Source organism: Aphelocoma coerulescens (assembly GCF_041296385.1).
Source record: "Aphelocoma coerulescens isolate FSJ_1873_10779 chromosome Z unlocalized genomic scaffold, UR_Acoe_1.0 ChrZ, whole genome shotgun sequence".
NCBI lineage: Eukaryota > Metazoa > Chordata > Aves > Passeriformes > Corvidae > Aphelocoma > Aphelocoma coerulescens.
In genome coordinates, this window is record NW_027184085.1 from 31,885,860 (window position 1) to 32,022,695 (window position 136,836).

The 136,836-nt window shown below is 39.6% G+C and overlaps 1 protein-coding gene across 2 annotated transcripts; it reads right to left on the bottom strand.

The window, feature by feature from the left end:
- Window positions 1-36,718: 36,718 nt before the first annotated feature.
- Window positions 36,719-113,114, bottom strand: TTC39B (tetratricopeptide repeat domain 39B). 2 transcript variants are annotated; one of them, XM_069001169.1, is made up of 19 exons: window positions 112,975-113,114; window positions 88,635-88,669; window positions 61,730-61,834; window positions 59,251-59,382; window positions 57,332-57,408; window positions 56,143-56,210; window positions 54,096-54,160; window positions 53,826-53,931; window positions 52,427-52,492; window positions 50,701-50,809; window positions 49,783-49,850; window positions 49,635-49,694; window positions 49,171-49,332; window positions 47,998-48,089; window positions 47,583-47,703; window positions 45,547-45,658; window positions 42,150-42,267; window positions 40,932-41,048; window positions 36,719-40,561 (listed from the first exon to the last, which is right to left on the bottom strand). In XM_069001169.1, exons 1-19 carry the CDS (start codon window positions 113,023-113,025, stop codon window positions 40,465-40,467), a joined length of 1,761 nt encoding a protein of 586 aa, XP_068857270.1. In that variant the 5' UTR covers window positions 113,026-113,114; the 3' UTR covers window positions 36,719-40,464. The 2 variants fall into 2 exon arrangements, with proteins under 2 accessions (XP_068857270.1, XP_068857271.1); XM_069001170.1 differs by lacking the exon at window positions 112,975-113,114 and adding an exon at window positions 101,662-101,680.
- Window positions 113,115-136,836: the final 23,722 nt, after the last annotated feature.

Below are 136,836 nucleotides of genomic sequence, written 5' to 3' on the forward strand. Positions count from 1 at the left end.
ATTTTCCAGGTGTTTACTACATGACATAAATTTTCTTGTCTGAGCAACAACAGCTGGTTGCAGCAGTCCACTCTTCAGCCCCCAACAAAACACAAGAAGGACAAAGTGAAAGATCTTGTTTAAAAGGGTGAGTGTTAAATCTACCACATTCTTCCTCATCTCCAGCCCTTACATACTCTTTCCATAAAGATTCATTGTGGGAAGGCCATTGAGTCCACTGTGTACTTCCTAAACATAAAATTTCAAGATTACCAGCACAGGGCCTGACAGTGAGCACTAAAGTAAGGTAGATTTGTTGACGGAAAGCTGACCCTGCAAGTGGCTGTCAATCTGCTCAGCTTACCTGGTGACTCGCCTAGTGGTTCCCAAGATCAAATTCATAAAAACACAATAATCTTGCCATCAAAAAACTCAGCACACTTTCCATAGAAGAAACAAGGGTAACCTGGGACTACTGCATGCTTGTGGCTGGAGTCACCAGCTGTGTTTCTTTGCACGGCTGTACATTGCCACCACGATTAGGAGGGTTGCACTGCTGCAGCAGCCTGTCATCTTCAACTGCAATAACCCAGAGTTCACAAACACAAAGGTAAAAATGAAATTCACAACGAAACAGACTGCTGGTTATTTTCCCTCTTTATCCAAAAGAATTTTCTGGAGCATTACCAAGGAAGCACTATACAAGATATTCCTTGGAGTTTTCTCCTAGGAAGTTGAGGTTCTGCTGGTTATCAGGTACAGCCAGAAAGAAACATATTCAGTTTTTCCAGTACGATGCAATTAATGTATATAACACAAGAAAGGAGATGGTCCTTGCTGCAGGGAGTACATCCATTTCCCCTTCCAGTTCAGAGGCACCGAAAAGCTTCATCCAAAGCCAAGACACCAGAAAGACCTTCTCTGCTTGGTCAAACCCTCACTCACCCACAGTCACCAAGTGGCAGTGATGCTCTGGAAAAGTTGCTGCAGTAGAGAACTGAATAGAGAGATGCCTACACAGAAACGTTCCAACCTGCAGACTCTGTAACTCATGTCCTGCATATCGTCATAGTTCAGAACATATTCCTGGGTGGCTTTGGTGACTTTGATAAAGAGCCCAATGGTTTGGGGCCCAGAAATCAAAAGATCTGGATTCAGATGACAACTGCACTCTTACAAGCATGGACATGCAACAAATCAGCCTTTGAGATGTGGTAGTACAGCTGCACGAGGGAAGAGCCTTAGTTGTGGCTGTGTTCCACCCTATCGTTCTTGTTCTTGGGAAAGAAAAAGACTGGAAATTATGTTTAGTCATTGCTGCTGAGTTTTGTGTGACATGAGTTTAACTCTTCTTGTAATCAAAAATAGGAGCATCAAGTGACATTCCAAATGTGGCAGAGGTTTCTGTGCTAATGAGTTCAAATTGATAAAGCATTAATTACACCGTTGAGTTTCTGTCCTTACAAGTGCCAGAACACATTCTTTTCAAAACACAGTTGTCAAACTTGCCACCATTTAATGAATCTCTCAGAGACCTAACCTTTAGGGAGATGTTTTCAGCTCCAAAAAAAATTGATCCCTTAATTTATGAACCATGACATTGTTGTGTTGTCTGAAAAAAGAAGCTGTGACCTGAAGGGAGTTTTAAACTGCATAAACCTCCAATAAAATGATAGAAAGGCAAGATGTTAAACTTCAGGGAATGAGGAATGTCACCCAGATGCAGTCTACTGACAAAAGCCACTTACTAAATACAAGGAAGACTGTATTTACCATACTGCAAAGCCTCAAACTAGCAGAAAAAGTACTGCTATTTATTCAAGTTGCATTTAGAGGTTTAGTTTAGGTTAAGTAGCAGGAGGAATCTTTCCACAAGGACACCTGCCATTCAATTTCTAAGAGGTAAAGAACTTGGCAGAGACATGTCAAGATGCTCACTGGACTGAGCATAATACTGAAACCTAAAAATTCTGGATACTGGCTTCAACTCAAAAGCTGTAGTCAAAGTTCCTGGAAAGTATTTCATATCTCAGTTTTCCTACAAAACAAAAATACCACTCAACTCAGTTAGTGTTAAATGGTCCACTGATGGCCAATTTGAATCAAAGCTATTTGAAGTCATGGTTGATCTTAAGGAGTCAAGATGCATATTTGTAAACCGCTGAGGATCTCCACGAAAAGATGTTATAGAGAATAACAATGCTATTTATTTCACATATCATGGGAAATATTTATTCATGTTTAGTAAGACTGATTTCTAAAATAATATAGTTTTTTTATTAAAACAGTGTAGTCTTCTGGCAAAAACAAACACCACCACCACCACCACAACAACAGCAACAGCAACAAAACCAACAGCAACAAAAACCAAACCAAACAAACAACCCAAATAAACAAAACCGCAAACAAACAAAAACCAATCAAAAAAATACCCTCAAAAAAACAAAGGAGACAAAGACAGTCAAGGTGCTATCTTCATCTAAGTCACAGCAAATAAAACTGGGGGTTTTATAAGTCTGGAAATCTAGATGAATCATTCTTCGGGTAAAGGAAAAAATTTTATAAAATCTGATTTATACCTCAAAGCCTTCTTCTCTAATGTTCTCTATAACTTTTTTCTCAGCACCTAAGATTATTACAGGAGGCCTGGTAGAGTATGTAACTCATCTTTAGAGTAAGTTCCACATGATCAAATGAAGACACATCATTTGCTTTTGTGGAGTTTATTCTAAAATTATATGCCTTATAAGTGGCACAAATAACATTTCTCCTCATTTGGCGCAGATAAGTTCATTAGGAACTCTTTCTGTATTTGTTTAAAATCACAGAATCACAGAATTGTTTGAGTTGGAAGTGACCTTCGAAGGTCATCTAGTCCAATCCCATATTCACTGCAACACTGTAATTACTCATCAAGAGTATTAACTCTCATAGACAGTCACTGTAATGGAGTCTCCTACAGGCCATGTCCCTATTTTCAAATTCTCAGCAATGCAAGTGTTTGTTGTGTGATTTTCTTTGCTTTTCCATAAGAAAAAATGGAGCATAGCTCTATAATGTGGCCCTGTAGGCAAGAGGGCTGGGAATTGTGATTGTTTATTAGGTGTTCGGATACAGTAGGAAAGGGCATGAGGAATGAAAATCAAAGACATGATGCTTCCTTAGTCCGTATTTTTTGTCATTTTTTTAAGTTTTCTCTATTTTTAGTAACTGTCTCTATGTATGTTCTCCATGTTTGTGGAAAAGAAATGTCTGATATTTCAGTTAAAGTCTAACAAAGCATTGTGTCACAGGTGATACTCTTAATTGAGCCTCATGTAATGTCAAGCAATGTGTTTCAAAATAATCCACTTCATGTCTGGGTACGCCTCCAGGGAGTTAAGCCGTGTATTGCAACACAGCAAGCATTAGCATATAAACTTTATTAATCTCATACAACTTCTACAGAAAATATTCTAATGCATCAGTCTCTTACATGGAGCACAGCTGTCAGAAGATCAAATGCACTGTGTCATTGCCAACTGCTTCACTGGCAAATACATGCAGAGAATCTATAATGGTAAAGTTCTTCACCAAATACAAATTATTCAAATTTCTGGCTGTAGAAGGGATACTAGACATCGAAAATGGCATTCTGGAAAATACAACAAGGCAACAAAAAAATATTTGGTTTGTGTCAAGCAGATAAAAAGAGCAGAATGTTGCCTGAATGCTTGAGACAAATGTGAGCGACATTTCCAGTAAAATGAGTAGCTCCTTTAAGAAATCCATACTTAGTGCTATTATCTCAAATTTTAAAGACTTTGACATTCTTTGTATCTTAGGCTAGACTCTCAGATGTTGCAGAAGAACAGTGAATGGACATCTTCAAAGACTTTGGCATCTTGGCAACCCCTGCAGTCCTTTGCCTGAATATATCTAGAGCATGTCACCACTAGTAAGGTTTCTTCAAATTATAAATCCATAAAGATTAGCATACTTGCTGTAAATCATAAAAACACCGCTTCATAGCCATGGTGTTATTTTCAGAGAAGTGAGAGGGACTAGGCACAGCTGGATACAAAGCAGCAAAGTCTTCCTCCAGGCCCTCCAGGGCAGCCTCACTGAGGCATGTATGGCCACTGGGGTTGTGGGGTTATGTGACTGGAGAGGCTTGTCCCTCCCTGGGCCGGGATAGTAGAGACACATAACAATTTGGTAGGAAGAGAAACTCAGCTACCACCATTCTGCAGAACACTTTCTGCAACATTAAAAGACATGCTTGTGTGTGTATGCTTCATCACAAAATTTCAATTGTAGAAATTATGAGTATTTGTACTTGTGCTCCCAGCACCTATATAGGTATTGATTCTTTGTCTTCAAAGCTCCTGCCATACCCTTCTCGTCTGCAGTAAAAAGATAAAGGTTAGATATTTCAAATCTCCAGGTAGCACAGTGTAAAATGGGGGCAGCAGCTAAGACAGCCATAAGCATTTTTAGCTTTTGAGGGTGGCTAGCATCTGGTCTGTCACAGAAGTCACACATGAGGTCAGGATGAACCCTTTTCTACCCCTTCCTGATCAGAGATCCTAGAGAGGTTGAGTGCCACATCAATTTGGCAACACCGGAGAGCAGTACTTAATGGAGACCTTGGAGGAATGGCAATGTCCCTATAATAGGGGAAATAACTGTATTCCTGCTTGAAATGAGCTGGCCTATTCTTTAATGCAGCTAACAAGGGATAGAAAAAGCAATTTTTCACACATAAAGAAGCATAGGAGAGAAAGGAAAAACACTATCTTTTCAAAATGTAGGCTAAAAAAAGGCTAAAAATAATCCCAAAAGCCATGAAGGATTGTCTCATGCTGACAGTCTGTCCAATTCTTTCAGTAGTGCTTGCAACTGGGCTTCAAAATACACGTTCAAAATGCCTGTGTTTTCCCTCTCTTTCTTAAAAGTCTGTTGTTCCATGTCCAATCATTCCACCAAAACCCACAGATCATGTGTCCTCATTAATTCAAAGGGGGAATTGTTCTCATAATTAAACTACTATCCAATTTAGTTCAAACTGGAAGACTTTTAGGAATATTACCTTATTGCCATTAAAGTAATTTGCACTCAGGAATGGTTCCTTGGTTGTTTTAATTGAGATCAATCAAAGTGAATTTAGTGAGACTGGAGATTTTTATCCAAAGTCTTTGAAAACTGAGCCTTTCATGGGGCAGGGCCTTTATTTTGGCTTTAGACCACATATGGATTTAGACCACAGCTGGTACAAATGGATTTTCATCTCAGTTAATGCTTCTAACATTTCCCTGACTTTCCCTATTTAGCTCACACTGCCCCTGACTATGAAAGATCTGAAAAAAGAGTTTTCCAAGCAATGTCATAGATTTTATTTTTGTATTCTACAGAAGGGTGTAAGTTCTGCAAAGGCAGATTACTTCTCAGAAATGTAGTATGGTAGGACTAATACATAGCAGATACCGCTCCCAACCTTCAGTGGTAGCTCCAGAGAACCCATACCTTTTAGAATATTGAAATTATCCTGTGCTTATCCTTGCACATGCTATACAGAGCATCCATACTGAAACCCAGGAGTATTAATCTTCATAAAGAAATTGCCTTGCCTCTGAAGTCTATGTTTTTACCTACAGCAGTGCTTTAACTAATTGTGATGACATATTCCCAAAACCATTGCAATCCCTAACTGTTCAGAAGGTATGCAGAAGTCTTTAAGCATGGAGTAGTGCTTTCATCTCCTATAATCCTCTAAAAAGATTACTTCTGAAGAATTTTCATGTCTTCGTATCTTCGAAATTTCATATTGAGTGGGTGAATATCTTGACATTCAGCTGAAGTATTATTAAGATGAGAGGTTAATTAAAGAAAATTAAAGGAGCTTTCTGAGAAGAAGAGAAGAATCCCCGCTTGTTTTCACATGCTGAGGACAGCTTAGGGAATTCTAGGAAGATATTTTATTTTAATTCTAACAGCATCAGATATGATTCTTGCTAGCAATGAATGAAACACAGCACCTGGAAAAGTGAAGACTTCTCCAGTGGGTATTCCTGTCATCTCTCCACTATCAAAGCCCAGCTGTGGCGCAAGCAGTACTCCCTGTTATCTGGGCAGATACAGGCTTAAGGAAGGTAGGACAGAATGGGCAATGGTTTGAGAGATAAAGCCAAAAAGAAAAGAGGATGAGGGGAGAACAAAGACTGCCTTGGAAAACAGAGCCTGAAACCCAGGCACAGCTATGGCCAAGAACTTCTTCTCACACAGCCCAAGGCACACCTTTGTTTCAACACTCTCACCAAACAGCATATTAGTCTTAAGACATGATCTGCTGAGACCAAAGAAATGCTTCCCCAGCCTGACACAGATGTACAAACAGATACAAATCCGCAAGAATTTTACAGGAAATTATGCAAATAATGCAATTAAGTCTGGTCATTGAAAACAAGGAATTATATCTTTTCAAGAACCATGCTTAGTTTAACAGTAGACATTACAAAGAGAAGGAGAAAATTCTTAAGCAAGAACCTCTAAATGTCTGAGAAAGAATCTTGAAGAAGTGTTTTGAGTTGTGTTAACTTCATGGTCTTCCATATCCAAAAAGGGAAATGGCAAAAGACACATCACAAAACACCTGAGCATGCTATGAAGAACAGAGACTCTTCTAATAATTCAGCACGTAGTCACTGTACTTGGTAGATTCTCCATTAAAAAAAAAAAAAATTAAAGGCAATTCTTCCTTCTCTTGCTCTTTCCCTTATTTTTTGCAGTCTTTGTTTTTCTAAGACTTTGAAGGACAAGATTTAGCTATATTTCAGTTTCACCTGGAAGTGCCTAGTATTTATTCACAGTGTCTGTTTCTTACTTGAGCCATTCCTGAATTTTTGCTTTGTAAATTGGTAAGCTGTTATCTTGGTTTTCTAAACCTCTGTTCTTTACTAAAACTTAGATCCTTAGATGCCTTCTCCTTGAAGTGGTTCAACCTCTACAGCTAATTCAGTTTTCTTTTTTAGTTTTGCTATATCAAAATTTCAGGTAGACAAGGAGTCAGAAGTCACTCAGTTTCCTCCCTGCACAGGCCAGAGGATGAGCCCAGTAAAAAAAAAAAAAATTAAAGTAAATCTTCTTCATTTAAAACCTCTTTCCATCTGAGGTTCTTTACAGAGTTACAGTGAATAATAATATGAGGTGTCTTTTCTCTTGGTGGTTTGTCCAAACAGAATTTTAAATTAACCAGACTAGGTCTGACTGAAAAAGCACAAAGTGTCTTGAGGAGTGTAGTGTGTTGTCCAGAAAAAAATATGTTTGCAGAAAGAGCTGGGATGTTGTGGAAGAACAGAAATATGAATGAGGGACAAAGAAAGTTGCCCCATTTTCTGACTTTCCCATGCTAAAGGTACCCAAGGTTAGATCCAAACTGTGACAGCACTGAATCACATAAATTGAACCAGCTGCAGTATTTCCAGGCCACCAACAAACCTCATGGAATCATAGAATGACAATGTTCTGGTTTGGAAGGGACCTTAAAGATCATCTATCCTAACACCCGTGCCATGGACAGCAGTGTCTTTTGCAAGATCAGGTTGCTCCAAGTCTCATTAACCCTCATTTCATAGAATGGGTTGGGGCAGATCACAAGTGTTGTTAGATTGAAATATACAATTACTTTATTAGTACAGACAGATGGACGAGAAGGACAAAGAGAGCCTGGGCAGAGTGATTAGAGACTTACTCAGCCTTAACAGCACTGCAGTGTTCAGGGCTGCAACTATGAAAACAAGGGATGTACACACCTAAATTTGGATTGTGCGTCTCAGTCACTGACAGCTTTGGAAAATGGCATTTTCCAGACTGAATTCAGTGTCACACTGAATAATCTCAAAAAAATCATCTACCTTAAGTTCAAAAATGCTAAGTTCTTTGGGGACATGTGTGACTGCATGCCCAAAGGAAGCTTTTCCTGTCGGGCACCACCATGGTGAGCAAACGCTGCCTGGATGATGTGGAAAGGGTTCACTTGACACCTGCTGATGTGTAGCCATGCCAACATGGAGCTTTGTCCTGGAAGATACAGCAGTCATGAGTTAAGGCACTAACACCCAGGAGAGATGCAGGGGCATCTGACCCCAGCTCCAGTAGATTGTGACTACCTTTGCCCAGACCTCACTGGCCCTGAAGCAGGGTCAGCAGAGGAGATGGCCTCAGAGCTCCTCATCAATCAGCACAAGAACTGAGATAGCTACCAAGCTATTTGCAGCCACCAGCTGAAACAGATAAGAGTTTAGAATTGTAAAATGACATTAATTAAACTTTTATTCAAAGAAGGTATCTCTACTTGAATCTAAAAAAACAGGGTTTTGATCTGACCCTGATTTAACCTCTATATAAAAAAAAAAGAAGTAGTATTGTGAGTGTATACAGAGTCTTTCAGTGGGTGAATCTTGGTTAATTTTCAGAAGGCTTTGCTCCTTAACCAAATACAGTGCCCAGGAAGATGGAAGTTCTCCAAAAATGAATTTTTTATAGCTTTTGAGGAGAGATAATCCTTTCCTCTGCAGACATATCAACTGACAGATTGTACTTCCTAGCAGTTTAGCCCATCGCTACCTGCAGTAATGTTATTGAATACTTAAGGAGACTTCAAAACCTGAAAAAGACATTTCTTATAATACACTTTGGTTTTAATGTCACAAATGTATAGACTGCACTTAAAATTATCTGGGAAGAGCACATATTTAAATGTGCATCATAGGGTCACCAACATAAAGAGAATCAAACTCCTCTTTACTAGTGTTCAAAGTTTGAACCAGGACAAGCCAAAAGATTCACCAGTGGCATTTACTGGACTATTCAGTCTTGCAGCAAATAGCTTTATTAAGACAAGACAATGCAGATATCAACAAAAACCTTATTAAGAGCCTAGCCAAAAACTGTAGCTTGATCCTTTTTAGTCACATACTCAGGTCGCATCTGTAATTACATGGAAGGGAATTATACAGGCAGTATCAAAGACCTCTTATATGTGGTGACAGATGTGATCTTGACTCATGGTCTTTATAACATAATTAATTTCACTATGTTGAGACTATCGTATTCTGCTAATTGCTCTTTCGTCCTAAGAAAAGGTAGAAAGAATGGTTTCTAAAGGATTATTGATGTAAAAGAGTTTGAAAGCATAACACAAGAGAAGTTTGCCCTATTTTTAAAATAAATAACCACTTATCTCTCTTTTCATGCATGCAACATGAGAAATTTGCTATGTTGCAGGAGAGGGGAAGTATGCTCACAAGTGAAGCCACTTGCATGGCCATAAAGTTTACAGGAAAAGCCATCCAAACACTTCTCAAGCATCCTTCTCTTACTAACTGTTTAGACCACACATGTGCATCCATAGTGTATGTCCTCTACCATTGAATTCACAAGTATCATGGTTGGGTGCCACTGTTGGAAGACACTTTGTGCACTGCTTATATCCTGGGAAAGCCCAGACAAGGCTCATAGGGCAGCACTCCACTCAAGCGAAACCAGCATCAGATGGGCCTACTCTTTTCACATGTGCTTCCCACATTGGCTCCAGACCAAAGTGGGAAACTCCAGGCCTCAGCTTGTGTTCTCCAGCTTGGGCACAGAGAGAGCTGGAGGCTGGAGCCCAGTGATAAATACAGACATGGTGTCAGTTGGGTGGGCCCTGGGGGAGCTGAAGATGGAGGAGCAGGCTGCTAGCAGAAATCCCAGCTGTAGCAGATCTGGCTCCTGTGAGTGAATGCAAACAGCATTCCTTCCTCAGGCACAACCCGGGCTGGTCTGTGTCCCCAGTATGATAGGAAACCTGTCTCCTGTGAACTGGCAGGTCTGACTGGGGTGAGAGTTGAGTGTGAGGAAACAGCTAACAGTGCATGTTTCTTTCCTTTCACCAAGCCTATTCCCTCCCTTCATAAGGCTGCTGTAGCACTTTTACAGAAAATTGAGATGTCAGCAAAACCTCATCCTTCAAACACTTAGCTCAGATGTACAAGCCATCACATGATGTTTTGCTTGTGGCCGAAGAAGGCAATGACTTACATATGCTGTTAACTAGCTTGTGCTCTGGGCTGAAAAAAATACTGTAAAACAGCATGGTATTTAGAACCAGAAAACAAAACTACAGGATGGAGAAGAGGGTCATTAGTACAACTGAGGGATGCAATAATAAACTGCTAATTACTGTACATTAGCAAATTTTGGAGGGTCTCCGTATTTTTAACAAGAATTCATTCTTTAGATCCTTGATCTCTTTCTACTGCAACTTCTTAATATAGCTGACTTCCTCCCCAAAGAGGGACTTGCAGAAACAAGGAGTTACTTAGTCGAGCTTTTCTAGCCTTCAGGGAAGTATAGCCAATTGCCTTTATAAGCAAGGTCTGAAGTTTAAGGGCAAGCTCTTAACCAGACCTCAGTGTTTAACGTAAACTATATGCCAACTTTGGTATAAAAGTAAGATAGTGTAGGTCAGCAGATACCCCTTACTTCCCCCACATCTTTCCCTTTTTCCTGCCTTTCCCTTTCTTCTTCAGCACTATTCAGGATACTGACCAATTGGCAAACAAATTGTCTGTCCGATAGAAAACTTTTTTTTGTCTCTACTACTGTGACTTTATTCCCAAAACTGACCTTAACAGGAATGTTATAAACAGGGGTGCAGAAAAGCTAAAAAAAACCACAGAGTTCTGCTCAGATTTGAGATGGAAGACCACCTCCACTGAAATCAGTAAAACCTGTGACAATTGTGATTTTTACCTTTAGGACCAGGCTTTACTCCTTAGGATCCACAAATTTTGATTGAGCATAGGGAAGATAATCATACAAATAGATGAAAGACCTTTTAACCTTAACCAGTGTTTTAAAGTCTCTATATACACCAACTGTCCCAGCCAAAACACATTTTAGACCTCCATTTCTGAAATATTTGAGTAGCCCAAACATGTACCAATAACAGAAAGTCACTGTGTTTCAAATCGAAAAGAGAAGGGGAAGGTCTTGAAGTTATAATTTTTAAAAAAAATTCTTAGTCCTAATTGATGACCTGTCTCTTCTGTATTAATGTGTTCAGCCCACGTTTTCTCACTCCCAGTCTTCATTCAAGTCATAGATGTAACCCTCATTCCTCTCAACTCTGAACCTGTGTCCTGACAATTTTTAACACCTTCCTCTTTTCAGGAGTCTGTCGCAGTGAATCCCCTCAGTTGTGCCAGTACTAGAAGGGCCATGAATTTCCCATGTATATGGCAATTTGCAGCCCTGTGTTTGGATGTCCTCCTGCAATGCTCTGATTTGCAGAGGTGCTGAGCATCTGGCATCCCCTCCTTGCTGGTGCCAGGTGTTAAAGATTTCAGGTGAAACATCGCACCGAGGCCTGACAATAAGATCAGATGCAGTATTTTTAACAGTGTATTAAGTTCAAACCATATTCTATCAATGTGCTTCACAACTAGAAAAATTCAGTTACCTTGATTTTAAACACTAGTCAAAGAGCTACTTATCCTTCAGGCCAAGTGTCCAGCCTGTAATCCTGCAATGAATTATTGTTGTCTAGATGGATCTTTGCACTCTCATGGAGCCTCACGGAAATAAATCTTGTTCTCCCCATTCAGAGTTTATCAGGGGATCCAAACTCCATCATACATCAGCAATTCAGTAGAAGTACTATCAGCAAGCAAAGCAGAAATCCTGCCAGTGCCAAAAACCCTGCCAAATGGATTGCTGTTTGCATTTAAAAATTGGATGCAACCACAGAGCACTGTCAAACAGAAATGCCTATTCTCATTTTCACAGTGCACTGAAAGATCCCTTCCATCCTCCCTCACATTCAGCCAGGTCCCAGCAATGCAACAGTGTATTCACTGCTCTCTCATTTTGCTAGGCTGAGCTCAGGCAGGCAAGAACTTGAAACGGGAAAGGTCATCCCTTTCTGAGTCTGTTTTACAACAGATGGTTACAATCAGCTTTTCCCAGTAAGCACAAATGAAGAATGATGTTTAAATTCTTAGCATCCTCTAGATAACATCTCATGTAAACAGAAGTAAATTGCATATAAGAAAAGTCTTTAAATGTATTTAAAGGGACTACCTCTATTTCAGCATTCCCCTCTGAAACCAACACCATGACTTCTTGAATATCCACAGCTCAAGGGGCCCCACGTTTGTGTTCTGCCATATTAACCAAACCAGTTCTTGCTAAGAACACTGCCAAATACCAGGGACAACAGAATACGGAGCAAGTACATCACCCTTCATTAACAAAGTAATTGCCAGAGTTACTATTCATACTGGCTTTGCCCAATATAATTTGATTCTGTAATGAGAGCAATCTCTCTTCACTACCTACACGAAATATTCTTAAAATCAGGATGCCTGTGTTACATCCACATGACTAATTAGCATGCCATTCTCAGCCTTGCTAAAACAGGATATTAGTATAAGGAAAAGCATATTTCTGAAAGGTGGGAGGTGGGAGCAGCTGGACAGGAATGTTCCCGAAAATAACAAACTAGTAATAATGGCAAGAGTCAACATAGTTGACACCTATTTCATCATTTAGAGTTTAATGGCAAAAGAAACTGTTTGTTTAGGAAGTTAAACATAACATTTCTCGCAGCAAATAAACACATTTCTTTGCTAATGCTGCTTTATAACCTGCTGCTGGTTACATTTCTGAAGCATTTGCTTACTTTGGAAGAAATTTGCTCCTTCCCCATGAGAAAAGTGTTTCCCATAATTTTTGCCATGAGCAGAGGGAGCTCAAGGGTCAGGGGCCCATCCAAAATATTTTTGTAGGAAAAGTCAAATAGTATTTTGTCTGTTAGCTTACAACCTTATTTTCCCATTCTCTTTGCTCTCATCCTTTCACTCCAATTACCTTTAAGGGAATGTGGAAAAAATTACAAGTTCAAATTTTTGGATATCCTTCCACTAATACTGCAAAGATGCAAGTGTATGAGAGAGAGAGAAGTCTATTGGACCAGAAATTTCTATTTTGGTCAGAACACTAGATCTTGACTCTTCAAATTGCTGTAAGGTGTATAGGAAACTGGTAAAATTTTTCTCTCACTAGAGTCAAGAAATTGAAAACCCAGGCAAAAGATACAGTAAAAAGAGACCAGGGAACTTCAAAGGTTGGCGTTCTTTAAGCTTTTGTTAACAGCTTTTTATCCTGATTTTAATAGTGGCTAACACTTTGAAATGTCTTCCTGTCAGTCAAAGGACACGTGATGACAACACATATGTGAGCCTTCTTCTGTGTCAGGAGATCCTTCACCTGAACCAGCACTGAGCAGAGCAACTATTTCTGATGCTTATTAGGAAAGAAAACAAGCAAAGAGACTCTTCTTAAAATCAGAGAAGTAGGTCAAGTAGAAAAGATCAGCTCTTTCTAACAGCCAGGAAAGTCAAAAAAGTATATCTAAGAGCTCTTTTATAGGTAATATTTCAGTCCATCACAAAATAATATAATAATTGTAGTATCAAATATTTTGTTTCCTGTTCAAAACAGTTAAATATTTACTAGTCAGATTTCACTGCATGAACTCAGTTCATTTTGTGTTTAAACACAAAAAAATTCACTTTACTGGGAGATGCTTGTTTTGGAGCAAGAAGAATGTAGGTTGATAAGGAGGCACAATGATAGTATGGCATGATAAACATATCTGTAGTCCTCCTTTGTGTTTCTGAACCCTGGATGGATCTCTTCTCCCATAGAATAGGAGGAGTGGTTCTGTTAATTCAAAACAGTGTATCCTCTTGAAAAAAAACCGAAACACTTGTTAATAAGATATCCAGTTTAAGTGTTGTGCCTGCATGATACCTATGTTTCTTTTTTCAAAATCATTAGTAGGTTAAAGGAGTCACCATATTCAATTCATTATTTCTATAGGAGCCCTGGAATTTTGATCAAAATAAGCAGGAGGACAAACCTAAATGTAGGCAGAAAAACATCTGTATTTCACTTCCAGCAACACTATTAATTGTTCACTTTCTTGTGACTGGAACTTTTAATCCCTGTTGAAGAAAGAGTCCTCCCATTTTTTCAAACTGTGCCCGGTTTGTGTGATGGATGTACCTAGCCGTCCCTAGGACCGTGGTCTCTCTCTCAGGACATTGTACTGCTTGCAATATCCACATCTAGGGAATTGTCTTCCTAGAGAGTCTTAGAAAGTTTTAGAAGTCTAAACATACTACATGACTTACCTTGCCCAAAGATGAAACTGTGAAAAGTCACATTATGCACCCTGAGCTACTAAAACTTCTCTGTGATTAACATAGTCAGAGACAGCTAGAGTTGAACCACTGCACTGAGACCTGCTCTCACAATAGGCAGCCAGCCAAGCATAATTTTAGTGTGTGCCAGACAATTCCATGAAAGACAGATAACCATGAAACATCAGGCACATGTCCCATAGACCATACCTTAATCTGCTTTAATTGTTTTAGTGAAAACTAGAAGTTTTCTCAGTGTGACTGAACACATATGACTTTCCTCCGCTGCTGTGAACATACTGCTTATTCACCATTTTCTCCAGAGGTAGAAGCAAAGGCATGTGTTTGGTGAGAGTGAAAAAGAAACAGTGTTATGACCTCTGGGGTAACTCAGCATACTGTGTCTTGAGGGAGTAAAAAAATTCAAATCCTGAGTTTCTTCTGACAGATACTAAAGCTCCCAAGATAGCCAGAAAACATAACAAGTAAAGGCTCCATTAATCATTTTCAACACATTGCATTTTATTAGTAATAGTTTTGTCCCAGGCAAGCATTTAAGAGCTGAAAAAAATACCACATTCTCTAAGACTTAATAATACTTTTTCTTTATTCTCTCAATATTTATTCATCAGCTTTGTGCATACAGAAAAAAAAAAGTTAAAATAAGGCCCAACAGGAATGAAAATAAACCACAAACTGTGTTCCCATCTAGACATTCATCAGGAAGCATTAGTTTGAACTTTAATCCTATATTAATGAAGTACTGAAAGAAAGAACAAGCCAACAGTGAATAAAATAATCACAAATTAATGTCTGACAGACTTATGGAAGACAACTTGGGACATATAGAACACTTATATGTGTAAACAATTGTCTATTTAAAGTAATCCACAGATAACACAGAGACTAAGCCACAACCTTAAAGTTGCCAGAAGCTGCCACTACAAGTACACTTCAACACATGGTGTGGTCATACCAGTGCTTAGACATGCTCAGCAAGAGGATCCTTACACTTCTTCAGCCTACATGAACAATTGTCTCTCTTTCCAAACCTCTTTTGTGGTTAAGCACAAGTCTGGTATGATGGCTAGTGGGTGTTACACAAAATCATTGCTGTTTTCTTTCTGAAACATTAGAATTTTTAGCGTGTAGGATTATTTTTGAGATCTTAGGACTTTGCTTCCATGAAAGTGGCAGACGCTACCGGAAATGACAGGTCCAAGTCATGGAGTTTGGATCTGAGTCTGGTCTTGGAGAAATGCAAAGTTCCTGGAGAAATGCAAAGTTTCCTGAGGTCTCCAGCAGTCTTTGACTTACAGGGCAGACCTTCATAAAAGCAGCTGAACAGGGAAGTATTGTCTGCTCTTCTGTCCTAGTGAGATTCATATAAATTCCAGAAGAAACAGCTGCTTTCCATGCCAACAGAGAAATCTATTCACATGCAAAGATTTGCTATTTACCTCCATGAATGAATTTTTTGTCCATTAAAGCTTAAAAGAGGAGGAAAGAAATACAACAGAAACTTCTTACTTAACACTGGAAAATGTATTGAAAACACTTCAAAATTTGTAAAATATGGGTACACCAATACCTGAGATGTGTTTTAAAGTAGCTGATATGTTCCTGCCCTGAGGAGATCACCATGTAGGGGCAAGCACAAGGGCCAAATTCTGCCATCAAAAGCTGCTAAGCTACTTTGCTCATATAGAATATCAGTGTCTTCATTGGATCTCCTGTTCAAGTGTTTTGTGTACTACTACATACATTCTTTATGGAGTTTATGCTTGTACAGAAATTCAACTTTTCCTTAAAGAAATCATCTGGAATGTTCCCAGTTTTAGTTGTCCAGTTCATTGTGACCCCAAACCACTTTCTTCTAAAATGGATGATAAAAAATACTATCCATTCATCACTGTTAAAGAAAAAGTTGTCACAGTCTTCTCACTAATAACAAAAAATCCTGAGTAAGCACCCTACCACATTCTATGTTTAATGATTCTGAAGGCCACAAAATAAATCCTGTGAACTGATGCATTTTATTATCTTTTGCACAAATTTATGATTAAAAAAAAACATTAGGAATACCAGAATCAACCCAACCTTATAGCATTAAATTGTCTTAGGGAGTTGTCTTTTCACCCCCTTTCACATGAATCTACATACACACATGACATATTTCAAGCATAGACTGTACAAGGGCATATCAGGTTCGCATCCCTGTCTGTAACTTCTCTGGTGCAGTGGTAAAGCAATTTGTTCTGTGTCAGTAACAGCATTCATGGCATTGTGCTGATACGGAAGCCTAGGATGTGATTTATTCCTAGAGCAGCTGTAGTTGAAATTCCAGCTGTGTTACATTCTCTTAGTTAAACCAGCTGTAATTTACAGCCGGATCCCTGCAAAAGGCAGGGAGATACTGAAAAGATGAAAAAGGAAAGCATCTCCAGAGACACAGTACCTCACAGGCTGCAGGGTGCTTGGCAAAAGGTTTGGCTTGGTTAATGGTCTTCTGTGTGACAAGGAACATACAGCTTTCACACTTACAAAAGTTCTTGAGAAAGCATCTCAGAGAAGGAAACATTAAACCTCAAGCAGCTGCATTTGGTGAAGGGCACAGGGAGGCAAGAGCAGTATCTTACCTGGTAAGAGCTAAAACAACACCAAAAATTCTTACTGGATCTGGAAACTGAAAATTACAGCTAGTAGAAATAAAATGTTATTGCAGTGGGCCATGCACACCCATCTGGGGAGAAACTCTTCCAACAGTCATAGAGTTGGCAGAAAGAAAAAAATTCTTACCCTGTGGTGGATTTCCACACCTTCCCAATCTGGTGAATTTAGCTAAAAACAATCCCCAGGCATAAAATTATTGTCTGTTTAGAAAAATTATATGGCCACACTGCCTTTGGGAGCTGCTAAATATAAGACAGAATTTGCAGTTGTCAATTGTCCATGGAAAGTTTGTACAGAACAGAGGGCAGGAAGAGGAACAAAAATGGCTGAAATGTATAATCGCCTCTCTGTTTTCTGCCCTTTTTCCTCAGCCCCCACTTTTGGCACTGTGGGAGGTGCAGCTGAGGATGGTAACCCTTCACAGATCCAAAGAATATTCATTATATTTTTGAAGTCTTTTGGAAAATGCACTTTTAAGATGAGAATGAGAATGAAAATAACTCCCAATAATGACCTTAATAACAGGGATTCATTTCCTTATTTATTAGAGTCAGTGTTTGCTCTTCTGTAGAAGGAGGAACTTCAGCCTGTGCCTTTTCTGAGTAAGTCTTCTCTTTTTTATGGAGATATTTTACCTCTGGAGATGTAGCTTAAAAGTCACATAAAGATATTGTCCAATTGCAGTGGATTTCCAATACAGAACTTAGGAACTTTTCTACTCTCTGAAGGAAAAATATTAAACAAACAACCAACCAAACACAAAAACAAACCACAAAAAACCCCACCAAAAAACAGCAACAAAAAAACAACCCAACCAACCAAACCAAAACAAGACAAAAAGAACCAACAACAAATTACACCACCAAAAAACTCAAGTAAATTGCAATTCTAGTATTTAAAACACTGTTCTTGGCAGTGTTTAACTGATTATGTTTATTTTCAAGACACTATCAGAAAAAAACAACAATTTATTTCTCCATTTCTTGTTAATCTACTTGCCTTCATTCTCCAAGTCCTATTTAGTTTCAAAAAATATCAGTTGAGGGTAATCATAAGCAAAATCAAACTGAGAGAAAATTACACCTAAACTGGAACTACAGAAAGATATACTTTTGCATGCCAAACTGAGTACCATTTCTTGTCTCTCACTATTATTTGACTGCTATGAGGACATGTACACTTGCCAGAGCTGAGGACATTTGACTAGAACTGTTTCTAAACATGAAGGATGCAGGAAGCAAATGCAAGAGGAGATTCTTGGAATGTCAACCTCACCCCACCACTCTTGCACTCTGTTTTGCAGACACAGCCAGACTCAGTGGTAAATAGATGTCAGTATGAGTTAAGGGTAATATTTTTTCTTTAATAGATTCAAACAGCCCCGATGTATGTTATAAGATTCAATGTTTTTGCCTTAAGTATTACAGAACTTTTACAGATGGGTATCGTAGGCCAGGCCGTGAATAACAGGCACTGTGCAAATACCTTGAAAACGCCAATCTCGAGCTTGCTCAGACACAACCAAGAAATTGCCACTGAAAATCTTGTTCTCCTGAAAATTTCTGCATGAAAACTCCAGCTGTCACATTATCTTCTGAAGTAATAAGTGAAGAGTGAAATATCTGCCATAAAAAAGGCAACCATCTGTGACAGACCTTGGAATGAATGTTTTTCACTTGATGCTACAAATTTTGGTCGGCCCAATAACAGCTTCTGTAAAAGTAACTCATTTGAGAGCAAAACTCACTATATAGCATGGATTTAATCAACTGATGAACAAATCCAAACAAAATCACAGTGCAGCTGCAGCACTTCCTAGAGGCATGCAGTGAACAAAGCGGGAACTCCCACAGAGAGGGCAGTGATTCCCACCTAACACTGGAATTGGGAAAATGTGTGAGAGAATAACACCTCCAGGTTGTAATGAAAGAACAATGCCAACAAGACTTCCTCCTCCTCCACCCTGCAGACCAGAAAGTATTTTACTAGCTAACAAGCAAGACCTCCAGCCAGTGGGAGCTGAGAGAGTAAAAGCTGCAAAATTATATTGCCAGACTTCCTGGATGACTGAGCTTGACTGCTTAATAGAAAATGGAATTCTGACAAGAAGAAATTATAGACTGATGGGTAAACAAGCCGAACTCTGGCTAAATACAAGGCTTGTTGGCTATAAATTTTGTCTTATCAGATCCCAGAAAGCGTTGAGGCAATGCAATGGCAGTAGGTCAGAAAACCATATGTAGTCAAACACTTACAAAGCCACTGTCCCGCATTTTAATTGTGGCAACTGGGTGCATGTTTTTTCATTATAGCAAATTCCAAGTAAAATATACTGATCAAAATCATAAAGATGAATAACACTGAAACATTTCATCTGACCAAGGTGCATGGGATAAAAGCTCCTAAAAAGAGTTCATACAGTGAGTGTTAATTTGTGAAACTATGATTGTGAAGTTATTGCCTGGAATAACTTCCCAAACTGAAAGTGAGGCTAGGTCAATCAAATGAGTACCATAATGCACCAACTCTAGTTTAGTATTTTGTCCCAAAAAAAGCGCCTGTACAAGTCTGCCTTTTAAGTAGTGACCACTAATGTACTTCACCCCTAATATACCTCTAGTTATAAATGTAACATTCACTCTATTCCTCAGGTCTTTCTATTAAAACCTGCATATATTTTGAGCAATTACTAATTTTAATAGTTACTAATTATGAAATATTTTTTTCAAATTATCTAAATAATCCTAGGAAAGGTCATAAGGACTGATGCAGAGAATTCGCACAAAGGTTAACAGCAAAGAGTGCAACACAGTGGAAAACTGAGGCCTTTTACAGAATGTGTGCTGAACAAAGCCATTCCAGAAAAATTAAAACAGTTGCTAGAACATCTCTTCCCAGTGGAGAAATTACTGGTATTCATGGGAATGCTTCATGACATTCCTGCTGAATTTATATGCAATTCCTGATTCCTTTACAGATTTTCTGCAAAGTGACTTTTTCTGTTCTTTGCATGAGAGAATGAAATAATGAAATCCCACAGGCAGCTTAAAATGTTGCCTGCCAGCCTTCTATTTTATAAATGACCAGCCAGGTGCCTTGTGAATAGTTTCATTATTTGAATGATGCATCTCTATTACTAATGGATGAAGAGCAGTCAATTGAGCCATGAATAATAACTACAAATCACAAGAGAAATTACAACCAGACTAGCAATAACTTACTTGCAATTGTGCTTTCATGCTTCAAATTCCAGCAACGTAGCCAGCTCAGATATCCAAGTGAGAGAGGAAACAGGACCCTGAAATTCCAGGAATGCCACAGCAAAGGACAGGAGGCATACTTTATATTCACAAGGAAAACTGGCAATTTTCTTTGATTGCTACTCTGAATTTGCAGAGACTGCACAGCTAGTAGATAAAGTGAAGGATGAGGATTATCCATTAAAAACAAACAAACAAATAACACCAAACATGATAAGCCAAACAAAATGTATCAGGGCTTCTGAATGTCATCTAAATTGGGAATATTACTTTGAAATATATTTAAACAAACACCACAGATGGTAAAAGGCAGTCACAGGTATGCAAGTGTATGAATTTCAGCTGTTTCATACAGTAACACACAGAGTGGTAAAGAAGACTTAAATACCTCAGATACCACTGAGACATACATAAAAGACTCTTTGCATCAGAGTCAACATTCATTCGACTGTGTGTGACATTACACACTGCAAATCACATGACCACAATACAGCAGAAAAAGTCTTCACTGTGCTGCTAGCTGCATTTTCTGTCTTCAACCCCCATGGAGCCCAGGCTAAGCATTCCCTTTCTCCAGCACAGAGCCCATCAGATTGCACAGGATGGCAGTAAACACCCATCAGTATTTCTCAGCCTTCTTTCCTTTGATAAATATGTTGGTTTTACCAGGACAGCAGCAGAGGAAGGAGATCCTGCCTGTGAGAGCAGTGTATATTGCTTCAATTTGTTCCATCAGCAGGCACAATTTGCATGGGCAGGCCCACTTGAGTCAGCACCTTGTGAAGCTCTGGTTGTCTTGGCCAGTAGAGCAGATCATGGTCAGCGTGAGGGGAGACATACCTAGACCCTTGGAGCCTGATACGGCTTCTCATGGCAGGGAACACGGGACTTCAACACTGGTGCAGTCTGGGTGAGCTGATGACTCCCGTGGCCACAGGACTATGTCATGAGGAGCTGGGGCTGGAGCCTCAGCACTGTGCACCTCCCCTCGCTCCCACCACTGACCCACAGCTGGTGCATGTGCAGCTCAGTGTAGGCACACATGTTAACAGTGGCTGAGCGTGGGTAAACCTCTGGTCAGCATAGTCCTCAGCCCAGCCCTCTGAGAGACCTAGAGACCTGAAATGACCAGAGAGTGAAAGAAACCAAGCACTTTTGGTTGGATATCAATGGGCAGGTGAGTATACTTCAGCTAAACCCTCAGCAAAATATTTTAAGTTATGTTCAGCCTATCTCGCTCCCATGGTCCCCACCGTCTCCTTCCATCCTATAAGTCATATTGTATTTCCCAAGACACTCAAAGCTGGGCTTCCCAAGGGACATGGTTCTCTTCAGTATGAGCTCCACCATGGATGTGCCTCCTCACCATCATCTTTCTCAGCATTCTATTCGACTCATGTACCTCAATCTCCTTCCACATTTCCCTGAAATTTATCACCAACATTTTTGCAACTCATTGGCTTTGATCTCCGTTTTCCTCATGCCTCTAGGTATCTGCTTCATCTTGCCTGACAAACTGACTGCATGAGCTAAGCCAGAGCCAGAGGGCCCTCCTTCTTTCTTCTTCTAGAGTTGGCTGCAAGGGATTGCCCTGAAAGGACACAGTCTCCCTTCTGGCTTGGTGTCCCAGATGCTTGTGGACATGTCAAACCATGATATCCAGGCATCTCTGCTTTCCACTTTCTCCCGAGGTGTTGAGTTATAAAGTTCAAGCTTTCTCATTGTAGCGGGTTGGGTTTGTAACCGGGCGGAAACACCAATTTAGTGTAGTGGTTTGGTCCAAAATACTCATTACTGTTTATCTTCTGTGAGATAAGAATTAGGAGAAATGCAATGCAGGCACCAATCTTGAAAGAATATAAAGAAGTTTATTAAAAGACCTAAAAGAAGAAGAAAAAAAAAAATCATACCACACCTTCAGAGCTCTTCTCCTCCCCCCACCTTCCTCCCTTCTCCCACTGACAATGTAAAAAGACATCCCTTAAGATGTTCAGTCTGTTTATCACTTCCATAATAACCTTGTTCAGTCCATTTAGAAAGAAGACTCTCTCTTGCTCATGCTATGAACACATTATCACAACGAGACAGCCGCCCACTTCAAAATATTGTTCAGTCCATTTAGGAAGAGGAGTCTCCCTGCTCGCATGCAAGTCCCTTCCCCCGACTTGCAGTTTTTCCCGCAACTGCTTTCGAGGGTCCACTCTTGAAGGTTTTTGGGGTACAATTTTAAGGTTGAGCCGTTCCGAAAAAAAAGTTCTCTTCACCCGTCTCTGGGAGCATTTCATCTCTAAAAACAGAGGCCCTTCTCCTTCCCTGGGAGCAAAGGGTCTTCCTCATGTTCATCTTTAGGACAATCTCTGGGAGCATCTCTAGGAACTGAGGTTTTCTCCTTTCCCATTTGGAGCCAAAGTCCTCATCGCTTCCATCTCTCCCTGTCCAAACTTCTCATGAAATTACAGCTGCATCAGCATCTGCCTATCTCAGCGCAGGTGCTTTTGCTAACAAGTTGAACTGAACACTCTACCTCCCGTATCTTCATGAAATTACAATGGGATACTCTGATATATCACAGCTTCACAACAGAATTTCAGCTTTAAGCATCTCCTCTCTCTCTTCCCTCAGGTTTTCAGCTCTTCACAGCAATAAAAGAGTTAATCTCACCTCGGCCTTGCAGCTGGAATGTGGCTTATCAAAGTGGAGAGGGGGGGAGAGCCAAGCCGCTCTGGCTGCCCACAGCAGGGTTGGGGGGGCGGGGGGGGGTTCCACGGCTGGAACAGGCCCATCAGCTCCAGGATGGCCGTGGCCCAGCCCAGCCTGGCCCGAGCAGGGCCTGGGCCGGGCCCACTGGCCCCCACACGGGGCCCGCATCCATCTGTCCCAGCACCGGAAACAAGAGAGAGACTCTGCCTCAGGGTTCATTATTCTTAAGTGTGGATCACAGAGGCGGTCACAATGTTAAGGGGCTTAAAGAATTGTCCATATTCAAACTGGCCAGCTGATAGGTTCTATCAGGTCCCAGAGGAAGCTGTAAGCACCCCTTTGCAAGGACATCACTTCCAGGACTATGCTTGCTAACCCATGACACTCATTCTTCTTATACCAACAGTCAGAGGTAGACCTTAAGGACCATGACTGCAAAACCTTTCCCCATTTCTGTGTTTTGAGCCTCTCTTATTGACTAGGAGAGGAACATTTTCCTCGCAGCAGTATGCTGCACTTCTGTTTCACTTAGTACTGTCTACTCCTTACTGCGATGCATCTTAGTCTCCCATTTTAGCCCCAACAGAGCTAGTGTAAGGATCTCTGTGCCTTCTCAGGAAGGCTATGAGCTCCTGCTGTTTTGCTTTGCTTTTCTAGGGACCAGTTTTCCCCCAGGAAATATAACTGCCACATCCTAATCTGAGAGCATAGATGAAAAATGAGGAGTTGGTTGCATGCAGAAAGTCCATGGGTAAAAAGAGGAGGAAACAATAGGGCCAGAAAATGGAGAGGAAATCTTACCTTAAACCTTGGGAGATAACACAATTAAGACGAACACAAATTCAGACAAGATCAAAAGGTTATATGGGGAATATGCAGGGTGTAGAGAGAGCACAAACAAGGAGATAGAAAACAGGGTATTGCATTGTGAATATGATCACACCAGGTGATTATGTTAATAGATCTACTGAGCATGCTGGTTAAAGCATCCAGAAATACACGGCGGGGGAGAAGGAGGGGGTAGGCGAGGGCTGAAAAGGAGAGTAAAGACTTGATCCAAGGATGAGAAAAGGATTAACAGAGTTCTCCCACAGAAAGCCAATATGTTCTCCTCAGTTTAAATGGATGCTGCAGATGTTAGATTTTAAAACAACTCCCATTATTGTTTCAGGATCTCATGGCTGGAAATGCAAATAAACAGGCACAGAGTAATGAAATGATCTGCCAGTGGATGCATGGCTCGTCATCATTACCACTCAGAAGAGCAAATTCCAGTTCAGACCACAGTTCCATTCCAATCTGATTGGTTTCAGTCTTCCCCCCTCAACACACTTCATTCTTGCTAATGAGGAAGCAATCTCTTTTTCACAGACCCAGAAACATTCCCACACAGGACTTGCTTGCAGTGGAATAGAGGGCCTTTGTTCTCTGTCTAAATTCAGTGTCGTTAAAAACAAGCCAAACAGCTGCAACAACAGTTTCAACCAAGCAGTCATCCCAGGGAATGAACCTCTCTGGTTCTTTTTAAATATTCTGTTAAAATCTCTCTATTGCTTCTTGTTTCTTTCCCTAGTTTTCTTCACTCTCCCTTCCTAGTAAAGAAACACAACAGAAAAAATATCCACACAAAAATAAGCACATTACATGCACAGTGTCTTATACTGTGAATGCGATAACAAGTATTTCCAGGGTTTTTGGAAAGAGCCAGGCCACAGCCCCTTGTGCTTTCAGCTCTCTTCTTAGTGTTCCTGTGCATCAGATATCCACTTTTTTTTCCTTCCAAATGCTCCTGAGATAGGTTCCTCTGCAAAGCCCACGGGTGGTTAGCAGAAATGTCACTGGTCCATCCCAAGGCAGATCCTGATCTCTGTTTCACCTCCCTACTTACACCGTGTCACTGCTTGAATTGGATTCCATGGTTCCTGAAACACAGGAGTCCTTTTCATTATATGCTGGAGGGACCTCTTAAGTTTCTTGAAGATCATCCGTGTTTCTGTAGTATGAGGAATGCCATGTGCTCCCTCACACTTAATAATGATACCAAACAAATGGTAGCACCAGAGGATACTTATTATTAAAAAAAAAAAATAGCAGCACTTTTTTCTTATTTTAACTAGTGCTTGATCTATGGTATCAACAAACCAGGCCTGTGTTTCATGGATACATTGTTTTGCTTTTTAAATAGCAAAAAAGGGGGCATTTTTCCAGCTGCTTATTCAGTAATCTCAAAGAGCAGTACACACAGAAAGGGAATACTCCATTGCAGCAGCTATAGGCTTTTTCACAGATCAGTTCAGAAAAGAAAATGTTTGAATTAGGAGCAATAATGGCTCCTTTTTGGCAAGTGAAAGAACACAAACATTATTTGGATGAGGTCCAAGCAAAGCTTTCCCAGCACGTTATCGTATCTGAAGTTAAAGGCCTGCAAAAAAACCCCACATCCAGCTACAGCTTGTGAAGTTTGCCACCTACTGAGGAAAGCACAGCACAGCAATACCAGAAAAAAGGTGAAAAAAATTTTTCTATTGCGCTGAAGCTATTAGATGTTACAAACATATTTGCTCTTGTAGACTGGTCATTAAGGCTTCTGGATACCTCTCTACAGATGCCAAAACATCAAATTAGCCACAGAAATACTTCTCCTCTTCCTCCTCCTTGATACATAAAACCTTAAAGACAGTGTTTCACCCTGATTCAGTCGTAGATTTTGTCTTACAAACCTAGAAATTACTGAAAAGGATGACTCCCAGCTTCATCAGGGAACATAATTTCCCAGAGATCTGAGGTGTTGAGATGTCCTAGGTCTCAAACTGCTGGGCAATAAAAATTCATGCTGTAGCCTTTTCTAGAATTACAATGGTAATTTTTATGTAATTCACAGGCCCATTAGAAGTACTATTAAGAAATTGAGAGTCTGCCTTACAGCTGGAGCATTGAGAAATACTACCTGTTAAAGTTCAGAAAGATCTGTTGTGGCTTGTAAAGACCTCTCAGCATGCTTTAGTGTGAAAAGCATAGCACAGAACACAGCCCTGGAGCAAGGCAGACGGTGCCGTACAGAATGTGGAGACATCACTGACAATGACTGGGTTGCTTTCATTTCACATTCACTTAGGTAAGATATGTATAAACACAAAAATGCTATTAATAACCTTAATGGAGCCATGAAAAAAAATGAAAACATCAGAACATAAAAGGTGCAGAAGACTCAGAGCCCATCTTGGTATTTCCTTAGCATGTAGTCATGAGTGTATAAATAAAGTCCCACCAAAATATTACCTCCCCATTTACAGCACAGCAGAGAGCAACATCTCCACAGCAGGTTTCATCTGCTTCCTGTCGGAGCAAAAATCATCGGCCCTGGCTGCTCACAGGTGGGTGTTGTAGATGAAATGGGAGCTTCAGACAAAGTCTATTAAAGAAGCCCTGTCACTGAGTCACAATGTGCCAAGAAAACTCCTTGCTTCCTAAACTCCTCCTCAGAGAGAGTAGTCCTGGGGCAACTGGATCTCATTTTAGCTTCAGACTCTCAACGGTTTCAGTTTTCATAACTGTGTCTCACAATGATGGCAAATCCAACATATTTATGAAAGATGAGTTATTTATTAAGAGAAATTAATGGACAGATCTGAATCAGAATTACTTTCTGAAACACTACTTTCTAAAAACACTAGTCATCCATGACAAAAAATGGCAAAATACACTGCATTAAAACAATTATGTATTAAAGCTAGGAAAAGAAACATTAAGTAGAAGTTTTGATGTATTTCACCACACTTCTTTTCATGGAATACTTCTTTCTCTTTATATCAATCCCTGGGAAGTAACCATGAAGAGACATCCCAATCCATGGGAGAAACTCCATATACTTCAAGTATGTGGAAGAATCTAAATGAATGAAAGTGTACTGGACTTTTATAGCATAAAGAATTTGGCTGCCAATCATATGCCTCCAGGCCAGTTTAGCATCTTATCTGTCAAACCTTACTTCAAAGGGACAGATGTGTCCTTGAAGACAGTAAGCCAAATTGGGCTTTTAGAATATCCAACACCAAAATTTACTGGTGCCTCCAGTAACTCACCACAAATAGTTTTCTTTTTTTGTATCTTCTGACCAGACCCCAGGCCAAGCAGATAAGCAGGGTGAAGTACTCTGCCCCAAGTGGGCACCTGTTTGAACCTGGAAATCAGAGCTATTTCACCACACTTCTTTTCATGGAATACTTCTTTCTCTTTATATCAATCCCTGGGAAGTAACCATGAAGAGACATCCCAATCCATGGGAGAAACTCCATATACTTCAAGTATGTGGAAGAATCTAAATGAATGAAAGTGTACTGGACTTTTATAGCATAAAGAATTTGGCTGCCAATCATATGCCTCCAGGCCAGTTTAGCATCTTATCTGTCAAACCTTACTTCAAAGGGACAGATGTGTCCTTGAAGACAGTAAGCCAAATTGGGCTTTTAGAATATCCAACACCAAAATTTACTGGTGCCTCCAGTAACTCACCACAAATAGTTTTCTTTTTTTGTATCTTCTGACCAGACCCCAGGCCAAGCAGATAAGCAGGGTGAAGTACTCTGCCCCAAGTGGGCACCTGTTTGAACCTGGAAATCAGAGCTAGCAGCATCATCCTTCACCAGAAGAAATCACACCACATCTATAGCAAATGAGTACCTCTGCCTAAGCATGTGACAGTGACCCCACGGCCCTCTGAACGGAGTGAGTAAGCTGGGCTCACCTCCTGCAATAAACCTCTATGCTGGTGCCTGGGCTGCAGCTGCAGAGCAAGCATTAACACAGGAGAAGTGTTCTCCAAGCACACAGAAATTCATAATCCTAAGGTTGACACTGCTATGTCACTGCTATGTGAAATTATGCCTAAGTGGAATAATTATTCATTTATTTTAAATAGATGTTTAAGTAGCACACATATTTATGCACACATATTCATATGTATGTCTGTATCTGCAAGAATGTGTATGTATACACCGTGGTAGCCGATATCAAACAAATGCATTTTAATAGAGATGTACATGAAGTACGTGTACAGTAAAACAAAGATGCTGAACACAGTCCCAGATTCTGGTAAATGGGTAACGTCCTTCAAAGTCTTCACCTCTGACAGAAATGGTTCTGCAAACTAATACCCACATGGATAAATATGGGGATATATTTCATCCTACACAGATAGAAAATCTGTGTTTGGCTGGTACAACCTAAAATTCTGAAATACTTCTTGACAGAAAGCCCATTACTACTGGAAGGCTCCAGGAATGGCATACACATCTCTACCCCAATTACTGCGCACTCAGTATATTTCCAGCTCCACACAAAGGCTTAATTCACTACGCACTGAGCCGGTGTCCACTGCTGTGAACTTCTGTGTCAGCACTTTCAGAGCCCCACACTGGCACTCATCAGGGCTGTACAGAGCCCATGGGGCTCTGACATGGGCAAGGCAAGAGTGCTCTGCTTCCCAGAGCACCAGTGGAAAAGGGTAATTGCTGGTCTTCCAGTATATAGGTTGAGAAAATGACTGGGTGAGTGAATGGCTTACTCTCGCAGGAGGCAAATTGAATCCCCTGCTGAGATGTTCCGGGTCAATCACATTTTAATGCCACAGCAAAGCTGACATACTCAGTTCATACTGTGATGAAGAGAGCAGTGGCTTCTGGAAAACTTGCTCTCAGAACATCTTATAACACTGTCCCCTAAAATAAAAGTAAGTAATTTTTAAATTATTGTAGACAATGGAGGATAATGAAACATATTTGTATACTCTACACTTCTTTGGGTTTTTTTCTGGTGGGCTAAATTAATTTAGGGGAGAACATTTTGGTTTTTAAGTGCATTAAAACCTTTATTTACAATTGGAAGTAATTTGCCACAGAATGTCCCATAAAATCAGCTGCATACCCATCTGGCCCTGGTGCTTTATTATCTAATATTTCTTGCAGGTCTTCTTTATTTCTTCCAAGCCACACAGTTAGGTAACTTTTTGTTTTCATAACAAGAGCAGCAAGGATCTGTCAGGAGATATCACCTCTCTGTTTACTGCTATGCTGCGCTCCATGCTCACAGCATGCACAGCTCTTTTCTCAGCGGCCCCTGTTTTACACTCCTTTCTCATTTTCAACATCTATCTGCAACCCCCTAGTATGAAAATTGCAGATTTGAAGTTTTGCAATGCTTGCTTTCTCTTCTGTGGGTGGAGCAAGACATCAATGCATCAGGAACCTTAAGTCCAGTAACAGCACCAAGCTCAGTCTCTCCATGTCAGCCACAGCTGTGCTCCTGCTCTTCTCCAGAATGGAAACAGACCCCAAGAGTGAATTGCATGAGATCCAAATGGGCAATGCACAGGACTCAGAGAAGTCTGAAAACAATTAACATCCATCTGTCTCAACCACCCCCTCCGATGTCATTTCAGATACTTCTTTACCCTTCGCACCCTAAATGTCGAAAGAAGGCTGTCCAGCCCCCAATATCAGCTCCATGGTTTGGATCTGTTATGTAGTGTACCTACAGACCTCCATACCAAGGTGTCCTCTCAGCTGGTATTTTGGCTATCTGCCCTGCCATGTACTCATGCATCTGCAGGCAGTGCAGCCAAAAAGGCAATTACCAATTTACCAGTTTCTGGAACCACAAACCCACAAGACCATTTTTTAAAGCTGTTCTACCTTGGCAATACCAATAGAATTTTTTTAGTCTTCAAATCTTGCTTTCTGCTTTTGAGACTCCTGTTCCTTTGTGAGTAACCTTTCTCTATATCCTGCAGATGTCTGTATTCAGTCCTCCAACTGATTCTCCAGCAGATTGTCCTCAATAAAATTGCACACATTTCTCAGCTTCTGCTAATCTTATTACAGCTACAGCTATTTCTTTCATATCCTGGAAAAGAACTCCCACAGCATTTTGTATTCCCAATTTCAATTAGCTCCTGTAAAGACCAACCCCTTTTTTCTCTGTAATTTCAGAATCCTTTGTTGTTCATGTTCTCAAGGATGAGGTTACCTCCTGGCAGTCAGTGCCCTCCGTGGCGAATAGTGTCTTTCCCTTCTGAGAAGTGCTGATCTGGTCATTGAAGTTATTTTCATGGAATAAGATAAAGATAGTAGAGGGAAAGAAATCAAGAGGTTGCAAGATCCCATGACAGGTGTTGTTCCAGAGTCTCTGCCCAGTCACTGCAAGTCTGGGGCAGTAGTGTCTGCTGTACTCATACTGATTCTGCCTCTACCCCAGTCAGGGAGAATGGAATGTTTTCCTTGGTATTAGTGAGGGAGCCCAAGCAGCACTCTCCCAGCCCTGTCAGGAGACCAGCTGGTGGGTACTACTTGTCATCACCTACCCCAGCATCCTTCCTCAGGAGTATCACTGGCAACTCTTTCAGGACCTTGTTCTGATTTTGTTGGGCTGGTCATAAAACTGTCCTGAAGCCCCTCTACAGGGCTTCCTTACTTTTAAAAACACATTTTTCAACAATTACACATTTTTCATTGTGTAGTGATACACTTTTATAAACTTTAAAATAAATGATTTAACTGTTTTCTGAAGTTGCCTTCCCAGGCAAGACCTAACCTTCAGTAAAGATGCAACCATCCACATCCCTGTGGCAGGAGGTGAATCAATCTCCGTCACTCCTGATTTCTTTTTGGTGGCTGGTTGTAAGACAGACCAGTTTCAAGACTAAGATCAAGCCTAGTTACTAATGAGCCCAATTTTAACACCTGTCACTGGAAAAGTGCCACATCACCCACAGTGCCCTCTCACATATTAAAAATAGTGCTCACTGCACAGGTTTTTTAAGTAGGAAAGTTTAAATCTGTAATTTTCTTTACATGACCTGCCCTGTTTAGTTTCCCTGTTCACCAAGTGTAGAACCATTCTTCATCTGTATGAAGAATGCCTGCAGCATGTTAAAGAGGTCTGGAATCTCTCAAGCTCAAGGCTCTGGTTTTACACACAAGTGTGCTTATTACTTCCACATGAACATCAGTAAATACCCTGATTACAACCAGCTCCACCTGCAAATTTTGAGCAGGGATCAGCAGGGAGGAACATTTTGTCATTAAGGACTCTTTGAAACTGAGACATCCCAAGCACTGCTGCTGTGTCTCACTACCCTGGAAACAGAGGTGGGGGACTGTGACTAGGTCATTCTCAGTGATGGTGGCTTGTCTCACATCAGCAGAAAAGTTGGATTTCTCTGCTGACCTCTGGTTCTGGCCATCCTGTATCTCATGCTCTGCAGTTGAGCAGGCTCACAGTGTCATTTTTTGCTACTGCAGTCTCATCTTAAATGCTCTGAGTGCAAGAAGTGGCTTATGTGATGAACCTCATGTCCAGCCAGATGCCAAAACAGCAGTTCAAGCCTGGAAAGACTGCTAGCCTGGGGTGCTCTGCTTAGAGGAAAGTCTCACCACAGAAAGCACTTATCCCAGTTCCCAGTGTACACTCCCTGGCCAGCAGAGGTGACTGTGATCCCCCAGCTGCTAGAAGGCTCACTTTGTACTGTGGTGGGCAGCAACCTCCCTGACAGATCAGCCCAAAGCCTGGTGAGCCTCCAGTCTCCTGCATGGGTGTTGCTGACAAAAGCAGGTCTGTGAGGGAGAACATAGGGTTCTTGTTTACTGGGCTTTTTTTCTTTAACAAGGGCACCTTGCATGGTTTGGCATCTTGTTTTCTCACCTGTCCCTCCTCATGCTCACCATGTGTGCCTGCCTTTAACCAGGGTCACTTCCGCACATAGCCAAGCCAGACGGAATGTGAGCCAATAGCAGGCCAAGCCAGGTGCCCAAGATATAGGCTGCTCTCCTGGTTGTACATGGTACCCCCGATGCTTCTGTCTTCAATACAGAGCATTATTGCCCTGCCCTGTGAGCGGCTGGACTGTGCCACACTGTCTGCTCCCTCCATTTACCTGGCAAAGGAGGAGGGCTGGGCAGAAACCAGCTGATGTAGGCTTGAGTTTTCATGGAGTTGGGAGAAGAGAGAGAAGATAAACTTGGTCTTGCAAAGGGTGAGCAAAGACTGTGGAGGAGGGGAGCAGGAAATTTTCTTTGAACAAGACCACCACCCCTCCCAGCTTCTGTCTTCCAGGTTTGAACTCTGGAAGACCCATAGAAGGCATCAGTCACAAAAGGAGGGTGAAATCTACTAGTGGTGAAGGGCCTGTCGTCTGCTACAGAATCTGGACAAGATGCTTCCAACATAAGACTGATTAAACACAATTTTGTTCTAGAACTATTCTTTTCCTGCCAAAAACTTCTGTCCTCTGTGCATTCTGCTTGGATTGAATTGCATAGTACTCAAACTCCTACCTCAAGTCTCAAAAGAAGGGATTTTATGTGGTGTGCATTTGCAGTCAGCTATCACAAAGGTATCTTCACTTTGTAAATAAAGAAGCAATAAACACTATTTCCACTGCTGCATGTTTCATCTTACTTTGTTTAGAAGATATATGCCTCTCTTGTATGTATGAGAGCCAGTTTTGCTGGTTTTTACTGGAACTGAAATGCATACAGCTGAGACTTGAATTTGGCCCTTGAATCACTCCTAATTGAGCCCCTAAAAGGCTCAGACACAGTATCACGATTGTTAACAAACAGCTGTTTCCACAAACACTGTTGGAGTTAAACCAATACAAGCAAGATTTTGCTGATGGTATATTGTTTCCTAGGGCCTGATTGCCAGAAGGGTACTCGGGAAGGAGAAGAAAATCCTACACCAAGAAACTCTGCTAAATGGCACAGCAGGCCACTGGGGTACTCCATATGATGCAACTGCTGCAGTAGAAGCTCCTTGTTTCTTCACAAGACTCTGCAAGGTACTCCCAAAGCCTCTTCAGCAACAAAAACCACGCATGTGTTTTCCAGTAATACAGTACAGCTGGTCACAGGAGACCAGGTAACAGGATCAGACAGTCAGGTTGCACCAAGCACACTGGAATCCATAGGGACACACTGGCTAGATAATGGTGGGTTGTTTGGCACTTATAAAGTAGGTGTTACAATGCAGAGTCTTTTTTGTGAGATTGAATGGGGCTACTGACCCTACTACCACACAATTTGGGTAGCAGCTGCCAGTATTTAGTTAGAACAGGACAGTTTAAGGGTTCCTTAAATGTTCCCTAAGAAATAGATGGGAGAAAGAGCCTCCAGCTACATTCATCTAATTACTTTCTGACAAGCAATGCTTTTGATTATAATAGTTAACAATACAATGGACTCTCATTGCTATTATTTTTCACCTATTGACAGCCGTCAGATCCATGCTACAAAAACATTGTAACTTAAGAACTTCCAGATGAAAGAGCTATTTCTGAAACTGTGTAACACCCCTGAAGGTTCTGCCAGTTGCAAAGTGAGCACTCTGGGGTTTTTTGGTTGGTTGGGTTGGTTTTTGTTTGTTTGTGGGGTTTATTTTTATTTTTGTTTGTTTAGAACACCACCACCTCTGGATTACATTGCCTCCATTTAGTTAGTAAGTGAGTACTCTGCACCATAATTTCTCTTACTAGACACGCTTCTGTCACAATCGTCGTGATAGAAATCCTTTTTTTATCCTTTCATATTAATCTGTTTGGCCTCACAGTCTAAGGTGACATCAATTGTTCATGTGCTACAGAAACTCCTATCCAACATACTCTTACTTATCCTTCACACATGAATTTCTCTTGAATTTTCTCCTTTTCCTAGTCACCATCCCCTTTCCATGGGGGTAACTGCCACAGCCAGCAAAGACAAGCAAGTATCTCAGATGCACATTATCCCAGGGAAGCATAGAGCTAGACAATAGTGGAAGACAAAAGATTTTTCTTTGAAGACTCTCCTACCAATTTCAGACAGTCTAGCAGAGAGGCAAGTATACAAATCCCACTCTGCTGTCCTAGGAAAGCAGTAAAAAAATCAAGGAAAAAAAATTAAAGCAAAGGGATGGATCTCTTTCTCTTTTTAAGCTCCAGAAGGAAAACAGGTCCTGACAAATTATCACTATTGCAATGGGGTTTCATACATCAGAAACACTGGGCATGTAATAGTTTCCAAAGTCCATCTCGACAAAATTTCCAGATGTCACACTAGCGGATATTCTGATTGGTAGACCTAATCTCATTTAGGTGCACAGGTAAGATTCCTGAAGTTAAGGAAACTTGCTTGTTTCAGAAACCAGAATTCTATTTTTTGTCCTGCCATTGTCAATCAGTAAAATTTAAATTCAATTTTGCAGTGATCCCAGTACCAAACTGCTATGTTTATTGCAACATGCTCTTTGGGTAACACATCAAATAAACACAGAAGTTTTAATAAAAACTAACCAAAAAAAAAAAAAAAAAAAAAAAAAAGCTGATGGAAAACAGAACATAATGCAAGGTCCACCACTTTACCAAGTCACACTGAGAACCAGAAGTGTTTAGACAAGAAAATATGTAACTTGATTTTAATTAGATTGCTTGACTCCAAACTCCCAAGGTATCAATGGAGAGAGATACCTCCTGGAGAAAAAGACGTGAGGGGATGGTTGATAAGAAACTGAACAGGAGCTGGCAATGTGCACTTGCAGACCAGATAGCCAACCACACCCTGCACCAAAAGAAGCAGCCTGGCCAGCAGGGTGAGGGATGGGATTCAGCACCTGTAGCAAGAGGACAAGGAGGAATGGGTACAAATTGAAACAGGGAAATTTAGGTTAGATATTGAGAAGAAATTCTTTACTGTGAAGGTGGTGAGGCACTGGAGCAGGTTGCCCAGAGAAGCTGCGGATGCCACATCCCCAATAGTGTTGAAGGCCAGGCTGGACAAAGCCTTGAGCAACCTGATTTAAGGGAAGGTGCCCCTGCCCATGGCAGGGGGTGGGGTTGGGACCAGATGATGTTTAAGGTCCCTTCCAATCTGTAAGATTCTCCAAGTAACTATTCACACACAGCACATATCCAACATGTTAAGTTAGCTGATCTGGCTCTTTCTCAGATTTCCTTAGAAGACTGGCTTGTTCACTAAGAAATGTTATTAGTCAACAGCATACAGTATTTTGGGTTGCAGGTTTTATTTTTCAGGCAAGGCTTATTTATTTTCTTCTGTTTAACCTATTAAAATCTTAGCCTGTAAGTTGATAATCGCTAGATGTATTGTCACTGGCCTCCAGGGTTCACTTTCACCTTTTTCCCTTTTCTTTCAGCTCACAAAAATCTGATTTGAAGCAGGTTCCACTTCAAAGATTCATTATGAAGTAGACACAATGATTATAGTATCATTAGTATTACTGATTGCAACAAATGAAGTAAATTGCTTCCACAGCATATGAATAGTCTAATAAAATTAATGTAAACTACAGCACAAGTAATTTCCATTTGGGTTGTGAAAAGAAACTGATCTTGAATTTTATCCATATGATAAAAAAAAAAAAAAAAAGGCTAAACTTTCTTCAAAGTGTAAAATGTGTAAAACCAATTAACAGTAGGTGAAGGAACATCAGACATTCTCTCATTTTCAACAAGTTTTCAATGTTCCTATGTAAAAACTAATACAGATGGATTTGAAGCAACTTTCCTGATATGAATAGAATTTGGAGAGAGATTTAAGCCAGGCATCTTTTCCAAGTAAAGCTTCAGCATGCATATTCTACACCACATGAAATTTTAAACAACAGCTAGATTCCTTTGCAGAATGCTGCTTATGTTCATCGATGCACACAATACAGAATGTCTCTTAAAAGAGAGAGAAACAATCTAATCAAGGTGGGCTGAGTGTTACAAATGAATGTTTTATATCTGTACCTGAGTATATTTAGGCATCATGTTTTGCCTGGACATAAGTTCTATCACCTTGAGTAAAACTGTCATGAAAATAACATAATACATACATTCATACTGCCCTCTTTTCTACAACCAAGTTGAATTCTGAAGATCTCCTATTGCTCTAGAAAAAGTTAAGCCTAATGTAAACTATGTAAGTAGAATTAACCTAATTTTGCATATCCCTCCACCCTGACTGTAAATACTGAAGTAATCTCTCAGGTGGGATTTTAGTAAAACCTTAACTTTTCCCACAGTCACATGACATGAACACTGAGTATTCTCCGTGCTTCAATAGCACAGATACTGAATCTGGCCCACTGAAATTTTCATGGACCAAAAGACCTGACACTGAAAACAGACATCTCCTACTGCTTACGTGTTTGAAGAAGTTCTCTCTTTAAATAAGTGACTAGATCTAGGAAGATGTTTCTACCTGGGATTACTAGCTGACATGTGCTTCTCTACAGACTGGAAGTACATGCTTACACTATTAGAAAAAGGAGAGCATTTAATCTTGCAATCACTAAGCATTAAATTTGCTCCACTAACCATGGACTCTTTTTTTCCAGAGGGTACTCTTCTACCAATTGCATTAAGAGCCACACTACTTCTTTATGCATTTGTCCTACAGCATTTATAACCAGATTAAGGAAAAAACCCCACAAACCAGAACCCAGAACACAATAAAAAAAATCTCCGAACACCAGTAGCACAACAAAAATCCCCCAAGCAAACAAAAAAAACCCCTGTAGCTTATTTTATATTTGCTATCTACATTCAAAAGACCCTCTATTCACTCAACAGATCTTGACAGCTTTGTACAACCTCTCAGTCTGGACAGGTTGTATAAGAGCTCTACGCCCAAGGTAGCATGTTCAAACTAGAGATCAGGCCTTTTTTGATGATAATGCTTTGGTAAATCTCAGCTGAAGGTTCTTGATGTACAACTGGAATACAGTGCCAAAGTCAGCACTCGGTAGCACAAGCGTACGTGATTTATTCCTCTGAAGTGAACATCCATTCCAGTGCATCACAATGAACATTTCTACATGCTCTTTAAACCAGAACATACTTCATTCCTCATTTTCTGTTTTTCTGCCTTCACTGTTTACTCATCAAGTACCAAATAAAAATGTGCAAATCTCAGTAGATCAGAAGCAAAAAAACTGCAGCACCAGAGCAAATATAAACATTCTTTGTTGAACTAGGCAGTGTAAGAATACACAGAAACAAAATACATGAAACATTGAGATTAGTAGTAAAATAATTGCAAAGTCTAAGCTGAATTTGTTACAAGAAATTACTTGTTTTACACATCACTTTGCAAGGTGTTTCAGAAACATAACAAGATCGGATTATTGTACATTTCTCTGGCCATAAAGTGCTACATACAGCTGCTACCCATGTGCATTAGAACAGATATGTAACAATCTTGCCACAGCTTTCTTTCAACATACATTTGCTTTGAATCTCTACTAAAAACTGATTAACAAAGACTTATAAACCATGGTACAATGATCTTTCAACAGATTAAACATTTGATTGATACGCACAGACAAGAAATTTTCTGTAAGTTTCTAAGTAGGTAATTCTTAATCAAAGAGAAGCTTTGTCCTATAACCAGGCTAATTTTTTATTGCTTGCCTTAAAAAAAATACACATCTATTATCAGAAAGAACTAAATGACCTTTTGTAATAACGTAACTGTAATCTTAGCCTTGCTTGCTTAAACTAACAAATTAAATTTGCCCTTGTATATATTATAATTCCTACTATTATCAAGAGAGGGTATAGCATCATAGGTATATGATCAGCTTTGCTTGGTTTCAAAGTCTCAGCACAATATTCAAAATTCCCATGGAGGATGAGCATGTGAGGTGAATATTATAAACAGCAGTTAAGACTAAATCAGACTGTATTTAAGGCCCAGTACAGTATACAGCAGATTAAAAAAAATAAAATAAAAGCCACAGACCCTTTGTCTGAACCCCTAGACAGAACACTTAACTCAGACATAATGTACTAAATAATACTGCATCACTGATGCATTGTGTCAGGGAGACATGCACTTTTCTGCAGCATTTGGAAAACTAAGCATCTCTTGCAGCTCTGTGGAGACCTACCTTAACTGAAGGGTTACAAATCACTCCCACACATTCATATTTCCACCATTAACAACTTGGAAAAAATGTCCAGAATAAAGCTTAAAGCCAGGAATCCTGATCAATCTTTCTAGCAAAAACAAAACAGCAGCACAGAAAGGAGACAAGCTCTAAACAGTACTTAATATTGAGTCCCCAAAACACTACAGAGGGTATTGCAAATTTGTGCCGATCAGCTGGTTCTCTGCATGAGTGCAAAAAGGCTCATCCGAAAGAACAAAGTATAACATACACAGGGAACTAAAATTGCCTTTGGAAAGCTGAACTGAAGGAAACAGTTCTTTTTACTCTCTCTTCAGTCAGTAACATCACCTGTGGAAAAAAGTACACTGCTACTTGGAGCTTTGTACTAAACTTTGAAAAAGTAAGTTTCTAAGGAATATCATTGCTCATTTTTTGTTAATTTTGCTTTCTATCTCAAATCACCCATCAAATATTAGCTGTAAGACACTCCCCACAAAAACAAGAGATCAGAGACTACATCATGCTCCATTCTGAGAGTCTGTAGTCCCAGTTATAACTCTTCTAGAGCGAATACTATTTGGAACACAAATTACAGAAGTTTCACTGGCAATTGTTGCCATCACCTTCCACAGGAAAATGAAGCAGACCCCAATCCAACAATCAGATTAAACCAAAATAATCCTAAACTGAACACATAATGCCCACGGATGCATTAAAAGTATTTCCTGAAAATATATGAGTTTATGCTCACTACAGTTTACAATCAGATTATATATATAAATGGGCAAATCTTTAGACAAGTCAGTTGGCAATATATGCTAATCTCTGTTTTGAAGTTTAGCTACAGTCAACTGCATATATTTGAAAATAAACATGCTTATTTTATCAGTAATTCAGTGTCTCAGGTATCTAAGCTTCAAACCTACATGTATATAATTTTATACAGTAACTTAGTTACACATTTACAATATGCAGAAATCCAAACCAACAAAGAAAAACAGACTTTGGATGAGGTTTCCATTTTAAACCTGTTATGTTTATTTAGCTAATATTTTTAAACTCTTACTTCTCCTGGAAATATACCACTGTATTACAGAATTATAAGCAATTAAATGACCCTGTTATTTATAAGTCATAGAAGAAAGCTGTGTTCTCAGTAACCTGAGAAGAATTGCTATAGCATTTAGATTATATTGACTGTTCAATTAGAAACTTCAGTTACTCATTTACTGAGGACACATTTTTCACCTATTTCTTTTGTCCTGATTTTGCTTGGGTGGTAGTTAAGGGCAGTGAATCACATACATGAGCACAGGTACTGTGAATTTACTGTGCAGAAGTAAATATACTGGCATTGATAAAAAATGGAAATGGAAAGTTTTGCAATAGCTAGTGAAAGAAGAGTTATTTGGTGTATACTTAAATAAAAATCAAATCTATTCTTAAGAACAGACAGCTAGAAACTGTGTATCTAAAGAAATGGGAAATGCAGTTTGATACTGTTGTTTGCATATAAGCCTGAAAAGAAAAATGCATGCACTTATAAGTATCCCAATTTTACTGCATATTTTTGGTAGAAATTAGACTAGAATATGCACATTTTCTTAACTGCAAATTTAAAAGTGGATTCACTTTTCGATGCACAATCAACTTCCCTTAATATGAATTATTCTCGTTATTAGGAAAATACATAAATACATAAATCTCCCAATTTTTTATTTACTTTGGTTAGGATCCAAGAACAGAGAATACCAACTAGGATGCTAGTCTACGATTAAATGATTGCTTCAAAAAGGAAAAGAACAATCCTTTCTCCAGATCCATGACAGGGAAGATGGGAAACAATGAGTTTCAGCTGTACCAAAAATTATTTGGGGGAGACACCAGGCAAAATTACCCAGTGTTTTCTCACTGGGAAAGACATCCTGCGTAAGTTCCAATGTGAATGTTCTCAGTGCAAGCTTTTTTTTTCAAACAGGTTAAATAAATCTGTCAGGATCAACTTAAGACTGCTGATTCTACTTTAGAACAAGGACATAGTGTCCTTTGTAGCTCTGCTTTTCTACAACTGAAAAATATCCCCCGTAAGCACTTCTTTGGAATCAAACAGACCTGCAAAGACATTATAACTGTAGCCCTGCTTAGCTTCATCTGACAGAGTAAAAATATTGCACTTCAGTTAGGTTCATTTTGTTCCCAAAATGAAATTAAATCAAAGATGACTAATTCTTTCCTCTGGAACACAAATTTTAGAGTATGGTATGCCAAATGTGGGTAAGGTTATCTGCAGACATTGCATTTTTGTTCCAGAGGCAAAAAAGTCTCAAGTGTACTTCAGAAAATCAAACTTTCAAAAAATGCAGAAATTATCACCAGTTCCACTGCATAACCAGCATCTGTTCTCATATAAAAAAAAGTGTTTTCATTAAATTTTATTGCACCATCACCTTTTTTTTAAAAAATATCCCCCATTCAAGTAAAATATTAAATTATTTTTATCAAACAAAAAACAAGGTCTTCTTTAAAACAGCACGTAGATACAGTATAGGTGCTATACAGAAAAAGTCTAAAATAATGACATACATAAAATCAGAAGTGACAGAAAACAATCATTATGTTCTTCTCTATGATTAAAAAAAGATTGCAAAAAGATTGTGTAGGCTATTTATTGATGCATGAAAAGCATCCCTCCTCATTCAAGGTGTTGAAGCAGGTGACACCTTCAAGCTGTCAAGTGCTGCATGAATTCTGAAGTGCAACCTGGACTCCATGGAGTATTCCTTGTAGTTGTTTCTGCAAAATAGACAACTTATTTTAAGAAAAAGATGTTTGGAGTGGATTGTTTCTACTTCGTATGTTCACAAGATAACAGTCTTCATTCCTTCAACAGATTGACAGACAGATGAGTTATGAGACATTTAAAGCTACATCCACAAACTGAGCAAAGAAGATTTAGACCAGTACTAAAATTAAATGTCCTGATAAACTGAACCCGTGTCTTCAATTCAACTATATTGAAAAGTTCTCCAAATCAAGAACACAGATTTATAACTACTTGTATTTTGCAAGGAAGCTGTCAAGAAGAAAAAACGTGCTTTCATTGCTACAAATACCCAGCTATACTTAATTTACAAGGTCATTAAAAAAAAAAAAATCCACTTACTTTGCGGTTTCTATGTATCTTATTGCTTTTTCTCTCTCATCCTGTTGTTTGTACAGAAGACCCAATTCATACAGGGTGAATGGCACCAAGTAGCTGTCATATTTTATTTGCTTCTCACTAGAAAACCAGAAAAATATAGAAATGATTACTTACAAGCGTGTCTCAAGTGAACAGTTAACTTTTAAAAGCAATCACTGCCTGTAACAGCACATAGCCAGAAAACCACTCTGGAACCTTTTTTACTGGTTAACTCTGTACACACAAATAAACAGACTTAAAGCACTGTAGCAGCCCTAGACATGTAGAAAATAAAACTGAACAAAACGTAGGTATTCAATTCAGAAGACTATTCCTTTCACCCATGCACTTTATGAAGAACTGTTGTCTTTAGATTTTTTTTAATATCTCAGCTATAAAAGCCTGCCGGTTGCCAACTACCTTTGGAAAAAGATTTTTCAGAAATAGTGTTACTTTAACTTGCAACCAATCAACCCCCTCTGCCCCGTAACTTGCAAAGTGCCTGACTAAACTCCCATGGGATCTTAGAAAGAGCAAGAGAAAACAAGACAGCAAGAGGATTAAAACACACATAATTCTCAATATCAAATTTTATTATTTATTAATTTTTCTAAATCACTTGTTAGAAAAATTGCACATGTAAAAATGCTTCTTCAGCCCAAATACTTAGAAACTCCCAAGAAGTTTTCAACTACAACCAGTACCTGACTCATGTTTTATATAGAAAAGCTATTACAGGTGGTATGGATCTGACACCTGAAATATTTGATAAATCCATAAAACAGGAAAAACAAGTCTTTGAAACATGTAACAACAACTTTTCATCTACATGGGGAAGCATTAACTACTGAACTACTAAATACTGAATTAAAAAAACCCAAACAAACAGGAAACCTAAGTGAATTGTCCTTACCTACAGATAGCTCTGCAAATACAATTCCAAATGTATTTGTATATGTTACCTGACCGTTCGACTTATTTAATCTAAAACACCACCACATATATTAAGCTATATTAAGTGTTAAATTGCTACAGAAAAATACAAGCAAAGTTTTCTGGTTCTCTAACTACTTCAGAGGTATTTTAATTCCAGCTCCTTAACAGGATGCTTAATTATTCAAAATTCTAACATGACAGGTACAACAGGAGTATCAGAAATGTTACCAAAAGCTATAAAATCCATTTCTGTTATTTTTTTACCTTTGAATTACTTTACTGAAACATAATTCAGCTTGCATGAGTCTTCCCAAGTGTTTCAGGCAGAGGCCTTTCAGTAGCTGCAACATGCACGCATCATCCACATAGTATTCATTGTGATCTAACAGTAAAAGCGAGATATGTCAAACAGTTTGAAGACATCATGAAAAGGAAAATAAGATTTTCAGTATGTATTCAGTATGCATGAAGGGAGTATGTATTCAGACTCAGGACCTTGTTTCTCATGTTCTGTATCTCAAAATGTACATAACCTTCAGGCAGGATTTAAAATACTGTCTACTAAAGAAGATGCGTACATGACATCCTTACCTTTCTCTTAAAAGATAGGCAAAGAAGAAATAAGAAATTGAAACATTCAACAAACAGGCATAAACTGTCATTAACTACAGATTTCTTACTCACAACAGCTAAAACTAGAGTGAGACAGAAACCATTGCATTATCTTAACAGCTTCCCCTGTTACAGACAGGCAGACCTCCAGTAGTACCAGTAACATAAAAAAACCACAGAAAACCACACTACACCTCTATCTTACAGAGCTCCTCAGAAGCATCATTTTGCAGTACAAATTCAAGAAACCATGTTTATTAGTAATTCTGTCACCCCCAGTGTTTAAGAAGCCTCAGTAGTAGTGTATAACATTTGAAAAATTCAATGAAGTTTTATGTTCAATAAGACTGAAGGTATCAGATGAACGAGGGTGTTTGAATCAATTCAAAATTTACTTAGCAAGTATGATCCTTTTTAGTTCCCCTAGTTTGTAGCATTTGCTGGGTACAAGGAAGGAAAAGAAAGGAAAGAAAACACATATGGATAGACAGATGGCACCACATATATTAACAATTCAGGAAGCAAAACACTCTCCCTTCAGATCATGTTGTTTACAACTAATTACCAGCTCTCTAAGGTCACGTTAATTTTTTGCTTAATAGTCTGCCAAAGAAATCCTATGTAAACAGTTCTGAAACATGCAAGACTAATGCATTTTAGGATTCAGCAAAGTGCTTTGCCACTACGTTCATCCTTATTTCTGCCTGTGTTTAAATCCAGAAAGTCTTGATAGATTGTAACTGACAGACTGCGCTTTTAGTGAGAGTACAAGTGCAGCACATGAGTACTTTGCATTCTCTCTAGCCTGTTTGCTAGGCTAAGCTATTGGATTCTGTGCCTCTCTCCTGAAGGACTCATTCCTTGAAATTATGGGGGCATGCACTGATGTCAGTAAGGGCTCGCCAGTCTTTAACAACTTCAACTAGTATCTCCCTGCTATTTCCCAAAAGAATAAAAGCTATTATGCCAAAACATTAACACCAAATGACAACAAACGCACAGGCCAATTTAACACAGACAACCTTGCAGTAAATGTGGGAGAACCATCTTTGCAGCTGCAGTGCTCTGAAGTATCATTACCAGGATTAAAAAACATGCAAAAAAATGAATTTTTCTTGAAGTTACGTATTTTTTTTTTTATGTCTTGGAAATAAAAAACCTGAAAAAATAAGTTTCCCAGAAATCCTGTGGAAAAAAACCAAACCAAACCAAACCAAACCAAACCAAACCAAACCAAACCAAACAACCCCCATCTCAAAAGTCTTTCATTTGTACCTTCTACCATCTCTATTTTCAGCTCTATACAACATAAAATTACTTTCAATCCTTGAGAGATACCATGCTGTGCCTATTCACTTGAAGCAAATGAAATAAAAACAGTTCTAGGAAGTCTCAATCCCTAAGTGACCTTAGTGTATAATCAACACCCTTTTTTTACAGTATCTTAGCAATCCTTTGATGCTACTACTAGAGACTAAAACCTGTCTCTTAAAATTGTATTGTAACCTTGTCATACTCTGCTAGCAGCCTTAATCACTTTTTCTTAGGGATTCAGCAGCAACTCTGGTAAGCAGAGTCTTTATTTTCTCTAATTCCATATCTCTAAAAGCAGATCAAGATCACATATATGAAGTCCAGAATAAAATTACATTTGACTGAAGTTATTACTAAAAAAAGACACAAAGTATATACACTTCCAGACTACCTCCTGTTTGCAAACAGTGAATTTCCACAAGAAAAACACAGTGGTTTTATTTCTGTTGCTTTTATTTTGGTACCTTGTACATCTTCTTAGGGATTTGACTGGAAATTTACTTCACTGTTAAAACTGATGAGCACTGCCAGTACAAACCTCTGCAAAATACAGCACTGGATTTCCAACAGGTTCTGCCAGAACTCTCCATGTGGGGCTCATGGGAATTACTTTATTTGCAAGTACCTTGCATATCACTACAGTTTTGCTTTAACATCACAACAACAAAAAAGGAAAACATTTGAGATTTAAGAGGCACACTACCGATTCTGCAGAAAAGTGAAGAGCACCACAAAAAATAAAGGAACCCAACTCAAACATGGCATGCAAGTTACTCTAATTTGGTTTCTTATACCATCCAGATTTGACCATTATATATTTCTTGCATGTCCTTATATAATTTCTTATGCATTGCCTCAATTTACACTGTAAATCATATTTAGATATATCTTACATTTCAGAATTGCTGTTTTAACCATTGGTAAAACTAAGTTGCTAAATTGTTGATAAGTGTGACTAAAATCTGGGTTCAACACAAATTATTCTTAGTGAATTATCATTTAAAAACTTCCACACGCAAAATGATACTATTTATTCTAGAAAAACTCCAAAGAGGATTCTACCAAAAAATTCACAACAGGTGACAGCACCCACCTGATAAAATCTAATAAAATCAAGGACTTGTGCAGTAAACCAGTTGCAATAATGGAATTTAAATTCTTTTTGGAGTAAGTTATGTGCTGATTCTCTAAACATTACCCCAAGATGCAAAACCATGGTCGAAGTTCATTTTTTAAGTGTAGTTTATTTTACAACTAGCAAACATGTTTTATTTTGCCAGAAAGTAGAACAAAAAACCAGACTCATTCATGCATAGCACTTCATTATATCTTTTATACTTAGTCATAGTCTACACTGCATGTGTCCTCTGTAATAAAGTTAAGTGTGATATAAATTGGTCTAGAAAAAGTATTTTTCAGACATTTTAGTCATTAGCAGATCATGGTCCAAGAACACTCTCAAAGACAAGAAAAACTAAGCTAGACCAGTCATGTTCTGTAACTAATAACCTCATGTCCTTGAGTTTTCTGTATTCGTCTGCAGCATCAATTGATCTGCATAAAGAACATACTGAAGAACCACTCCTAACTTTCATGTTCAAAATTTCCATACTTGGACTTAATTAACACATTGTCGAAGTCAACACTCATTTTGCAGAGTATCAGAAGACAGAAGCATAGAAAAATGTCAGCATTTCTTGTAAGATTATTAATTCCACCTTAATTGATCACTTACTAGTTTCATTTTGTAGAGCAGTTTCTTCTTTTTCAATTGTTACCAGTAAGTTTTCAGTGAGGTCCGCTCTTTTGCCCACAACTGCAAATCCATTCCAGACATACATCATTTCCTGACCAAAAAAACAAAAACAACCCTGAAGAAAAAATTGGTAGGAAAAACTCATGAAATTGCATAAACATTTAACTAAAGAGTGCCTCTGAAAAGGCTGTTGTGGAACATTTTGAGTACATAAAAATACTACAAAAGTTTGTTTTAAACAATACAAAATGTTTATGAATAGGAAAGGAAAAAGTATGTTGAACGTGTGTTGGCAAAGTTAACCTGGGTTTCCAAGTTTTGAATGTTCTGAACCTTTTTAATGGATCATACTATCATGTATTTTCACAGATCTTCAAAAATTAAACTGAACAGATTTTATCACATGACAGTTTACCATGACCCACATAACACATCAGCAAAACTGGGTGGTTTGGTTCAACTTGTGGCCTCTGCCACATGAACTAGAGAAAGAGCTAAAAGTAGTTTCTTTCTATAGGATGATAGCTAAATTTGGTGTGCATTTGAGTGTGTGCTTGTATATACAGTATACTTATATAAGTATGCACACAAAAACACCCTCTTGTGTTTATATATATATAGATGCTCTAATCTATAGACTGTTACCTTCCATACAGAGCAAAACTGGAAGTAGATACAACTTTCTGGATAAAAATGTGATTCCAGTAGGCACATCCAACATATGATTTTACTACGATTTCTACAAAATCTTGTTGGAAAAAAACCAAGGCAAATCCGGAAACAAATCTTCCCAGATGCCTCGGCACAACAGCAAGCAATATGCTTGTTTTGATACATTATCACAGGGTAAAACTTAAGGAGAATGAGGTTAAGCTACCCAACAAGGAGCTTTGACGAGATCTTTACTCAGTCATCACAAACTAAAGCATCATTTGTTCCATTGTAATTGTAATTACACCTCTAAAATATGAATCCTAATGTCATTCTGAAGCTGATACAATACATTGTTGAAATATTTCCACTTCCATTTGTATTGTAAATATGTGGGTTTGCAGAAGGAGAAAAAATCTGGCTCTCTCAAAATCTGAAATAGTGTTATTAACACCAACTACATCATGCTAGATTTGTTTCAATTCTGCAGTCTTGTCTAACTTATACATACTGAAATAAACCATACACTATGTTTGATTATGCTTAATCCATAATGAAAAAAATTCTTAAATTAAAAGATACTGGATTTGACAGCAAGACCAAACGTATATACTCACAGCTTACAAGCACTCTGCTGTACAAGCTCAAGATAACTTTTACTTAGTCCACTACATGCAATTTAATATAGAATAAATTTTAGAACTGGTGGACTAGTTTTCTTTATACTCCTCTTTCTATATTGATGGGCTTTAACATAAGAAATTCCTTCTCGAATTAGGTTTTTCACGTACAGTTGTTGGTAAATTATGCATGTACAATGATTTCAGCATACATATATGAAAAGTATCATTGCTGTGCACATATAAACAGACTGTGCAATACTAATGCCACTAAAGTTAAAATATGGGAAATAAGAATAGCATTCATAAAGTATCTTTAACTTCTGCATGTTTTACTCAGACTTAATATGAGGAAGGAAAAATAGTACAACCAAAACCAACCACCACTCTTCATTTTTATCAGAAGAGCAAAAGTACTGAAGTACTTCATAACTTCCTAATGAGTCTAGAAGACAAGGACTAAAATCATGCCAACCTAAAGAAAATGAATGCAGGTTTCTGTATGACTGAACTTTTCATGTGAAAAATTTGGCACTTGTTTCGGACTGCTACTTAGTTGGTAGTATGATCCAGCCCCTAATACTTTTCATAAAAATCGCATTGCATGAATGCAGTACTTCTTCAAAAAAAACTTCAAAAATGCAGACACATAATACCTAACAATATTATTCCTCCCCTGTATAATGAAGTATACTGATTTGTTTTCTGTTTCAAAAGGATGAAAAACAAAGCAAGAACAAATACCAAGGCAGGTAGTATCAGCTTCACTGGTTGAGGACATGCATAGCGTCGAGCTTTCCTTACTGCAAACTTCTCAGTTGGGATAGATTTTCCTGCAATTCTCTGTTTTAGACCATCCACTTGCCTACAAGAAGGGAAAACGGAAAACATAAGTTGTTTATTGCTTTTTTTAATCTCATTTCAGTTAGCAAGATTTACTGTTTGCCTCTGAAATATAACATCTTAAAATTGTTTTACACCACACAGACCAGAGCTGTAGGATATATCTTTGCTGATAAAAGCAGTATTTTAAATAGTCTAATGCTAAAAGCAAAGGGAAAAACTGAAACATTTATGGTTATAAGCAGGAAGTAAGTCACACAAGACAAATACAGGGGGGGAAAAAGAGTGTACATCCAGCTGCTTTATAAAAGTTTACCTGAATAAAGACACTACGTCCTCACCAGTCCTCTTCAAATCATCCTCTGAAAGCATACACAGAATTGCTGCCTTCTGGAATACATATATTGCCTATTTCAAAAAGAAAAAGCAACATATTACCACATGTAATTTGCTGTGTTCAATCAATACACTAAAGACTCAAATCTCACACTCCAAATGCTGCAGCAAAGTGTTTCCAGGAATTCTCAGGCAGGTAGAACTACAAAAGTTTAGCCTTCCCTTTGTCACATAGTTTATGCCGCAATTTTATTTTCAATGTATTTACTAATAATTTTAGTTAGTTAGTCAGAAAGTTAAAGGTGCCTCCTGCAAAGAACAGGAGAATTTATTATGCAAACCACTGGTAAAGAGATGGGGTTAAATGACCCAACTTGTTCCAAAGTCCATTACTGTTATTATAGGATCTATTACATGTAGAGACATGCTTGAAAAAAACAGACAGAAATATCTGAGTACTGATTCAAGGAGAGTTCAAAAACCAGGTTTTGCAGACGAAAAAAAAAAAAACTCTCTTCTATCCATAATGCTATTCAAGACATTTGCACTTCATGTTGAATATACTATTCTCTTCCTCTTTTGCCAAGAATTAGATGCTATAACCCTTTTTCTTTAAGCAGAATAAAACAGCAATCTAGGTAGGAATAGACAATAATAATGCATAAAAAATTATTGACACATTGTGCTTGGTTCATACTTTTGAAAAACATTTTTACAAGGAAAAGGTTATCTGATGACCCAGCTTTTCTTGTGAGACTCTGTCTTCTCATTTTGTCTCACTAAGCATCTGCTGAGTAGGTGTGTCTGTTTATAAACAACTAACACCATTTCTTCAGCCAAGTTTTACTAGTGAGTGTCAGAATTTGACTTGAGAGACAAGTTTACAGTTTTTCTATCCCTCTTCTTTCTCTCAGCTCAGGTAAGTATCTCCATTTTTGGAGGGACCAAAGCATTGCTGCTTACAGTTCTGCTGCTTCAAAGCATGAAAGAAAAGTTCATCCTCAACCACCCAGTTAAAACACTTTGGAGCCATTGAGTCTTTGCTTGTGAGTTTCTCAAGAAGGCAAGAATTACACTTATTGTGTAAACTGAAAAGTAACTTTAACTGTAGAGACAACTGGTATATCACAACAATGTCCACCTGCCCATTTACCTTAGACCACCTGCTCTCTTTGCTGAGCAGGTCTGCATACCGATATGCTTGAAGCCAGTCCTGCTGGAAGGTGTAGCACCACATCAGTTCCCAGTAACAGAGATGATGAATCTGTTTCCACTCTTGCTGGGCTGCTATGCAGTCTTGGAACCTCAACTGTGCCTATGAGTAGTTAAGGAAGAATGATAAAAACTGGCTCAATTACAGCTCCATGTGAGAGCCATGTCTAATTACAGAGCAAATCCTTACCTAGCACCCAGGTGGAGAACACCTGACAAGTAAAATGAGATAAACTTCCCTTTCAGTCTCACTTAAGACAGAGGGCTGGAATCAACATTGACAATGAATGTGAATAGGGATAACAGCATAGTTAGCAGTCCAACCGATTCTTAGATTAACTAATTTTTTTTTCCCCCTCAGGCTGAACACTAAACAAAAACCTTAGAAAGAAAAAACTGATTTACCTTTTCAAAATTTCCTTTCAGTGTATCTATTCTGGCAGCATAAAACAGAATAATGGAACCCTTGAAAGGACATGAGAAAAATAACCAGTTAGGATTTTGAGCTTAGGGGAAGTACATTTCTGTTACAAAATTTATTGAAAATACGCACATTTGGAAATTTCTGGAGGTAGGGTTCGAGGAGACTGTCTGCTTCCTGAAGGTTGGCTTCCCCTGTACCTAGAAAACATAACAAACCAACCTCAATGTACTTAAAAAACCCCAAGTTTCACAGATTAAGATTTTGTTTTCAAATCCTATTATGACTTTGATAGATCGATGGATGATGGCTTTTATGTGAAAGCAGAATGACTTCATCATTTTGTGTTTCTATAAAACTAAATTCTTTTCCCAAAGACACGAAGTCCTTTTAAGATACTAAATGTCTGTAAGCAGAAACAGACTAGAATTATAGGAATATTCTTTAAGCTGTTCCATTATAGATCCTAGTTATATTTTTAAATCCCTTTAATTGCTTTAGCAAGTTAGGAAAACATTCCTCAGCTGCCTCTTCTCCTAATTTTGAAGTCAGTAATGAAATACAAGTGATACTGGAAAAAATGAAGTTCTCCTTAATTTCCTGATGAGCCTGAGGGACAAGGACTGAAATACTTAAAAATTAAAGAATGTGAAAATACATGGCAAAGAAGCATACAGAATTAATTACGACTTTTAGCTCTAAATGGCAAAAGCAATTAATTCTGGGTGTATAGGCTTTTTTCTGGAGATAGTTTTCACAATATCTGATGTTAATTTATGGATAATGACTTTTCTGAACTTAATACTGTTTTACAATATTTTGCTATCATGTATTGAGACAGCCCCGCAAATCAAGCAAGATGTTGGTATAATGCTATCTACCCTCACTGTTTCTGCATACATAGCTTTGTCATGGATATTAATTTCAGATCATAATTAAGTATACAGCAAACTCCTATTTGGCCACAATTTTGAAATTCAGTTATAGAAATAAATCACAGTATCTATTATAAGGTGTAGCATGACTGAAAAGCTACACAGTGGGTCTCACCAAGGATTAAGGAGACGTAAGTATGATAAACCAACAGGGTGAAAGTACACAGAATGGCCCTCAAACTGCTGCCAGATGCGCCTTCCCGTAGTTGGCAGAGGCCCAACTCCTAAGGAATATCACAAACACATGCAGAATTAACTATGAGTATACAGAGTTACTATGAATTTTTTCCGGCTAACCAAAATTCAGTTTTTGTTTCAGATGTAAGTATTTCATAATGCAGTATTTATTATCTCAAATCCAACACAACCCTCTACCAAAACATTTCTGTCACAGCTAATAGCACTCAGGAAGAAGAAGGCTAATCTAACTCTTAATAAAATCACACATGCATTTCAGTGCTCTGGTGAAATGGGAACACCACATGAACCATGCAGACACACAGGCCTACAACCCTTCCCCATTATTTTCTGACTATGAGCCTTTCAGAATAACATCCTTCAACCCACATTCAGTGGGAAACTCTCACAATTGTTCCAGCGCTACTTGTTGGTGTGAGTCTTCCTTCACAGAAAACCCTGGTTATCCTCAATTCTCTTCCATCAAGTCAACCACTACTTTGAGGTTCTGACCAAAATATTACCTCTGCTGATACATCAATGTCTAAATAGAGATCCAGATTCATGGAGCCTTATGCAGCTCTTAACACATGAGACTTCCCTTACTTTCTCATTTAGACCCATAACAGCTTGACTCTTTGGGGCTGTAGAGATAAGCTCAGAGCTTCCCTGCCCAAGAGCAGTGACTCCTCAGACACATAACTTTGCCTCAAAACAAATATTAACAGATCAGTTTTACTGTGTAGCAACTTGATGAATTATAAGAGAATTCAAGCACCACACAAAAAAATTGTGATGATATTTCAAAATCATTTGTTCATTTTCTTACAGCTTTTATTGTGTTTTAGTCAGGGAAAAATGTTTATTATGGAAGAGCTTCAGCATGAACCAGGTCTTTCAGAGGAAGAAACGGAACAAAGAAGTCTCTACTGAAGTTTAATTTTACAAAAGGAGAACCATATTGCAAGGTAACAGCAATAAGACCACCTGGTGACTGTAGCACTAATAACTTGTTTCATTGTATACAGTTCTGTGGGTTATTTTGTTAGGGTTTTTTGCATGAGTTTTGTTTGGGTTTTTTCATTTCTTATGGCCATAAAAAAGAGTTTTGAAGAGCTGTAAAACACTTATAAAACAAGTCTAGGTTTACAAAACAAGGCTATAGTTACAAATACTTTTCTCATCCATGAGATAAAGATGTACCTAGATTCCAGAGTGACACATGATATTCAGAAATTCTTTTTTCCAAACAAATGGGCTGGGATTTCGGGTGGAAAAATGTAGAACTGTGATTCTTCCTTCAGTTACTGGTGTGAGGAACGTTACCTCTGACTACATCAACTAAAAAAGAAAGCTGATATCCTCTACATCCTTACAGCTTTGACAAGCCATCTACCCAAACATCAGGATCAGCAAAAGGAAAGGAAATTGCATTGGAAATATCTCCTCTGAAGTAAACTGGTCATTTCCCAAAGTTGTTAAAGAGAGGGTATCATGTGTGCTTTTATGCCTGTATCGTCTAGTCTACCTATCTTTTCAACAACACTAAAATACTGATAAACAATAGAGATTATACTTTTACTGTGGAATATATGACATTAAATCCATCCAATCTTTTATGGGAGAAAAAATTAATTAGAAAAAACAAGTATCAAATCAAATACCCTATTTCCAGAAAATCCAATAAATTCTAAAAGTCGGAGGATCCTTCCTGGTAAAAGTGACAGCATCTGAAACACATTTAAAAAAAAAAGGACAATTAAAGGCATGTACACTTCAAAAAAGAAGTTAAATAGCTATAAATGTGAACCAAAAAGGCCGGCTACTATGTTAAATGCTACTACACATTAGTAAAAACGTAAACTGCAAAAGAACTTGAAAGCAAACATGCATGCTCTGAATTCTGATGATCATTCAGCGTGAAAAATGTAAGACAGAATCCAGCTGTACTTCTTTAGATAATGACAGATGTTTCTATCTTCAGCTGGTCAGAATTGCTTCAAAATTGTGGGCCTTTTCAAATGAACGCATTATTGATTTTAGTATTACTTACAACCTACAACTGTCATCTTCCTTTACCATTATTTCATTTTATTGGGAGTATCACAGAAGCTCTGCTTGTTTCTCCTGTGTGAGCACTGAATTAGCAGATCAGTGAGCATAATAGTTTTAGAAATACTAGCTGTTGCTATTATCCTTTAGCCTTCTATTATATGCACTTTTGTTCCCTCTGTAACTGCAGCCTTTATATCTTACACAACAGAAAATGTATAAACACCATAACCACCTTTCCAATGAGCATTAAGAAGCAGGTCTACTTGAGAGTCAGTTTTTAGAAAGCTCCATTCACCCTAATACATTCGGCCCATCAGACACTTCTTCTGTTAAGCCTCCTACTGAGCAGACTCCATGAAGGAGAGGTCAGGGCACTTATGAAAATAGTTGCTTGAATTTTTAAGTCTGGTACAGATAGACCTGAGTTCTTCTGACCATATTCAAAACTGGTCATCTCCAATCTAGAATGATACAGAAATCAACACGCTGGCAGAAATCAACTTTCACCATTGCCATGACAGATGTGAAAAGGTAAATGTAGCAAATTGCAAAGAAAATGCAATTTTCTTTTGCACGAACTCAGTAAGCTACTGTTCATTCTTTTAACTATAATTATCTATGTCAATCTAGAGTACGTCACTGAAGCAAAGAATTGGATGTACGGGGGAGTTAGAATTAAACAGTCACTCCAGGTATTCTGTAACCACAGCACAAGCATCTTAAAAAATCCTGCTACACACAGGTAGATGCAGCTGTTTTTTCACTTCAGAAATACACACATTAGTTACTCGCAGAGAATGAAACAGTTCAGAACAAACTAGTAGAAACATCCAAGAAAGCATGCATGCCAGAAGTTGCTGCTGGTTTCATATTTCATAAGACCTCCAAAGCCTCTATCTCTATTTTACAAATGTCTAAATGTTAAATCAGTTACAGTACTGTTTCTGCAAAGAAAGACAGTCCTACAGAATTAGCCCAATGGCCTTTCTGTAGTGGAAAAAGTCATACCAAGTTGAATGCTCCAATTCCAAGATTTACTCCTCCTTCAAACTGGTAGTACGTTTCATTTTTGCTTTTGTTCCCCTGAGTCATCTGTAGCACCTGATGACATTCTCTTGAGATGGAGAAAAAAAGGAGGGAAGGGAAACACAACATAGAAATTATATTACGTATAAGAACTATGATTGCTACAAAAATATTCCTTTCTATTTTGGGTGCATTAATACCACTCCAACTGCTTATATCAACACTGAAGTTAAGTGTCTTCTAATAGCTTACTTGTATATTTGGTAACTTGTCCTAATTTTGAGGCCACCTTTGATAAAGTTGATCATATTTTCATCCTGGAAGAAAAAAAATTAACTGTATGTACAGTATAACTGTATAAATATAGTGCGTTCATTACACGTAACACATACATAAAAATCTTCCAGCTACATTTACATTTATTTATAAGTCAGTGGTCATTGGAAACACTAAAAATGTTTTTCAGTTACTAGATGTGTCTGTAAGACTGATGTTAACACTTGCTCTAAGTTGTCAGGGAAACATTTCTCTGGTGTATGTTACAAATTTTAATACTGAAGAGAGAGGTGAAAAAGAGAGTCCAAGTGTTACTTTTAGCCGAATTCCCAATGTATATAAATGAACCAAGAAAGGTCTCCACCAGATGGTGCTGTAGGAACTGTTTAGAACATTTGGAAATGGCGATTCTCACACATCCAAGGAAGCCTACAGAAACTGGCAGAAGAGAAACTGAAGAATCCCCTAAACAGATAAATCCCATCGCTGATCAAAAGTAAGCACATGTGTTACTCAATATATGGGCTTACTAACCTCTAGAAAAACCAAAACAAAACCACGATGTACGTGTCAGCAAAACTAACTTCCTGAAAAGCAAGAGAGTATCAGTTCAACAGGATGGTGTTTTTTCTCCTAGAGTTCACACAAAAGGGGAACATGTGCTGGCATTTCAGAAACGTACATTTAAATACTTAAGGACAGTATATACACCGTGGAAAATGAAAAAGTATCAAAAAAAAAAAAAAAGCCTCTGAATGATCAAACAAAGGAAATTCTGGCTTCCATAAAGGACTGCCATTTCAGAAGACCCCATCTGTTTTGTCTGAAACACTTCAAGTGTTTCAGTACAAGAATTCTACTTCCCTCTGAGTGGTTACATTTTTGTTATCATCACTATCCTAACATGAAACATGGTCAGCCAAAGACAAAAAATATGGGGCAGGACAGCAATCAGCAGTGCTGGGGTATTACAGTCAAAAGCAATACAGAGGTGGGGTTTTAGAGAAAATATACATCTAAGGGGTTTTTTATTATTTTATACAGTCCTAACTCACCTCCTTCAAAAACTGTTTCAAAATTCTTTTCATGCTTAAAAAAGAGCCCACCCACCCAGCAAAAATACAGAGGGTTGCTTCCACTTGGTTAGTAAAGGAGAAAGCCAGTTATAGGAAAGACAGACATTCCATTAATTTTATTTCCTGACACTTCTGGCCAAATACTGGATCAAGTAGTGCATAAATATTTGCCAAAGGAACTTAATCTGATCTTAGTATCTACGTGCTTTACTTCTTTCTTTTATTTATATTGGAAGAGATTATCTAAAATATATTCAATAAACATGATATATACAATAAACATATGTCAAAAAAGTATAACTAACAACTCCTGTTTTCAGGAATCAAATTTCAAATTGAATTTGAAAACTCTGTAGCATGAAGTCCCTGAACCACAACCTAAATCAAGAGCACCAGACAGTACAAAATACCAGATCTCTCTGGGAGCTGAACTGTTACCTCAGCAATGCTAAGGCATGTCCATTTTATAATCATTCATTACTATACTATTCCTGACACCACATCAAAGTGCATAGAGAGCAAGACTGAACCGGAAATTACACGTGGGTATCAGCTGAAGTTTTGCTAGCTGTGACACATTCTACCTGTTTGTGCAAAAAATGACTTGCACTTTCAAACAACACACCTCCTCATACTTGAGCGTATTTTATACCGGCACTGGACACTGATGTGATGCAAATCATTTAAACATACCACCTTGCATAAAATAGCAATATACCTTAGGGTGATACCTTGGTACCTGAATATCAATAATGTCTTTGCTTATTCACACAAAGAAAGAGAGAACTTTGCTGAGCAGCACAGGATTTACCATACTTTCAATCATCGCCATGAAATAACTAGCAAAAAATTTGGTTTTGAATATCACATCTATTGTTGGAATGATGTTTTCCAAGAACTAATCCCTGTCCATTACACTGCCACACAAAATCAAAAACTGACTTTACCTGTACGAAGGTGAGAGCTGCTTTCTGTAATAAGCACTCAGCGTAGCAGATTTCAGCATGCATTTCCTCTATATAAGAAAGAAAAGTTATTTACTATCAGCAAAGTCATTGTCAATATTGTCTTCTTGGGGTCAATGGAACAAACAAAATGCTGCCAAGACAAGAAAAAAAAAAAAAAAAAAAAAAGGCAAAATTCTGCTGTTGCCATTTTGGTAACTGCTGAGTAAGAGCTTTAACTCGCAAATCCCAAGAGAATTCTTCTATTTCCCTTCTTCTTAGACAAAACCTTGTCAGAGCTGACCTCAGTCTATGGCAAAAGCTACTTGACATTCTGGTAGACGGTCTCCTGTACTTTTCATTGATTCCAAGCTTAATAGCCTACAGCAACTAAGTCTTTCAGCCCTCCTTCTATGTGTTACAAGAAACTTCTGTAGATGAAGGGTAACCCTCACTGAGGTTTAGGCTTTTCCTACATCCACTGAGACATTATGAACAGGTTTTCACCAAGTCATGCTCAACAAACTGAAAGCCCCAGGCAGACTTTCTGTCTTCATGCAGCACTAAAGTACATTCGATTTAACACACATGACACGAGTTGCTCCGCACCCATGCTGCAAGACCAGCCACATGCACAAGGCTGCAGTATGTACAGTGCATACGTGGTGAGTTTGATGTGTCCAAGTATTAAAGAGGATTCTTGTGCCAGGTTAGAAAAAAATGCATACTTGATTCTGCCCGAATCAGAAATAGGAGATCAGCATTTTCAGAGCCATGAACAATGTACTGATACCATTTCCCAAAACACCTTAAGGCAAAACAGACAAGCACAAAACGTGTTAATATATTCGGATTCCAATGTAACTAATGACAAGGATGTATTCCTTCCCATCAATGATTCTTAAAATTTTGGGAGCTGTCTTAAGTCAAAAAAAAGAAATTTCTCTTCAGTCCTATAATACGTTTTGAAAGGCATTCCTTTCTCAATTCATGCATGCTCAGAGACAAAAAAAATTAGGCTGAATTCTCCACTGAAGCTTTGCATTCAGATTAGAAAAAAAAGATTATGTACACGATTTGCATGTTTATTACTGTAAGACATTAGTCAAGTTACAGAGTTAAGCATATTTGTAAACACTGGTAGGGGTAGTTTTGAGTTTTTTTCACTTTTTAACTATTATAAACCACTTACCTTCACTCAACTGATCCACTGTCTGTTTAGAAACCAGATTGGACAAGGATTCCACCACTGTGCTTCTTTTCCTGAATCTAAATAAGTGTGCATGGATGAAAAGAAACCCATACATTTCAACACAAACCTGAATTTAATTATTGGAATTCTTAATAATTTCCAACTAAAATTTACAGAGATTCTTAGCAAAATGATCATTTGTCAACTGTTTAAATTCTTTCAGTAGTCTAAAGACTTGTATGCCTCTAGGCTAAAAAGCCTACCCAACATTAAATGCATGCTTGCAACTTCAATTCATTTACTTTAAATGTATGATAGCTTCAACCCCACTTCCACTCACTGCAGAGGTGTCTCTGATGCTGGGCAAGACACCTGAACTGGACTTCAAAGTTTTATGAATTGCTTTTTCCTGTTCCTTAGACTTGCACTCAGAATTAGAATGAAAAAATCAAAAGGAGGACTGTTTTCAACATAAATGCTTCAGTATTTTATGGTGGTTTATACCAGACAGAATGCCAAAACAATCGCATACTTTACTTCCAAGAGATCTCAACTGTACATGTTTTAATTCCAAAAATTAAGTTTTGACAAAAAACTACAAACAACTCAGCCTTATGAAGAAGCTAGAGAAACAATTTTACATTTAGAAAATGAATGCACTCTGTAAGCCAGGGAGTCACTGATTATAAATACTAAGCATTAGCTTGTAATTTGTTTACACTACTCTTCACATTGACAATTGTGGGATCCTGACAACAAGATTATGACATTACAAGTTAACATAATGCATACAAGAAAACAGTCAATTAAGGTACATGTAAGTTCTGGTAATTCTTCACCTTTGAACATTTAATTGCCTTCCTCTTGCATTTTTTATGAGTTTTGCGACAGACTAGACCAGAGTACTTGTGAATTAAAGTTCGTATCTTGCAGAGATGAAATCCTGTATTGCAGCTGTCTAGACTACAGGGACATCTAATCTTCCGACACACTAAACAACATAGTTCAGATGAAACTGCAAATGGATAGCACACCTAAAAAAGATGCAGGAAGTGCTGACCCCTTCTCTTCTTAGATGGTATCTGAAAATGTTTTCTCATTTCCTTTTTTTTTTGCCATTGGTAAGATGATGATGTTAAATGTCTAACATTTAGCAGTCATTTCTTGGGAGATCATTTGTGATAAAATATGGCCTAACCAATACGATAAAGAACCCATAAAGCAGAAACAATTTCTATTTTTGTCAGAGGTTTTTTAAACACTTTAGCTTTCACAATCAATTTTCTGAAGTTTTTTTAATTAAAAAAATAATGATCACTAATAACTTTTATTTTCTATTCTATTTCATTGCTGTTCAAAGAAAGAGCAGAAGCAAAATGTTCGGTTCAGATAATTTCTGATGTGAATAACAGCTCTTTAATTTTAAGTAAGCTAAACACATTTGTAACAACAATAAAAAAATTTATTTGGTTTTTATAAGAAACATTAGTACAAGCTTAATTGTATGAGACTATTGGTTCAACCTTTGGAAACAACTTTTTAAAAAAGACTGTTTTCATGCTGAAAGGAAAAATTCAAAATATAGGCCTTTAAATTGCTGGAAAACAAAAAGTCACAGATGTCAATAGCTTAATAGTGTAATGTCAGGTTACGTGTAGGTCTACACAGTGAACCAACCATTTAACTAACTTTAGTGGCTATTAATATCCAGACACAACAAGTCTGTTGTTTCCACAATAGTATGTGGAAAAATATCTTCACCAGTAGTAATTGTGTAGTGGGACTTACTCCACCTTTACAAATTTAGACCACTATCATACAGACAAGAGTCTGCTTTAAAAGCATACAGACAGCTGGGGTACCTCACAAAGAGTGCTTACTTGATTTAGCATCTCATAACAGTCATTGCTTGGGTTTACCTTTGGCAGGTTTGCAAAGCCTCCTTCATTGTAGAAATTCCCACTTGTATATCCTGCTGTTCAAAGGTCATAGCAGCTTGCATAACTAAAATAGTACTGTATCCAAGTGCATGGTACATACTATCTTTGGACCTAGGGAAAACATGAATCTTATGCATTTAAGTGACACTTCACAAATTGCAATACAAAATTAAATGCAGAGGCACTTGTATTAATTTGTGAAAAGACAGAAGAATTAAGCAGGATAGTAACACACATGAGAATATAACCTAGTAATATAATCTTCCAATGGATGCTGCATGTCTGCCTCCACAGGATAGTGTCACAGCAAATTCCAGAAAATATCCCACTACGGTTACACAAACATGTAAACTTAATTAAATACCATTTACAGTCCACTGGTATATCTATTTTTAATTTAGTTAAGCCTTGACATAAATAGTCGTTCACACGCTTTTACTTAACGTAAGGACATTTTTCTAACATTATTACGTGATCCAAAGACAAAATCTATATTTGTGTCATAAAAATGTCAGTACACACACATGCTCAGGTCTACATAAAAACTACACTGAATTAGTTTGGCTTTCAGAACTTAATTATACCATTACAAAAAAAATTGTTGGAAAGGGCTTAGGGAGGTCACATACAATTCCAGCAGCATTATTGCCTACTTTATGTCAGGCAAACTCAGGTTTTGCCTAAGTTTCAAGAACTTCAAGAAAATGAAGACTGCATACTCCTTTGGCAGCCTCTCTGGGTAATGTACTAGTAATGTATATTCTTCCAGTGTCCAGTTTGAACCTCTTCTTAAGTCTCATCTTGTGGAGCCTTATGCTTTTTTTACCATCTGGCACTTTGGAGAAGGATGCCTCTGCAACTTTCCCTCAACAGATCCAGACTGCTACTAGGTTAATGCCCAAGTCTCCTCTTTGTCAAACTGAACCAAAGCCATCTGAGTGAGCCATATATTCTAGATAAAACGTATCTTCTAGATATGCTGCTAGCTCTCTATCAAATCATCTCCAGTTTCCTTAACATCTTTTCTTCCTTCTAAATCAAGGAGCCAACTACCAAACGCAAGACAGAAATCTTAAGCAGAGTCAAAGACAGACCTTTGGGCTATGTTTTTATTTCTCAAGTATATCAACACTTACTCTACAATTTTTACATTATTTAAGGACTTAACTTTCAATAAAAGGCTATTTTTCAGTAAAACAATTGCATTTTTTTTTGAAAGGCAGCTTTTTGCTTCTTTGCTAGGATAGGTCAACCTTTGTAATATACTAAATAATCTCAGAGTTAATTAGCAAACATCACTTGAAACAAATTATTTGCAGTACATAAAAAACACTAATACAAAACAAGGGAGCTTTTTGTTTTACAGTGCAAAATGAAATATACAAAAAACATTTGGGCAGTATGTGTGTGCATGTTATCTAGCAATACACTCAGGCACAATCCTTGCATGTAGAACTTATTTTGCAATACTACCCAAAAATAGTTTTAGCATACACACAAGTGCAGGTGGCCCTTCTCAAAGCATTGTTCTATTACAAATAACACTACACAATGCTCCAAAAAGAGAGCTTGAGTATAACTATAGCTAATTTTAAAAGATGATATCTCTGCCTACCACATTCCTCACTTGAGCTCTCCACAGCACCAAAAGCAAACACTTGATAGCTGTGTCATCCTTCTGATGTTTCATTCAAAGCTGTTCTTGAACTTGCTCACACAACACCAACACATCACTCTTAATTCATTTTTACTAGCACCAAACTGCAGAGCAAGAACATCCCTCTATTAACACAGGCTACATATCCCTCTTGCCAACACATCCCTCAATATCCTGTGGTTCTTTCAGACACAGACAGAAGAATGATGGATGGGATTCAGATCCCAGTCCTAAAGATCAGCCACCCAGACTGCCTCCCCACAAAGTCACAGATAAGACAGGTTTCACCTGTGAACCTCTCCGTATTCTTTATCCCTACATCTGCACTGCCATGCATTTCTTCTCAGTGGAGGAAAGGCAACAAGGGAACAAGCAGAATTAGTCAGAAGATCGAAAGATGAGCTTAAAGATAAACACCAGACTCAAACATAATATAAAACACAACAAAAAGAGTATTCTGGAGTTTTGTTCCAGCTTTTCTGTATTGTCAAAAGCAGTTTCATTGTAAAAATTATTTTATCAAAGAGACATTAAACAAGGTCTTGCTCCCCAGCTTTTCCCCTCTGCGTGAGGAAAGACAGCTTGAACGATAAACTCTAACATAACAATTCAGTGCTTCATCAACAGTTTTTGAGATGGTTTTAATGACCCAAAAAATAAATAAAAAAACCCCAAATACGGAGAAATGCTTTCGGAAAAAAGAGAATAAATTTAAACTACTATATTCAGAGGCTTTAAATTAATCTTCAGGTACTAGATACTATCTGTTTACAACAACTTCAGCAAATAACAGAATCTCACCATGGACGAAGTAGTTCCAGCGCTTCAGAGAACTTATTGTTTAGAAACAAGTTCAGTGCCATTGAACATTCTTCCAGAGCACACTTGAGATCCATCTTGGATGCCCTAAAAAATAGATTCTTAGTTTACTTTAACTGTAAATATAAACAAAAAATAAAAACATATCTTTATGTAACACAGAAGGTCTTTTATAGTGATTTTGTTTTATTTCATTTTCAAAATTTAGCTTTTCAAAACCAAATGATATGCTTAACACTTTATCTACGTTACACAGGTACACTCTCTGCTTATTTAAATGATGTTTATGGCTTTGCCCTCCTATTCTTACCAGAAAAATTCTCAAAACTTATCAGTGTGTCCAAGCTCTCAATCTTTCCCATCAGTTCAAATGCTGTTCCAGACTGTATTCATATCAGAATCTCAAGAGAGGCGACAAGGTAATATTTTCATCCAAAAAAGCAGTAAACAGACACTCATTCAGAAAACAGGTATACTAAAAATAGTCCTGTCAGAAACCTGTAGATATATGCCTAAAGCTTTTGCTCATCCTAATTCACGTCAAGTAGAACCACTTGCACTTGCTTAAGCAGAAGCCATCTCAACAAACCCACTCTTTGGCCAGTTCTGCCTGAAATACTCAGGAGCACTCACAAATTATTCCATGGGCCAAACTGGGACAAACTGGACAATCATGGTAGTGAGGTACAGCTAGAACTACACAGCCATCAATGTGCACAGCTGGATCTGCAAAAGATAATCTCTCTACAGCTTTAAAACAACAGGTTTAAACTAGATAATGGGCTTTATCCAAGTAAGGTTAAGCAGTGGTAAGCAACAGATCAGGTCAATGGGATAAATATTTAAGTACTGACCAGAGGAGAAGAACTCTGAAGGAGGAATTTAAGAAGAGAACAACAGAGGAGTGCAGCTGCTCTAAATCTAACAGCAACACACATACAAAACAAACAAAGAAAGAGGGGGACATGAAAATATGACTGGACAGGGGTTTTTTTACCCTCCAAAGAACAGTGTTAAAAAATAAAAAAAGGCTCACTTATAAAGACCAAAAGTTTTTTTAAAACACTCAATTTTATTAGCTAATTCCAGGAATACCATCTGCTAGTGAAAAAATGCCAAATAAGTATTTTTTAGCTAGATTTAAAGGCTCATTTTCTTTCTAGTACACAAGCAAGGACCTGAGTTAGTCCCTTAATAACGCATCATCCCTACCCACTGCGTGTTCCCATGCTTCTATATCTTCTTTTCACACTTGTTTTTAACGAAACTCTTTCACTTCATCCATGCCTAGTTAGATTACTCATTCCATTTGCTCTGCCTTTCCTGCTAGGAAGAATGGGTCAGTTGTTTTCAAAAGTTTTTCAAGAAGGTTAAAAAAAAAAAAAGGGGGGGGAGGATTTTTCTTCTTTTAAATACCAAATTGGCAGCGGACGTCTTTAGGAGCAAAATAAGAAACCACCACCACCACACCAGTAAATGAAGGTCCTATCTACCAGACAGCAAGAATGAGTTTTTATTCTTTCATACTTGCACACTACAACCTGTTGCTGCCTGTTCTGAGCTTCCCCTCCCCCTCCCAAAGACTCGTGCTCCTGCCATGTGCTCCAAGCTCCTTTGTTCCAAGCGCGGGCAAAACCAAATGTAACTCAGACTCTTCAGCAGTGTCTGATTGGCCACTCACCCCGGGTCCGCCCCAGTCCTCCCCTTTCCCCTTCTCCGAATAAAAGAGATGGTTGAGGGAGGCCCTGCCCTCTCTCAGCTCAGCTTTTCCTGTGAACATTTGTGGTTGTCTCTCTCATTTGAAAGCTTCTAACTGCAGGAAATTGAGCGGGCAGGGAGCTGTATTTCTCCCTCTTTGCTTCTGCTGATGGTGTTTGCTTTGCAGCTGATACAGGTACCGATTTAGAGCTGCTAAAATGCTAGATCGCCCATGCTGCCTCTCTGGGCTGCTCGAGGCTTTCTAAGGCATTGAAATACAAGCGCTAGCCGGTATAAAGCTGAAAAGATACCATCCACATTAACCTATTTGTGACTAGCACTGAAGCAGTGGCCTGTTCCAAGTGGCTTCCCATACAAATGCCAGGGTCCATACCAAGGTGAGTGGAATCTTCAAAATTACAAAGTGCAAACGGCCCTTTTGGTCCTCTCCCCCTTGCAGACATGTTTACTAACTTGTGGTGGGCCGAGAGCTCTGTCAACTATGAGAACAGAAAAACCCCATACGAGGCAATGTTCTGCTACACAGAGTACAGAGAGTTACGAACAGTCATCTGAAGTCCGAGAGCGAAGAGAATGGTAAGCAAGACATCTATAACCACAGAGTTCACAAAACAATCTGAGGGAAGGTGGATCACTGGTAACTACAGGAAATTTAACAACTCCTATCTTGTAAATCTGCACACTTCCTGCAACCAGAAACTGCTGGAACTTCCCCTCGAAGGAAAAGCTAATCTTTATCGCATTTAACACACCATGGATGTGATACCATTTTAGCTACAAGTGTGGACGGTTTGCCATCAGGCTCCCAAATCCCATCATACCACCAGCTCTAGCATCACCACAGTACATATCAGTATTTGCATAATGATTCAATAAACAAGGTCTTTAAACAACCTGGCATCATGTCAAAACTATCTCTTCCTAGTTAAATGGGTCAGCAGCAGATCTCTCCAGCACCTGGCTACCCCATTCTTCCCCTCTGTTACAGACTAGCTCCCCTGATGCTGCCTGTGTGTGACAAAAGCCTGCAGACAGTGCAAACATTATTCCTTAAGTCCATATATTGACTGTTCCCTGCATCAAGCACACTTATGAAGTTACTTTGCCACTTCAGATATAAAACTTGGGAAGCTAATTTTCTCAAACTGTTACTTCTGGTAAGTGAATCATGTTCTTTACCAGAGTGTCTCATTCCTGTTTCATTACTCTTTACATACATTTTCTACTGTTTTCCTACATCCTGCAGCAGAGGAACTTAACCAGAAGGATTCATTTCAACTCAGACTCATAACTTGATACCAGAATAGTCAGAAGAAAGGAGCGCACTGACTCAGATGCAACTTGGCTATCTTTGCTGGCATTTCTGTGCAGAGGCTCAGAATAAGCACATTTCCTCTTCTACTCTCAAAACATCACAAACCAATTTCTACAGCAAGTTACTAGACTGATGAACAGTTCAGTCAGTAATGCTGACTCACACTCTCTTTCTGACTCATGTAAGTTTCCTTCTATCTTATTTTTTTCCCTACCTCCACATAGTTTTCCTGGAACTGACAGGAACTTTAACATTTTATTCACATTAGATGAGCATATTCTTTATTTACCCCAGAACAGTTTAACTTAACACTACTTCAGTGATATTATTATGGATTTTACACCTAGTGTTGTGGTTTAACTCCAGCCGACAGCCAAGTCCAGGCAGCCAACTTGCTCACTCCCCTACCAGTGGGATCAGGAAGAAAACTGGAAGGGTAAAGCTAGAAAACTCATGAGTTGAGGTAAAGACAGTTTAATAGGGAAAAAAAAAGCCATGCACACAAGCAGAGCAAAACAAGGAACTAATTCACTGCTTCCCATGGGCAGGCAGGTGTTCAGCCATCTCCAGGAGAGCATGGGCCCCCATCACATGTAATGGGGACTTGAGAAGACAAAAGCCATCACTCCAAATGTCCCCCCTTCCTCCTTCTTCCCCCCACTTTATATACATAGCATTATGTCATATGGTATAGAATATCCCTTTGGGGCCCAGTTTGGGTCACCTGCCCCTGCTGTGCCTCTCCCAATATCCCACATACATGCAGTCTCCTCGCCAGTGTGGCAGTAAAAAAAAGCAGAAAGGGCCTTGGCTGTGTGCAATCCCTGCTCAGCAACAACAAAAACAGCTCTATATTATCAGCCCTACGTTCAGCCCTAATTTGAAACACAGCCCCATACCAGCCACTGTGAAGAAGGTTAACTCTACCCCAGCCAAAGCTAACACTTATCCACCCCTTATTCCATACTCTTTATGTCACACCAGGTTCCACGCTTCCCAATATCCCATCACCTTCCCTACTTATCTGTTACAATAGATACAGAGACATCACTCCCCTAGTCTGTGGAACACCTCTGTCAAATGTTCATAAAATGTCCACAAAAAAAAAGTTTGTTGAATTCATTCACTTTGGCCTTCATCCTTGGTAACACCTTTCCAGCCAGGCAATGATGTCTTGCCACACTGTAGGAACCCAGATGGGTTTACCCCTAGGTTGCCAGTTATTCTGCTCCCATTGCTGCTAAGACCCCCACAGTGCCACCACCCATGAATCAGCACAGAGGTAAAAAAAAGAATTGGCCATTTCTCTCATTCAGCAATGTCTAAGGCCAACTGGATGGCTTTCATCTCTGTGAACTGACTCAATTCATGTTCTCCAGCAATTTCTGTGACTTGTCATAGAGGACTCCATACAGCTGCTTTCTCACAAGACAGAAGGATTCATCAGTAAACAAGGCATGTTGCTCCTCAAGTTTCTGAGAATTTATTATATAGTGGGGCCTCTTCAGCACATGTCTGGTGACATTCCAAAAATCTCTGCCTTCTGGCCAGTCCATGATCAATTCTAAGTTTCCTGGACAACAAGGGTTTCCTATCCAAACTCTTTATATGATCAGTGCAACCCCTTTACTCCATGTAGCACCTGCTGCATGATTTATAGAGGAGACCCTCCCTTTGCCCATCCAATTCAACACAGGTAACCATGGTGCCAGAAGTTGTATTTCGGTACCAATCATCTCTGAAGTGGCTCAGACACCTTGAAAGCTCCTTTTCAGTTACAGCACAGTGGGCTTCAGATCCTCTGTATGCTCAACTCCAAAAACCTAGAGGTCAGCCTCAAGACTCCCCTGCTGCTTTCTACCAGAGGTTCCAGGTAGGTCCACTCCCTCCAGCCGCAATAAAAAGCACAAGTTTTACATCTCGCCCAAGGGCTACAGCGTGAACTATCTCCTACTTGATTTGTTCAAAGGCTTGTTGCGGCTCAGGGCCCTATTTGAAATCATTCTTCTTCCCGGTCACTTGATACATAGGGCTTAAAATCAGACTGCAATTTAGAATGTGCATTCTCCAAAATCCCACAACACCTAAAAATGCTGGTGTTTTTTCCTTGTTAGTTGGTGGGGACATCACTGTTATCTTATTCATAACATCCACTGGGATCTGACAGTGTCCATGTTGACATCTGATTCCTAAAAGCTGGATTTCCTGTATAGGTCCCTTTAGCTTACTCGTTTTACAGCAAAACCAGCTTTGGATTATTTGCTTTCTTTTCTCAAAAACCTCTTCTGCTGTTTATTTCCCCATGAAACGGTATTAATACATTGCAAGTGTTCCAGAGCTTCACCTTGTTCCAGCACAGTCTTGATCAGTCCATGGCAGATGATACGGCTGTTTCCTTCCCACGAGCAGTCAATTCCAGGTACTACTAGACACAGGTGCAAAAAAAAGCAAACTGTGGCCTACACTCTGCTGCCAAAGGGATTGAGAAAAACACAATAGTATCAATTGTGGCACCACATGGCTGCCTTTGATTCCAGCTGTTATTCAAGTTCCAGCATGTCCAGTACAGCCGGACTCAAGGTGGTGTGACTTCATTCAGGCCACAATGATTTACTGTCAGCCTTTATTCTCCATTGGACTTTCACACTGGCCATAGGGGGCTGTTAAAGCATAAGCAGGTCCTTCTGATCACTCATCGGCTCTCTAGGTGACAAATTAGTATATAAATGGGAATTACAGAGTCTATGTTGGTGAAATACTGCTTCATGGTAGCAATTGGCACCTGCTGTTCTTCAACCCCAGAACAAAAGGGACATCTGAAATATCCTCCATCTCCAGGACAGGTATGCTGGAAGCCCACTAACAGCCTTTCGAATCTTGAGATATACCCTCGCCTGAGATAGTCTATGCCAAGGATGCACAAAGCCTCTGGTCCCGTCAAGACAGGGTACTTCTGCCACTCATTCTGGTCAGGTTAATCTCAGCCTCCAATACAGTCAGCTGTTTGGATCTCCGTGTCACTCCAGAAATCCAAATGGATTCCATCCCCACATAGCTTGATGACATTAGGGTACACGGTGCACCAGTGTCTCCTAAAGCCTTGTACTCCTGTGGGGCTGCTGTGCCAGGCCATCAAATCCACACAGTCCAATAAACCTGGTTGTTCCTCTCCTCCCCCCATGTGGAGGCAGGGCCCCTCTAATACTGGTCACAAGGTTCTCCACTAATATCTTGCAAAAATGGAACTTCTCTCCATCTATTACAAACTGATTTAAACCCAGAAGAGCAAAAAACCCCGAAGTCTGTGTATAAAATGGAACGAACTTTCAAGGTTCAAAATATACCCAAAAAACATGATTAAAACCAAACAAGGTTAGATGTTGGTGCCAAAAAGTTGATCTATTTTATTTAGTAGTAAGGGAGGCAAAGAGAAAGAAAGAGAAAAGAAAGAAAAAAAGAAATAGAAAAAAGAGTTGTACGTGGGTGATGGGGGGACAGAAAGAGAGTGACAGAGGTTAGGCAGAAGAATAACACCCTTCTGGAAGTCCCAAGGACGTCTCGTTGATCCCCTCCATCTGGTCTTGGTGGTGACGGTCCCTCGCTGCTGCGCCATGCCATGCCGGAAAGTATAGAATCCCATGGATTAATATACATTTGGGCCAGGTGGGAACACCCACGTGCCTCCCTCGCCGGGGGCCAGTTTGACATCTGCAAGACTCTGGATCTATTGCATCATGCTGTAGCGCTCTGGCGCAGTGTCTGGGGACCCCTTGGGGGGGCCATTTATGGGTCATGTCACCCTCTCTGTCCTTCATGTGGGTGCAGCCTCTCCCCAGATGAAGGGGCCCCTCAGCTGGGCTGGTCTGCACAGAGGAGGATGGGAGTTCACTGCCTCTCACCAGAGGCTCTCCATCACAGCCAAAGCCTCTCTTCTGCCCCACCCTTTGAGGTGAGGGTCTGTTTGAACCTGGCAGATGATAGTCCTGGGGCTGTTGTCTCCACTCTGAAGATGTTAAGCATTTCTCTGTGAACATATTCCTCTTCCCCAGCTCTGAGTTGTTACTTCATCTTATCTTCATCAGCAAGCAGTGTAGGGCCTCGTTCAGGGTGTGGTGGTCTTCTCTGCAGCTTTTGCAATACAGTTTTGCTATAATCGGCAGAAGTTCTTCATGAAAATGTTCAATTCATAAACGATAACATTTCAGTCTCTGACACCATAGAGTCAGTAGTATGATTGGACTTTTCATTCTGCCAGAAAAAGTGTTCATTGGAGATTGAAACAGCAACTTCCCTGGAAAAACTCCTAATTATGCAATTCCTGCACCCGTGCATCTAGTATCGACGTAGGTTATCCATCCCACTTCAATGTATCATCTTCGTGGTCCCGCAGGTAAAACCACAGGGTACCCAGTGGTGCGTATCTTCTATATCCTCTCTCTGGAGCAAGAGGACACCTGCTGTCAGTTGGTGAAATACAGGCCCACGCAGATCAGGAGTAGGACATACTCCCTCTGAACTGCTGGAGCTCCTGAGTCAGTTTATCAGTTAGTGTCACTGGTCACCAATCTAGTGTCTATATTCAGTACTGCAGGCACCTTTGTGCTTTGGGAGTCACCAGCTGGGAACAACTAATAATCACATCTTTGTTCTTTTTTCCTCAGAGGAACAGCCTATGGGGGAGACACCTTCTCCACAGATGCAATGATGGAGGAAGGAATACTTTCTTCATATTCCTTGAGTTGCCAAATTGTATCACCCACTGGTGGTGGTGCATCATCTTTCCAAATTACTGTTGTCAAGGGGTTTCATGCGCCCTTGCTGCACTCTGTAGAAATTTCTGCCACCTGGGTAATTGACACAAGACGTGGTCTGGATCTGTGAGGACATGAGCATCGTCCACATCAAAATACATGATTTCTTGCACAGATAATTCCCTTAGGAATTGAGTAACATTCTCTACTGCAGTTCATCTGCCTAAGTTACGAGGAATATCATCTTTATAGGAATACCTTTCCCCTTCACACTTGATAAGAATTGCCTCCAGAGACTAAAGACTTGTGTCTTTTTTCCCATTGCTTTGTTAATGTCCTTAGCAAGTGATCCCAGCCTGGCTTCCTTACCATCTCATTCCACACTGCTGGCTCCACTGTCCCACCAGCAGACCAGACAGGCAGTAATACAGTCATGGATGATGGCTGGAATATTTTCGTGTCTCCCAGAGCTCACTCACAGATAGGGATCACATCATGTCTCCTCTGATTCCTGTTACGACCTTGATAATGACACTGAAAAATTGCCCTTGTGATGGTCCTGCTTCATCATCTTCACCCTCCTTGTCCTCCTTGACTGTTTTGACTGGGTGACTTTCATGTACATTTCTTCTGCTTCTGTGCAGGAGCCACTGACACTGACCCATGTTGATTCTCTGCTTCAGTGGATTCAGTGGCAGTGCCTGTCAGTGGGAATAGAACAGTCACAGTGTCTGTCAGGTGGCGGGAGCAGCTTCAGGGCCTGTTGTCATCTCATTCTCAGATTTAGAGACCTTCTTTTCCTCCTGCAGGTACTGAGCAGTGTTGAACATGGTGACAGAACACCTTTTTTCAACATTTTACTAGCTTTTCTGGATTCTGCATTTGTCCAGGGGTAAGGTGCACACACTCTGAAAGTCCCCACTGTCCTAGATACTGGCCCATACAACCCCCCACCCTCTGCCGTTCTGAATTATCCAGATTTTGGGCAGATCTCTACATAACGTTCTTATTTATTTGTCTGACCTTAAACAAGGCCTGAACCATATGCAACAACATGCTGGCTCCCAGCAAAAAAACCCAGGCTAGTTTCAAGGGTAGACAAATGATGTTCAAAAAGCTTTAAAATCTTGACCACTGTAACCAGCTTGGAAAGAAGGAAAAAAAGGAGGAGAAAAAGATATAGGAAGGTGTCTCCCCCATAGGCTGTTCCTCTGAGGAACAAAAAACAAAGATGTGATTATTAATTGCTCCCAGCAGGTGACTCCCAAAGCACAAAGGTACCTACAATACAGAATATAGACACAAAATTGGTGACCAGTGGCACTATCATATGATATATGCTGATCCTATGAAATATGCCACAAGAGAACACGTACTGCAAGTAAAGCATTGCTGGTATAATACAGACAAAATACCACAAGTATCAGAGCAAATAAATCCACATTGTAACCAGCAACTACTAAACCAATACAATGAGTGTTTATAACAATCTTATTTTAACACATTCTGGTCAGATCTGACCTGATCTCAACCCTTTGTGCCCCACACTGGACACCAAAGGAGACTGTTGTGGTTTAACCCCAGCCAGCAGACAAGCCCCATGCAGCCACTCGTTCACACACACAGTGGGATCAGGGAGGGAATTGGAAGGGTAAAAGCTAGAAAATTTGTGGGTTGAGATAAAGACAGTTTAATAGGGAAAACAAAAGCTGTACAGACAAGCAAAGCAAAACAAGGAATCAATTCACTGCTTCCTATGGGCTGGCAGGTGTTCAGCCATCTCCCGGAGAGCAGGGTGCAATCATGCATAATGGTGACATGGAAAGACAAACACCATCACTCTGAATGTCCTCCCCTCCCTCCTTCTTCCTCTCACTTTATATAGTGAGCACGATGTCATATGGTCTGGACTATCCCTTTGGTCAGTTGGGGTCACCTGAATCACAGAATCACACAAAATTACCTAGGTTAGAGAAGACTTTTGAGATCACCAAGTTCAACCTACGACCAAACACCACTGTGTCAGCTAGACCATGGCACTAAATGCTACATCCAGTCTTTCCTTAAACACCTTCAGGGATGGTGGCTCCACCACCTTCCTGGGAAGCCCACTCTTAATGGCCAGTCACTCTTTCTGTGAAGAAATTCTTCCTAATGTCCAACCTGGACCTCCCCTCATGCAGCTTAAGACTGTCCTCTAGTCATGTCACTGGTTGCCAGCAAAAAGAGCCCAACCCCCACCTGGCTACAGCCTCTTTCAGGCAGTTGAAGAAAGTGATAAGGTCACCCCTGGGCCACCTCTTCTCCAGGCTAAACACTCCCAGCTCCCTCAGCCACACCTCATAGCACTTGTGCTCCAGACCTCTCATCAACTCCATTGCCCTTCTCTTTACATATTCAACATCCTTCCTAAATTAGGGGGCCCAACAATGGACACAGCACTCAAGGTGCAGCCTGACCTGTGCTGGGTACAGGGGGACAATCACAGCCCTGGTCCTGCTGGCCACACTGTTGCTGATCCAGGCCAGGATGACACTGGCCTTCTTGGCCACCTGGGCACAGCTGGCTCATGTCCAGCTGCTGTCAATCACTACCCCCAGGTGCATTTCTGCCTGGCTGCTGTCCAGTCACTCTGTCCCAGCCTGTAGCACTGCCTGGGGCTGTTGTGGCCAAAGTGCCACTTGGCCTTGTTAAACACCTCATATTGTTGGACTCGGTCCATGAATCCAGCCTGTGCAGGTCCCTCTGCAGAGCTTTCCTATGCTCTAGCAGATTGTCACTTGCACCCAACCTGGCATCTGCTAATTTGCTAATGGTAGCCTTAATCTCCCCATCCAGATCATTGGGAGACACCACCAGTGACCAGCCACCAACCAGACGCAGCACCATTCACCACCACTCTCTGGGCCCGGCCATCCAGCCAGTTCTTAACCCAGCAAAGGGTGCTCCTGTCCAAGCCGTGGGCTGCCACCTTCTCCAGGAGAGTGCTGTGGGAGATTGTGTCAAAGGCTTTGCTGAAGTCCAGGTAGACACAGCCTTCCCCTCATCCACCAGGTGGGTCACTGGGTCATAAAAGGAGATCAGGTTGGTCAGGCAGGACCTGCATCTCTGAAATCCATGCTGGCTGTCCCTGTTGTGTGCCACTCCAAGCTCCCATGCACTCCCAGCCTCCTCACCACTGCTGTAGTATGGAAAGCAGAAAAGGCCTCGGCTCTGTGTAAGCTCTGCTCAGCAGTTACAAAAACATCTCTGTATTATCGACCCAGTGTTCAGCACAAATCCAAAATACAGCCCCATACCAGCAACTGTGAAAAAAGTTAACTCTACCCCAGCCAAAACCAGCACAATCTCATTCACTTCAAAATGAAAAAAGGAACAGAAAAATGTGCTATACTGAACATTATACAAAGATAATAACGTCACATTACAAGCAGAGTAAAATACTGCTCTGTTGCAGTCCAGACATTTTAGGGATACTTTTTCCCCAACACACAACATTTTTTAAGTTTTCCTCTCACTACTATTTCAAACTTCTTTTATGAAAAAAAGAGGAAATGTTCTGAATTCCAGCAACAGTTTGTGCCTCTTGAGCTTGGTGCTGAACTACTCATGAAACTGTTCCAATTCAGAGGGGATATACTGTCCATAAGCAAGTTATTAGCAACTTTAAGTAGGTTCTTCTAATAAACTACTTGGAACCACAAAAGAAAAAAAGCGTAAGCATATGACCTGAAAACCCCCAGATATACTGGAATACTATTACAATGACAGTCCCCAGGATGTACACAGACAATTTAAAATGTCAAAACAGTTTACAGCTTAAGCCACTTTCCTTTTTTCCCCCCTCTACAGATTAATTTAAAAGGGAGCATAACTACTAGCCTAAAACAAATGAAAAGTCACTGTGTTAGTATTTCAAAGTTATTTAAACATGAGTAATGAGTTAGACAATGACATCTATCTCTCCACAGCAGGCCTCAGTGTAAGAGTATTCCTGAAAAGCTAAAGATTAACTTGGTAGATGTTGCCTGTCTTTGTATTTGCAGAAGATTTAGTAAGCTTTAAGTAACAATCACCCCAGGCGCAATGATTTACCAACTCTTCTCTTGGAAGGGGATTCAGGAGCTAGAAATGGGAAAACTGCAGAAAAAAAAATTACCTGTAATCCACCACTGCCTTCCACATTTTATATTACATATTTAGGACTGAGTCCCACATCACTTTATTAATATCAGCTGGACTGAAATGTTCAAGCAACACTTAACTACCATGAATAGGGATTGAAGTACTTAGTTTTTAAACTTCTAAAAGTAGAAGTTTTGTTGGCTTTTTTTACAACACAGCCAAAATAATCAGCCTTATCTGATAAACACATTGAATTGCCAGCAAATTGGTTTTGTTCAGCTACTGTTTTTATCAGTGGAAGTCTCACTACAGTTACTTAAAATATTTGTAATTATTAGTGGGAATAAAGCAAATTTCAGGTAATAAAGACACAAAAATTTGAAACTATCAATAACAATTTAATTTTAAGATAATCATATTAAGATGCAAATCTGACACAAACTAAAGGAATAAAAATAAGGTACTCTAAAAAATGCAGGGTATACAGAGAGAATGCTATTTTGAGTATAAGTATCAAGAAAATAAGATGCATTACAATTAAGAGAACATTTTCCCAGGACATAAATACCTTCGCAAACAAGTAACCTGTAACATTTACAGAAGCTTAATCAGAACAAGAATCTTTTAGAGGCATTTGTTTCCATGAACTTAAATAAAAACCACCCTGTATGTGAACTACAGTATCAACAGGTAAGGCAGCAAGAAGCTACCATCTGCAGTACTCTTCTTGAGCAACATTTATGCAAGCATCTGCTAGAGTATTTACTGCCAAGTTAATGATGACAAAACAGTTTTTAAATGGATTGCTCTCAGTTGGTTCTTGTCTTCTGCAGGAAGATTGTTACGTCAAATAGTCATAATACACTGTCAAAATCTGATACTGTAACAATTCAGAATGTTTCTACACTTCCTGAAGTAGATTGTTCCCTTTGTAGCAATGAATGTGTTCAAGAAAACTCGATTTTGAACTGTTTACGTTCTACCACGTCAAAAAGAATAACTATCTTTTTGTCAGTTTTGAACAGCCACGACATGACTTCTTAATGGCAAATAACAGTTGATCCTGATTAGAATCTATTCCATAGTTCCATTTGCTTGGCTAGAAGGTTCTGGGTATTTTTGAACACTGCTCTACTTTAACTTTGCCAATCCGTTGAAAAGCCCAAGAACAGAGGTCATTTTAAAGCTTTTTAGCTGATAGGATCCCTCTTCCTCTCCCTCCATGTATTAAGGGGACTATGTGCAGACACACTGTGCTTTTTCCACACATGGCACTGAGCTATGTGCTGATGTGTACTGCCATGCCTGCTTAGCATAAAATAAACTCAAATCCAGCCCTCTGAGGGCTGGAATCCACTGTCTCCCTGGAAGACTTTCTCCCAGACAACATCAAAAGCTGTACTAAAACTACACTACCAAAGGTCACAGTTTACAGGTCACAGAGATACCATTAAATCAACTTCAATCAACTTCATGTTCATGTCTTGCATAGCTTTACATTGCCAAAATGCACTTGATGTCCTCTTGCCTGGTTTTACTATGTATCAAAGATCCAAAACATTTGAAAAACTGTCACCACCACATAACTACTCTTTTTTTAGACTCAAACAACCCAGACACCTTGTATTACTGTATCAAAAGTCTGTTCCTGGCATCCTTTTTGCTGTGTGTTTTAATTTTAAACTATGCTTCATATTAGAAGTATGTCACTAGGACAAGGATACCATCATCTGTAATTCTGCAATATTTAAAAATCATGCTTTAAGAAAAAAGGAAATTGTTAAGGAACAGGTTCTTTGTTGTTGTTTTCTGTCAGTCATCAGACATCCAAACACTGGAAGTCCTGTCATAGTCTACTGCTACTTCTGTCTCAGTGAACTGGAAAGAGTCATCCTTTACCACAGTAGAGACACTTTTTCTCTGTCTAGCTCTGTAAAATACCAGTACAAATCCTGTATCTCTTATTTTCTTCAACTATTTAATCTTTCACCAACATGTGTCCATTCCTCTTGTGATTCAACATCTTGTCTCTATAAGGGGTCATATTCTTTCAATAAGCTTTAAGCAGAAAATGCAAACCCTGTCTCTGTCTGTGGGAAACAAGAAACATCTCCACCATGTTTGTCTAAGGAAACACCAGTGAACTACAGTTCTTAGGACCTATTTAATGTCCCTCCAAATAGAGGGCAATCTCCTATGTCTGAAAAGTTTGCAGGATTGCTTACCTCCTCATGAACATTTTTCTAATGGTTTGTCCTTGAAATATCTATTATAAGGCTGCATTTGATGTTTTTATATGCAAAGCTAGCAATTGCAAAGATTTGAAATGTCTAACAGGAACTACTTTCACACTAAGACTAGCATACATCGATGTGTATTTATTACATCTGAGCAAACATACCAAAAACTCAGATATTACTTTTGCTATCTGGAAATATATATTCAAATAAATTTCTTCATATTTTGAAAGCATAGGACTCCTCACCACTAAGTTTGTAATTTGAAAAGAAAAATGGCTTTTGCATCTTATCCCTCTCATCCACCACTCATATACAAGCCATCAGTAATATTCAGTTTTCTGCCTAGAGCTGTGCCAAAATTTAGTTTGGATCCTTTCTCAAGGGACAACATTATCTGCTATAACTTTTATCAGTTATTTGCACAGACAAAGTTGCAACACAAGTCATCAGAAGGTGAGATACTTCTGGGAGTACCATTTACCTGCCACAGAGCAGTGTGTTGCACTCATTCTTATGGCAAAAGCCCACCAAGAGCATCACGACATGAAGCAAAATAACTTGTTGCAAAATACTACTGAGATATTCTGTTAGGTCTACATTTTTCATTCTAGATTGTTTAGTGAAGGATGGCTGAAGGTAATACAATCCACTGACAACACATACAGGAAAAGTTCAAAAAAGCAAAAGGAAATAGCTTTTTAGTTGGATTTAGCTGGATTTTCTTATACAAGGGACTAGTCCTAAATCTCACAAGTGAGAGACTTCTGTATGATTTGGTCTTAAAGAAATACAAGCAGAAATGCACGATCTTCAGGAACACTTTCCACATCAAGTCTAAAACTAAGGAATTCTCATGAACGTGTGTTATTCTGAGGGACTACTGACATGCAAGAAACTGCACACACACCTCAATCCCACAGTAAGTTAGAGCTGGCACATATCTTTCAGTATCTTGCTGGACAGGTACAGAACTCAGCCTCGGCAGGGCCATCAGGCAAGCCTAATGAAGCTGATATTTTATTCTTTTGCCTGTGGGCATGCTAGGCATACCTCTCACCCAGAGAATAATTCAGAAATGTAGAATCAAATGGCGTAACCCATCTCACAGTTGGACATTTCTTGCTGCTAACATATTAAAGCATATTAAACCCTTGACATTAAAGGGATCACAGTATTTTGATATGGCCCATCACATCCAGTTTATGTACCAAAAAGGATTTTTAAAACTTTTTTGTTAAAGTAATACTGGCAAGATATAAGATCATGTGATCGGTATTTTTTCTAATGCAAACAAAAATCGTTGCAAACTCTTTTACCATTTTACCTAAAACCCAGTCTTCAACACCACTTATAACTACACAACAGAAGAACGGCTAAAAGCCATAAGAAAAATGCCGTAAGCCATACAGCTAGGAATTTGGAATTATTTGCAATTTATATAAATCATTTCCTATCCTAGGCTATTACCCTTATTACAGAAAGTCTGAAAACTTCAGCCATCTGGTCAGTACAGCAAATGGTAACTTATTTTACCCATGTATTAAATCCACTAGTCATACCTCCATAGCAAATTCTGCATTAATTATGCACACATCCCTTTTTATGAGAAGCACAAATTTTAGGTAAGTAAAATATTTATGGTAAGCACTGAAAAAAAATTTCTTGCCAATGCAAGGCAGACTTTATTCCTTTGAAGGCTCACTGTCTTCACTGTTTCAGAACTTCACCAATGGACGAGATATTCTGTATGCTAAATATTCATTTAAAAAACCCAACTGGCAGCAAAACTATGCAGTGCTGTGCTAGCCAAATTGGCAAACAGGCAGAAATTACTTTAAAACTATAAATTATAATTATAAAATTTAAAATTAAATTAAATTAAATTATAATTTTAAAATTTATACTAAAATGCATTCAACATCAGGCAACTTTTTAAAATAAATAAATAAACAAAAATATTTTTAAAAACCCACCAGAAAACACACAACTGATGAACATCCTTTAAATGGTTATTTAGTTTAAAATACATTAGGTTACATAGTCCTGTGCTCGGGTAAAACCATCAGGGTAACACACTTATTTTCACTTATTCGTCCCTTAGGATTTCCTTACACTGTATTTTAAATCTTATTCTATAGCAGAGAGACAAAGAGCACTGTTTCTACTCAAGCCCTTCCTGAGTACTAGCTTTCATTTGAATTTTCGGAGACATCTACCAACCCACAGAGCTGGTAACAGCAGCACATGATGCAAACACCATGGTAGAAAGCAATGCAGATCCGTGTGGCTCCATCTTCCTCCTCAACACTACCTGACTATGAGACTGCAGCATTTAGCTGGCTATTTGTAAATCTGTATCAGTGAATTTCTGGATCCCTGCCGCAATACCAAGGGATCTGCCTATACGATCCTTTGAATGATCAAGCCAACTCACCACTAGGGCATTTTCCCTTCCTTTAATGGTACTGGGGTTTTTGTTTCATTTTTGGGGGGTTTTGGTTATTGTTGGGTTTGGTTTGTTGCTTGAGATTTTTAAAATTAAATTATTTCTCCTCCTTCATCTTACAGCTGTGGCAGAAAAGATGATGCAGAGCAAAAATAAACAGTAGCTAGCTGATATTACACATTAGTACACATAAAGAGAAAGCAGTTTTTCAAAAGGAACAGCTGCGGAAAAGGAGTTGGAGCTCTCAGAAAAACAGAGGCAGTGAGAAGGCAAGAGGTAACTGAGGGAGGAAAAAAAGAGGTAGTTGTTCCTATTGAAAACCAACCATTATTAAAATAACATGCATAAAAATGAGCTGAGAATAGCTTTACATTTTTTATCTATACCTTAGCATTGTCAAAAAAAGGTCAAACTGATAGCTTTTCATAGACTACTTGAATTTCACTAAGAGAGGATTTTAATTGATCCATTATTATACATTAACAGGTATAATGTTACATGTAATGTAACAACAAGGCAAGGACAAGCGTAGCAGATAAAGCTCTGTCTTACAGATCAGAAGCTGGGGGCAGAGGAAAACTGCTAGTATTTTAGGAAAAGTGTTTGCCCCATCTTTCTTTTTAGAGCTGGAAGTTTCAGTTTTAGCTCTTCTAAACTAAACAGATTTACCTACAGATGACAATGTTCTATTTTAGGAGTTATTACTACTCACAGCAGTAGAAATATTAGTAATGCTGTCTTTACAAATGAAATGCATTAAAAGACCATCAAACAAACAAAAATTTTATATACAAACAAAAATTCCTGCTTAGAAGTCTCATCTGATCTTGAAATTTAGATGTCAGATCATGTGTCAGGAGACCAATAATGTTTACTTACTTTACATTCTTCATGTAAGTTTTGTTTGCAATCTCCGATTTATGAGGGCATGCACTGGATTGCCTCCTAGTCAGAAAGCAGCCCAGCATCCCCAGTGCTGCCTCATGGCAATCTAACATTTGACTACAAGAAAGTGATCAAGAGGTTTAGCTTCCAAGTATTTCAGTGACTGAGGGAAATAAGGGAACGAGATAAGGGAACTTTCCTAGTGGTCTGTCTTATTTAAAACATGGATTTTGCTTATCTACATATCTATTATCAATGCAGCACCTGAACAATCACAAGAAAATACTGACTGGAGTATGCCCACATACTACTCTACAGATGCAACAAAACAACAGTTCAAGCACAAGGGAAGAAAATCTAAGCAAAGGCGACCATCTGCTTGAATCTCAGGTGCCACAGGAAATAGTGTCAAGATGAAGCTCATCTTGCTGGCTCACCATCAACCGACCATTGCCAACAGAGTCTACTCCTCTGAAAACAACACAAGCTACATTTCCAGCCACTTTACTATCTTACTTGCATTTAAACACCCCCCCCCCCCAAAAAAAAAAAACCAAACCCACAAGCATGGCCAAAATGTTTCAGTTTTTGACTGATCATTATTCAGATTCAGTAAGCCAGTAATCAATTTATTTCCAGTCAGGTATTTTTATCATCTGAGAAACATCAGTAGCTTAATCTGACACCAAGCTCTTAAGTTCAACAGCAAATTGCACTGCACATGGACAGAAAGGGAGACCCAAATTTCCCGTAAGGACTCAACCATATTGTGAAAGCAGCCATGCCAACCTACTTAGGTTACTATTCACCCACCTGAATAGGCATACACAGTTCATCTGATCACTAAAATGATTACAGAATAATCCCATTTAAGCACATCAAGCCACTCCAGCATGAATTTGACACAGCAAAATATATGTAAGCCTAAAAACTGTCAGCAAAACAATCAGATCCCAGGCATTTAAAACTGACCACAGTCTGACTGAGGAGGCAGAAAAATTAAGTGTCAGTATTGGTTTGCAGGTAGAAGAAAAAACTAATTTACACTGTCCTGTTCAACACTGATAGGAATACACAGCAGTATAAAAGGTTATCAGATTTATCTAATAGAACTCAGTGGTTAGACAGCATTTTTAAAAGTAGGTTTGAACACGAGATCTTTGCAGGTAAACTGAGAATTTACTATGTTTAATACTCTTTATCATACTAATAGTTTGTATTAAATAATCCAGCTGAGGTCAATGCATGCAATACAGTGTACAAAAATGTATCAGAAAGGTTAGATAGCAATACTGCCAAAGCTTAATACACACGATGTAGATACAGACAAATAGATTTCCACCATAAAAAAATATATAATTTTGATCTGTTCAACAGTTCTGCTAGAAAGTAGGTCTAAATAAGGCATGCTGACAAGAAAATAGGTTGAGAAAGAACCTCCCTGAAGAGCTAGCATATATAAATAATAATGACAGCTTACTGGCAGTTCTACATGAAATGAATAAAAAATTCACTTATCTTGCTATAGAAAGAAAAGAAAAAATAAATCATGCTGCAAGTAGGACACCAGATCAGGCCAGATGTTTATGGGACTAACACTGCGTCACACAAATACTGGCCCAGATCCAAAGAGACAATTACGACAACGATCCTAGCAAGACACTTTTCCTAAACTTCAAACCAATTTACTTGAATTTATTACACAGAGAACTTAGAGCCCATCCTGGAGGTATTCTGAAATAACTAACGTTTCTAAAAGTAAACTGCATTATACTTAACATTTAATACTTTGAAAGCACAGCACTGCATCCCATGAAATAAATTATTTATGTTTAAGTAAAAAATTATATAACCTCAAATGGTTAAATCAGCACAGCTACCAGGAGCAGAAGACACAGTCTATAAATGGAGAAAGTAACTGTAAGTCTGATACTGTCCTTAAATTACCACATTTTAAAGAATGGCATCCCAAAATACACACCTTGCAGTGTTCTACAACCTACAGTATCTGAGCTGATTAAGCACTGACATCAGCAGTGAAGCTTCTGCTCTCTAAAAGCATTGTTCACCGTGGAGAAACAATTATTTCATAATCCCCATTGTGAATATATCGTTTTTCCTTTGTGTTCAAGGAAATCTATATAAAACAACAATATTGTAGTTTGACATACCTGCCAAAGCAAATTTTCACAGACAAAATCTCATAAATCTTACTACCACATTCATGATTTCAAGGACTATTAGGCAGAGAAAATATACTTACAGGATTAATTCAGTCAACTTCAGGTAAGTAAATGTAGTCCTTGTGTAAAAATAAGTGCTGCTTCTTTCACTCTATCTTTTTCCACTGTGCGCACACACAAACAAACAAAAAAAAAAAAGCAGAAAGACGAAGAAAAACATAAAGAGAAAACTGATTCTGTTTTATTTCTCAATATCCATGAGTTTTCATTAACGAGTTACCAAGCAAAAAGACTAAAAGTTTCCATGCCAGCAGCTGGCAACACAGGCACTCTCCATAGCCGAATTCAAAAGAAATGTCAGTGAGAGTGGCAGCAGCTACAGTCAATGCTGGAAGCTGATGCCTCTGCAGGAAGAGGATGCTGGGAGATTCTCCCAATCTGTGCTGCAGCCTAATTCTAATCCATCACTCCTAACTGCAAGGGGAAAATGGAGACGAGAGGAACACAAAGTAATTTATATTTAAAGACAAAAAAGGAGTCACCTTAGCATTTTCTGAATATAAAAAAGAAGAAGCCACCACTAAAGTCAGACAGAAGAGGAAAAGTATGCTAATTAAACTGCAGTAAAGTATATTAAAGCAACTGCAGAAAAACTAGATCAAGTACATGAGAGTTGATAGCAAGGAACACTGAAGAAAAGTAACTAGCTCATGCCTGATTTTATTTGACAGTACTCAAACATATTATCACTTTTTTTTAAATTAACCCTTCGACATTTTTTTCCCCAGAAATCCAAATTTTTAGTTTGAGTTCCACAACCAAAACGAATCACTAGCACAGAGAGCTGTTAATAAACAATTCTCTTCCTGAATATCAGCTGCAAGAGAAGAAAGCAGGAGTCAAAATCCGAACAGCTACAACACAGATAGTTTCATCCCCTTGGTCTAATCTCTCTAGATGAGATATGATGAAAGCTCAGTACAGGGGAGCTAAGCAGCAGAAAATTAAACTATGTCCTCCACTATTACCTTCAAAAAGTACTCTTTAAAGCTATACCAACTGAACTAATAGTACCTATTTCTGGCTGTGTTTACTGTTACGAACTGAGATTTACTCCCAAAAATGTCTCAAAGAAATTTTTAAAGCAAAATGCAGGAAACCACAGCTTTGCGTTTACTTATTTTAGGTGCATGCTAAGAAGTATCAGCAGTAATACTTCAAGCCAATTTATTTAAATAACTTACTTCTGTTAAAATGTTCTTGTAACATACTGGGAAAGAATTGCACAGTATTTCCCAAAACACCTGAGAGGAAACCAAAGCTATGATCCGATTAAAAAAAGGTTTTGTAAACCTTGTAAACCTTTCAAAGAGATGATATTGACAGATGTAATTTACGGACAACAGCACCTTTAAAATCAGGATATTCTAACTTTTCCATAAAACTTGACCCAGTACTGTTAAAGACCAAGGAGCTCAGAGATATATGTCCAAGTTCTCCACCACGTCATTTGAAACAGTGCTCATATGTACTGTCAGTTAATATACTAACAATATTAGGGGCAGGGAAAGTCAAAGTGCCAGGATTTCTGAGACCTTGCCTATACATGAAGGGTAGACAAGTTTCAGTCAAGGTTGCCCAGTCACATAGAAGTCAACTCAATTTCCCACAAAACATACAGTGTTCTGTTTTTAACATACCATCAGTTCCAGAAAGTCTACACTTGATGGACTATTTTCCAGAAACTATTTTCCAGAAAAAGCTGAGTGAGTCGGAAGCACATTTCCACAAAGCTTTCCAAAGCACGCTTTTTGTCTGCAAATATTAACCCATGCTCAAAAGTTTTTCCCTGGATTGTCTTAAAGGAAAATAAACTAGTAGACATTCACTACACCTTCTACTCGGATTGATTCCCAAAATGCTCTGCGACGGCTTTTAATCATCACAGATGGGGAAGGGAATGGATGGACATGACACAACCAAATCAAACTACCAAAACAACACTATTAAAAATCAGGATTTTTTTTTTGATGGCTTAAAATAAAGGAACAGGCAAATCTGGGTTTCAATCCATTTTCCTTAAAAACTTCTCAACATCTGACCAAGTCACAGCCAGCAATTTATTCTTTTTCTTAATCGATGAGTTGAGTTCAGTTTTCTTACCTAAATCACTTATGTCTTAATGCTTGTACCACCAATCCAAAAGTCTACAACACTTTCCAAGTCTCAGAAGTTATTCAGAGAAGGCAATTCTTGAGCTGCAGGACTACAGATAGTGTTAAGCAGTCTTTATTAAAGCACAGAAGAAATATAACTTTCCTGAAATACATTTAAAGAAAGAACATACAGATGTGATCATGTGTTCCAGCATAATATCAAGATTCCAGTATGATAATTAAATAAATTCCAGAAGTCTCCAGAAAGCCTCACCCCAAAAATATTATGTGAGTTTAACGCCATGTTGTTAATTAATTTGTAATGAAAGAACAAGCCACAGAGCAGCAAACAAGTATTTAGGCTCAATTAAGACAGATTTCTTTTAGTAAACGTGGGATAACAGAAAAACAGGCTGTGGTATCTTTCTGTGCACCAGCCTTTCAGCAAAGGCTTGCAAGAGAATGACAGGGTGTGGAGAACATGCAGAGTTTTGGGCAGTTCTGTGTACAATGTCCTTGAAATTATTTGTTTGGCTTTGGGTTTTTGTCTATCTCCTCGCTTTCTAAGGAGCTATGAACACAAGTGGAATTGTACATTTCAAAGTGAACTGAAGATACCAATAAAAACAATAGCACAGTGTGGCCTTAAGTCTTCTACTCAAATACAAACATGGAGAAATCTTACAGCATAGGCAAAAGGTGTAGTTGCAATAAACATGTATTAGGAATGACATAATTACTGCCCAACCAAAACCTTTCAAGGTTTAAAAATTTATAACCTTAGAAGTGTTTGGAATGGGGAAAGATCAGAGAGAAAAGCCTGCTGTATCACTGAGGCTGTTCCAAATCTTGAAACTGACAATATAAAGCAGCTACAGTGTCATATTTTTATATTTATACACCTATGAAAATATTATCTGCTAGATACAAAAACTGCCTTTACTGGAAATTTTTTCCGCTGACCTTGTGGGTCAAACATAAGAAATTAAAATTTGGTCATTAAAATTGTCACTGCTGCTTCTCACCATCTCAAGACAATGTCAGAATGTGAACTTAAATTTATAAAGACAGAAACTGCTCCTAAAAGTTGCTGGCTCCCTGAATTAAAATTTGAATTTAGAGCCATTTCCTGAACTGTTCAATTTCATTCACTGACAAAACACTCACATGTTCAGGTATAACTGAAATCTTAACTACACTTCTGAGATTACAAGGATAACCTGATCTAACTTCCTTAAACACTTCTGGCCCTTAATCTATCACCCCAGTAATACCACACAGAGCTGCTTTGGTAGGATCAAGGATTAACAGTATATAGCTTTGGGCAGGCAAAGAAAACGCAAAAGAGAACCAATGAAGTATGCCTCCTTTTGCTGAAATTGATAAGACAAAAAATCCAAGGAGTTCCATTCTTGATCAAAAATTATCTGTCTGCTTCGCTTACAGAATGCAAGCTCACACTTTTTCAATACTTCATGTTTTAAACATGTTTAAATGAGATCTCACTATCTTTCCACTGATGCCATAACTCAGGGTCTGGTGTCTGAAATTTCTATATAAATAGCACAACATGAAGACTTCCTCTGCATATAAACTACTTCCAGCAGTCAGACAGACTTTGTTTCTTCCCAAAGACAACTACAAAGCATCGTCTACAAACATAACCACACAGCTACCATAATACAGTTGCTCTAAATGCTGCTACTCATTTGTATAAGCCCCTGATATTGTGGTAGTAAATAAAGGCACTATCTTTGCCTTTACCTCACAGAGAAAGACTGCACGGCAATCTAAGGAAGATCGCATGGACAAACACAACAACTTGATGGCTACTTATTCCTTTCATGTACAGATAACATTTTAAGGAATAGTAAGTAAAATGAGACGGGCAGAAATGCCAACAGAATTAATATCTCATACATGTTCTAAACAATTGAGAACTTCAGAGGATAAAATACATACAGAAATCAAAATAACAGTGGCAAGGTCAGTACATAATACAGTGATGGTTAAACACTTTTGAGAACTCAAACCACTTTCAATCTAGTTGTAAAGCCAAAGACTAGACAACTTAGAAAATTACACTCTGGCAACAGGAAACATTAATATCTGCATTCTACAAAGAGATTTTCAGAATAACTTCAGGAAAAAACAGGTAACAGAAATATATTGAAAAAAATTCATAGAAGTAGAGAATTATCTTGTTCAGTAAGAATAAAATTAAAGTTGCAGTTTTTCCACAGTAAAGTTTAGGTCTTGATGAGGCATTTTTAGCAATAACTAAATAAAAGAATAAACCACACACAAATCTGTTCCACCCATGTATGTTTTTGAACCTGTAGATGCTTGGCAAGCATTAAGTAACGTTGTGAAACATATCCACCCAGCCCAAAACTTGGAAGCAGACACTCTAGTGGAAAAACGGTAAAAAGAAGCCAACCACGACAAAACTTCTTGGCAGAGACTTCGATTTCCACAACAGAAATCACAGTTTGTCTCCAGTTACTCAGTTCCTTTTACAACAGAATATGCCAATCAAACTAGTTCTGAGTTAACGCGAACAGGAATTTACTTCACCATTTATTCCACCTATTCTCTTTGGAAGGTTGAAGATGCTGTATCAAGTGTTATTATCAAACCAGTACTTGAAAACTCAGTTACTTCCGTTGGCAGAGAAGATATTAAATGCTAGTGCTTGTTTTAAGTAAAATGGCAGAGTGACCTACTGTAATAGCTCTTCTTCAGCTTTAGCACCAGTGAACAAAATTTACAGTAAACAACTCTATTTAAAGGTTCCTTCATGTTTCTACAAAGCAAGTATTTTGTGATCATTGCGTGTTTTGGACTGCTGTTTATATCTACAGTAGCTACCATGAGTAGAAGATGACCGAGGAGTCTAGACAGAGAATCTAATACATTTACACCTCTGGAGCAAAGACTGATTTCCTCCTGGGCCTGTCCTCAGATACGACAGCCAGCACATGATATTTAGGAAAGGATTTTACCATATTAAGATAACTCTTTGGCCCTTCAACATCTAACCTGCACAATCTGGTATCTTTAAGTAAGCAATATATTTAAAGAATAAAGCCAGTTAAAGTCAAGTTGGATTAGCAAAACCATTCGCTGGCATCTCCTGGTGCATACTCTACACATATTTCACACTAAGGATTGCACAGTGACTTATGAAATACTACGAAGATCTGGTTGTTACAGTCTTTCCCAATTCTCTAAACCAACATGACGATCTGACAGAATCTGAACCAAAACTGATCTCAAAAGTAAACATGATTCTTTGTTTACACAATTCTGTATTTAAAAAAGTCCATTTTAGATAAATTCAATTGGATATAACTAAGTGAAATAAAGCACTCAAACCAATGCCAAGCATATCATCACAGAGCTCTAACAATGCCACCTTCCTACCAAAAATAAGGGAGAATGAAACACTGACACATAAAAATGTTGAAAGTGGATGTTATCAACAGCAAAATCAAAAATAAATACAGCTTCCCAGAAACTTAAACCTCTGGTCATTCATTGTTTCAATATAGTGATGAAAAAACTACCATCAACTCTAGATAGAGAAAGGTCAGGAACAACCAGTATGGCACTAGATTTATGAAAGGCTTTACACCTCAGGCAAACCATTAGCATCATATGAAAACTACAATCAAAGCATTTCAAGAAAGGTAAGACTGAAGACTTCCACAAAACGTTCCAAGACCCTTTTTAGTTCCTTAGGGACATTTTTTTAAAACAGCTATATCTTCTGAAGAATTTGAGAAAGGAGAGTTTAACCCAGTGAAGAATCCTGCCCAGTTACAAAAGAACATACACATTCGCTATGTTTAATGTGATGTTAAGTAACATCATGACTTTGTGTCCCATTAATATTCTCTCTGTCATCTTGCACTGACTGTTCTGCATAATGGTTATTGCAGATGGAAGCAATACCAGCCAGAATAAACTGACATCCTAACTTCTATTACAAAAAGTGACTCTGTAAGACAGCTATGAACACAGCAGAGACACTCAGGACAAACAAATCAAAGCTCTGCATGCCAGAAATAAACAACCATGCCCAGCTCAGACATCAACAAAAAAACAACAAAACCATTTTCTCACAGAAGGAATGTGTGTTGGATAAATATTTTCATACAGTATTTCAAAGTCACTCTCTTCCCTGTCCCAGGGGAAACAGGGGCCAAAGAGAGAAGCTACCTGATCATACATAAACTGCTAAGCAGTCAAAGGAAGAAAAAGCAATCATTAACATGAAGAATTCTCAACCTGAACAGGTTCTTATTGTTTCGTGACACTCAGAAAGAAACGTTCAATTTTTCTCAGCTCTACTACTCCAGGTAAGCTACAAATAGAGGGTCTGGCAAATCTGTAAAATACAATTTGCCAAGACCATGGATGTTTTGGCCACGAAGTTCAGTGCAAAGCTACTGCTGGGTCTAGAAGTGTATTCGCAATCTGACGATATCAGCTGAAGTCCCCTTCTCATATGCTTCATGGCACAAAAATGCAATAAAATCCTAGAGAAAAACTAAAACCATTTATGAACAGCATAATGTGTTTTCATCACACTTTGAGAAAGGTGTGGCTTCAGCATGAGATCTAACACCAGAGAAATGACTGTATCTCACTTCATTAGGTGAAAACATCTGTGCAGCAGTACATTATAACACATAGCAATTTCCATCTGAAAATCTTGCTTAGATGGTCTTGCATAATGTGTGATCCAAAGTTTTCCTAATAATGTTAAGCGACTATTTTTTCACCACACAAAAATGTCTAGAGCTGTCAGTCTGTAACTAAGCTACTAAATGTTCTATTTTTAATTCCTTACAATTGTCACAGTTGTTGACAAATATTTCATCACTAATATCAACTTAATTACACTTCCATTTCTCAGCTCTTGAGGACTTTAACTGCTCTGAAAAATGTGAATGTAGTCAGTGCATATAAAATGATGTTTCCCTGGAATTATGTGCATATAGTATTTGATTTCTGTATAAGGAGTTTTAACAAACACACATTTTAAAACACTCTACTTACACAGGGATGTTTTCATAGGCATCTTCAAAATTTTCCTGCAGAAGAAAAAAAAGAAGTTTCAATCTAATGTGCATGTGTTTTGTAAAACAGCAGAAATTTACCACTACCAGATAGCACTTACTTCTGCAACATACAGTAATTACCAGAATATTCACAGCCTACTGACTATTTGTCAAGTTTTCAGTGCAAATCCTTATACAGAGAGATTTCCTATGGGCCTATTACATCAGACTACAGCTAAATTAAACCAAAGATCTTTTCCTTTTCAGACTCTAAACTTCTGCCATGTAAATCACAGAAGGCAATACAGGCTTATGCCTCAGGAGTTTGTGCAGCACATCTGACGTATTCAGGATGCACTAGCTGAACAGTGTATCTACACATGAAACAAAAAGTGTTCTGTGCATATACCTGATATGCAGCTTGGCCAGAGTGTATACAAGAGATGCATGGGATACATGAGAGATAGTGTGCACATCCAGCCAGCTCACACATTAAAATTTTGTGAACAGCTTAGTCCAGAAATCTAAAAGTTGTTTCTTTCCAACTAGAGTCAAAGCTCTTTCAATCTAGGTTCAAATTTGAAATTGAAATAGACGAACAAATGCACAAATGTAAAAATGAACAGAACAGCTCAGCTCAAAGATCACTTATTTCTGTATCCAGTTTCCAAAATTGGGCTGTAGAAGTGTGTAGCAAAGACAAATGGGCAAACGGCCCTCCCTCACATATCCCTCTCCACCTCACACTTTTCAACCTTTGGCAACTCTGAGAATTTCAGGACCAAATACAGTTTGGCCATCTGGTGATTTTCAGTAGATCTCTGTTCCAAATACCAGTCCAATTGCCTCGATCCCATGTAGACTTTTATTCATGAGTTACAACATTAGTAAGCAATTTCATGAGCCTGACATCCATTTTGTGCAAAATAAGAATTTCTACTTGAACTTTGCTCCAACCACCTTTGTTTAATCATCCCTAGCTTTATATATATTCAAAACCAGTAAAGAATCAATTCATACTTGCTCTTTCTTTGCCACTTACAATTTTGAAAGCCTTTGTTACATCATCCAACTCATCTCTCTTCCAAGCCAAAGACTGCTACCTTACTCAGTCACTATTCAAACAGAAACTATTTCCTACTTGTAACTGTGCTTTCTGCTCTTTCTGTAAGAAAAACTGGAAGCATGATGGAAGAGATTTTTAACATATCCCAGCAAGATATCTAGAGGAGAATGACTCCCACTTCCATACAACCCTTTTCAGTTAGCTGTAGAGAAGTCATAAGATCTCTCCAGAGTCTTCTTTTCTCTAGGCTAAACACCCCCAGCTCCCTCAGCACCTCCTCGCAGGACTTTTGTGCTCCAGACCCTCCACCAGTTCCATTGTTCTTCTTTGGACATGCTACAGCACCTCACTGTCTGTCTTGGAATGAGGGGCCTAAACCAGAACACAGAATTTCAAGAGTGGCCTCACCAGTGCCAAGTATAAGCTTGGAACTTAAAAGAACTCGGAAAAAGACAAATAAATGATCCTCCTGATCTGAGGAGAACTGGAGTTTCAAAAAGCTGAATAGAAACCAACAGGAACATCCTGAACAGAAACTCTGTTACCCACATCTCAGCCCAGACACTGACAGAAGTCACTAGTTTTCTAATAAACTCCTTCTCTAAAGACTAGCTGCCTCCTTAAGCCACTTCTGGAGACAAGAGAAGAAATTCAGCAGAACAAACAAGCAAAACACACTTACAGCTTTTTGAGCACAATTCTATTTCTCCTAAGACAGCAAACTTGAAAAGCAAAAGTCAAGGACTTTTAACTGTCAGGTACTTACTAAAGAACAGTAATGATTGGAAGTTTGCATGCAAAAGTATCTGTAATATGAACCTTTTGCAGGCTCTTTCAGACCTTTATACAAGAGCAGCACCTACATACAGGAAGAAACAGAGAGAGAATGTGCATTCTCTCTAGGTAAATGCCTCCTTTGCCTGGTGGCTTCTGAATTTTGATCCCTGTCATTCACACTGGTCAAATGGCTGTCCAAACATTTAAAAGGATGAAGTACAATCTTAGTGGTTTTCTCCAAACACCAAGCATAGGGAATAGTCACAGCCGTTCAAGAGGATCCTCAAGGGAGCTAAAAACAACATCACTGAAGGTGGCTTCCACGCTAAAAAACCCCAAAACAAAACAAGAAAAAAAATCTCAAACCATAGGTTTTTCCTTAAGTTTCCCACATCTTCCTACTCCCACTGCATGCAAAATGGGCATTAGAAAATATTCAAATGGATATCTTGGTCCCATTTCCACAAACTCACACAAGTTTGCAGTTGACTCTACAGACTGTCAGAGATTCCTGATGTATAGACAAAATCTGGAGGCACTAGAAGAGAAGCCCAGCTGTTTTCTACCCCATTCCATGCCCACAACAAAAGAGTGACATCATCCTAAGGTGTAAAGAAAAGGACTGCAACAGAGCTACCTAGAAAAGCTCCTCCCTGATCCAAGTTCTAGGACTGATCACATTCCTACCAAGATATAAGAGGTTTAAATAGTACTCAGAACATATTAACTTTTTTCCCAGTAGTCTGGCAAAATCTACTTGTAAATTAAGCCTGTTTAACAAAAAAAAATTGAGTGAAGTTTAACATAAAATACACAGCATCCTAAAGACCTAAAGCCATATTTAATATACAAATGTGTACAGGTATGCATATAATATACGTCGATATAAAATCAAGTGATTGACAAAGTTTGCAAGTGATTGACAAAGTTTGTCTATTCTTCAGAACACAGACAAAGCCCAAAAATATGGACAGATACATTCTTGTGCATTCAGTTAAAGCCTAGAAAGTTTCTATTTTCAAGAGCTCATTCCAACACTGCAAGTTCCAGCTGACGCAACTGAAATGCCACAAGTTTCCAGAGGTGCTCATTCATTTGTGAATGTAAAGCAGACTACTTAATGCAAGGGAAGTGTTTTTACTAAGCAGCAATGAAGGGCATTGTTAGGCACTAGCCATGACAAGTTCCTTCAAGACTAAATGTGACCTCTACACTTTAGCACAGTTAGCACAGAACACCCCTTCCATTATTCACATGGTGGAAGAGACTGAGCTGGATGCAGTCCTTCATTCATTTCCTCTGCCTGATCCAGGTCGGTCCTGCAGCAGGTCCCAAAGGTCCTGCTCCAGTATGTCCTTGCTATAATAGTGTCCTGTCCACGGGACATGCACACAGCAGAAATCTTCAGGAAATACGAACTGTAGTTAAATCCACAAGAAGGACAACAAAGCCTTTTTTCAGACATTCTACTCAGAAAAACAAATATATGCACATGTAAGACAGTACCAAGAGAAAGAGTTTAAACACTATGACTCTCAATACAATGCTAGTTCATGCTGCAATCCACAGATTTTTAGTGCAGTTTTTCCAGAGGACACGTCAGTACAAGAATTTAAAACACATAACTATACATAAAGCTGCCACTAGATGGCATGACAGAAACTGACTCAGACCTTTCCAGATTTCAGAAAATTCTTAGCCCAAGATTTAACAAAATAAAGCTGTCTCAAAATTATGTTTCTTGAAGCGCACAGTTTTTTTGGGTTTTTTTGGTTGATAAGTGCATTGTTTCTTGAAATCTTTATGATGTATCCTTTTCAAGATGCAAGCACACTTAAAAACAATTAAGTTTACATAAGTTAGAGATACTAATCTTTTGTGAAGTGAAGAAAGTCAGTCATACAGAGACATAAATGGTCACAGGGTAATAATGCTGAAAAACTGAAGAGTTCCTGTCCTCCAGCAATGAGAGCAGAAACCATACACAGCAAACACTTTACCTCTCAAGCCTCACAAAAGCAGCTGTAAGGGAGACTCTTCAACTCCTGCTGCTACAACTTCAACCAATACAGGACATCTATCAGTATCTACAGTTTTTTCTAATGGACTGGTAAAATTTCGTGCCTTGCTTATTAGAGAGATCCTAATATCAAATGTGAACTCTACTCTCTTCCACATTCATCATAAATCAACTCTAAGGAAATGTCAGACTACATCCTGTAAGTCCTAAATTTTTCTTTTAAATTCTCTAACTGTTTTGTCAAGCTAAATACTGCTCTTTTGTTTAAACACTGCGCTCTTCCAAGTGAAGCAGGCCAACTTGATCAATCCAAATCATTCCTTTAAAATCCAGATTGATGACAAGATATGACTGCCAAGTAGGGTATGAAGCATCTAGGTTCCCCCCACTGAAAACAACATAACTTCAGAAAACAAAATCCAATAGTATCTAGATACACCAGCCACAATTTGGAGTCCATACTGATTGGGCAAAGAAAAAAGCCCCACTGAAAGCATTAGCTCAAAAACATAAACATAACATGAGTAAGGGTCCTTATTAATTCAACAGACAAATGAGAAAATAATAATGAAAAAATTCTCCCCAGAATTTAATACTACTGCTATACCACATTACTTGTCATAGCTTTTTTGTCAGTATAAAATAAACAGTTCTAAGATTACTTGAAAAACCATAGACTTAACAGTAACACCCTCGTTGGGAAGCCCATATATTAAGACATTGCAAAGGATGGGAATCTATGAAAACAGTTACATATTTAGCAAGCACATGCACTTCAAGATGCTTTTGAAAAGCAAAACTTCTATTCAAATATGAGTACATCTAATTACTTTTTTACTCTTTTGCCTTTTGTAATTCAGTCCCATCTCAAAAAAATTCATCCTTCTCAAAAAACAAATCAATGCTAGGTGAAAATTATGTACAACAAATCCAGTCCTTGGCCTCAGGCATGCTGCCCTGCCTACTCACTGCCTGCAGCTGTCCATAGGAAGCTCAGCTACCAGTTTGGAGGCTGGTGATTAGATTCTACATAAAGAGAAAAAAGGCTTCACTGAGAGATCCAAAATTTCTCAACTGAAAAGAAGGGATAACACTGAGCACCCAGGCTTGTGCAACTCTAAAATAAGTAAGTAATCAATGTCTCTCTTGTGTAATTATTGGCTTGTTGCACACCAGTTAACAAATCTGATTTTTGTCGACAATAATCTGAAACATCAAATATCAGAAACCACTACTTCACAAAAAAGAATGATGGCGATGAACAACAGAGCAACTCACTGGTCTTAAATTATGAAAGTTTAGCTTGTGATACTGCTCTGTCCAAAACAAATACATTCAGCTAAGAAAATTGGGTTTGATTCACCTGCAGTTAGGAGAAGTAGGGTAACACACCTACACACATCTACAAACTGCAGACAGTACCTGAACAAACTAAAAAAAAGAAAAGTAGTTCTGAGAACTTGACTCATGAAACATAATCTGTTATGGACACCTTTCCTGCATACTAACAATCAGATGACAGTGTCACAAGGACAGAATTCAACTGTTGCTTCAATGGGCAGTTGCATGAGAAAACACTACATAGGACTGCATATTTTTCCATATGTCAAGAAAGAAAAAACCCAGCATTACAGCAGGACCCAAAAGCTAATTTGTCACATATTCAGCTAATTCAAAAAGTATTGATGTAAAGAATAAGTATTTTGATGAGCCAAATAAAAGTTGATTTCATCTCAAAAATACAAGATGCTTTTCACTTCCTAATATTTCTGTTGAACTGACAATACTCCACATTATAAAGCACTTAAAAAATCCTAACTTTTTAGCTGTTGCTTCATTAGACCTCATAGTAATTTCTTACAGAAAAGAGCAGTCTACTCTACAAACCAGCAGAAAAGTAGCATGGAAGTTAAACTACATCTTTATGTTTACCATCAAAAAAACCTCCCAGACACAGGAGAGAAACATCATTTCAATGTTGTCTTGGCAGAGAAACAAATTGGGGGAGTAGAGGAAGGAAAAGATATCTCCAACTCTTCATCTCTGTCACACATGCTTTATTTGACACTTTGACACCAGATCCTGGTATTAACAATTAATAGCCTAGGAACAGAAACACATGAATAACACTCAGTTCAAAGGGTAAGGAGATGATGAAGCTGTTACAAAACAGGAAAATTATTTCCCCTTGTGAGAGACAGAAATAGCCTTGAGGCAGCAAGAATGGAATGGAAATGCACAAGTTCTGTTCTATAATCAATTCTCACATCAGAAGTAAAAAGTGAAATTCATTTCTCTAGAAGAAAAAATGCCCATCTTTTTGTGCTTATTATTTCAGACTTACTGGTTTGAACTATAAACATAACTCATCTGCTTTTTAAAAATTCTCAAGATTATTTGCCTAAAATACCAGTGTTTTACCAGAGAGCTGAGTGGACAGACAGTGGTGGCTGTTTTGGAGGAGCTGTGTTTTCCACTGCAGATGAAGAACTTCAGCAGTCAGAAGCCAAAGATCAAGCTTGGTAGTTCAGACTTACTTATTCATTCTCATCTAAATGGAACATTCCACATTCAAGACATGGTGGGAGGTCATGCTTTAACAAAAAAAAACCCCAAAACAACAAAGTAAAACCAAACCACTAAAACAAAACAAGACACCAAATACCACAACCCCAGAAACACACCCACACACCAAGAAGAAACCAGGAATTGGTAAGGTAAAGCTCACTTTTGCTAGAAGTTAGGTTAACTAAAGAGCTGATGAACATTTAGAAATTAAAACAAATTTCAGTGTCATTTAGCTCAAAAATTAGATGTCAGTAACCACAAGAACAAAGGTTTCTCCATTACAGTCTGGAAAGCAGTGGCCTTTTCATGCTGCTAGTCCCCCAAACATTTCCAGAAGATACAAGAAAACTGAGTCTTAAAAAAAAATCTACCCTCCATTTTTTACAGAGAACAGAAATTTGCAATGAAAACAACTGCTATAATTAAGAGCAGCTAATTGACATGTTATAGAAAGTGGACAATTCCTACTCTGCCTTCAGATGCAGGCAAGCCAGACAATCCTTAGACAGCCATACTGTATAAACCAGGGCAGGACCAAGAACAAACCTCAAACAAAGGAACTGCAGTCAGATGTCGTCGGTCAGGCTGGTTGCGTACCACAGGCAGCCTCAAAATGAAGGTTTTTCTGAATATACTTGTAAAGATGGGGCACAAGGCAGTCACACTTTAATAAACTGACATCAGTCTCACTTACTCTGCACAACTGGATGAGCTTCTACTGTTTTAAACGACACCTCTCCCTCATGACTGAAAAGTGGAAATCAGCAGATTCAGTTACACACTCACCAGGGAAACAAAGCATCATGACTACTTTACTTTAATTGACATACAAATGGCTGCTGTCAACAATTATCCATGTTCAGATTCATATCCAGCATGCTGCACACAAAAGCAGAATAACAGTTTCAGTTAAAGTTGGCTAAACACCAACACAGCTTTCCTTACTGTTTACAGTGGCACCTTCTTGCCATTTGACCTGCAGTTGCTTCTGCACAGAAAGCACTTCTAAGAGGCAGAAGAATAGGGTAGTAGCATAGAACTTCACTGCTGCAGTAAAGCTTTGATCTTCCTAGCTGATCATCTTTCCCGTCTGTCTCACACAAACCTGTTCGGTCATCCCCAAGACCAAGGGAGTGTCATGTAGTTTCTATTTGTTTGAAAGTGGTACTAGAAAAAAACAAACCAAAATGCAACAGAACAAACAAATGACATACTCAACCAAGAGTACAACATTCAGTACCTTTGTACCAAAGTGCACTCCTCATTGAAAATCTCTACAAATATTGCATATATCTCTATTCTGGTCAGCTTCATTAGACAAAATTGATTGCCTAGCAATCCTAAACTGAAAGGCAAGTACAGACACCTTGTGTGGATACATCTTCCTATTGTAAGAAGAGAGATTTGAGAAGAACGTGAAGGCAACTAAAGAGCCTGAGAAGATAGAATACATAAGCATTCACCTCAAAACAGATCACTAAGTTTGTGTTTCCTAGCCATAGGAAAGATTATTCAATCAAACCCTTCTTGTAGCAGGCAAGCCTCTAAGTATTGCAAGAGCTTTGTGCCAATCTCATTAGTTTTTGTAAAAACTTGTACCATCATTCACTCAATTCACTGAAATTGAAAAAAACCACACTGAAATCAAAAAGCATTTTAGGTTGCTATTTATTATGTTCATAAACTTAGCAAGATCTCTGCTACATCCTTCTAGTCCTAAGAATTCCAACACCATAACCAGCAAGTACTACGTACATCTGTATTTTCCACGACACGGGACATAAACATGGATGAGATATCACAGCTGAAAGACCAATCTGATAAAGACTTTCCTACTTTTAGCCACATGGCTTAACAATAAAACTTTAGTAAACTTCTGCCAGCTTCCAAATAAGACTATTCAGTTATTATTTTTCATTCAGTAAAAGACGTAGACACAATAGAATTTCAGAGACAGGAACAGAGGGTACTGTCAGACACTAACTGAAGGTAAAGCAGCAGAAACAGAGCAAGTGCTTACTCTCTTAACTTGCTTGTAAGCAGTCAAGGCATGAGCAACTTGAAAGTCACTAGCCACACTGCAACTCAAACCAAAAACCTTGGTCTTTCCCATTCTGGCAAGGTTAGTATTTCCCAGCCAGTGACTTACCATCTATTCGAGTTCAGAACTGGCTATCTTCTATCAAGTTTAACTTTCCATGAGTGGGTAACACAGAAACTTCAGCTCAGTTTAGTCAATGGATCACTAGACAGTCTGCTGATAACAAAATGTTATCACTTCAAGAGATAGGATATCAGTAGATAAGAAGCCAAGGTACTTTTTGCCCTCACTTGAGTCGACACAACCTACCAAATAAAGTAGAAGTTACATAAACAGGAAAGAAAAATGCAGTTGAAATACCCATTTAATAAACACCAGAAAACACAGCTCTTCTTGGAGCTGGAGTATCTTGCTTCCTGTCTCATAAGGGTAGGTCTATTTAGCAGTCCCATCTAACCTTCCCACCTTCATTTCCATATTTCAGTGTTTGGGATGTGACTGATGAGGCAAAACCTGACAGCTTTTAGTTACACATATCTAACATATACCAGGATGGATCAAACACAAAGATATAGTGAAAGTCAAGCTACAGTTACAAATTAAGAGACAGTTTTGAATCAACATAAGAAATAGACACAGTGGAGTCTTACCTCCCAGTAAAGTAAAATATAGATAGCCAAGAGGACGAGTGCATTGTGTTGCCCTGGACTTTACTAAGCAATTTCATATAAAGATGCTTGATACTTACTGCTTCCAGTAAGTATCTAAAGCTACCCGGAAAAACCCTAACTATGGTTCACCATGCACTTAATATAGACCTATCCACACAAAAGCCAATTACAGCTTCTTTAGAGGGATATTTTGACAGTGTTCCAGAACGCTTATCAACTACAATGTAATCAACAACCCTAAGTAAGTCTCATTAAAGATATACTACCATGCAACTGGTGATATTAATACTTTCCAGAGATGATGCCGAACTGGGGAACAGAATAGGTTTACCTCATATTAAAAACGATTTCCCTATAATTAATAATGGCCAGCTTTGCCTATAACTAATAAAAAAAGATTAAAGGGGCATTAAAATGAGCATCTTGGGTTTTAACCTTCCCCTGTCTTCCTCAGGTTAAATATCCTCTTGACTATACAACTGGTTACTCATTTGTAAATAATGTGTCAGCAGTTGCTGCATATTTAGCACCACAAGGTTCCATGTTACAGTGAAAAGCAATTTAAATGGTTTTTCTTAACTGGTTCATTTTCTTTAAAAGAACATCTTGCTTCAGTTACAGTAATTCCAACAACCTTATTTTTGATAAAATTATTCTTACTTCAGAACATCAAAGCCTCTATTTTCTGATCCATTAGCAGTACTAACTGCAGTAAGAGAAGAGACCTTTAGAAGTCAACATTATCTAGACTTAAAAGTGGCTGTAATACAGGATTAAAGCAATGACTTTTGTCCAGAGCACAGCTTGTTGTCTCTGTGCAAGACCAGCTTCCATCTCTTCTGGAAAACACTTTATTTATTTCCATTAACAGAAAAGTATTGTCTCAAGGTTGTGGTAACTTAACTTCATTACTAGTATAAAATTACCTAATTATTAACTGATTTATATATGTGTTCTAGAGAGTTTGTTCTTTCCACCAGAAAAAAAAAGCCAGACAAACACCTAACACAGAAATACAGCGACACATTCAGACCAAGTGTCACATTAAATTACACTAAGCAGAATCAGATCTTGACTTAACCAGCCATTAAGCTAAAGTGTTAGTTCTTCCTGGGCTCTTTACAAGTGAACACATTCTCATTTGAAGTTACAATAATTCTTACCAAGAAAAAAAACCAGAAAAACCTTACAAGTAACACAAAAAATTCATTAACAAAGTAACAGTTAGCCTATTAATGCCCCCTAAATTTTGGTAATGTGTCAAGTGTCCATGAAAGTCTACAGCTTTCCTTCTTCAGTCAAAACCTCCCAATGGTATTTCTTCAGGCATTGCGGGACAGCTGCATGATCCCGAGAGACACCGAACAGACTACGCAGGTGCACTGAAAGCAGCCTGTTTCCCAGTCAGAAGTTGTAACATTTGACACACATTGATAGTTGTAGTTCCACCCCCCGGCACGCACATCCCCCATACAACTTACTGACCTCATGGGGAATCTATAGCCTTTGAAAGTTCTAGCTGGCATGGATTAACAAGGACACGATAAATGCACACTTGTTACCAGATCTGTCACATCTTCTACCCAAAGGGTCACTTTAGCACAAACGTAAGTTTACAGTATGTCAGTGCGTCCAGGCAACCGTTCATGCACACATGCTCCCTCCTCCTCCTCCTGAGTACTCATGGGCAGTCAGAGTTCCTCTACAGCAAGCCCACACCACAGAAAGTGTCTCTGGCTCTCATGAGTCACACTGTGCCAAAGGAAATCCCACATCACCACACGACAGTCCAATCCAAAGCACTGAACCTCCCTGTGCACGCTTCTTCCTTCCGCCAGCACCCAGAGACACAGAACATAAAATAGCCAAACACGTTACAAGCGGCGTAGAGAATGGCTTTTAAATTATGGAAGGAGAAGTATCAGACAATTTTTCCAGGCTGCCAGGGAACTATTTATGTCATAGCTGATCTCTGCCTACTGCTGATATCTTTATCTATTTTCACTACAGCCCACAGTCATTATATTCTAGAAAGTTTTTATCAATTTGTAGAAGCTGTTGCAAAAGTCTTTGAAATTTCACATGGATTTTTTAATTACTTCTTCAGACCACGCAAACACTTACCAAAGGGTGAGTATTTTTTTAATGTTAGAAAGATACCACTTAGGCCAAATTCTGCAACTCTTAAAATCTAAGTTCAGCAGCTACCAGACCTCATCTACATAAACTGAAGAGACCAAGTGCTATGGTATGATCTACAAAGATACAAACCACAAAACTAATACAGAGTTTAGCTTCTCAGCATAGAACTGCTTTATCTCCTCTACAGCAAAGATCAGACCCAAAACAAAGAAAACTGACTAGAGACAAAACTTTCAGTCAAGGACAAGAGGAGCATGTTTCAGAGACAACTGCGAAGGCAAGCTCTACATCCTTGGTTGCCATCACAAGATGTAACCTCAGCTTCCCCTTCCAGCACTCCACCTGCCCTCCTAACACCAGAGTACTTCCACAAACATCAAACACAAAGCAACATGTTATGTGGGCTTAAAAAATAAAAAAGAAACTAAGCCAAAATATTAACCACACTGGATGTCAGCTCTTTCAAAGATGTCAGGTGACTTCCTTTCTCTACTCCACTGGAAGGAGACACACACACACACAGAAACACTGACAGGAATACAAGGCAATTGTACAAATGCCATTAGCCAAGATAAACTGCTTTTTGTCAAGAAACTAGCTAAAACAGGACCACAAACTACGTCCCATGTTGCAACTCGAACTACTCAGAGAAAGCACATAAGCCTCTACTAAGCAATCTCTAGTCTTTTTCCCTTTTTTTACAATCCCTTCAGTTGTGCTCAGGCACAGCTACCTGTGATGACACACACGTAAGCTGAACATCCTGTCTGATTCAGCACGAAACCCCCAATGCAAGGCATCATGAACACAGAGCTGTACAGTCTATCCAGTAACTACCTGCTTACTTTCCATTAGAGGCATGAACATCCTCCTCTTCACTCACACACATTACTATTTAAAATTACAAGCACTTTTTCACTGCTCCAGTGTAAAAACTCACAACAAGCACTAACTGAGAAAGCAGTTAGGAGTTAGTTCCATGGTGGAACTCCAAACTGCAGAAGAGAATAAATACAGAGCACAATTTCCAGGAAGACCCTCCTACCTGGGACCTGATTTGTGACACTGGCATGACCCTATATTTCTGTTTCCAGTTCACAAAAAAGAACAAAGCCAGGAAAACCTGCATTTAGTTTGCACTTCTACTCCAAACATATAACTTAATATACTCCGCAGCTAAAAATCTCACTGTTCAAGTAAGTAAAATGGACTTCTAAACAGCCTACCATATATTTTTTTTTTTATTTGGATCTTAAGACTCCTTTGGTGTCACTTGCTGAGAAATATGCTCACTGTGAAGCTTAACTATACAACTTCAGCCATCCCTTCAACTCAGCATGACTTGAAATTACATAGTTCACATTAAACAGAAAATACAGCACTTTGGCAAAGCATCAACCCAAGTTTGCCATCTTCTAAAAGTGAATGGCCATGAGCTACCCCATCCTTTCCAGAGCTATAATCATATATGGCTCTTTAATCCAAATTACATTAAAAGAGAGACACTGAGCCACTACTGACTGTCTCTTTCCCAAGGTTATGAGGACACTTTGCTTAAGCTTAGTAGACCACACCTTAGCAGAGCCAGCTGCTTCAGGGGTGTCAAGTAGGACTATACAGGAAGATATGTTTAACTGGATTTCGCAGAGCTGCACACGTTTTTCCTGCTCAGATTCTTGATCTGGACACAGCACAGATTTAAACATTCTTTAGCACCATGCTTAAACCACCAAATCTTACCTTAAAGTTCTTCTTCTGGTCCAAACCACACACTTAAATTTAGGTAGACTACTTTGTCTCCAAAGTTTAGTTACTAAGCTTTTCACACTTCCCTTGACAAGAAACACAATAATTAACATTTTAAGATTATATCTTTATCATCTATTAACAATAATACAATATTTAGATTAAAATGGCTCAAAAACCACTGTTCTCCCTCAATGCAGTTAATAGCATTACTTTTCAAAATACTTTTCTTACTGGGAAGAGCCAAAAAAGCTGTACCTCAGGAAGTACTCAGTTATGCTACAGTTTATCAAAAAAGTCAAAAAGCACTCAAAAGCTTCACATCCCACATTACATGTGACTTTTCTCAAAGTCATTATTTTAAATTGGTTTTGTAACAAATTACCGTTTCCCCAAATTAAAGTGGGAGGGGTTTGCAGAAAATGTGGAATACTTCAGTTTTTGCAGGTTTCTTCAGCTCCTTCTAGCCCGCTGAGCTAGAAGAACCTTGAAGATCTGTGTAAGATGCCTCCTCTGCTGGTTTTGGCTGGAGTAGAGTTGATTTTCTTCACGGTGGCTGGTATAGGGCTGTGGTTTGGATTTGTGCTAAACACAAGATTAATACAGAGATGTTTTTGTTATTGCTGAGCAGGGCTTACACACAGCCAAGGCCTTTTCTGCTCTTCATATTCCAGTCTGGGGAGGAAGCTGGGAGTCCATGGGAGGTTGGGAGGAGACAGAGCAGGGGAAGGAAACTCAAACTGACCAGACAGATATTCCAGACGATACAGCATCATGCTCAACACGTAAACTGGGGGAGAAGAAGAAAGCAGGGAAACGTATGGAGTGACAGCATTTGTCTTCCCAAGTCACTGTCACCTGTGATGGAGCCCTGCTCTCCTGGAGATGGCTGAACACCTGCCTGCACTGCCTAAAGCAGCGAATTAATTCCTTGTTTTGCCTAGCTTGTGTGCACAGATTTTGCTTTCCCTATTAAACTGCCTTTATCTCAATCCACTAGTTCTCTACCCTTTACCCTTCTGATTCCCTTCCCAATCCCACTGGTGGGGGAGTGAACGAGCAGCTGCATGGTCTGTTGGCTGGGCTTAAACCATGATACTCACCTAAAAATAGGTGGATTTACCAAATCCACAACTGGTAATTCTACTTCTCCACCATATTTCCAGTGGCAAGCTCAGGTTTTGCCACAGGACCATAGAGTAGCCATTTAACCATAAATTACTATACGTACTAAAGGGAAAAAAAGAAGAAAAAAATATTAAGTATTTTCCAGCCCTGGAAACTTAGTAAGTTTGCAGAAAAGGAAAAAAAATACAAAAAATTAAAAAAACATGGCACAGACATGAAGTTACTAAGTTACCTAGCTGCTTCACTGGATTTGGTAACAACAGCCCTAAGACAGAACCCAGATAAAACATCTTCATCCTCATCCGTTACTTCTTGGTGACAATAAAAGTGAGTGTGATGTACTCTATAATCACTATAATCACACTTCGCACAACTAAAGCTAATAGAAATATTTCTTCTTTCCTCTGGGCACCCACTACCAGTTACAGACAAGTATTCCTACTCACCTACTCAACACTACACTTTTTAGAAGAACCAGTACTGCCAAGAGGGGCTGGACACACAAATTACTATCTTCAGAAACAGGTTTTCCACAAACCTCCTCTCTGTTTGGATGACAGACTGTCCTCATACACCCTCCAGTAAGAGGATTTCTGCAGAACAAGAGTGTGTGTGAGGTTAACTTCTGGGGATGACAAGAAATCACAGCAGTGCTGCACACCTAAACACTGGCTTGCAAAAGTTTATATACCACTCTATTGCAAAGTGAACGCATAAGAGAACTGGAGTAAAAACATGATACTCTCTCTGCATCATAACCAAAAATACAGTTGCTACTAAGATTAGATTATCTTGCTTTAGTATGTGGTAACAGCATTACTTCCTTACTCCAGAATAAGATGACAGGCCAGTCTTTACTTGCTTGATAAGAAAACTTTACCGTTACCACTTGGCGTTTGGGCATAAGTCCACAGGTCTGTGATATTCACTTACTGTTCACTTAGCAGAAACCTTTCTTTGAACCTGAGAGGGCTTAGAAAAGCAGAAGGATTTTTTAGCTCTCACACACAAATTCTCACATTTCTGACTATTTAAGCAGACGCTTGACCAACTGTGGCACACAGATCTTGGCCATGACCAGGCTCTTACCAGAACACACATCAACAGCAGTGTGTATCCAACTCTCAGACTGCTTCTCAAGTCTTTAGCTGCACAGTTTTGCTCCCATTTCAAAATGAGTGCAGCAATCCATCATTTATGTTCCCTCTAATATAATACTGTTTCTATTTATCCAGAAGAAACAGCATGTGTTAAAATTACTGCCCACATAGGTGTGCTGGGCCGTATTCCTGCCAGCCTGACACCAGCAACTGTGATCTTATCTCCACCTCCTGTGCTGGTGCCACACAGGAAAAGAAAGCCATACTAGCTGCAACAGCAAGGAAAGTTTCAAAAAAGTCCTTATGGTTAGGCAAGCTATAGGAGATTTACTTAAGACAGGAGGCATAAGATCAGACATGCCTATCACCTAGTTCTATGTTGAGTCATCCTGGTCCATGCTGCTAAGTAACACATAGTCTGCCAAGAAGCAACTAAGTTCCTTTTCTATTTCAACACACAAACGGGCCAAACAAGAACCTTTATCCAAACCAAGGCATCAACTTCTAGCAGTTTCAACCAGCTCATCAAGTCTAAAGGTTTTTCCAAGCATATTGGTGTCAATATGTCAGTAAAAGAAGAACAAATATTTGCAGAACCAAACGTGTTTCCACAAAGTCATAACTCTCACATAAATTGACTGGAACTACAAGAAACAATCCATCCCCCTTTAAGCTTATATATGAAACAGAACTGTTTTTCTAGAGCTGTGGATGGCTCAACTCTGGCAGTGTTCAAGGCTAGGATGGACATGGCCTTGAGCAACCTGCTCTTAGTGGGAGGTGTCCCTGCCCTGGGAGGGGGAGTTGGGTCTAGATGATCCTTCATGTCCCTTCCAATCCCTTAACATTCTGTGATTCCACAGTGGCTGGCAAGCTTTTAGCTACCATTACCAAGACAACTGTACAATTTACAGCTATAATGACAGTAACTTCCACTGCTCCAAGAAAAGGCTACATTAAAAGATATTGGATGCTTCTTCCCACAGTAGAATAGAAGCACTTCAATATACAAAGAATACCCAAAACCTTAACAAAAAAAGCTAACTCTCCCTTTTGGTTATACCATTTTCCATTCATATACAAGTATCACCACCTCCTACCCCTCCTCAAAAAAAAAAAACAAACAAAAACCAAACCTCAGAAAAGAGAAGTAAAAGCAAATTTACTTCCTTTTTCAAATTCACTTCATAGATGTATAGCTTTCCCAGTTTACATCAGCTCTGCCTCATTAAGAGGTACATGGTGCTTCCTACAGTGACCCCACCTTTTCCCATACCTTCTGCACCTTTTATCTCTTGCTCTGAGAAGAAACAGCTCACAGGTTAATAATAATGAATATTAAATAAGAAAATTTAATCAGAACACTCCATACTCCTTTTTCCCTCCAGAAAATCAATAAAGGCTTGTTTTTTTTATGTACCCAGCTTTCAAATCTGGTCATAGTCAACCAAGGAACTCAAATGCACGACTCTAGGAAGCCAAATAAGAAATGGAAAAATGCAAAAAATAAAAGCAAGCCATCTGAGAACAACATAGGTAGCATAGAATTGAAGTACATGTCCTTACTTTGAAGAGTGGTCACAAGGCAGGACAGTACCTTTCAACAAGTACCCCTGTAAGTAAAGCAAAGTTTTATTTGAACTTAAGAACCTCAGAATACTGGAAGGGGAGACAGCAACCTAGTTTTATTCAATAAGAAAGAAATTACTAGTCATGTTTAGTTTTGCATTTGTGCTGCTGAAATAGAATGGTCCTCAAGTTAGATGCAGATGTGCTCTGACAGTAGGAAAGACCAACACAGAACCAGGAAAAACAGATGAGCCATGTGCCAAAGCAGAACACTCTGGAAAAAGCAAACAAGAGGAGTACAAATTTTACATTCTTCAGTTGAGCAAAGTCTACTTCTCAAAGAAATAAAACCATACAAGTCAGATGAGGATGTTTAAAAAAAAAAAATTACCCCTCAAGAGAGAAAGCATCCCCAGTACTGCTTCCCAACTCTGTATTTCCAACACATTTTCAGTTAAGGTGAAAAAGGCACCACAGTAGCTCGCTTTCAGTTCTCAAAGTCTCTGTGGAAATGCAGCTACCACTGTCTCTCACTACTGAGACTCTTCTTCCAGGCTGAAATTACCACACAAAACTTGTGAAGAATCCTCAGCATAAACATGAGAGAGGAAATACCCAGTGCTGCACAGTTCTACAATTTATTCTAAAGCACATTATTATACTAAGCTACTGATGTAAAGAAGCATACCACTAGCAAGTTCTTTCATCGTAAATGCAGCATCTGCTGCACCAGTGGATTAAACCCTTGAGTACTTAAACCAAGTACTAACCGGGTTTTGAATTAAAGACGATGCTGGTTTCATTTGAAATTAGCTCTGAAGATCAACTGTCCAGGCTGGTAAAGCCAGCCTATACAGCGCTTATCCCTGCTTGGGCAGTTCAAGAGAGTACAACATGCATCGTAAGACCTTTATTACCTCTATTTTCCTTAATAGCTTAGTTTAGAGGTGAGGCACAGATTAGCTGAATTGGCCAAGCTGTCCTTAATAAAAGCCTGTCACAGCCTGTACCCACAACTAAGCCAGCAACTAAATACATGCAGATGGTATCTCACCCCACCACACTTCACATCCCCCACCCCAACCCTCTGGCAGGGCTGTGTGTCAACCCCAGGGCAGTCAGTTCCAGGTGCATCTGACACCTCTCCAAGTGAAAGCAAACTGTGGCCTACACTCTGCTGCCAAAGGGATTGAGAAAAATGCATTAGCAATATCAGTTGCACACCACATGGCTGCCTTTGATTCCGGCTGTTATTGAAGTTCCAGCATGTCCAGTACAGCAGGACTCAGAGGTGGTGTGACTTCATTCAGGCCACAACAGTTTACTGTCAGCCTTCGTTCTCCATAGGACTTTCACACTGGCCAAATGGGGCTGTTAAAGCATAAGCAGGTCCTTCTGAGCACTCCTGGGCTCTGGAGTTGACCAGTCAGCTTCTGGGCAAGAATCACAGTGTCTCTGCTGGGGCTAGGAGAGACACCAAAAGCCCACTGGTACCCTTTTGGGCCCCTGAAATGTACTCTCCTGAGGTACTCATCCTGTGCCAAGGATGCCCAGGGCTTCTGGGGCCATCACAGTAAGTGCTTTTGCCACTCACTCCCAGTTAGGCTCACTTTAGCCTCCCAACACAGGCAGCTATTGAGATGACCTTGTCACTTCAGAAGTACAAATAGGTTCTGTCCCTTTATAGCTTGTCTATGCACTGGTGTCTGCTAGAGCTTTATACACCTGTGGGTCTGACATGCTAGGCCATCGGATCTACAGAGTCCAATAAAAATGGTTGTCCCTCTCCTCCACCTGGCTGGAGCAGAGCCCCTCTACTTCTCGTCACTGGACTGTCCACTTACTTCATATAAAGAAAACAGGATTAGAATTTCTTTCCACAGAATTAGGAATAAGATAAGACCTTCCACTCTGGTGAACTGTCCACTGGAGACGGAAGGAGCAACTTTCCTGGTAAAAAAAAAACATTTGGGATTGTTTTTCCCTACAACTCAGGTACCAATTCGTCTAGGGTTTAAGACAGGTTTTCTATCCCACTTTCTCATGTCTGCTCTGTGATCCCTCAGATAAAAACAGAGAGCAACCCACTTGGTCTACCCTCTACATCCTCTCTCGAGCAGAACACTTACTGTTAATAGCAGAGATACTGGGCCATACAGACGGAGAGTAGGATCTATCTTTGTTGCTGTAACTTCTGGAACAGTTTTTCCCATTTTTCAAGCAGTTTTTCCACAGCAAAGTCCATAGTGACTCAGTACTGCCAGAACAGGCAAGCCACTCTGCCACTGTCTCTTAGTCTCCCCAGCTACCCAGCCTTGTCTCATTACCACCAATAAACTGGCACACAAGGATGGTGCATGGTGCACTCCACACAAATTACCACCACCATGGGTGATGCACACTGGATTTCACCTGGATCTGTGGGTAACTGCACACTGTTTTCATCGTAATAAATGATCTCTAGCATATTCCCTCAGGTACTGGACATGGTGGTCCACTTGCCTGGGTGACATATAACATCTCCCTTGAAGAGATACCTTTCCTTCACACTTGACAGGAGTCACCTCCAGAGGCTGATGACTTGCGTCATTTTCCTAACTGCCTTGTTAATGCCCCCTTCTCCAGAAAGCAATCCCAGCTGCTTCCTTACCCTAGAATTCCAGGCTACTAGCCCTGTTATTGCAGCACCAGAGCAGGCAGATAACAATGCACTCATCTGGATGATGGCTGAAGTCACTTCACATATCCCACGGCTCACTCAGGGACAGGTACTGAATTGTTCTCTCTTTTCTGTCTTTTTGTTCTACTCTTGGGATAGCCCTGCTTCACTCAACTTTACTATGAGCTGACTTCTGTGTCCATTTCTTCTTGTTTATACAAGTGACTGATACCTGTAAGGGTTGTTTCAGCTGCAATGCCTGCCACTGGAGTTGGAGCCTGTCACCCTCTTGTCAGATTTAAAGACCTTCTCTTCCCTCCAAAGGTACTGAGTAGGACTTTCCCCTCATTAAGCCATACTGGCTCTGACCAATACCTGTATTGTCCTTCGGGTGTTTTTCAATAATTCCCAGAATACTCTTCTCCACACTTACCAGTCACTGAAGTAAGAATGAGAGGCCTGTAGTTTCCAGGATCACCTTTGTAGTCTCTTCTCTTGGGAAAATGTTAGCCAGGTTGCAATCAACCTCTCCAGATTCCCACAACCATTTAAAAATCACTGAAAGAGATCTTGCAATGAATGACATCAGCCAGCTCTTTTGAGTACTCTTGGCTGAATCCCACCAGGCCCCACAGACTTTTAGGGATCCAGCTGGGAGTTTTTCATTGTCATAGCCATGCTCCTCCAGCTCAGGGTGCTGGGACATGCTTAGCCCATTTTCAGTGTTGACAAGAGAGGCAAAGAAAGCATTAACATCTCAGCCTTGTCTATGTCCCTGCTTGTGAGGTGACCATCCTCATCCTGTAATAGGCCAATGTTATTTTTGCACTGCCTTTTGCTACTGATATATCAAAGTAAAAACCTTTTTTTTTTTTTATTCTTCTGACAGTCACAGCCATCTTTTAACTCCAGCTGAGCTTTGGCTGCACAAAATTTCTCCTTACAGTGGGGAGCATCTCTGTATTCCTCCCATGTTACTAACACAATGCTTTTAAAATTTTATTCTAATGTGTTCTAGTCAGGTTTGTTATTATCTGAACTTATCATACCTATCGGGCACCAGAAAAAGACTGTCATGTTTTAACACCAGTCAGCAACCAAGTATCACACAGCCACTCATTTGCTCTCCCCTCTTGCCAGTGAGACGGCAGTAAGATTGGGGGAAAAGGTAAAATCCATGAGTAGAGATAAAGACAGTTTAATAGTGAAATAAAGTAAAATAAATAATAATAATAGTATAGAAAGAGGGAAAGAGGAATAAAACCCAAGAGAAAGAAGTGATGCACAATACAATTTCTCACTGCCTGCTGACTGATACCCAGACTGTCCCCAAGCAGTGACTGGCCCTTTCCAGCCAACTCCCCCCAGTTTATATACTGGGCATGATGTCCAAGGGTACGGAACATATCTTTGGCCAGTTCAAGCCACCTGTCCTGGCCATGCTCCCTCACAGCTTCTCCTGCAACTGGTTACTGGCAGCACATGAGACACTGAGAAAGTTCTTGGTTTAGGGTAAACACTACTTAGCAACAACTAGAAATCAGTGTTATTCAAAGGATTCTCACACTAAATCCAGAACACAGCACAGCACCAATTAACTCTATCCCAGCCAAGGTCAGGACAAAGCCCTAGAGCCAACCACACCAAGGGTACCAAATCACCTTCAGATCTGGGTATAATCTTCAGTCTGCCTCCCTTTGGCCAAGCAAGGAATCCTTTTAGCATCTAGATGCTTCTGGATCATAAAGGGTTATGATCATAAAGGTCTATTCTGTCTAGCCACAACCCTCAGATGCACAAGGACCCTGGTTGGGTCTGTGGGTTAATTTTTTTTAATTGATAGGGAATCCCCAAGTAACCAAGTAAGCTGGCTTTAAGACTTTGAAAAACCAGGGCAGCAAAGAGTGAACTTAATGGGAAGCAGATCTGGCCCGCTATTTTAAGTAATCTTTAGACAGGTGGGGGGGGGGGTGGTGGGGTGGGAAGAGGGTGGATGGGGAGAAGAATTAAAGTTTTGCTTGAAGACTCTCCAGTGGCTGGGAATGCTACTTTGCCCTTAACGTTAATTATATCTGTCCTAGATTTCCAATCCATTCCAAAGGAATACCGGTATTAATTCTTTTACGGGGTGAGTTCAGTGTCATATAGTGGTTTAAGTGTCGACAGTATATCATGCTTGAGTTCACAACTGGCCACACCATAGGTGGATACTTTGCACACAGCAATCAGGAAACTGCCTCCTAGTAGAGAATGATCACACTTCAACACCAGGGAAGTAACACTGCACTCAGGAAAATCGTGAGTTTAACAACCATTTATTTTCCTAGATGGCATACCCGTAACACTATCTCATTTATACAGACTTTAGGTCTCTGGTTCCTCTTGGTGGGTTTCTTTTCCTTTAAATAAGAAACACCAATGGACTAACACACTTGCGTTAGTTGGGTTAAAAAAAATCCCAAGATTTATTTACACTTCATACCATTTTCTCCCTGTTCCCACTGGAAAGGCACAGCTGCAGGACAATGAGACATAAATCAGGAAAAAAAAAAAAAGATAAGCATGGTATCTGGCACTTCCTTGAGCTGCAAGAAGCATAAGGAAAAGCATAAATTTTTTTCAGGGACAGACCGGAGCAAGGGACAGCTACCTGGTACCTTATGCTTGGACTTTAGAAGAAGGGTTCTTTGTATACGTCCTGTTAAGTAGGAAACAACTTCAACATTTAGCCTAACATATTCCTCTTCAAAGCTTCAGGGGTGAAGAAGCATTCACAAGTCCCTGCAAAGCAAAATTCTATGCTAAAAGCTATGTTCATATAGTACTAAGCATGTACACTTAAATCAGGAAGCAGAGCTCCCATCTGCCATATTCTAAGTAAACAGCATTATTACATAGCTCTTAAAAAAAAGGCTTATAGTAGTGTTCTGCTACCTTTGTTTCTCAGCATCATAGACACTGCAAACACCAAAAAAAGCTAAGACACTTAAAAACAATTACTACGTTCATGAAATCACAACAAGCTTATCAGTAAAGAGACTACAGTGAACCTGTAGGCAAAGATGGTGTACAGTGGTCAAGACAACTTCTGTTACAAAAGCAGTGACCATCTCAAAGATCAAGACAATCATCTGCCCTCTCCTCGTGAACTCTGGAATCTGATCAGGAAAAATTGAAGTACTTTCTCCATTAACACTACAGGTCTGTTTCAGACTCCAAAGAATCAAGCACAAAGCAAACCAAGCACAAGCAAAGAGCACGATGGCTTTTAGGCTTATACAGAGAAAACTACACTTTTTGCAGAGTATTGCTCAAACAACACCTCTTTCATGTGCTCTTATGCCCACCTTTCAATTTTTTTTTCTTGCCAGCTTCTTTTCCTCTAAAAAGCATTAACACTTAACACCAAACTCAATGAAGTATATTCTTTCCTACTGTTCACACAGAACAGCTGGGCTACAACAAAGTTGCTGAATACCTGTTATATCAAGTCTGAATTCTGACTATTTGCTTACTGAGAGCTGCAAGAGCTAGTTAGCAACTTTTTTTTCCCTACTCTGGAAAAAAATCTCGGCTTCACAGAGATGACTCTATGATTTTGCAGTGATTCACTCTAGTACACAATGAGATTCAAGCATTTCACATCCTCTTCACTGCTGCCACATATAACCTTAGGAAATAGAAACTTTCACAGCATGTTCTGAAATACAGGCTAACATGTATTCCCGTCTTCTAACCAAGAAGAAGAACAAGCTAGTTCCACTGAACTACACAGCATAGCAAGTCCTACGTAGACATTAGTCACTTGCCCCGTTCTACAGAACACTGCCACACCTTAGACATCGGGCACTGAATAAAACCCAGCCTATTACGTACTCATTCATAAATTGTCTTCAGCAAAATCTGGGCAGCTGAAGAAGCTGCTGGACGCACACAACACTAAAATCTAAAATTCTAGACTGTGCAGTCCAAAATCAAGTCAATATTCCCACACACGCATGCCAGGACTGCGATCTACTGTGTTTAAAAGCACGCTCCAGTTAAAACTGCTTCAGTTTGGCAGTACCATTCCCAAAAGCTCATCTAGGACAATTATTTACAACCACCAGCTTCCAGGAGGTGTTGTCAAGGAACCCTGCTACTGTGTTCTAAACTGACAAGACAACAGAGAAAATCTTCAAGTTCAAGCGATCGTTTTAAGGGATTTCTGCCTGGGCTGTTTCAAGGACCTTTTATAAAACAAGGGCGAAATTATAAACGCATCTTACATCAACAACAGCTCTGTCCGACTGCATTTCCCAGACAGAGAAACTGCCCACGGAAGACCCCGCGCACACGGGGCCCTCTCGGACACCCCGACAGCGAGGCCTCGGCCGCGGTGCAGAGCCGGGGGCCGCCGCTGCCCGCGCACCTGTCCCTCGCCCCCGAGCGCGGGTTCGCGCCTGCCCGCCCGCCCGCCGCCGGGAGGGACGCACACCGGAGCGGCGGAGCGGCACACTCGCACGGAGAGCGCAGGAGCTGGGGTTAAAGAAAAATTTTTTAAAAAATAAAATAAAAAGAAACAAAAAAGCAAAGGAGGGGTCGCGGGATGTGGGAAGGGGCTGCCCGCGGCCCCGCTACCGGCACAACTTTCCCCAACTCCAGGCGGCGACTCGCCCCAGCGGCAGCCGGGCCTGCCCCTATCCTGTCCGGCCGCCCGCCCATCAGCCTCCACCGCGGAGCAGGTGGGCGACAGGGACGGCCACTGCAGCGGAGCCCTCGCCCGCACCTCCCCCGCCGCCGCCGCGCCGGCGGGGACGGCCGCTCGCTGCCCGCACGCCCGGAGCCCCTCGGCAGTCGCCCTCCGTTTACCTCCTCGCCGCCGCCGCCGCTCTCCTCCGTGCCGTTTCCTACGCTCGCCATGTTCCCTCTCCGCTGCCCGCCGCGAGAGATCTCTGCGGCCGCCGCGTCCCGTCCACTGCTCACAACCCAGCGGCGGTGCCGCCCCCCGCCCTTCCCGGCCGCCCCCGCTCGACCCGGCCTAGTCCGGCCCGGCCCCGCTGCTCCCCCCGGTCCGTGCGGGGCCGCACCCTCCGCCTCCTCCTCCCGCCCCGGCCGCCCCGCGGCTCCGGCGGCCGCGCCCCCTCGTTTGCATGGCAAGGACTAGGACCCGCCCCTGCCGGTCGCGCCCCGCTGGCCCTTGGCGTCCGCCCCCGCCGCCCCGCCCGCGCTGCCTCTGGGCCGGGGCGGCACGGGATGTCCCGGAGCCACCGGGCCCGGGGGCGGTCGGAGGGTGCGGCTGGACGGGTCGGAGCAAGCGGAGCGTCGTCCCAAACTGCTGCCGAGGCCCCCGTCCTTCCTCCGTCCTGCAACCCCATCTCCAGCAACGCTGCGGCTTCGCGCCACCGTGAAGGGCTTCACTGGCCGAGTTGCCGCAAAGATTCTCGCCGGCGTTCCCGCGGTGTCCTTCCAGTCCCCGAGTTTCGTGAGCGACAGCCCGGTTCGGCACACCTGAACCAGCGCAGCCGGACTGGTGTTCTGTGCCGGGCGGCAACAGCCTCCGCCGGGGTCTGCCCTCCGCCCGGCCAGCTGCTCCCGGGAAGGGCAGGGCGGGCTGTGCTCCTGTCTGGAGGGGCCTCGGGTAGCACTGCGTGCACACCCTGCAACTCCGATGGTGTCAGTCAGCTACAGGTATTCCATATCTGATGTCCGCGAGAAACGTCAGCTCCCAGTGGCCTGGCTCTGGAAGAATGGTTTCATCACCGTGCTGGCTAACTTGCAAAGTTCACAGAGCAGCCAGTTCTCTGAGAACTGTTAAGAGTCCCCCACCCTGTCTTATCCTGTGTTTAGTTCACAGTATCATAATGCTGTTTGCTCAAATTCTACCAATTTCCATTTTTTCATATTCTGCCAGCTGAGGTCAATGCCTACTAAAAGACAGGTAGCATGATGCCCACTTCCTACTGGTTAGTTCTCTGTCACAGCCCTTGTTAAAATATACATAGATTTATGATAGTCTGACTTGTATTAGAACCAGAGAGAGATTAAGTGAGAAAGAATTGAACAGATTGAGCTAACCAGGAGGTAGATACAGTCTAAGAGCTTTTTGGAAGACTTGGGAACACAGTCTAGATAGACATCAGGTCCTTCAGTCTAAGAAGAGGCAGAAGTACAGGCTTTCAAGGTAGACTAACAACTGAAGTGTCCTTACTAATCTTACGTAGACTGCTCTGCTATATCTGCTATTTTTACCCAGCTCAGCTAAGTAAAAAGGGGAGGGCAACCTAACATAAATATGTTCTTCTTTCCTGCAAAATTCAGTTAGGGTAGCACAGACACACTGTTTTCCCTTACTCATGTTGCACTTCAATGAGTTTCTTCACTGGCAACTTGTTGGAAGATACTCCAGTGATATTAATACTTTTCCAGGATTGAACTGAAGCACTTGAAATATACAAATCGTGCAAAAGCAGCAGACAGGCTCATACATGCTTTGTATTTGACTCACAGCACAGTCATGTCTGCCCACGTTCGCTCCACCTGAAACCATTTTTTATGATGCTGTTCTCAAGAATTATTCTGCAAGTTATCATTCTCCTTTGAAGACATGATTCCCTTTCTGTTTTTCAAATCCAAAAGCAGTCCCTTTGAAGTATCCTTTAGCTTAGACCAGCATACTAACTCCATTTCATACCTAGTTTTTAACCACTATTATTATTTAATGGAATACTGTGGTTTATGTAGTATATGAGTAGGATAACTAATACATAAGGTCTCGATGAGAACTAATTATGGCATTCTGTAGAAGCCACACATCTAAGCAGTTATGCACTAGCAATGGAGAATAAAAACTTAGCACGATACCTTAAGTTCTTGTAGAAACTGTTAATGGTCTATAGCACCAGCACTTCCAAAGTTAGGCTGGGGAAATCACATTAATGTGCAGAGTTTCTAGTCATGGGTAGTTAGTTAACTCTATGTGTGGAAGACATAGCCCCGTGAGTCAGAGGTTCAGTTAATGTACTCAGCAAGCTCAAGATCAAGAACTAGTTCATCACCATTTTGGCAAAATTAGCTCTTGATAGGTTTCATTTATATTATTGTATTCTTTCTTCCCCACCAAGTCCTTTAGTTTATTTATACTCTTGGGCAGATTTAGGGCTATATATATCAATGGCCTTTCTCCAGTCAGAACAAAGATGAGTACTAAAATAATCGTGGAAGAGATAACTACATCAAATTGTGTCTGATTGAGGTAGCTAAGGCATGAAAATTGCTGCTGAAATCTGAGTACAAGCCCTGTGAATGGCAGAGCCATTATGAGTTTTCTTGGTCTTTTACAAGCTTCCACAGTGCATGCTTTTACTACAGTCTTTGTAATAATAGTCAAAAAGGACATCTCAAAGCCACACCTCAGCTGGCTTTAATCAAGTTTAACAATTTCTCCCCTTTTCACTTGAAATGTAAGCATTAAAAAAAAACCTTGTGAATTCCTACTACGGTTTTCCATTTGTAAAAAAATAACCAAAACCAAACCCACCACTTCTGAAGGAATATGAAAAGGAAGTAATAGGTCTTAATCCTCTGAGAAGCCTGCAGCAGTTCTCAGCCAGCTCTATCCATTTGACTGTAGGTGTCTTGCAGCAAGAATTAGGAAGTTTGCGAGCTGATTACTAATCTTTCAAAGATCATTCAGGGACCATTCCTGTGCATGTGTTGGAAAGATTTTGCTGTGATCTGACAGAGGAGGCACAACCTTAAGAGTCTGTTCTCCTCTTGTTAGGTATAGCTGGATAAAGTTCCCACACAGGAAAAGCCTGCCTACATTTTCGCCATCTTGACAGCCATCACTTGCATGCTTCTGTGTGTTAACACTATTTGGATACTTGATAACTTTTCTAGTGTATCCTTTCATGGTATAACTATTCGCTGTGAATTTTCCTCATTTTAAGAATTCATAGGACAATTTGGAGTATCTTTCTTTTTTTTGTTTTTTTTTTTTTTAACTTCAGCAATTAAATATAGATCTTACTGAAGAGTCCTATTCTCTCCCTCATGATCAGATAATAGAGAAGAATAAAATCCACCTCAGTATAAACACTTGGTACTGATATGGTTTTCTTGAGGACTAGAAAATAATCCTTGAGTTTAGGCTCTCTGTAAAAGAAGCCTAGGAAATTGCCCTAGCAGTCCAACAGCTACTTTCCAGTGGAGTTACTCTGTTTTAGGCTTAAACAAACAGCAGAACTGTAAATAACACTCATTAACCAATTAGCAGATTCCCTGATGGAGGTAGGGCAAGTGAGCAGGACAGAAACCAACTCCCGCCTAGTTCCAGAAGTACTGTTTCATAAACTACCAATTAGAACAGTGAACGCTGTGTGCAGTACAAACTGTATGTGACTCTACCCACAAAACTACCCTGTGAAATATTTTTTGAGAGAGTCAGAATCACCATATTTGAGGAATACCTTTCAAGATCAAGAGAATGGAATCTCCTACTGCTGCATTGAGTGAGAAGCTGGCTAAAAAAAAAAAAAAAGCACACCACGGAGACATATATTTGAAGCAACTTGTCAGAGATACTAAGTCATAAAAAAAAATTGAGAAAACCAAGATGTAACAGCCAAGAGCAAAAAATTGCTTATGGTGTATTTCCCTTTGGACTATAACTGCCATGCCATAACCATAACCTCTAGGCAATCAGGATTTTCTAAACCAGCACTTATTTTGCCAACTGAGGTGAAGCAACACCTCTTCTTGATGGTAACTAACCTGTATGAAAATATTCTTTACAGAAGCCAAGCTAGACTGTGACACAAACAGTATTTCAGCCATTACTATAGCAACAGAAGTAATCCCTTTAGAATTAAAACCCATGAGAGCGCATTGCTGCATGTATGTAGTGGTAAGAGGAGGCTAAGGTAGATTCTAAGATAAACTCAATTCCTGCACACACACACACACACACACACACACACACACACACACGGTCATTTGCCACTACCGATCCTGCAACAACAAGTCTCAGGTTTTACCCTAGACCGCAGGAAGAATATTTACTCTCAGTCCCAGCACCCATTTTCCCACATCCAACTGAAAGGAGAGTGTAGCAAGACACAAAGCAGCCCACCTAGCTAAGTAAATGGAACAATTAAAGGCACTAGAATAAGGCAAGTCAGTATGCTCAAAACACATGCTCTGGCCTTGGGCCCCAACAAAACACCAAAAGGGCTGAACTAAGGAACTGAATCAACACACCAACATACAGTTTTTACAAAAGATGTGAAAGAAAGTGTGTTTTCCAAGACACCTTCTGCCATGCATGGAGGCAGTACTACAGCCTAGAGTACTCATGTTCTGTAGACTACAGATATGGACATCAAGTAAAGCTTAAAGTACTGGGTTGTTACACTTAAGAGTGAAACTGTTCTACCCTCAGTAAGCTGCTTCATCTAAATCCTGTCTGTTAGACCTCTCAAGAATTATATTTGGAAGTGAAGAACCTAGGTGTTATTTCTTTCACAAATATTTCTATGCAGTAATTTTATTTGAATGCTTAGATTTTCCTACTCTTCTAGGCATTCTTTTAGAGAGCCAGAGTGGTTTCAAACTCCCAGATCTTGTTTCCATATTTAAGAGTGGTAGCCATCTTGTAGTAAAGCCTCTTCCTTTCATCAGACAGACATTTGCCTTCACTCACCATACTGGCATGAAGCAAATATTGCAGGGAGAGAAGGACATACAAAACCCTGAGACTGGGAGAGAGTGATCAGGCATTTCAGCACAAACAGGACTTTGAACAAGATACATAAGAAGCCTCCTCTGCTCAGGGGAGCCCGGCCTCTGTCACAAAGCCAGGGGAAGGACAGCAATGAACTTTAGACATGGTAGAGAGATTTACCTCAGTTACCATGTGACTTGTTTCTGTATACCTGAGCCAGGTTGTATAAGTGATCCTTGATGAAAGCAGAATGCAATTAACTCACACAGATTTCAGGCAGCCTCTAGTTCTTTTCCCAATGTATCTACACAGACAATGTTTGCATAGTAGTTTCTAGCAACATTTCTACAGGTGCCACCTCTAACTTATGGACTATATTTGGATTATTTTCTGTACACCCTTATAAGCTTCCTAAGGGAGAACCATGAAAGACGCCCCTAAGAAAGACTACTTAAATTTTCTAGCCCTAGAAACAGACATATCCCCCAACACTTACATACCACATTTTTCTTGCTCCAGGTGAAGTCAAGCTGTTCTTAGGCTGACACCATTTTAATGCACAACTTTTCACAACAGTGTAAGTCACAGAATACCTCATCCACCCTCTGCTGAATGTACAGCCAAGCTCAAGGTTAGCGCAGGTTGCACACAACACATGCCTTAAGAACAGCTAACACACCACGTAAGTACAGACCTTCAAGCAAAATCTGAGAGTACTCAGAGTACTCAGGCTCAACAGGATGATACATGAGGAAATCAGTAAGCCATGCAGAGTAAAGAACACCAATAAACGAAAAACAAACAAAAAAGCCCTAAAAACAAAACACCAAAGCATTCTTTTAGAAGGCTTAAAAGTCACTCTTTTCTGTGATTTTAGACAAGCCAAAGATCTACCTGGCAGTTCACTACTTTTCAAAGCGCGGGTATGCATCCCATCACCTACACTCCTCCTATCTTTACCGGTCAACATTCTCTCTTCTCAAAATTCATATCCCATTCCACCCCACTCCCACTCTATGACATTCCATTCTATTTCATTCTATTCCATTCCAGCACATTCTCTTTCCCCCCCACCCAAAAGAAAAACGAAAAGTTCCCTTTGTTTTTGTAAGTTTTAGTATGTTTTCTGTTTATCTCCCCTTCTGCTCATTTATCCAACCAAAAACATTTTCTAGCAGGAGCTTCAGAGGTTTCCCACATAACTCCTTGCATCAGGCCAGATGATTAACCTTTTCCTGTCCTACACCTGATGGAAGTTATTTATCTCATCTCTGGGCAGTTTCCTCTCCTCTCCTCTCCTCTCCTCTCCTCTCCTCTCCTCTCCTCTCCTCTCCTCTCCTCTCCTCTCCTCTCCTCTCCTCTCCTCTCCTCTCCTCTCCTCTCCTCTCCTCTCCTCTCCTCTCCTCTCCTCTCCTCTCCTCTCCTCTCCTCTCCTCTCCTCTCCTCTCCTCTCCTCTCCTCTCCTCTCCTCTCCTCTCCTCTCCTCTCCTCTCCTCTCCTCTCCTCTCCTCTCCTCTCCTCTCCTCTCCTCTCCTCTCCTCTCCTCTCCTCTCCTCTCCTCTCCTCTCCTCTCGTCAGCAGTTCTCTGCTATTTCAGGAAGATATTCTCTGTACTTTTCCCAGTCTTATCTCTAAGCCTCTTCCTGTTCATGACCACATTTCATTTCATTTCATTGGAAGCATTTTGATATTCTTTTTCCCATCCTCTTGTCAAAGTGCATTTTCACACAATTATAGATTAATAGAGGTCAGAAATGACCTCTGTGCTGTTCTCATCCAACTGTCTTTTTATTAAGATATAAAAAGACACACTGAATTATGGTACTTGTTTAGAAAATAGAATACATTCATGTGCCATCATTAGCCCTGACACTAGCATGATGCTTGATGTTTGTATGCCATACTGTAAATTATAGAACACCTCTTCCTGCAGAATGCCTTGTTAAATAAGCCCTTAAGGATGTGCCTGCATTGCTGCACCAGGGTTAATTTTTAATTGGTTCTTTTTTCCCTTTGAAACCTTTGGTTCTATTTACAATCTAAACTGTGTTTTGTCATTTGATACTTTTATTAGTTTCAAGAAATGGAACAGCTTTCCTGTAAATCCTGTAATAACTGGAGCCAGTGGAATCTTTGAAATTATATTACTTATGTAGCTGAATCCTTTCCATGTGTTTTTTCATCACATACTGTACTATTTGAAAAGCAAAGGAAAAAGCTGTAACTGCACCTTACAGAAATGTTCTTTGCCTTAATAACAAAAGTTTTCCTATATATGCTTGCCAGAAAATACGTTGCATCTTTTGTCTATTCATTTTGTTTTTCTTTCATTGCTCCAAAAACAACATGTTCAGGATTGAACCAGCTGAACAGATGGTTGCTACGTGTCCAAGTCATCAGGGAATGAAAATGCCTGAAAGCAACCCCTTCCTCCCCCCCACCAAAATAAAATCTCTGAGACCAAACCCAAAATGTCACATACACAAATCAATGTTCTTCTTCCTACAAAGAAAAAGGATCCTCATTCAGGGAGCATAATTGCTAAATTGTATCCAAAGACCTTCCCTTCACACTGTTGGAAAATACACTTATTGATTATTTATTTACATACTTGTACTTTAACTCTTCTTAACTGATGTATTATCTGTGTTATAGATGCTTTCTCTAAAAAACACAGACCTACAAAACAGACACAATTCCTTCCTTTTGTCATGTAGGCTGCCGTGTTTGGAAGCTCCTACTATAATGCTAGGTCTGGTCCCTCTTCAGTGAAGAGATTTTGCTGCAGATTGGTTAGGAACTATCTCTGTGCTTTGCAGCTAAATGCATACATTTAGCTGAGAACAGCCTAATGTGTCTCATCTCAGAATATAAACCTTGTTCTGTACATCATGGCATTTGGCTAGTATATTAATAAGACCTCTTGAAGGTTAAATATAGCTGTTCTGGCTTCAAAATTCCACATTAGCCAACGGAGAGAAAGACACCTTACAAATAATGTGAAGTGCTGTATTCTCTTACTAATATTTATTAGAGTGAACAGTATCCCTTAGTAATTTAAATACAAGTATTTCAGGTTTCAAGTACTTTATTTCTTGAGTTTACTTTAAATTTTAACTGTATCCATGATTTAATTAGTTCATTCAAACCACCTGTTATTTAAGAAGTCCTAAAAATGCAAGACTTGTGTAACAGATTTCTTTAAAATGTTTTTATTTACTTTATTACTTAGAATTTAATAAATAGATTTAGAGTATGAACAGTTATAGATAAATCCAAGCTTGCCTTGTCCATACTTTACGGTTTTTGTATCTGATGTGGTTCTAATCAAGAGCCCAGTGGGCATGTTAGTGTGATGCTGTGCCCAAACTAGTATGCTTCCATGCCACTCTGGTGTGCAGCAGTTTTCCAGTTTTCCTCCATTAGGGCTGAAAATATGCATTCTATATCAAAATGTTAACACAGTACTTTGTGGGAGCTCATTTGTCCAGTGATTTGGCAGACTATCTGAAAGAACTGGGAAGTGAAGATAAATACTTCACAAAGGGATCTGAGGATAAGTGGATTTGTGAAGGACTATGCAGAAAAAGCAAGCATCTGGTGAATTTACAGTCTTTTTGTAGCTAATTTTGGGCTTCCAAGACAAATGAGCTAATACATCTTGTAGTAAGCTCTCCTGTAGCTATGCTCTTTGTGAAAATATTTGGTTTAGCCATATGCTGACTAGAGGCCACATGCAGACCCTGATAGGGAAATCAGTATGTTATGGGTATGCATTTACTTTGATTTTAAAAACCGTGAAACCATTAGGAATTCTCTTGGATGGATGGAATTCGTACGGATGCTTCTGTCTGCAATGAAGATAAATTCTCTCAAGTAATTCTGGCTTGATTAATGTCCTCAGCTTGTGTGGCACAAGTCCAGAACACGTCAAAACATCAAATAAAGGGTAGATATTTCCCAAATGAGCATTTTGTTTACTGGCCACATATAGTCTAAAGAAAATTTTCTGTTCATGCATCAGCAAAATACCAAATGTTGAAGAGCATGTATTCAGAGATTAATAAACTGTATACGAGCTCTAAAGAGAATGTTTTCTCAGTGTTCCAAGTTTGGTTTATAGACAGATAAGAGGAGAAGATTTCATTCGAGCAATAAATTGGCTGGGCACAGAGGTACTCTGACCAAAAAAAAAAAAAAAAAATTATTATGTTCTTGTACCAGGATATGAGATCCTTTGGGGGACAAGGTGGTTTGTATTCCTATCAATTATGCAGAGAACAGTTTCTTGGTAAGAAGATTAAGGCTCATACTGATAAAGAGACAGCTCAGACTTTTTGTAGTATTTAGAGTTTCCATTCAGAACCACAGAACTACTTTTATTGAACAAGGACATTTTCTAAGAGGACAGAATATGTTTGGTTTTCTGTGTTGAAGCAGAATGTAACGCATGAATAGACAATGAGCCTCCTCTTCTCCAGGCTAAACACTCCCATCTCCCTCAGCCACACCTCACAGAACTTGTGCTCCAGACCCTTCATCAGGCTTGTTGATCTTCTCTGGACATGCTCCAGCACCTCAGTGTCCTTCCTGCAATAGAGGCCCAACACTGGACAGAGGATTGGAGATGTGGCCTCACTAGTGCTGGGTAAAGGGGGAGAGTCCCTGTCCTGGTCCTGCTGGCCGCACAACTGCTGACACAGGCCAGGATGCCATTGGCCTTCTTGGCCACCTGGGCACACCTTGGCTCATGTTCAGCCACTGTCACCAGCACCCTCAGGTCCTTTTCTGCTGAGCAGCCTTCCAGCCACTCTGCCCCCAGCTTTGTGGCACTGCCTGGAGTTGTTGTGGCCAAAGTGCTGGACTCAGCATTTGGCTCTGTTAAATGTCATCCCCACTGGTCTTGGCCCATCTCTTCAGCCATTCCAGCTCCCTCTGCAGAGCCCTCCTACCCTCCAGCAGATCAATACCAACTTGGTGTCCTTTGCTAATTTGCTAATGGTGCCCTTGATGCCCACATCCAGATCATCAATAAAGATATGAAACAGGAGTGGCCCCAGCACTGATCCCTGGGGGACCCCACCAGTGACCAGCCACCAACCAGACGCAGCACCATTCACCACCACTCTCTGGGCCCGGCCATCCAGCCAGTTCTTAACCCAGCAAAGGGTGCTCCTGTCCAAGCCGTGGGCTGCCAGCTTCTCCAGGAGAGTGCTGTGAGAGATTGTGTCAATGGCTTTGCTGAAGTCCAGGTAGACACAGCCTTCCCCTCATCCACCAGGTGGGTCACCGGGTCATAAAAGGAGATCAGGTAAGGCTGGACCTGCCTTTCCTAAACCCATTCTGGCTGGGTCTGATCACTTGGTTGTCCTGTATGTTCCATGTGGTCACTCTCAAGATGATCTTCTCCATAACCTTGCCAGACACTGAGATCAGGCTGACAGGCATGTGTCTATCCTGTCTGTCTGTCTTTCTATCTATCACGTCCTTATATCTGCCCAAGATTTATGGCATATTTTCTTCATTTAACCAAGCATTTAAGATAATTTCTAAGTAGTTCTCATATTTCATTAGATTCATAATGCTTTATTCTCAATACACTTGGGGGAGAAGAAAGAGTTAAGGCTTAAGCAGCGCAGTTACATTATTCTTATCAGTTCAAGGAAGTCAAAAATAAAGCATGTGGCAAGCAGGCAACAGACTCTGCAGTGCTGTCCATATCCCTGACCTTTCAAATCAGATCAGACAATGCCTGGAGGTCACAAAAGACTTTATAAAAAAAGGGAAAAGTTGGCTGACAGCAATCAGTGAGGTGCTCCCCATGCCACCATGCTTAACATGCATTTACAAATACTTGTCACAAAGATGTTTTTCATTCAGACTCCCTCTCACCAAATACCTCGGCTTCATCCACGGTAGCAGCAATTCACCCTCTGGCAGTGGGAGTGGTTGTGCAGTGAATAGGAGTGCAAGACAACCCCAAGACTGCTTCAGGAGCTGCACACGGCCATTAATTCTATGATGCAAGGATATGCTGGAACTTCTTCATCTTTTCAACAACCATGGAACTTCCTTCCTGTTGAGTCAATTTACCTTTGTTAGATGTGGGCAACAGGTCTTTTATGAACAGGAATAAGCACAAGAATACTTCCTTGTCCTGGAGGTCATAAATTGGTAAGAACAGCTGTGCTTTACATGTTCCACTAAAGTGTTCCTTTTTGATACCTGAAATGTGGGTGTGCCCTGAGCGCCTTATAAAAAATACTGAGTCCTAACTTGATCTGAATTCCATTCTTTGCCAATGACATCTATGGGAAATCTTGGGTTTTAAGCCTTTTGCATAATCACATTCAAAAACATATATGTAGGCTAGAGGAAACATAATGGACTTGCAAAATAAATTTTGTGGCACCAGCACTGGTGGGAAGGACAGTTTTCTGACAGTCTGAAGTCAACTGACATGGAGAAATAGAGAGTTCCCAAATGCCAGATGGAGAACCCCTCACACACTTGGGAAACTCATAGGTTTTTCTCTGTGATATTTTGACTGGGTCTTGAATATCTACTGGCTGTCTCAATAGGCAACCACTGCTAAAGGACCATGTAGGGTTTTAGGCAGCTAATAAATGCTCCCCCTAGTACCAACAACAAGCAACTAGCAAGCCTTCCATCTACTAATATTGTAAAGGCATCTTCAAAGCACTAGCTCAGAAAGCTGTTAGATTGCTTGGACCTCAAAAAAAAAAAAAAGGTATCTTTGCAGATGCTTATACCTATATGGAGACACACTGAAGAGAAGAGTATATATATGGAGAGTGAAAGAGAAAAAAAGAAAAACTTTGGGGTATGATACTGTTTACAGACTAATGCATGTGGGCGATGTCTTACTGTAAACACAGATGGCTGTGAACCACACTAGGTCATGCTGAGAAGCCAAGCATATATTTGCAGGCTTTCTATTCCCCACTGAAGCAATCATTACTCAGCAGAAGGGCATATATTTGTGTCCTTAAAATAAAATCTTTTTGATTAGACAGTTTTGAATTAAAATAAATTATAGATCCAGCTACTTGAAGCTTAAGAATGGTGTGTCTGATCATGTTTTCTTTACTGACTACAAATAAGGCCTGCACATTTAGGTTTCAAAATTTTCTTATAAAGATGGAATAGGAAATGCAGTGTCATGTCTCAAGTGTTCACAAGATTTTATGCCTGCTTGAGCCAATATAAAAGGTCATCCATAATGGAAAATAAGGTAGAGCACTGGGATGCAGACACATAAAAAGACAGATGGATAGACAGGACAAGACAGAAGATAGAGAACTAGTATGAACCTTGAGTAACTAGCTCTATTGCCTGTCCAGGTACATCCTGACTGGATGACCTTGTGCTGGCTACCTAGGCTTTCCTGCCACAGTACTGTAACATGGGATAACAAGACTAACTTGCATAAGCAGGGTGTCATTAGGTTTGATACCCTCACAGGTATTTGCATAACCACATAAGACCATATAATTACCTAGAATATATATACACTACCTGCCTATAATAGGTCAGTGTACAGACCTTTGCTCAACCTCCAGAGGTCAATGGGCTTATCTCCAGATTAGTCTTGGCTTATAACTACATATTCCTCTCACTGGGAGCTGCAGAAGGCAAGGAGACCACAGAGACTGTCTTTCTCTTGCCAGTTTTTTCCTGCGTCAGTCAAATCACAGCAGCAGCCTTACTAGCTGATAATAACCAAATGTCTCCTAGGGAGCATCAGTAGTACTTAAACCTCTGTGCCCATACCATAAACACCTAGGACAGCTGAGATGGCACCAATTCATTTACTTTGTAGGACTCATCCCATGCACTGGCTACACAAATAAGATGTCATCATGTGAGCTTTCTGCAGCAAAAAGTTGTTTTTTCCTCAATGGGAAACCCAGGAGAGTCCAGGGAAGCAATTGACCAAACGGTGGTGGTTTATTTGTTGCTTTCCCTTGCATTGCTGTGTTGGTCCATGGCTCAGAGGAGGATGTGGAAAGCATTATCATTTAAGGAGTCCTGTATGACAAAGAGACAGGCTCAGCCACCTGGTGTCCAGAGGGCACACTGCCGCAGGGAATGTGGACATCAGACATCCTGGGAACCATAGAAGTGGCAGTACAAATGAAGCCGGGGAGAACAGTATTTTGAGGACCAAGTTAGTCATTCTTTGAGGGCACAAACCATCTGCAACCATGCTCCTGTTCATACTGCTTGTCTCAGAGTGTCTAGTTATATGCAGTAACTCTCAAAGAATTCAATCAGTTGAAATTCTACATTTAACAGAATGCAGATTTATTACCACAACAATAAGAGATAGTTATTAAATTTTATTAGCTGTAGAAAATCTTATTGATTGAAGCATCACATAAATCTGCAAATTACCATGGGTAAGAAATTGAAGCAACTTTTCAACACACTATTTAAATCTACAAAGCTTGCCTGCACAAACAGTGAAAAGAGAGGCACAGAGAATGCTCTCCTTGAATTCTTTGCCTAATTAAGCCTCCCTTGAGGCCTAACAGTGATTGAAAACTGCAGTCCTCCTTCTCATGCATTCCTCTTCTCTCCCTTTCATTGACAATAGTGCTGCTCTGATCACACAGTAAGATGAACTCCGTGTTCCAGATGAAAAGAATGCAACAACAACAGCAACAAAACCCACAGGAATTAAAAACAGTTTTCAAATGGTTCACATGGACTGCCATTTCAGGTTCCTGCTGTGCCATCTGGTCTCACAAAAGATCTGATGTCTTCCAAAAATGTCATGCAGCATAGCTTCCAGGGTAAAAATTAATTATAACAACTTTCTTTTTTCCTTTGACCTAGTCTAAATCTCTTCTACTAGAAAGATGATTTTTCATCTGATAGTCTTTATTTTAACAGGCTTTAGGCAACACTTCCTCCTCTGCCTCCAAGAGTTCAATTTTTTTTTTCAAGTTGAAATACTATGTGCCTTTGAAGTAAATATAAACCAGAATTAAACTTAGGCAGCCCAGATTTCATCTACTGAATACTACTTCTTTCCTAACCAAGAGTCATTGTTACAAGTTAAAATAAAAAATTCAGCCTTCATATACATGTGAAAAACTGCCATGCTGTCCCTATTTTGGAATGTCTAAATCTAGAACACATTTGCAATTGGTGAGTAATCACTAATAATTATCATCACTGACATTCAATAGATTTGTTTAGAGGAATAGCTTCCAGTTTCTGATTGCAATGTACCTCCCTGAATTATGCCTGCACAATGAAAAATGTGTGTGATTATTGCCAGTCATGTCACTAATAGCTGGGCTTTATTTAGAAGACGGGAAATTATTTTGTTGGCAATGGAGTCGGAAGCCTATGTTGAAGGAGGTAACAGTGTATTTTGTTCAGAAGACATCAAGGTTTGCTTTCATACTACTCTAGAAGGGCAAATTAATTTGCTTGGCAGCATGAACAGTCTATCTGCCTCACACAGCTGATATTTTTAATAATGAAGTGGGATGTAGCTTTCATGTCATACCATACGGAGAAGTGAGATAATCTCTCTAGTAACTTGAACCACAGCAAGATATGAAGAGGATGATTGGAATGATGGATTTCACATAGAATTGTAGAGAAAGCCACTGATGAAACAAACATTGCAAGCAGGACAAAATCACAGTGTTTCAAAATTCACTTCTATTCTTTTGGTACTTTGTTGTGGTTTAACCCCAGTTGGTAACTGAGCACCCCAAAGCCTCTTGCTCACCCTCCCACCAGCAGGATTGGGAGGAGAATCAGAATGGTAAAAGCTAGAAAACTCATGGGTTGAGATAAAAACAGTTTAATAGGTAAAGCAAAAGCTGCACATGCAAACAAAGCAAAACAAGAAATTCATTCACCACTTCCCATGTTCAGTCATCCCCAGGAAAGCAGGGCTCCATTGTGCATATTGGTTACCTGGGAAGATAAACACCACCACTCTAAATGTCCTCCCACCTTCTGCTTCTTTATCCCACTTCATATACTGAGCATGATACAATATGGTCAGGAGTACCTGCTTGGCCAGCTGGGGTCAGCTGTCCTGGCTGTGTCTCCTCCCAACTTTCCAGGCATCCCCAGTCTTCCCACCAGCAGAGAAGTATGAAAAGGGGAAAAGGCCTTGGCTCTCAGTATTAACAAAAACATCTCAATACTGTTTCTGGCACAAATCCAAAACATGGCTCCCTACTAGCAAGTGTGAAGAAAATTAACTCTACCCCAGCCTAAGCCAGCATATTCTTCAACCACAAAGTGTAAAAAATCACTCAGTGAGGTTTTTTTTAACCAATTTATGAAAAAAAAAAAAAAAAAAAGAACCATCGGCATGGAAAAACACAGGCTTTCAGTTCCTTACTTACAGAAATGGGGATCTGTTTGGAATCACCACCCACAGCTGAGATTTTTCTGCCTGTGATTGTCTGGATACTACAAATATTGAAAAGACTTACAGGGCAGTTGTCAATAATCAGGATCAGAGGTCATAAGCTCCCAGCAGAACATGTTATGATGGGGATTTGTGCTCTCCTTGGCCCATCAACATTTCATTCTTTGCAGCAGCCACTGTTAACCAAAAAGTTTTTACAAAAAGCTCAACATTTTAGGGTTACTTTTTGTGCCAAAGGAAGAGCCAGTATACTGTAGAATTTTATTTGGCTGTTGCTAGCATTACAATCCATGTTAGCTCTGACTTTTCAGAAGAAGAGTGATTTTTTTCCCAAGCCCTCTGATTTTATACACTTGAAGTAAAGAAATTCAGTCAAATTACATTTAATAAAGAAATAGATTTTATTCCGCGGCCGAAAGATCGGTCACACAGAAAGCCACGATCGAGAAAAGCAGCCCCGAGCCCGGGATCAGAGCTGGGTGAACACGCATAGATCTGATCTCTATCGCATCAGACCTCCCAAGTTCACGAATGCTGTTTCGGCTGGTTCCTTCTTATACAGTTCTCGGCAGAGTCCGAATTAATTCTATTCTTCTCGCAATTTAGCATATTCATGAAGTTTTCTTGTCCCGAAGTTGGGCTGCACAAAGCCTTTTCTGGGTCTGATGAATTGTCCATCCTGGGTGATGAATGGGCCATCTCTGATGATGAATGGGCCATCTCTGGTTCCTGGAACAGTTAATTTTTAGTTCCCGGAATGTCCAATTCCTTATCAGCTGAGATGTAGATATCAGAAGGTGGTGATCAAGTCCTCATGGTGTGAATGTCCCGGTGATAAGATCTAACCCCACCTGGGGTGGAATCCTCACCTATTGATTACATCTGCGAGAGAACTTCTTTTAGTGTTGTGAAATTTTTCTCTCAGCCAGGTTGGTGAAAGGGTTTTAAAACTGTCTCTGCGTGGTTTTATAATATTTCAGTTTTATACATAACAGCACGAATTACATACTTTATTTATAACACACTGTTTACTAGTGAGATATAAAGTGGTTTTCTTGTGGACAGCTGTTGAGGTCTCCCCCCCTGCCGTGTAGCCCTGGGAGAGGGGCCCTGAGGGAGGCACGGGGTTTCCCTGCCCCTGCTCAGCCTCGTTCCCCATTGGTTGGTTTGTGTTTCCCTGCGCGGGCAAGGACCCTCGGGTCCGTGACTGTAGCAGTTCCTCGGCAGAGCCCCGGCCATGCGGCTGGAGAAATAAACATCTCTGAAACATCTAGCAAGAATCTGTCCATATATATTTCTTTTCCACGGGACTCCTGGTTTGATGCATCGTGTTGCAGTATCCCCACTGTAACAGACAGCACTCCTTACTGGTAACTTGTGTCTATTTCGAGTTTTGGATGCTATATAGAGTAGAACACTCCATCACATCTATTGAGCTACTCAAGACAAATCAGACTTGCTGGTCTGGATATAATGATTAATATACCTTAATATATCTTAATAGATGGATATAAGGGACAAAGACCATGAGTAGTGCAGAAACAAGAAACAGCCTAAGAGGCTCAAAACACTTTTCTCTGTATGTCCCTTCAGGACCCAAGGCAATACATCTTCATACAGGCAAACTGGCTTGCCTTCATAGTGATAGCTAGGAAGCCTCTTACTGACCTAACTGGAGAGCCTGACAGCTTCAGTGGAGTTTACTAAGAAAAAGTCTAACTGTACACAAAAGTCGCTCTTATCTGAGACTGCTTGAAGCAGAATTCTTCCAGTCAACTTTGTTATCTAAACACTGCTATGTTTGTTACTTTATCATCTCCCCACTCAGGACACCTCAATGGTTGACACATTAGAAAAGAAAACACAGCATTGATCCACTTTGAAATAACTTTGCCGTAAGAGCATCAGACACAAAGCAAGGAACAAAAGTGGTCCCCTGCAAAGCAAACTGAAAAATTTACACACAGTTTATGCCAGATGCAGACACTTGGGAGCAAAATGCTGTCCAGAATGTACTCTGTTCATTGATTCTTGGTGGGAGTAGAGCAAATGTATATGGACAGTCTCTGGCACTCACCCTGGCAAAATTGAACATTCATTACTAATATTCTCGAGAAATGGCAACGGCCAGTTTTCATCAAGGAGGTTGTATCATCACTTGGTGTAATAGAAAGCCCTTTAAATTGCACAAAAATTGTTGCTAAGGGTAATCTACAGAGAGGGTACAAAGGGTAAGATGGGGACAAGACCCTCAGGCACCGTCAAGAACAATCATCATCAGGCTTGAATAGGGTTGGAATATGGAGGAACTCTTCAGTAGGACATGACTGCTGGCACCCTGGGCAGAACACTGTGTCACAGCTGTCTACTCAATAAACATGCACAATAGTCCTGTCCTCTTTTCTCTATTTGTTCTGTGTACAGGACAAAATGGGGTCCTTGCACATGACTAAGGCTCTTAGAGGAGAAAAAAGGTAATTATAAAAAAAAAAAAGAAGAAATAATTGTTTGTTCCCAAATCAGACGAAGAAAATATTCTAAATACCAACAGAGACTTCTACATGTAGATTCGAAAGTCAGAAAAATGATAACCCTAATACAGTCTATAGATTACATCTATCTCTTTGAGTGGTCACCTTAACTATAAAGAAATAACAAAAGCTATGCTGTTATAATGCTTTTGGAGTGGTGAGAATATATCTGTTAGTTCACCCTCTTCTTGCTTAAAAAGGCAGCAAACATTCCAAATACTCATTTGGAGTGTTTTCAAGTCAGTCCCTATTCAGAACCATTTCTTTCCTTTTCTTCCATTCATTTTTTTTAATTATGCCAAAGTGTACAGATTAGTATCTGGTGACTACAGCATAAAATAACTATAGAAATTACCCAGCTGGCCCACTGAAATACCTTTCTGAAGTCAAAGACAGAAGGACATTATCTACTACTAAAATTTCAAGGCAAGCTAGTTGAAATTAGCTCTTTTCTTTAGGTTTCACAACTAACTATAACAGTTCAAAACAGGTGGTTTTTTTAGATAGATAAAATCTTGTGTATTTTCAAGACAATGAAATTTACAGTGGTATCAAATGCATCTTTCTTTTCTTTGGAAGATAAACTTCTTTTTCCCAGAGTAGTAGCGAGTACTTCCGTAATCAGCCCTCCAAACTTAGAAATAAAAACCTACAGCAATGAATTATAGAGTTGTGACAAGTTTCCCTTCACAGTCTTCAAAAGAAAGTTCAGAATTGGAGAGGACAGTTTCACACAGGGCAAATGAAAGATTCACAAATTAAAGATTGTTACTGAATCTTCAGCCAAAGGGAGAATACGGATCAGACAAGACATCTTGCAGAAGCTCAGCTATAGTCCTGCTTGACTAGTCCTTTACAGTCCCATAAAATCTTTGCATGCTTTGACTAGGAAATACTTCAACTAGAAGGGAAAAATTGCCCGGAAGAAGTTTATAGTTCCTTAGGTCTTGTACGAGCATACTGGTAGTTGACACTGGAAAAAGGCTAAGTAATTCTGTTGTAGTGCAACCTGTCCCTGCAAATATGCACCTTTTCTGTACTATTTCACCTTCTTAGGTAAACTGGTATGTAAAACTGTCCTAGTAAACATTTTCTCAGTCTTTTGTTAGATATGTGACTTAGCTAGACTCACAAAAGGTTCCTATGCCACAAACCTATAGTTTGGCCTTAGAAAGTGAAGTCATGTAACTGCCATTAAGATTTAAATAAAATTTTCTGGAAAGAAGACCTAAACTTTTGATGATGGAAAAATTTTGGTAGAAATTTCCTGGAAGAAAAATGTATGTGATAAAGACTAGTGAGGACCTTGAAAAGAGATCCCACCAAGGTGGATCAAATACTTAATACATCCTACATCTTACAATTTCTAAATTTAATTGGTACCTTTGGCTGACTTCATTGCTTATTTCAATGGCCTACCCAAATTCAGCTGTCAGATTGATGTGGTTCAGCAACATCTAAAAACTAAACCCCTGCTTGTTCTGATTTGGACTATATGCATTCCATCTTTCTCTTAATCTTTTCTTCTTCAACTTTCATCTGTTTTAATGGCAGGCAAAAACAACCATTAGAGATAGATTAAAACCCTTGAGGGAAATCATTCTGACTATTCAGTATTCACGAGATGAAGGCATCCTGCATTTGATTCTCAACTGAGTTATGTAAAAGCAATATTCAGACATGAAAAAAAATCAGAAATTACCAATCATATAATGTTTCCTTCCTTTTTTTGTTTTTGTTTTGTTTGGTTTGGTTTTTTTTAGTTGTTTCTATGAGAGCAAAACAACATACTATATGACCTGGCAAAACAATGTGCTGCCCTTGAGAAATGCTCTCACTTTTGAGAAGAGATGCAAAATCATCTGAACCAAATATGAACTGAACCAAAAGTCAGTTAAACCTCTGTCTTTGGACATAATTATATTTTAGTTACACAGCTTTGCCTGCAGTTTTTAATGTTTAAACAAAGATCCATGTAGAGCCATTATGACACATTACCATGCATTAATATTTCATTGTATTTATTGTAAAAGTAATGTAAGATATGTTTTGTCCCAATATAGCTACATTTTAGGAATGCATAATTCATGTTCAGGTGTAACAGTAAAAGATGCTAGTGGCTGACTTTGGGAGTCTTTGATGCAGAGATTGTTACACCCCTAGACCACTCTTCATTGTCATGGGAATTTTGGAAGCAGTGACAGGACAGACATTGTTAGGCCTTCTCTTTTGTTCCCACTCCTGGTGGGAACAACCGTTGTGAGGCAACCCTGTGTGAGATTATACTGTAAACATTACAGCTTATTTTAGGCCAAGTTAAAAAATGCTTGCTCAGAAGGGTTTGGGGAGTGCTTTCAACTGGGTTTGATCAGTGCTTTGGGTGCTGCTGTCCAGAAGTCAGCAGCATCCTCAGAGCAAAAGCCAGAAGTAGAGTGCATGACAAAGAAAACCTGACAACTGCTGAAAGTTCATGTCCTAAAATTATAGTCCTCTGCATAGCTCTGTAATTGCTGTGCTGACACAGTCAGTGCTTAAAAAACACTGACAATGTTCCTTGTCTGCCAAGGTACAATGATAACATAGAGCTCAGGCTTGGTGTAATGACAAGGATGAAGCTAATTCTAAAACACTGAATTATGTTCAATACCAGTTTGCCAAAGGTATTTTTGGACTACCTACAAACACTAAGTTTGTTAGTCATGATACTCCTGCTGGAGCTTAAGTGATGAACATGGTGATTTTTCTGGATTGGAGTGGAAGCCCAGTAAATCCACTGATGTGAGACAGGGCTGAGAATAGCATAAAATTTGATTTATGATTAAGCCACGAAACTACACTTTAATAAGCATTCTCATGTCATTATATTAAGGCTATGTCTGTTAGAGGAAGTACTATTCAATACTGCCATGGAATGTGATTAGCTCCACAAATATTTATGGGCTTCTGGAGCTGTGTGAATCAAGAAAGGAATGAAGGGTGTTTCTCGTGTTAAAAAACTGGAACTCAGGGGTTTAGTCTTTACCTTAGAGTCACCAGACCATTTAGGACTGGCTTTTCAAAATTGTTATATATCACAGTGTTTACTGAATGTAGCTGTAATTGCGAACATGGAAGCTCTGAAAACCAGTCTTTCAAGCTCACAGGATACCACAGTACTACAAAATACAGGCTACCTGATTACTTCAGTAGCACATTAGTTACAATTTTTCTTGATTCCTCTTGCATGTACAGTGCTTTTATTAGTTTGTTTTCCAGTTGGCTTTTGTACTATCTTCACTTCTCTAACTCAGTGTACTTTCACTGCTCTTTGGATTTCAGCACTGCTTAAAGAGTTCAGCCCAGTACCTGCAAAGTTTACACTCCTTGAGTTGTTCATACATCCTTCATTGCTTTCTTGTTGAATTATTAAAGTCTTTCCAGCAGAGAAAAGTAAATACCTCTTGGAAACTTTTAAATGCCCATGTGTCTTATGCCTAAAGGGCAGATTAATTCCACGAGATTAAAATAAATAGCTCTTTTTGTTCTTAAGAGGATTTGGATTGAGTGGAGTGGCTTTATAAGTATATGATTGCTTAGTATTGAAGTTTGGAAACAAAACAGAAAATGTATTACCCATTCATGGTTTAAAATTACCAGCTTTGGTATTTTCAACTTAGCTACTCCTTAAGCCTCTTATTCAGTCTTCCTGCTTGAGGTCTATGTACTTTACGGATTTGGATTTTTTTAAATGAATACAGAAGAACTCCAAAATCAAACCCAACATGAGGAGGAGGAAGAGAGGCAGTGAGGGAAATTCATATATCTGACTGAAAAGCCCATGAGATTATTCCAAAAAGCATGAATAACTACAGAACAGCAGCCTCTAGCTCCTTCCAAACCTCGCTCCCCTCGGTGACAGTGCTGTGGTTAGCAGTGACCACCCTTGTGCTGGGGAATTGTGTGATGTCATTTTCACATGGTCTTACAAAAAAAAACCTGCTGACTGATTTCCACAGTGTTTGGTTTTCCAAGGAAGGTTTTTGAAACAAGTATCTTACCTCCTTTCTATGGACACTAAAAATCCCTGATAGCTTTCTGGAAGAGCAGGGTTTAACCCTGCAACTCTTGGCTGAAATTCCTCCTACCTGTTTATGTCAATGCTGCACTTAGATCAGTACAGTTGTGTCACTTCCACCCGAGATGTGGCTACGTCAGATAAGCGATGGGGCGTTTTCAAATGTCAGGTAATGTTGCAAGTACGCAAAGGGAAAAGGTATGTTCATAATATAAACAGAGCATTGGCAATAATAACAAACACATAACAAGGCAGGCATGGCCTTGGAAATTTGAATGAGACTCCTCACGGGACAACTAATAGGTTTCAGGGAGGATACAACAGGAAGTGTGGGCAACAGCCCTTAATCAGGAGCTTCTTCCAGTGCTGAGGAGTGTCATGAAGCACAAAGGTGATGGATGAAGAAATCAGAGGGTGTAACTGAGGAAAGAAACAGAGACTGTCTATATTTACAGGAAAAATGAAACTCAGCAAAACTTTCATAATGAGGAATAATAACTACAATGAAGAGGCAGATGTTAATGAGAGCTAATAAAAGAATTCAGCATTGAAATGCAGTACAAGTCTAAATACAACTAGGAGAGATATAAGGGCTTTAGGCCATATTATTATTGCTAAGCAAAGCAAAATAAATATGCCCTGGCTGGGCTTTCTTACATTCTGAACTCCACCTATATTACTTTGCTTTGTGATGCTAGCAGGCACATCTCATAACCTTCTCTCTTGGCATTCTGCCCATTCCACATAGCATGCAAAGTCTCCTTCCATGAACTTTTTCTGGTCTTATCTTCAGCCCTTGCTTCAACAACATTTGCTAATACACCTTTTTTCCCAGTATTATTTTTCTAGTTAGAGATGTAAGAGATTTGAATAGCTGAGATAGCTGGAGTTGTTCAGCATGGAGAAGAGAAGGCCTCAGGAAGATTTCACTGTGGCCTTCCAGTACTGCAAGGGGACTTATGAAAATGAAAAAGAGTTTTTATAAAAGCAGATAGTGACGAGAGGAGAGGCAATGGTTTTAAATTGAAAGAGGGCAAGTTTAGATTAGATGTTAGGATGAAATTCTTTACTGTGAGGGTGAGGCACTGGAGCAGATTGCCCAGAAAAGTTGTGGATGCCCCATCCCTGGCACTGTTCAAGACCAGGCCGGACAGGGCTTTGAGCAACCTGTTACAGTAGAAGGTATCCCTGTTCACAGCAATGAGGGTTGTAACTAGATGATCTTTAAGGTTCCTTTGAACTCAAACCATTCTTTGATTCTGTGATTCCATTAATATCTTGTCCTGAAGCAAGTGCAAAGGCTGTGGTTCCACAGGTATGTGCATCAGGTGTATCAGGTTAAGGCAATCCAGAATTACTTCTGTCATCTTCCTTAACAGATAGTGCCCATGGCAGTGTTATAAATAAAGTATGTAATTCGTGCTATTATGTATAAAACTGAAATGTAATAAAACCATGCAGAGACAGTTTTAAAACTCCTCCACCAACCTGGCTGAGAGAAGAATTTCACAACACTAAAGGAGGTTCTTTCAGCAAAGATGGAATCAATAGGTGAGGATTCCACCCCAGGTGGGGTTAGATCTTATCACCGGGACATTCACACCATGAGGACTTGATCACCACCTTCTGATATCTACATCTCAGCTGATAAGGAATTGGACATTCCGGGAACTAAAAATTAACTGTTCCAGGAACCAGAGATGGCCCATTCATCATCAGAGATGGCCCATTCATCACCCAGGATGGACAATTCATCAGACCCAGGAAAGGCTTTGTGCAGCCCAACTTCGGGACAAGAAAACTTCATGAATATGCTAAATTGCGAGAAGAATAGAATTAATTCGGACTCTGCCCGAGAACTGTATAAGAAGGAACCAGCCGAAACAGCATTCGTGAACTTGGGAGGTCTGATGCGATAGAGATCAGATCTATGCGTGTTCACCCAGCTCTGATCCCGGGCTCGGGGCTGCTTTTCTCGATCGTGGCTTTTGAGACC

Bases quoted from the DNA above. Each gene is read 5' to 3' on its own strand.
- TTC39B (XM_069001169.1), bottom strand. From the start codon at position 113,025: ATGGCGAGCGTAGGAAACGGCACGGAGGAGAGCGGCGGCGGCGGCGAG. The intron at 61,835-88,634 runs GTAAGTAGAGTG...TCTATTTTTTAG, and splicing joins GCCTATGAAAACATCCCTGT to GGCATCCAAGATGGATCTCA. The intron at 41,049-42,149 runs GTAAAAAAATAA...CTGGTTTTCTAG, and splicing joins TTCAGTAAAGTAATTCAAAG to TGAGAAGCAAATAAAATATG.